The sequence below is a fragment of the Capricornis sumatraensis genome, chromosome 2, assembly GCF_032405125.1.
Source record: "Capricornis sumatraensis isolate serow.1 chromosome 2, serow.2, whole genome shotgun sequence".
NCBI classification, from domain to species: Eukaryota; Metazoa; Chordata; class Mammalia; order Artiodactyla; family Bovidae; genus Capricornis; species Capricornis sumatraensis.
In genome coordinates, this window is record NC_091070.1 from 188,099,198 (window position 1) to 188,243,376 (window position 144,179).

Genomic DNA, 144,179 nt, shown 5'->3' on the forward strand with positions numbered 1-144,179 from the left:
AACGCTTTTAGCTGGGAAACAGCTGCTGTCTTGGGTTTAAGTTATTTCATTAGCTCCACTTGTCTCGTGGCCTTCCTGATGAGTTAGCTAATTGGGCCCATGTTGTATCTTCATTTCCCATCGTTTGTATTACTGACCACACATGCTTGTCACCGGGAAAGAAGCCTGTGTGAGCTGCCTGCACACATTTTAGATGTCTTTATTTGAGGACAGACTTTGGCCCAGAAACTCAGCATCTGTTCTTCAACTTGCCCTTATTACAGCTGATACTAGTAATGTTTCTTTTGTAAAATGTTTGTACATAGGTTGTCTTTGATAATGCTGTTGTGATTTTTTTAAAAAACATGAATTTAATAAAATATGGAAAAGGCACAAACCAGAAGATGGAATTTGTGAAAACTTGCTCCAGATTTATATGATTTGGGACTGCTCTAATTTCCTATGACTCAGATTTCTTATTTCAAATTCTAACACTTCTTCGCAGGATGGACCTTTTCCCATAGCCACTCTGGTGTTTCTGAGATCCCTGAGCTGGCCAGGGTAAACACAGGTGTTTCTAAATAAGGTTGTTTGGAAACCCCCTGCAGGAGGGTAGGTCTGAGGGAACCGCCTAGAACTGGCCAGTGTTGTTAGGAAAGGGGACCAGCCTAAGGTTATCACCAAATGAGAATTCTCCCCTGGAGAAGAAGACTCTACTTTTGTCTCTCAGTTAAAGGACCTTCCCACATGGGCACAGCCAGTCTATAGCGGGCTCGTGCTCTGGCTGTGTGTGTGCATGTGCCCATGTAGTCTGTTTTCCTAAGATTTTACTAGTAAGGTGCTTTAAAAACTTACTGTGTTTTAGCTGCAAAAAGTCTTGTCTCACATTTATCTGCTTGTTTTTACTCATTCACGCTTATTTATGTGAAGCAGAGTGTGTTAGAAGGCCGCTGTGGGGTAGCCTAGTGGTAAATAAGTTACTGCAGTTCCTGGGAAGTTGCTGCAACCATGGGCATGTACAAAGGACAGAGTGGTACATCCAACCCCAAAGAGCTAGGTCCAGGACCTCATTTTCTTCCCCAGAATACATCTCACATTCCTCCTCTGACTTGCACTCTGGTGTATGCCTGCCCCTCAAGAATGAAGCACCAGTAAGATTTGGGGTGAGGGAGCTCTAAGCTGCTGCCTGGGCAGCTTGGGGCGGTGACTGATGTGTGCTGAAAGAATGATACCTTATGGTCCCCAGAGTCTCTTCAGCCTGCAAGCACTCCTGCTAAGGGAAGGCTCCAAACATCCTTTCAGGTGAAAATGGGGCTTAACAAGGGGAGAAGGCTGATGTAGGCTGGCTGTGGAAAGGACAGCTGACGTGCCTGAGGTTAGAATGAGAACCTTAACAATGAGAGTGAAACAACTCTCAGGCCAACTTCCCACCCCTCACCCACCCTCTGCACCCCCACTCCCCCCATCACTGAAATACCTTAGCTAAAGAGACCTTGGCAATCACCTCTATCGTAACCTCTCATCTTACGGATGAAAGGGTGAGTGACTTCTCAAGGTTAATGTTTCTGGGACCCAGCTGAAACTAGACAGATTCTTGATTCCTCATCCAGTATTCTTTTCACTGTATCACACTGCCATTGTTTCAAGAGTCACTTCAGAAAACTATCACTTGACTGCCCAGAAAGTAAACAGATTAAGGATTGAGTGGGCGGCTGAACAAAGGAAAAAAGTTCTGAGCAACCCCATTCTTCATCAGAATGTGGCTTTTGAATAATTTCTAAATGTCTGCATTAATTCTGGGCTGAGTCATTGATTGCACTTTATTTACAGTTTGTAAAGCACTTTCACTTGGATCATCTCTGAGCTGCTGGCTTACTGACAATCAAGTGTTGACAAACCTGGGTTCAAATCCCACTGTACTGGGCAATAAGTCACTTAACTCTCCAGTTTCCTCGTCTGCTAAAAACTACAAATCTCTATTATAAAAATTAAATGAGGGTAATTGATAGGAGTGCCTAGAACTTGGTGTTCAATTTTTCCCGCTCTTACAGATTAGGTCCCTCATAGCTCAGTTGGTAAAGAATCTGCCTACAGACGATTCCTGGGTTGGGAAGATACCCTGGAGAAGGAAATGGCAACCTACTCCAGTATTCTTGCCTGGAGAATCCCACAGACAGAGGAGCCTGGCAGGCTACAGTCCGTGGGGTCACAAGAGTCGGTCACAACTTAGCGACTAAACCACCATGGATTATGTTCATTTCACATGTCAGGAAACAGGTCCACAGAGGCTGAGGCTGAGTGACTCATGATTACACGTCCTCCATGTGCCAAAGCCAGAATGTAGAACCCTTGTTTCAGCTTTCTAGCCCAGGTTTCTACCCCAGGCACCAAGCAGGTTCAGTGTCTGTGTGCTCAGTTGCTAAGTCATGTCTGACTCTTGGCGACCCCGTGGACTGCAGCCCGCCAGGCTCTTCTGTCCTTGGGATTTTCCAGGCAAGAATACCAGAGTGGGTTGCCATTTCCTCCTCCAGGGGCTCTTCCCCACCCAGGGATCGAAGCCAGGTCTCTTGTGTCTCCTGCATTGCCGGTGGATTCTCTACCCACTAAGCCACTTGGGAAGCTCCAGCAGGTTGAGACATCTTTCCTATTCACTTCTTCCAAGGAAGAGCTCCTCATACTCTGTTCCGTACTCAGCTCACTTCTGTCAGTCACAGAAATATACTATCCAGAATTGGCTCTCTCCAGGGGTTTAGCCACCACCAGATTCTCCACCCCCACCACCCCCTGCCTCAACTTAACATTTACTATTTTGAGCTCTAGCCTGGGGCTACTTTTGACAGGAATGTGAAGAGCAAGTATGATTCACCTTTCAGGTCACAACTTGTCTTCTGAGCCCTGTAGGAGGTTCATTTGATTTCCTTGTTTTGGTCACTAGGGCTGTCTCCACTCTTGCTATTTCCTTAATTGGAGCAATTTTTCTGGACCCGCCCCATGGCTTGTGAGATCTTAGCTCCCCAATCAAGGATTGAACCCAGGCCCTCAGCAGTGAGAGCATGGAGTCCTAGCCACCTGGACCACCAGGAAATTCCAAGAGCAATTCTTTAAATCACATACTTTTTACCTGCTTACATACTTTTGGCGTCAGCATTTTTCAAATAGAATCACAACGTCAGAGCTGAAAAGAGGATCATTTAGTCCAAGAGTCCATTTTCTGGATGAAGAAACTGAGGCCCAGAGAGGAGAATGGGCTTACCCAAGTCTTGCAGATAGTGGCTGAGCTACCCTATAGCTCCAGTACCCTGACTTCTGTCTTGTCTAATGTCTGTTCCACTTGTCTCCCTAGTCTCCTCTTTATTTTCACTCTATCATTTCTGTTCTTAAATTGTAGTGCATTTCCTTTAGTTTCTTAATATCACTTAAATGGGAGTGATACTTTGGTCAAGTGTAAAATGTGTGGGTTTTGAATTTACCTGGCCTTTCAGACCTCTTTTTTCTTGTTTGTAAAACAAGTGAGTCCTGTCTACTATGCTTGGTTTTAAAAATTAGACATAAGAAAAGATTGAGTACATATTTAGTAAATGATTAGTTTTGATAGAATGACAGCAAGACCCCTCAAGATCCAAATAACTAACTAGTCACAGTTGAACTCTCTCCAATGCAATGCAAACAGCACTTTCAGCCTACTTCCCTATAGGGACTTCTCTGTCCCTAGGTGTCTGCTCTCAGGAAGATGAGAGCAATCTTTGAGGTTACCTGTTTATAGAGATGAAGTCACAGTCTACCTGGTCTGTATGAAATGGCTGCCAAAGCTGAGTGAGATACCTTCGACTCTGATGTGAGAAAGAAATAAATGCTTTTGTTTTCAAATTATGTCATTGTTGGGTCTCTGTAAGAGTCTTTTATTTTAGCATAATCTTTTACCCAAACAAGTATTGGTGGCCATATTATTATTCCTGTAACAGACAAAGGAAAAAAAAAGACACTGAAAGTTAAATTACTTGCCTGTAGTCACACATCTAAGAAGTGGCATATCTGAGTTTAGAGCGCAGGCACATTGGACCTTAAACCCAGGTTCTTAACCAATGTATTATACTGTCTCCTAGAATTTATAAATTTGCTAGCCAGAGTATACTAGCTTCTGTTACAACATATTACTACAAATCTAGTGGGTTAAACAGTACACATTTATACATAGTTATTAGCTTACAGTTCTCTAGATAAGAAGGCTAGAAAAGACATAGGTTTCACTAGGCCACAATCAAGATATCTGCATGTTGCATTCCTTTCTGAGGGTGCTAGGGGAGATTTTGTTTCCTGCTCATTCAGTTTATTGGCAGGATTCAGTTCCTTTTCAGTTATGGGACCTAGATGTTTGGTTTCTTCTCACAGGCTGTAAACGAAGCGCTTTCCCTGGTCTTTCGTGGCAGCCTATGTTTCTTACCTCGTGCCCCACTTTCTTCATCTTCAAAACCAGTGATGGCAAGTAGAATCTTCACACTCAATCTTTCTCCACTGTCTCATCTTTTCACGAAAAATGTCTCACTTGTGAGGACTTAGGTTGGGTCACCCAGATAGTCCAGGATAAGATTATCTTCCCTCAAGTCCTCTAACTTTAATCATATCTGCCAAGTCCCTTTTGCCATTAATGTAACATGTCCACAAATCCTGGGGATTAATTTGTGGGCACCACGACTGGGGAGGGCATTATTCTGTCCACCCCTCAGAGAATGCCCTGCTCCCCACAAACCCATGCTCTTAACCATTATACTCTTTCAGGCCTGAGTGCAATTCTGTATTTTGTGATAAAAGATCTCTCTCCCCCATGGCCCTCTGCTTTGTCCCTCTTTGAACAAACCCTTCACAAGGAGTAAAATGAACTCTTGGGAGAATTATTCCTGTATCGCACACGGGGTCATGCAAGATGCTTAGCACTGAATAGGCTCTCAAGAAATGTGTGTTGAAATGAAACCATACCAACTACTGGCATTTATTGAACATGTATAATGTGCCAGACACAGTCCTACAACTTTACCCTGATTATCTCATCCACTTCACAACAATCCCATGAACAGAAGATATCTTCTGTTGTTCCTGTTTCACTGCTGAGGAAACCAAGGTATTAATAAGTGACTTGCCAGAAATCACATTGCTCGTAAGGAATACAGCTAGAATGTAAATCCAGGGCTACCTTCCCCAGAGTCTGTGCTTTTATCACTATGCTCTACAATACCACAGGGTAAAGAACCATGTTCCATGCCAAAAAGTGATGATGCAAGTTGAGAAGCTTATTCTCAGGGACCCAGAGGGAATCCCCTGAAGGACCACTTGGAAACTGAACACATTTCTTTTATAATCAACAGCATATCCTGATGGGCATCTTCCAGTTGTAATTTCCCTCCTGGAGCCATTCTCTGTCATTGCTAAACACCATCGGAGGTGTCCTTACTGCTTTATATGTTGAACTCTAGGAAGGAATTATTGGAAGGGTGGGGATGTGTACTGGGTCCTAGTTTCATTCAGTGTTAAGAATTCCACTGGGCTCAGGAGAACTGTGTCCCCTGATTCCACAGTAAGCTAAGATATTCTCAATCTCAGTGGAAATTCTCAGGTCCATGCTATACCAGGAGGGGAAGGAGGGGAAGAGAAATGTCCCAGAACAACAGTCTGAACACTCTGCTTACTGACACATCGTGTCTTCTTGGACAGACAGGGCCAAGAGTCTCTTGACTGGATCAGTTTAACCTTTCAGTACCTTAGGTCCTTGTGGCTCCCACTCTGGAGCATCGCAGCCCATTTGGGGTCCCACTACTCTCAACTCGCTGGTTGGTTGGTACTGTTGGAGGAAATGTTCTGATCACTCAAATATTTTGATGGGAAGCACATTATCACGTGCTATCAAAACACAGCTTGATACAGAAGGTGTCAATTCAACTAGGTCAGCAAGGAAGCTTGATGTCTTGGTTCTTTCTTTTTAGCTGTGTGATCTTGAATCTGGTAGTTTACCTCCCTGGTCCTCACATTTACATCATCTAATGGACCTAATAATATCCACTCACTCTGGTTCATAGCAATCTTGTCTTCTAATCTTACCTCACTGGGACTAAGGTAAGTGTGACCAAGAGGCTAGTTTGGCCAGTACTAGCCAAACTAGTTGGAGAAGGCAATGGCAACCCACTCTAGTACTCTTGCCTGGAAAATCCCATGGATGGAGGAGCCTGGTGGGCTGCAGCCCATGGGGTCGCTAAGAGCTGGACACGACTGAGAGACTTCACTTTCACTTTTCACTTTCATGCATTGGAGAAGGAAGTGGCAACCCACTCCAGTATTCTTGCCTGGAGAATCCCAGGGACAGGAGAGCCTGGTGGGCTGCCGTCTCGGGTCACACAGAGTCGGACACGACTGAAGTGACTTAGCAGCAGCAGCAGCAGCCAAACTAGTACTAGGGAAGAGGTCTTTGCGACCCCGTGGACTGTAGCCCACCGGACTCCTCCATCCATGGGATTCTCGAGGCAAGAGTACTGGAGTGGGTTGCCATTTCCTTCTCCAGGGGAACTTCCCGACCCAGGGATTGAACCCAGGTCTCCCACATTATAGGCAGATGCTTTACCATCTGAGCCACAAGGGAAGCCCGTTACCTGGACACCCTCCGAAATTGGATGACCTGTGTCCTTAAGAATTCTGAAGGTTTATCATTCACTCATTCTCTCAAGTTTTTTTGTTTGTTTGTTTTATTTTATGCCAGATATTGTACTAGCTTTGAGAGTATATGATGCACTGAATAGACAGGGTTTCTCCGGTGTTTGTTTTTTGCTTACCTGGCAACCCTGCAACCTTCTCAGTGAGGAGACACACCCATTATTATGTGAGTCTTGGTGAGAGGCTAGGTGGTCCTGCTCCTGGCTGATGGAATATGTGTGTGTGACCTGGCTCACTCAACTGAACTCTCCTGCCTGGGACATTGATCTAGAGGACATGAAACCATCCATCACCTGATAAATTAGTCCCAGCAGCGTTAACTTTGCCAACTGTACAACTGCTTCACAGATGTCCACTGTCCAGTGGCAGCATACCAGTGGGCCATACCGATTAGACTGTCCCATTGCTTGCCTCTGGCCGTATTCCTACTGCCCAGCCAACCTGCTTCCTGACTATTTTCTGAATCTGGTTCTCCAGTCTTCCCCCTGATTCTGTATATTTACCCCCAATCCTCCAATAAATTACTTTTATGCTTGAGTTTAGCCAGAATCAGTTTCTGTTGTTTACAACAAACAACCCAACTGGTGGAGTCCCTGACTTCGTATAACTGAAAGTCCAGAGGCCAAGACAGTCTTTAAGTATATGATCATAAAGGTAAGGGCACAATTGAAAAATGAGATAAGTGCTCTGAAGACAAATAGTGCATATGGAAGTTCTGACTCTGCCTTGGAGGGAGTCACATCCTTCAGGAATTGATGCTTGATCTAAGAGTCAGGATATGGGTAGATGTTACTTATGCAGGGAAGGAAGGATTTTAGCAAAGGAAAGTAGCAGGTGGGAAGGTCCTGAAGCAGAGGGAATATGGCTTATCTGAGAACCTCAGAGTAGGCCAGCATTCTAGAATGTAGAGAGCAAGGAGAAGGGTGGTGCTGCTTGAGGCTGGAGAAGTGGGCTGGGGATAGACTTGTTGTTTAGTGGCTCACTTGTGCCCAACTCTTTTGCAACCCCCTGGGCTATAGCCTGCCAGCTCCTGTGTCCAGGGGATTTCCCAGGCAAGAATACTGGAGTGGGTTGCCATTTCCTTCTCCAGGGGCTCTTCCTGACCCAGGGATGGAACTCATGTCTCCTGCATTGGGAGGCAGATTCTTCACCACTGAGGGAAGCTCCAAGGACAGACTAAGAGAGGCCTTTCAAGCAAATAGTTTGAACTTTGTGCAAATTAGTAGGGCATGCCCTCTGTATAAGGGCCCTTCTGATAAGCAGAAATGGGCCTCCTGTCTACTTGGACTTAACCCTGTAGTAAAGGGCTTGGCAAATGGGTGAGTGGGGACCTTTGTGTGAAGAAAAAGGGGCTCCCTTCTCCCTACTGACACCACCTTATCCCGACCCCATTCAAGAGTAGCAATTTTACAACATATTGTTGTTGTTGTTCAGTTGCTCAGTCGTGTCTCTTTGCAACCCCATGGAATGCAGCATGCCTGGCTTCCCTGTCCTTCACCATCTCCCAGAGTTTGCTCAAACTCATGTCCATTGAGTCGGTGGTGCCATCTAACCATCTCATCCTCTGTCATCCCCTTTTCCTCCTGCTTTCAATTTTTTCCAGCATCAAGCTCCTTTCCAAGGAGTTTGCTCTTCTCATCAGGTGGCCAAAAAATTAGAGCTTCAGCTTCAGCATCAGTTCCTCCAATGAATATTCAGGATTGATTTCCTTTAGGATGGACTGGTTTCTTCTCCTTGCTGTCCAAGGGACTCTCAAGAATCTTCTCCAACACCACAGTTAAAAAGCATCTGTTCTTCGTCACTCAGCTCTCTTTATGGTCCAACTCTCACATCCATACGTGACCACTGGAAAAACCATAGCCTTGACTAGATGGACCTTTGTTGGCAAAGTGATGTCTCTGCTTTTTAATACACTGTCTAGGTTTGTCATAGCTTTTCTTTCAAGGAGGAAGCGTTTTTAAATTTCATGACTGCCGTCACTGTCCACAGTCATTTTGGAGCCCAAGAAAACAAAGTCTGTCGCAGTTTCCCCATCTATTTGCCATGAAGTGAAGGGACTGGATGCCATGATCTTCATTTTTTGAATGTTGAGTTTTAAGCCAGGTTTTTCACTTTCTTCTTTCACCTTTATCAAGAGACTCTTTAGTTCCTCTTTGCTTTCTGCCATAAGGGTGGTCTCATCTGCATATCTGAGGTTTACAATATATACAAACATCAAATCATTATGTTGTATACCTGAAACTACGAGGAGATAAAAAAGCCCAGAAAGTAAACATACATTTCAAACAAAAATAAGTAGGGCTCCATGAAAGTTTTGTTGCTACTATATGTATGTGTATAGGTGGGTAGGAGAGTTGGGTGACAATGTAAATTGTATTTCGTCTTGTGGATTTCTTGTTCAAAAGAGTCTAAATCCTTTGATATAAAGCTTCTTAAATTCCTGTGCAAAGTGACACATGAGCTGCATTAGTAACACAGGATCATGTAGTTCATAATGTGTTCAATAAGCAATTCATTTAGTGAAAAAAAAAGTATAGTAAAAATCATTGAACATGCATATATACATGCACACACACACATATACACACATATTTACACAGACGTGACATAATCCAATTTTGAACAAAAATCACTCTGGCTGGAGTCTGGAGAATAGACTGAAAAGGAACAAGAGTAGAGGCGAAGAAACAGAAGACCAGAATCTCACGTGACAGATAAAGGTAGTTTAGCCTGAGAACGAGTGTAGAGGACAGTGATGGGGATGGAGAGGAATTAGTGGGTTGCAGGGATACCCAGGTCACCAAATCAGCAGGAACTGGGGCTGGGGTCTGCCCGGTGGTGAGGAAGTGGGAGCTGTCAACAACGGCTCTCTGGTTTCAGCCTTTCATGACTGGTTGGAGATACCATTCCCCACGATAGAGGACTCAGGAAAGAGAATGTGTTTGGTGGGAGGAAAATAATGTGTGGCATTGGATATGTTGAGTTCAGCCAGGAGCTGGATATAGATGTCTGACATATTATGTATGGGCAGCAGATGGGGATTTGGGAGAAGCTGGCATATAGGTTTTGGGAAGCACTCATATGTAGGTGGGATGAAAATCTATAATCACAGATGTAAGTGGCTATGGGAAAGCGATAGATGGAAAAGGGGAGAGAACTCGTTCCAGGCGTCTGAAGACTTCAGCACTTCAGGACATGAAAGAGGAGGATGAGCTGGCAAAGGAACCAAGAATGGTCAAAACCAGGCATGGAGATAAAAGGACCAGCCCAGTCTGGCCTCAGGAGATGAGACCGAGTCAGAAGGTGGGGGGCTACTGAACAGATGGTTGAGGGAAGCATTGGTGGGAGCAAAGGCCCAGATCAAGAGGCACCTGAGTGTCTGACACTTACAGTTTTTGTTCACCAGCTGCCTGGTCTTTGGGGACAGCTATATGGGAAAAAGGAGAGGTTTTGAGCAGACATTTCAAGAGACTAATCTGTGAGCTGGCTGGGGGGACATAGGAGGCTGAGATTGCCAAATCCAGCTTCTGGTAAAGTTCCTTTTCAGCATATGATTGGACCAAATTGCTTAAACTTCCTGAGCTTCATTTCCTTACTTGTAGAAGGCAATGGCACCCCACTCCAGTACTCTTGCCTGGAAAATCCCATGGAGAGAGGAGCCTGGTAGGCTGCAGTCCACGGGGTCGCTAACAGTTGGACATGACTGAGCGACCTCACTTTCACTTTTCACTTTCATGCATTGGAGAAGGAAATGGCAACTCACTCCAGTGGTCTTGCCTGGAGAATCCCAGGGACGGGGGAGCCTGGTGGGCTGCCGTCTCTGGGGTCACACAGAGTCGGACACGACTGAAGCGACTTAGCAGCAGCAGCAGAAGAGCTTCCCAGGTGGCTCAGTGGTAAAGAATCCTCCTGCCAAGCAGGAAACTCAGGTTCGATCCCTGAAGAGTAGGGAAGATCCCCTGGAGGAGAAAATGTGTAGGGAAGATACCCTGGAGGAGAAAATGGCAACCCACTTCAGGTATTCTTGTCTGGGAAATCTCGTGGAGAGAGAAGCCTGATGGGCTATAGTCTATGGGGTCGCAAAGAGTCAGACACGATTTAACAAGTAAATCACCAAACCAATGTACCTACCTCCTCATCAGGTTGGTGAGAGAAGTAAATAGAACAGGTAAAGCACTTAGACCAGTGCCTGGCACACAGGGAGTGCTCAGAAATGTTAGCTCTTATTAATCAATGTATTGAACTTGCATACATAGTGTCCAATGCAAGCTCCCCCAAGGGAAGAACTGTTTCCTTTTGCTCACCTCTGCACAGTTCATGGAAAGTAGCAAGTGCTCAATAATGAATACTGATTCAATGATTGTACAGATGAGATGGGTGGAGATCTCCCAGAAGGACTAGCTCTGCCTGGAAGTTTAAATGGGGCCAAATATGTCCCTTCAACATCTGGAATTAACTGTTCAAGAGGGTACATTTCATTTACTTCTACCTATATCTCACCATCCAAAATTATACTTGGGAGCAAAAGAAAGAAAAAGGAAGCTACTTAGAACTCCAAGAAGGTTTTTTAAGGAAAAGCAATGTGGACCGCATTTAAATCATATATGAGTAAACTAATACAAAACAATGTGCAAGCAACACAGTCAGCACAATATGCAAAAAGTTACTGTCCTTACTACATGGAAAATGGAGACAAATTGATTAGAAAAGCAGTGATCTAATCAAGGGCTCAGCTAGATACCTTAGTCAAATTAGAAAGGGTAACCGCCCCCACCCACCCCCGCAACACACACACACACACACACACACACACACACACACACACTGAGCAGATAAATTAGAAAAAGTCACTCCATATATTTGGACCCAGTCTTGTGGTACAGACTTGCCAAGGACACAGGTAGGTAGGTACTTTTGTAAAGAGAAAATGATTGGAGTCAGACTTGATTTGGGCTACTGCACCCCTTGGGCTTCCCTTGTGGCTCAGCTGGTAAAGAATCCTCCTGTAATGCAGGAGACCTGGATTCTATCCCTGGGTTGGGAAGATCCTCTGGAGAAGGGAAAGGCAACCCACCCTAGTATCCTGGCCTGGGGAATTCCACGGACTCTATAGTCCATGGGGGTCACAAAGAGTCAGACATGACTAAGTGACTTTCACTTCACTTCACCCCTTGGCCTTGGTTTAGCACATACACAGAATGACTTTACAAGATGGCCAGTTTTCAATTAAAAAAAAAAAAAGACAAAGGTCACAAATAGACAATTCTGGAAGAAACTAGAAATGATAATAAACATGTTCTAAAAATATAGCCAGGACTTCACTGGTGGTGAAGATAAAATGGAGGAAGTCCTGTTCAGGCTTCAGAAGCAGGAGAGCAGACCTTTGAACTTGCTTCTGACCTGCTTGGACATAGCCCAGATTCTGTGCCTGCCCGCAAGCACAGCTAACCAGGTGACACTGTAGATAAGAGAGAAATGGAGTGTGTCTTGGAATTCTTGAGCCCCTGGAGGCCTAGCCAACCCCCCAGGATCTAGTGAAATCCTATGACTTAAAAGGTGAAAAAAAACAGCATTGTAAAAATGTTACAGGAAAACCAGAGCTGCATTTTTGCATGCAAGATGCTTGGGTCAGGAAGATTCCCTGGAGAAGGGCATGGCAACCCACTCCAGTACTCTTGCCTAGAAAATCCTATGGACAGAGGAGCCTGGCAGGCTATAGTTCATGAGGTCACAGAGCCAGACACAACCGAAGTGACTTAGCATGCATGCACAAAGATTTACATATAAGACATGTTCCCTGCAGCAATTGTATAATAACAAAAAGCTGAAAATAATCTAAATATCCAACAACAAAGGGACGATTACACACATCCACAACTCCGAGATTCAATGTGTTTCAGAATCTTTGAATTTTCAAAGAATAATTTTGTGCATATACTATTTAGCATTCTTAATAAGGTCTGGAGCAATATCATCAACACATCCAGATTTCTGCCATGAAACTTACTAATAGCCACACTAATTGGTATAAATAGACCATAAATAGCTATAGGCCACTTCTGGTCATTGCTCATCAAATGAGTTGGCACTAAATTTTCAAAAGTTTTCAGAGCATTCTTAATTTGTGGATAAGGGATTGGGGATCTGTATAAATTATGGTATAATCTTTTAGGACTTTTTAATATGGGGAAATGATTACAATATATTGTTAGCTGAAGGAATGGGGGAGGGGAGAGAGTACCAAAGTGACACAGTGGCCCCCCCTCCACTTTAAAAGAAAAAGTGGGAACAAATTTGTTCATTTAAATGCAAAATTGGCTGTTTTAAATCCAAACTGACCATAGCTGCTTTAGTTTTCCTCTTTTTTCCTTCTGTTTTTAATCTTCAAGAGCAATAGTATTTTTATCAGTGTAGAAATCAGTCATTACTTCACTTAGCTTTTTTTGACTAATTTTTCTCTTTCGGCCCCACTGCCTGGCAACGTAGACCTTCTCTGACCAGGAATCAAATCCATGCCCCTTGCAGTGGAAACACAGAGTCTTAGCCACTGGACCACCAGGGAGGTTCACTGGTTTTCTTTGAATGGTCTGCTGGGGCGGGAGAAAGGGAATCCCTCCATCCCACCTCCTACTTGGTGAAGCAAAGGATAAGGTCAGCTAGTAAAGAATCCACCTGCTATGCAGGAGACCAGGGATTGATCCCTGGGTCGGGAAGATTCCCTGGAGAATAGAATGGCAACCCACTTGAGTATTCTTGCCTGAAGAATCTCCTGGGCAGAGGAGCCCCGTGGGCTACAATCTATGGGGTCGAAAAGAGTCTGAGATGAGTGAGTGACTAAACCCTTGCTCCCAGGACTGGAGAAAGAAACTAAATTGCTTTGCACAAAGAAGTAGGAGGAAATTTGGGGGGTGTTGAGTGGAAGCAGGGGGGTGGGTGTGGGGTAGAGAGGGTGGAGAGGTGAGAGACGAGATCACTCAGCATGGGGCTGACCTAATGTTTCCTGGGGTTGCTGTAATTATGCACAATAAGTGTAGTGGCTTAAAATAATACAAAGTAAATTTCTCACAGTTCTAGAGGCTAGAGACTAAAATCAGGGTGTCAGCTGGGCCGCATTCTCTCTGAAGCCTCTAGTGAAGCAGCCTTCCTTGCATTCTCTTCCTTGCATTCTCCTTGGTTTCTTAGCTTCAGTTCAGTTCTGTCGCTCAGCTGGGTCCGACTCTTTGCGACCCCATGAATCACAGCATGCCAGGCCTCCCTGTCCATCACCAACTCCTGGACTTCACTCAAACTCACGTCCATTGAGTCAGTGATGCCATCCAGCCATCTCATCCTCTGTCGTCCCCTTCTCCTCCTGCCCCCAATCCCTCCCAGCATCAGAGTCTTTTCCAGTGAGTCAACTCTTCGCAGGAGGTGGCCAAAGTACTGGAGCTTCAGCTTTAGCATCATTCCTTCCAAAGAAATCCCAGGGCTGATCTCCTTCAGAATGGACTGGTTGGATCCAAGGGACTCTCAAGAGTCTTCTCCAACACCACAGTTCAATACCATCATTTCTTCGGCGCTCAGCTTTCTTCACAGTCCAACTCTCACATCCATACACGACCACAGGAGAAACCATAGCCTTGACTAGACGGACCTTTGTTGGCAAAGCAATGTCTCTGCTTTTGAATATGCTCTCTAGGTTGGTCATAACTTTTCTTCCAAGGAGTGAGCGTCTTTTAGTTTCATGGCTGCAGTCACCATCTGCAGTGATTTTGGCTTATGGCAGCATAATTCCAACCTCTGCCTCCTTCCCACGCCTGTCTTTCCTCTGTGTGCTGTGTTGTGCTCAGCTGTGTCTGACTCCTTGTGAGCCTGTGGACCGTAGCCCACCAGGCTTCTCTGCCCATGGAATTTTCCAGGCAAGAATACAGAAGTGGGATGCCGTTTCCTACACAAGGGGATCTTCCCCACTCAGGAACTGAACCCACATCTCTCGTGTCTCCTACGTTGGTGGGTGGATTCTTTACCACTACTGCCACCTGGGAAGCCTCTCTTCTGTGTGTGTGTCTGTGTCCAAATTTTTCTCTGCTTATGAGACACCAGGCATTGGATTGGGCTGCAGTTTAGTATGACTTCATCTTAACTTGATTTCATCTATGAAGAGCTTACTTCCAAATAAGAGAACATGTACAAGTTCCAGGTGGGCATGAATTTTGGGGGGATACTTTCCAACTTCATCCAGACTATTAGTGTGTGATTTGACTAAGGAATGGAAGTTCTAATATTCCATTTTTAAGAGGAATGAATGAATGAATGATGAATACGGAATTGTGATATAAAATTTCTCTTTGTCTTTACCCCCAGATTTTTAGGGTAAGTTGGTTATGTAAGTGTGGAAATCAAGGAAAAGGCATCTCTCTGCTTCTGTGAGATAAGAAGGGGACACACATGAGACGTGAAATCAGGAATGCTGGAGGGGGGATCCTGAGAAAGTAAGGCCAGGAATGTCCCTGGGGACAAGAGCCAGGATCTGAACTGATATCTGGTTAGAGATATGCAGAGAAATAAAACACAAAGATTCATCAGTGAGGATAAGGGGGCTTCTCATTTTCTCCAACTGTACTTCTATGTGTGTTCCAAATTTTCTATGATGATTATAATTTGTTTCAACAATCAGGGAAAAAAGCAAAAGTTATTTAAAAGAAGCCCATTTAAGGTCATGGATTATTTAGATTTAAATTCAGATCTTCAGAAAATGCCTAAAGAACTGCAAACTGAGCTCTTCCTTTCTTTAAGTCTCATCAGACTGCTCAATATTATTAAAGCCGTAATCTTCATCCTCCATGAGTATAATTATCCTTTTCAAATTATTCCCTTTGATCAGCTTGGGAGTTTTCAAAAAATTATTATGATGATTTTATTAAGAAATCCCTAAGTTAAAGCAATTAGTAGTTTCCATACTAAAAATTAATCAGGACGTATTACAGTTGTCCAGTAGCCACACAGACACACAGACGCACACATGAAGTAGCTATGACTTATAATTGGTCATAGTCTATTGTACCATACTTAGAAAAACAGATGAAGATTGAAGTTGTGAATAAACAGACAATAATCACCTATTACTTTTCATCACTATGCTAGAAACTGGAATATAGCAATAAACAGATTTTTTTCTGTTCTCAAAGGTCTTACATTTCAGTACAGAGGAAGTGTTAGGATTGTTGTTGTTTAGTTGCCAAATCGTGTCTGACTCTGCAACTCCATGGACTGTAGCCCACCAGGCTCCTCTGTCCATGGGATTTCCCAGGCAAGAGTACTAGAGTGGGTTGCCATTTCCTTCTTCAGGGGATCTTCCCTCCCCAGGGATCAAACCCACCTCTCCTGCACTGGCAGGCGGACTCTTTACCACTGAGCCACCAGGGGGAGGAGGGGGCGACAAAGAATGAGATGATTGGAGGGCATCACCGACTCAATGGACACGAGAGAGCAAACTCCAGAAGACAGTGAAGGACGGGGAAGTCTGGTGTGCTGCCGTCATGGGGTCGCAAAGAGTTAGACATGACTTAGTGAATGAGCAACGACAACCAGGGAAGCAACCTTAGGATAGGGGACTAAATTAAACAATTACAATGATGTGATATAAGTGTTATGACAAAGGAGTGCCAGGCTATGAGAACATCCATCTGATAGAACTGATGTAATCCGGGGTGGAGGTGGGGGAAGTTTAGGGAAGGGCTACTCCAGAAAGTTTGAACTGAGATCTAAGGATAAACAGGACTTTGTCAGGTATAAGAAGAGAAGGGAAAGCAGATCCATCAAGGAAGAAATTGGATGTGTAGTACTTGATTGTATTAGTAAGTAAGAACTCTTTCAGTTGCTGGTGTTAGTGACTCAAACTAGTTAAGCAAAAGGAATTTGTTAATTCATGTAACTTGAAGGTGAAGAGGAAGTGTTAGCTTCACATGCGGCTGGATCGAAGGGCTCAAATAATGTCAGGTTTCTGTTTCTCTCTTTATATCTTTATTATGCTCATGACTTGGCATCATTTTCTAGGGCAGCTTCCTCCTCATCTGGAGCAACAGCAGCAGCAGTTGAGCCTCTTATTCTACTAATTCAAGAGCCACACAGAATGTTTTCTTCTTCCAATTTCCACTGGAAATAGTCTTTGTAGATGTTAACTCCTCTTGGGGATGTTAACTCTGGGAGATGGTGAAGGATAGGGAAGCCTGACATGCTGCAGTTCATGGGGTTGCAAAGAGTCAGATGCAACCTAGCAACTAAACAGCAACAGCTCCTCTTGAGAGGAGATCATTCCGACCGAGGGAGGGCCCTAAACCAATGACTGGCATCCTTAAAAGAATAGAGGACACAGAAACACAGAGAAAACAGTGATATGAAGACAGAGGCAGAGCTTGGAGCTGTGTCTCTACGTCCAAGGGGCTCACTTGTATGGGAGCATGTCAGTGGTTTCATCCTGGGATTTGGAGTCAGGAGCCAGTCTGGGTCTCAGAGCCACTTACAATCTCTTAGTAGGAAAGATATAACAAAGTGCTGCTGGTGCACAGAAAAGTGGAGCAACTCACCAGGCTCGCTGCATATGCATGCAGGACTTTTCAGAGAGGGTGATTTCTCCCCTGAGTTTTAAAGAATGAATTAGCTGTGTGGCTGAAGAAAAGGCATTTGTAGCAGATGTTAGTGGTGCCCACTTATACCTCCCTGGACGTTGCTGCCTGGCCCAACAGGTGTATTTCTGGACATGCTCATTATACTTGCAAAAATCAGCATCTGAACGCCTCTGCTTGAGCCTTCTGGACCTCCCAGAAACATATGCAAGAGGCTGAAAGTGCAGAGAATTAATCAGCCTCGGAACTTTCCCTCAGTGACTGGATAGAGTTGGTAGATAAATAACCAAGCAAATTCATCCTTCAGTTGGGAAAATTCTGAGTGTGTGTTACATAGTACCCCCATACTCATTAGAGAAACTCCGCTTCGACTCCATCTGTAACCAGTTTGTTAATGCATCATTTATTGGGTTCCCTTCCTTTCCCTGTCTCACTTTTCTGCTTTGAACCTCAACTGGTACTTCCTGGGATCATCTTCCAAGTAAATCACTTGCATTTGATTTCTTGTCTCAGGGTATCCTTCTGAGGGAACCCCAAATTAGATAACATTCCACACAGAAAGGACAGCATGTACAAGAGCATGAGAATGTAAGCATGGACATCTCACAGCATATTTAAGATATTATCCAAGTTATTTGAGAATCTCCTGCCTGGTCTTTTGGTCTAAAGTGTAAAGAATTATCTGGAGCTTAGAAATAAATGTGTACCATGTTATAACGACCCCTCTTTTATTCTGGAAATTGTTGGAGTCCAGAAGAAAAGCTGGGGATTGTTCATTTTCCCTGGAGCCCTCAGACCTACACAGGGCCCAGCATATGGTGTGCACTTAATAAGTATTTTTTTAAAAAATACTGTATTGTTGATTGACTGGTTTTTGGCTGTGCTGGGTCTTTGTTGTTGTGCGTGGGCTTTCTCTGGTTGCAGTGAATGGGGGCTATTCTCTAGGTGTGGCGTGTGGGCTCCTCATTGCAGTGGCTTCTCTTGTGGAAGCACAGGCTCTACGCATGCAGGCTTCAGTAACTGCAGCTTGGATGACCCAGAGCGCGGGCTCAGTAGTTATGGCACATGCGCTTAGTTGCTCTGCAGCATATGGGATCTTCCAGACCAGAGGTCAAACCAGCATCCCCTGCATTGGCAGGGGGATTCTTAATCACTGGAGCATCAGGGAAGTGCAATAAGTATTTTTTGAAGTGATGATTTTATTGTGTTGAAATTGGGGTGTTGCAAAATTCCAGTGCTTAGTATACAATACCCATCTGATAAATACTTTTTGAACAGAACTGAAGGACACTTAGCCAAAAAAATTTAAAAAAAAAGCCTTTCTTTGACAGGCATTGTGCCACCTAGTGGTGACTTTGAGGAGGGGGACTTTGCAGGCGCTGGTTGTGTGCGCTAGACTCTCAGGAACTTCGATTTTAGTTAGGGTGCAAAGCTGTAACGAGAAGGAAATGGCAACCCACTCCAGCGTTCTTGCCTGGAGAATCCCAGGGACAGCGGAGCCTGTTGGGCTGCCATCTATGGGGTCGCACAGAGTCGGACATGACTGAAGCGACTTAGCAGCAGCAGCAGCAGCAGCAAAGTTGTAAACTCAGTTCCTTGTAAGACCAAAACAATAAAAAAGTTAAATGTCCACAACAGGGGAATAATAAATTAAATGATGCTATATCATTTCCATAAAACATTATGCAGCAATTAAAATGAATTAACTTGATCTATCTGCGTCTACACAGAAATTTCTCCAAGACTTGCTATTCAAGTGATAAACTGAAGTCACAGAACATGCATATAATATGATGTCACCATGTCAAAAAAAAACTCACGAAAATACACCCATATCTTTGCTTGTTTGATTGAATGGGGTGATGAGATGAATTTTAAGTCATTTCCAGTTCTGAGATTCTATAATTTTAAGACAAGTCAAAGTCTATAGTTTCTTTAAAAAACATACTGCTTTGACCCATCATGTAAGAAAACTGTAAAGCTTTATGGAGGGACATAAAAGAAGACCTGTATAAATGGAGACACATGGCAGTTTCCTAGACTGATAGAGTCAACACTTGGAAAGGATGGGTTATTCAGAACTGTTGGGACCACAGTCACCTTGGTGGTCCTTACACAAGAAGGACATATGCATGTGTTTGTAAAAGCTCCCTGGGCCTAATCATTCAGAAAATATTTTAGGTTACATTATATTACATTCTATAAATGGGCAGCCAACTGGTTTCTGCTTAATATCTATGACCAGAAAAATACAAGAATGGATGAAGAGGAGTCTCAGTGTAGTTATCCAAATAAAAAATCACGTTCCTTGCTTAATTCTCACATCTGAGTAAATTTTCAGACCCAGACCATGGAACCCATTGACCTGAGGAGGTGGCTAGGTCCCTAGGAAGAAGGACCCTGAAACATTGGGACAAGTATACTGGGGAAAGAGGAACATCCAGATATTTCTCAGGATTTGAAAGGATCTTGTTACCCAGAAATACAAAGTACTATCATGGCTCCTCTGGAAGAAAGGGGACTTCTGAGTGTCAGATAATGAGCAGAGTCCTTGATAACCCAGAGCTTACAGTGATCCTGGGCCTACAGACCCACCCATTTCCCCAGACTCTTGAATTCATAATTGGGAATATAAATTGGGCAGTTGGAGCAAGCCTGCACATTAAGTTCTTGGCCTTTATTTCTCATGTGGGGAAGTCCAAGTGAACACCTTTGAAACTATCCCTTCTCTATCAAGTTGAAAAAATACATTAAAACCAATATTTCATCCAAGGGGATGTGGAGGTGACAGTGGAATGGATGCTACCATGAGCAGCCTAAAGGATGCAGGAATGGGTGCCCCTTAAACGGCCATGTTTCCATTTGGTTTGCCTGTCAGCCCCCTTCAGAAACCAGGAGGATGGCTTACAGACTACTGCAGACCTAACCATGTAGGAGTCCTGATCACAGCCATCGGGTCAGCTCTGTGACCCACATGATACAGAATCTGGACCACTTGGGCATCCGCCAGAACACCATACCTGTTTCACTGATGACATGATGCTAATCAGGCAGAATGAGCAAGAGGTAGCTAGTATGTTGGAAACCTTGGTAGCAAACATGCTCTTCGGAGGGTGGGAGATAAATCTGTGGATTCAGGGAACTGCCACTTCAATTTTCAGGGAACCAGTGGTCAGAGATATGCCAACATAGATCCTTTGAAACAAAAGGCAAACTACAAAATACAGACAAGCAAGATAAAAGAAAAAATTATTTTAAAATGCTCTAAAAGTGATACCTAAAAACAGTGTTTCTATCCTTTAAGATGTTCTTCACTGTGCAAAGATATAAATATAACAGACTAAATTTGTAATTAAAGTATCATATCACTATCTGGTATCCTGAAGTCTACTATACACATCGCTTTGTAGCCAGCTATTTTCAACTAACGTCCAGATGCTGCAGGTTATCCCTCATCTTCCTTAAAACGTGCCATGTGGAAGCAGACAGTTCTCACACTCTGAAGACTGATTCTATCAGTGCAACTTCTGAACCAAGAAACCTTAGCGTTATGGTAGCCTTCGAATCACTTTTCTTTCCGGCCAGCACAGCAGGCCATATCTGCAGCGGGCATACCCTTGCCTGGATCACGCTAGTGAAGATGTTCCTAGGCCAGCGGCCTAGCCCATAGTCACGTCCCTCCTCCAGCCACGCGGGGGCACTAGAGCGCCATAGTTCACACGGGACCCCGGCCCTCTGGGAGGACGAATCTGGGCGAGTGTGTTGACTGCCCGGTGTGGGCGGAGCAAAAGGCGTCCCGGTCCTTGCCGGGGGCAGGAAGTGAAGAGGCCGGGCTTCTCTGGCGGGGTGTGCGCGTGCGCAGAGGTCGGGTCGGCGGACTCTTCGCTTTTGCTACTGCTGGGGTCTGTCCTGGTGGGGACGCCTTCGCTGTGGAGTGGGCCGGGCCCCGGGGAAGGGACAGAGTACTGGAGCTGGGGCGGAGAGAGCTTTGAGGAGCGCTGGGGTGCGGAGCGAGGACCCTGTGGGCCCGGCGGGGTGGGGATGGCGAGGCCTGGGGTGGGGGAGGACGACAGGGCGCCCGGGCGGGAATAGAGGGGGCGGCGTGTGGAGTCGGGGAAGAGGGGCGAGGGGGAAAGGAGGACGTGGGAGTAAAGCCTCCTTCTCCCGCCTGGTCCCCTTTTGGTGTGAATTGCAGGGACTCCAGGGCGCTACCGTGCAGCGCAGGAGTTGCAAATAGACAGGTGGCTGTATTTGCCGGCGAGATAACCCCTCTCCCAGCCTTCTCGTGTAGGGGTCCCTTTTTAATAGCTGTGTTTCTAATGTAGTATCATGTGCTTCACAGTGACATCTTCTCCCGTGGAAAACCGATTCCAACCGCTTTAGGCATCTTGAGACTCAAACCTCTTTTACTTCCTCACTCTTCATGTCGAGAAAAGTTTTCCTACCTAAACCCCAGTGAAAAGTAGGAAATTCCTTGTCTGAACAGCTGTAGCGTATTGAAACAATTTCTTCATGAACTTGTCTACAGAAATCAATTTCTTTGTGCTCTTTAAATAATGTCTCTTGCTTGTGTAAAGTGGAACAACAGTTACAGTGTGCATGAGAAATTTTAGTCCAGGGAAATGAAAATACTTCATTGAGAATTCAGGGATTGATCCGCTATATTGACTCCAACCAATGCAACCAAATCCTCACTAAAAGGATTTGGGTTCATATCCATCATTCTCAGCTGTGGTGAAAGGGTGTAGGCTGACATTTGGAAGCCTAAGAACCAAGTCTGTTGCCTTCCAATTTATTGTTATTTTTTTAAGCCTTCCATCATGTGTGTACTTTGCTTGAATGATTATTTTAAAGTACATGTCCTATTTTTGCCGATCTAACAGCTGTTGCCATAGAAACTAGAGAAGAAATAGTCATTTTCAGCAGAGTTGTTAAAACTGTCTTCTAGGCTTCAGCTGTGAGTGCCAGTGAGGGCTGTACTTGCACATTCTGAGATGGTGCTTAAAGAATTAAGGATCTGAAATGTTCTTAGAGGCTAACAATCCAAATTGTTTAATTTTCTCGCATCATTCATTTAATAATCCTAGAAGTTTGCCAGCTACGTTTGTTGACCTGCTGCTGTTCTTTGAAGAGGATATGTAAGCCTGGATTCTGCTCTGTGAAGTCTAGTCATTGGCTCTTTGAAAATGTATAGACAGACTCCTTCTCCCATTCTTTACCCATTCGTAAGGATAAAGCAAGGATTACAAACTATCAGGCGCTATTTCTGTTCTAAGTGACACTTGTCGGTGATATAAATGATAGTGTTTTTGCTTGTATGTGTAATAGGTATGGTGTTGGGCTTTTGCTTATACCTTCTGTGTCAGTAGAACACTTTACATATCACAGAAGTCGAGAGTGATGAGCAGGAATTTGCTTGACATGTGAGCAGAGCTAAGCAGTGTAAATAGATATGCGCAGACAGAGATGAGAGGTTTTTTTCTTTCTTTCCGCTGAGAGGTGTAAGTAAATCCGTGGGTCTGGAACCTAGGAGTTGGTGAAGAAAGGGTGGGGAAGGTGCCTGGAGAAATTGTGGGAAGTGGTAATTTGCAGGGTTTGGTCTACAGTAGGTAGGAGTTTATTGACGTGCATGGAAACCAATGGAAATTACAAATACAGTTGGCTTTATTGGCTCGGGGCTTACAACAGTAGTCACACATTCTGTAAAAATGTAAATAGCACAGAAATACAGAAGATGGAGATGCTGAATCCTTACAGCCATCATCCTGCCACTCCACATAACCACTGTGAATGCTTTGGTGTATATTCCTTCAGATTTATTTATATTTTTGTATACTGCCATATTTTAAGCATTACTATTTTTGCAAATTAGGTAGTGATTTTTGTCTGGTTTGTTTTCTGTGGTATCCTTGGCATTCAGAAAGGTATGTGGTATGGTATGTAGCAGGCACTTATTAAATATTTAATGTATGAATGAATAATAAATAATTCAGAGGTCAGAATCAAAAGGGACAAACATGGCAGTCTAGGCCTATGCCCCAAATTTAGGCTGTAGAGTGTACTTATAAAAAGGGAGTGTGGTTGGTCAGTGACTGAAACTGGTCCCCTAGAGTAATGAAAAGAGTATGTTGTTTTTGCAGTTTGGACTTTTGGTAGAAGACATTCTATATATAAACCTTAAGTACACTTTCATATTTGAAATCTTAAGTTTTTTTTTCTGCATCTGCCCAAATGGTGTGCATAATTGCCTTTCTGAACTATTTTGCTACTCATGGATATACTTTCTTTTTTAAAATTCATACAGTGTATGGCACTTAATAAAAGGCCATGTTTTACTGTCCTTCAATAGTCTTACTAAAGTACTTTCCCCCCAGCCCCAACTAGATTACAACCTCTGTGAGGTCAGGGATTGAACTTTATGCTGTGTCCGTAACTCACATACCACCTAGCCAATGAAGAATCTTCCTAGCTACCCAAATACTAATTTTAAAGTGATTTCCAGGCCTAAAATATTTTACCACTTTTCATCTAGGTTCAAAGGAGAAGAAAACTAGAAAATATCTTGTTACTAATGTTAAACTATTATATACAATATCAGCTTTGACTCTACTGATTTAGAATCGGTAGTAATTCAAAAAGGGTTAACTAGAAGTTAACGCTTGCTTAGCATGCTCTTTATTCAGATTATACATTAATAATGCAAGGGCAGAATGTATAAAGTATGTAAAAATGTTGAGTAGTATTCAAATAGTTTGATATATAGATAATACTATTTATGAAAATTGATGTTCTGAAGCATCTTTCCAGATAATAGTATATTAACCTAGACTGAATTAGATTTATGTATTTTTACCTTCAACTTTTATTGGGCTTCCCCAGTGGCTCAGCTGGTAAAGAACCTGCCTGCCAAAGCAGAAGATGCAATTTTTATTATGAAGATTTTGAAACACTAAAGAAAACTGAAAAAAAAAAATTTATGGCACATATATAACCACTACTTTACACAAAGATTGCTACCATTTTTAGTATATCAGATTTATGTCCTGTGTGTATGTATGTAGGTAATTTTATTATAGAATTTGGAAGTTTCATTCATGATGAAGAGAGTATTCAGCAAGTATTTCAGTTATAAGATACTTGCCTCCATAACCACATCTTTGTCAACTAAGAAAAGAAGCACTACCTACCTAAAAGAACCTAAAAGCAAATTCATATTCAGATTATCCCAGTAGTTCCAATTGTCTTCTAAGGCTAATTTTTTTCTTTCAAAGTAGGATCTAATCAGAGTTTACACATTGCGTTTGGTTGTCTCTTTTTAGTATCTTTAAAAAAAAATCTTAATGTGTAGTTTATACACAGTAAATTGGACATATTTAAACTGTGCATATGTTTGGACTTAGTGTATATTTATGAAATCAGCAACACAATCACAATAGTGAGCATTTTAATTGTCCCCCAAACTTTGTAATTCCTCTTCTTGCCCCTCTTTACCTCTTCAACCTCTGATTTCTCTGTAACTATAAATAAGTCTGCATTTTCTACGGTTAATGTTATAAAGCTGAAATCATAGAGTATGTGTTTTGGAGGAGAGCAGTGTTTTTTCCTGTGTATGGGTCTGGCTTCTCTCACTTGCTAGTATGGAGAAATAAAATTGCTTTTGTGTATTGCTCTTGTATTCTGCCACCTTAAGCTCATTCTAATAGTTTTTGTTTGTTTGGTTTGTAGATTTCTTTGGATATTTTGGATAGACAGTCATGTTATCATAAAGATGATCTATATTTCTTATCTGGATGCCATTTATTTATTTAGTTATGTACATATTTACTCAATTCAATCACACTCACCAACATCGCCAGTATAATGTTGATAGAAGTGGTGGGAGTGGACATCTTTTCCTTGGTCTGATCTTAGGAGGAAAGTATATCATTTACCAGCAAACATACTGTTGGATATAGATACCTGTAAATATCTTAGTTTACTGAGTGTTTTTGAAGATTGGTTCTTGACCTTTTTGGGGGCTGTGTTGGATCTTCGTTATTTGATTCTAGTTGCAGTGAAAAGGGCTGGCTGTTCTCTCATTGCAGTGTGTGGCTTCTCATTGCAGTGGCTGCTGCTGTTGCAGAGCACGGGCTCTAGGGCCTGCAGGCCTCAGTAGTTGCGGCTCCCGGGCTCTGGAGCACGGGCTCCGGGGTTGCGGCTCCCGGGCTCTGGAGCCCAGGCCAGTGGTTGTGGCTCCCGGGCTCTGGAGCACAGGCTCAGGAGTTGGGGCACGCAGGCTTTGTTGCCCCTTGGCGTCTGGGATCCTTCTGGGTAAGGTATTGACCCCGTCTCCTGTGTTGGCAGATGAATTCCTTATCACGGAGCCACCAGGGAGGCTCCTGGTTGTTGGATTTTATCAAATGCTTTTTCTGTATCTTCTGAGATGATCATGTGGTGTTTTTTCAGTTAGGGTGAATTACTTTGATGTATGAATTTTTATTCAGCCTTACATTCCTGGGACAAATGTCACTTGGTCATGATGTATTGTCTTTTTAACATATTGTTGAGTTAGATTTCCTAAAATATTAAGAATTTTTGTATCTTTACTCATGAGGGTTATTATTTTGTAGTCTTTGTGTAATTATTCTTTTTTTTTTTTCTGTCTTTGTTATCAGGTGATGCTGGTTTTAAGGAATGGGTTGCAAAGTATTCCTTCTTAATGTCCTGAAAGAGTTTCTATAGAATTGTTATTTCTTCTTTAAATGTTTAGTAGAATTCCCCAGTGAAGCCTTTTGGTTCTGGAACTTTCACTGTGGGAAGGTTTTCAACTACAAATTCAATTTAAAGATCGTGTATAAGGTTCTTTATTTCTTCTTGAGAAAGCTCTGGTAATTTGTGTTTTTCAAGGAATGTGTATATTTAATCTAAGGTGTCAAATTTAAGATTTTCTCTTTCATTGGTTTTAAGAAATTTTATATACCTTGGAGTAATTTTCTTTGTGTTTCCAGTGTGTGTGATTTGTTCAACCTCTTGATTTGAAGGTTTACAATTTTCCTCAAATTTGGAAACTTTTCAGTCAGTCAGTCACTTTAGTTGCTCAGTCATGTCCGACTCTTTGAGACCGCATGGACTGTAGCACACCAGGCCTCCCATCAACAACTCCGGGAGTTTATTCATACTCATGTCCATTGTGTCGGTGATGCCATCCAACTGTCTCATCTCCTGTTGTCCCCTTCTCCTCCCACCTTCAGTCTTTCCCAGCATCAGGGTCTTTTCAAATGAATCAGTTCTTCACATCAGGTGGCCAAAGTATTGGAGTTTCAGCTTCAGCATCAGTCCTTCCAATGAATATTCAGGACTGATTTCCTTTAGGATGAACTGGTTGGATCTCCTTGCAGTCCAAGGTACTCTCAAAGGTCTTCTCCAGCACCACAGTTCAAAAGCACCAATTCTTCGGCCCTCAGCTTTCTTTACAGTCCCACTCTCACACCCAGATGTGACTACTGGAAAAACCATAGCCTTGACTAGACAGACCTTTGTTGGCAAAGTAATGTCTCTGCTTTTTAATATGCTGTCTAGGTTGATCATAACTTTTCTTCCAAGGAGCAAGTGTCTTTTAATTTCATGGCTGCAGTCACCACATGCAGTGATTTTGGAGCCCCCCAAAATAAAGTCTGTCACTGTTTCCATTGTTTCCCCATCTATTTCCCATGAAGTGATGGGGCCAGATGCCATGATCTTAGATTTCTGAATGTTGATTTTTAAGCCAACTTTTTCACTCTCCTCTTTGACTTTCATCAAGAGGCTCTTTAGTTCTTCTTTGCTTTCTGCCATAAGGGTGGTGTCATCTGCCTGTCTGAGGTTATTGACATTTTTCCCGGCAATCTTGATTCCAGGACTAATCTCCTAATCTCTTGGGCTTCATCCAGCCTAGCGTTTCTCATGATGTACTCTGCATATAAGTTAAATAAGCAGGGTGGCAATATACACCCTTGACGTACTCCTTTCCCTGTTTGGAACCAGTCTGTTGTTCCATGTCCAATTCTAACTATTGCTTTCTGACCTGCATACAGCTTTCTCAAGAGGCAGGTCAGGTGGTCTGGTATTCCCATCTCTTTCAGAATTTTCCACAGTTTGTTGTGATCCACACAATCAAAGGCTCTGGTATAGTCAATAAGGCAGAAAGGGATGTTTTTCTGGAACTCTGTTGGTTTTTCGGTGATCCAACTGATGTTGGCAATTTGATCTCTGGTTCCTCTGCCTTTTCTAAAACCAGCTTGAACATCTGGAAGTTCATGGTTCATGTATTGCTGAAGCCTGGCTTGGAGAATTTTGAACATTACTAGCGTGTGAAATGCGTGCAATTGTGCGGTAGTTTGAGCATTCTTTGGCATTGCCTTTCTTTGGAATTGGAATGAAAGCTGACCTTTTCCAGTCCTGAGGCCACTGCTGAGTTTTCCAAATTTGCTGGCATACTGAGTGCAGCACTTTCACAGCATCATCTTCCAGGATTTGGAATAGCTCAACTGGAATTCCATCACCACTAGCTTTGTTCATAGTGATGCTTCCTAAAGCCCACTTGACTTCACATTCCATGATGTCTGGCTCTAGGTGAGTGATCATACCATCATGATTATCTGGGTTGTGAAGATCTTTTTTGTATAGTTCTTCTGTATATTCTTGCCACTTCTTCTTAATATCTTCTGCTTCTGTTAGGTCCCTACCATTTCTGTCTTTTATTGAGCTCATCTTTGTATGAAATGTTCCCTTGGTATCTCTAATTTTCTTGAAGAGATCTCTAGTCTTAAATTCTATTGTTTTCCTCTATTTCTCTGCACTGATCACTGCAGAAGGCTTTCTTATCTCTCCTTGCCATTCTCTAGAAAATTCTGGCCATTATTTTTCAAGTGTTTTTTCCTGTGTGCTCTCCCTTCCCACTCTTCTTGGAGTCCATTTACTCCATTTGAGTTATTCCACACCTCATTGATGCTTTATGCATTTCTTACAGTTTATTTTCTCTCTGCATTCCATTTTCGATGGGTTTTATTGTTATTTCAGGTTCATAAGTCTTTATTTCTACAATGTCTAATTTGCTGTTAGTATCATCCAGGGTAATTTTTATTTAAGACATTGTATTAGTAGTTTTCTTATCTAGAAATTCAACGTCGATCTTTTGAAAAATTATATTCTTTGCCTCTATATAACATGCTCAAACTTTCCTTTAAAATTTAACACATATTCAATGTAATAACTACTTTAATATCCTTGAATTCCCAGCTTCATCTCTTTGATTTAGGAGGACTGTTGGGCTGCGCTAGGTTTTACCTCTTTGCGTAGTAGCCTGAAAACTCTCCAGGCAGAAGGTTGGGGTGGTCATAAGTTTCCTTTATCTGTTTTCTCCCTGTCTCTCAGGGATGACTGTTGTTCATTGCCTGATGTCCATATGGTGAAACCTTTGTTTTCAGTTCAGTCACTCAGTTGTGTCCGACTCTTTGTGACCCCATGAACGGCAGCACACCAGGCCTCCCTGACCATCACCAGCTCCCAGAGTCCACCCAAACCCATATGTATTGAGTTGGTGATGCCATCCAACCATCTCATCCTCTGTCGTCCCCTTCTCCTCCTGCCCTCAATCTTTCCCAGCATCAGGGTCTTTTCAAATGAGTCAATTCTTTGCATCAGATGGCCAAAGTATTGAAATTTCAGCTTCAACATCAGTCCTTCCAATGAACACCCAGGACTAATTTCCTTTAGGATAGACTGGTTGGATCTCCTTGCAGTCCAAGGGACTCTCAAGAGTCTTCTCCAACACCACAGTGAAAAAGCATCAATTCTTCGGCGCCCAGCTTTCTTCACCATCCAACTCTTGCATCCATACATGACCACTGGAAAAATCATAGCCTTGACTACATGGACCTTTGTTGGCAAAATAATGTCTCTGCTTTTGAATATGCTATCTAGATTGGTCATAACTTTTCTTCCAAGGAGTAAGCGTCTTTTAATTTCATGGCTGCAATCACCATCTGCAGTGATTTTGGAGCCCCCCAAAATAAAGTTAGTCGCTGTTTCCACTGTTTCCCCGTCTATTTGCCATGAAGTGATGGGACCGGATGCCATGATCTTCGTTTTCTGAATGTTGAGTTTTCACCCAACTTATTCACTCTCCTCTTTCACTTTCATCAAGAGGCTCTTTAGTTCCTCTTCACTTTCTGCCATAAAGGTGGTGTCATCTGCATATCTGAGGTTATTGATATTTCTCCTGGCAATCTTGATTCCAGCTTGTGCTGATACTGAAGCTGCAGTATTTTGGCCATCTGATGTGAACAGCTGACTCATTGGAAAGTCCCTGATGCAGGGACAGATTGAGGGTAGAAGGGGAAGAAGGTGTCAGAGGATGAGATGGCTGGATGGCAGCACCAATTCAATGGTCTTGAACTTGGGCAAACTTCGGGAGATGGTGACGGGCAGGGAGGCCTGGCATGCTGCAGTCCATGAGGTGGCAAAGAGTTGGACCTGACTGAGTGAACAACAGCAATAATAATTAGCAGTGTTGAGCATCTTTTCATGTGCTCGTTGGCCATCTGTATGTCTTCTTTGGAAAAATGTCTATTTAGGTCTGTATATTCTGTTCTTTCAGTTGTTTTCAGTGAGAAGATAAGTCCCTTTCCCTCTCTCTTGACCTGAATCAGAAGTGTCAGCATTATATTTGAAAGGAATAAATTGGTGTTTTAAAAAATACATGTTGTGTTAGACTTTAGTATTCCATTAAATGCTCTTTGATCTGGTTACTGCCAATTGCTGAAGCTTGCCCTGGTGGCTCAGCTGGTAAAGAATCTGCCTGCAATGTGGGAGACCTAGGTTCAATCCCTGGGTTGGGAAGATCCCATGAAGAAGGGAACGGCTACCCATTCCAGTATTCTGGCCTGGAGAATTCCATAGACTGTGTACAGTCCGTGGATTCGCGAATAGCTGGACATGACTGAGCGACTTTCACTTTCTTACTTTCAGTCCTGTTTTTGTTTAATCTATTTCTTGTTCCCCAAATAATTTAGCTGATAAAATAAAAACAGACTTCTTTCAACTAAAATTTTAAAAAAGAAGAAAAAAGGCCAGATTTGGACATTGTAAGTACATGTTGCCGAGTTAAAAAAAAGTTAGTAAAACCTCTTTGGTTTTTGTTGAATTGCTAAGCGGAATTGCTGCATGAGTGGTGAGTAGAAACCCAAGGTAATTTGGTTGGAGACCTGTTGAAGGAAGAACAACTTTTCAACGTGTTATATTTCCAGTTTGGTAATAAATATTTTGCTGGGATTATTTATAGTTTATATTTTGTGTCCCAGATAATCAAGTAAAACAAAGATGAGCTTCATCTATGGACTGCAGCCTGCTGCTAGAAACTGTTTTTTCTTCCGATTTAATTTACTGACCAACTGGAGAAAATGTAACACGCAAGCTGTAACCTCACGAGACTTTCATCAGGTGAAAATTAACCATATAGTAAATAAATCTCCGGGCCTGGGAGTAAATCACGGTGATAGAGGGACTCTTCGGCCTGAAAACTTTCCCTTCTATAGGACTTTTAATACGAAAAGAAAAGGCTGCCTTTTGAGCACCAGAAGTAAGGAAATTTCGATGATTAGCCGAAAATGTACCGCATGGACTGACTCTCTTTCAAGACAGCTGCTGATGAAGGGCGTTCCCATAGTCCCTGCTCGTTCAGTGTTGCATCCCTTGAACTGTTTACCCACGAGAGACATCAGGAGTTTCCACACTTCTCCACGGTGCCAAGCTGCTCCTGTTCCTCTGTTGTTGATGATTCTTAAGCCAGTGCAGAAACTGCTTGCAATCATTGTGGGCAGGTAAAATGCTTTTTAAAATATAAGCTTCTATATTAAAAGTTTGTAGAACTGTACTTTTAAAGAAAAATCGGTAGATTTCCCTCCCATGATTAGCGTGGAAGTTCAGTTTCTAAATAGTTGGTGTATATATATATATATATATATGTATATATGCTTTAATAATCTTGCTGGATCACTTGCTGGATATATAATATAGAAATGTGATCTGTAAAAATTATTATATATCTTATCTAGACACTATTTTAAAGATCTTATAATTACAAAAATCAGAAATGTTTGTTGCAGTTCATGTGTAAGAACCATACTTACAAACATTCCTTTTTAGTTCATGAAATTTGGGGCAATGAATCATGAAACTGAAGAACTTTGCTCATTTAAGAAAGAACTCCTAGCCAAGTTAACTCTTAATTAGTATTTGTTTATTTTTCTATTCTATTTCCAACAAATCTTTGTTTTCTCTTGGTGATCCTTTATAGCACTTAATGTTTTTAAAGCTAAATAATACTTCGTATTTAACTTAAAACTCCTCCCTCATAATTAATCTTGTTTTCTCTTATTTGCTCCATGAAGATTGAAGAAAGGTAAAGTTAAGCATTGTCTCCCTATAAAGTTATTTCATATTTGGTAGCTATGAAGTGCCTTCTAGCCTTTTTACTTCCATAATAATCAACCCAGTTTTCTTTTTATCCAAAATCGAGAACTCATACTCTAATTTATGGTGTTCTTTATGACTAAGCTTTGGCACTCAGAAAACATACAGTTAATTTAGCTCTCAATTTAAGTATGACTTCAAAGAAAGCTAGAGCTAGGCAGTCGTCAAAGAAGTAAAACCAGCTTTTATTCAGAACTTTTGCAGTAGGAGAAAAGAGACCTCAGTATAGAACCAGAGTCAGTTCTGAATACACCATGGGCTGTGCAGGTAGTGTGGGGGATGGTAGATGGAAAACTACAGAGAGGAAACATCAGGAGCCAGGAGGGATTCTACTCAATCTGGTCTACCAGAGTTACTGCCGAAGACAGGTGAGAGTGATCAGATACCACCCAACTATGGTGCCTATCCATGGCCTGTTTAGAAACGCAACTTCACAGCAGGAGGTGAGCAGTGGGTGAACAAGCGAAGCTTCATCTGTATTTAACAGCTGCTCCCCATCACTTGTATTGCTGCCTGAGCTTTGCCTCTTAGCAGATCAGCAGCAGGATTAGATTCTCATAGGAGCATGAATCCTACTGTGAACTGGGCACGTGAGGGATCTAGGTTGCATGTTCCTTATAAGAATCATCCCAAAACCATTCCCTCACCACCACCCCAGGTCCATGGAAAAATTGTCTTCCACAAACCAGTCCCTGGTGCCAGAAGGGTTGGGGACCACTGACCTGGAGGATAACAGAGAAGGCAATGGCACTCAACTCCAGTACTCTTGCCTGGAAAATCCATGGACGGGAGAGCCTGGTAGGCTGCAGTCCATGGGGTCGCTAAGAGTCAGACATGACTGAGCGACTTCACTTTCACTTTTCACTTTCATGCATTGGAGAAGGAAATGGCAACCCACTCCAGTGTTCTTGCCTGGAGAATCCCAGGGACGGGGGAGCCTGGTGGGCTGCTGTCTATGGAGTCACACAGAATCAGACATGACTGAAGCAGCTTAGCAGCAGCAGCAGACCTGGGGGATGATGAATGATAAGTAACAGGTTAGATATCATGAGTAATCAGATATGGAGGATGAGGGATTCTGACTTAACTGACCTGTGCAGAGATGAACACAGGAGTCCTGAAGTCAAAATATTCATGGGAGTCTAAGTAGAGTTTGGTCCAGGAGAGAATCTTTGTCACAATTCAGCCCAGGTTCTTGGGCTGGTAGATCTTTTTCCTCCTTTTAAATTATTTAACTTTTTGTTATTACCGTTATAAATCACCTGAAATTTTGTTTTAGGTTATGTTTTCATGCATTTTAAATAATAGTGTCATACATTTTTAAATTGGAAATAAGTATACTTCATAGCTTGATCTAAGTCTTTTTAGGTTGAAACACTTTAAGGGCCTTTTAGGTATATCACTTAGCAGGACTAAAATAACTTAAAGAAGTTGTTTTATAAAATAAATTTTGTCTAGAGAATGATACATATATTTTAAATGTTTGTTGCAATTTCACAGATGAACTCATAGGGAGAATTTTTTGTTCAGGTACTGAAAACAGCATTGTTATTTTAGTGGCTAAGTCATGTCCAACTCTTGGTGACCCTGTAGATGGTAGCCTGCCAGGCCCCTATGTCCATGGGTTTTCCCAGGCAAGAATATTGGAATATTTCCCAGGCAAGAATATTGCTTCTCCAGGGGAGCTTCCAAACCCAGGGATTGAATCTGGGTCTCCTACTTTGGCAGGCAGATTCTTTACCACTGAGCCACCTGGGAAGCCACTGAAAACATTACCGGTTGTCAGAATGTCTGTGAATCCTAGGAAGCAGCAGAGAGTATTGTTGCCTGGTAGAGCTGGACCTCCTCAGATGTTATCCATAAAATCTCTGATTTCTGTGTTTACAGTACCTGCGCTCTTATTACCTCTCCTTTGTCGTGTTCTCTGTAGCTTAGTGGAGTTTCTGCTACTGCGCGATATTTGTTTCTAAAATCAGTGCTGAGATCGTTTCCCTTGCGTCTGACTGAAGTACCAGCAGATTGTGCCAGACGTCTGATGTCTGATGAGCAGTGGGGGGAGTGGTTAAAGGTGAAGATTTATTGTACTATAAGCCTTCAGTTGTTTATTTGCGCAATTCATCCCTATTATCACATTGCCTTCCTGATTTTCCTCTGATTAACTCTGTGACCTTGGATAAGTTGTTTAACTTCTCTATGCCTCAATTTTCTCTTCTGTAACAGGGTTATTATGAAGATTAAATGAGATGACATACGTACAGCAATTAGAAGAGTACCTTGAATGTGCTCAATAGTCAATAAATGTGAACTAATGGTAGTTAGTGTAAAACGACTTCTCACTTAGCTCGTTTAAAATAACTGAAGAAGAAAATTCAAAAGAGCATTAGAATTTTTAACTATAGCTCTGTATAATTGATTGCTTTTTTATCATTTGGCTAAGAATTTTACAAACTGGAAAAAACCCATCTATACAGAGAAATATAAAAATTCAGGCCTTTGATGGCAAAATTTTAGCATAAGCATTAAGTTTTGGTGGTATGTACTGATTTTGTTATCAGAATTTTTCTTTTTGCTCTAGGGGCATAAGAAAATGGTGGCAGGCACTTCCTCCTAACAAGAAGGAACTATTTAAAGAAAGTTTAAGGAAGAATAAATGGAAGCTATTACTTGGCTTGAGTAGTTTTGGATTGCTTTTTGTAGTGTTTTATTTTACACATCTGGAAGTGAGTCCGGTCACAGGAAGGAGCAAGCTACTGTTATTGGGGAAAGAACATTTCAGACTTTTATCAGAACTGGAATATGAAGCAGTAAGTAGAAAGACTCATTTTTAACTTAGATTCCTTGATACAATATTCAAAGCAGGAGTTTCTTAAACATGAACAATGCACTACTTTTTAATTTTAATCTCTGATGGGGAATTAGCCTTTTTCCCAAAAAGTCTCAGACCTTTCATGCTTTGTATTCCTGCCCTCTACATCGCCTTTCCTCACCCAGCCAACTCCTGATTACAACATGTCACCTTAAATGTCACTTTCTCAGGAAAGCCTTCCTTGATTATCCCGACTGGGTTAAGCAGTGAGGCTGTGTTAGGCCCTAGGGGATATCCTTCATAACAGACTACATTATGAATCAGTCATTTGTAGCTTGATCACTGCTTGGCTATATTGGGGCTAGGTATCCTACTTTTATTTTCTCTTTGAATACTGTACTTTCCTTTTAAAAACACTTATCATGAGGGTAGAAGCATCATAATTATTTGCATAATTATCTATTTGCTGATCTGTCTCCCTTGCTAGACTAACTCCAGGGGTTCAAAGAGCCTGTTTGTTTTGTTTATCATTTTATTTTAAGTACTGGCACAGTGTACAAAGTATGCTTACTATGTATTTTTTTTTAACAAATAGATCTGTAATATGAATTTTTGTATCTTGAAAATTAAGTAGAATAACATAGTTTGCCATCCCCTAAACATCAATTTGGGCAGTTGATTATGTATATATTTTCTTTCTCATTAAAAAAAAAAATCTATTAATTTATTGGCTACCCTGGTCCTTCACGGCTGCATGAGGGCCTTCTCTAGTTGCAGCAAGTGGGAGCTACGTTCTAGTTGCAGAATGCAGGCTTCTCATTGAGGTGGCTTCTCGCTGTGGAGCACAGGCTGTGGGTGTACAGGCTTCAGCGGTTGCTATGTGGGCTCAGTAGTTGCAACTCCTGGACTCTAGAGCACAGGCTTCTGTAGGCCATGGGCTTAGCTGCCTCGTAGTGTGTGGAATCTTTCCAGACCAGGGATCGAACCCATGTCCCCTGCATTGGCAGGCAGACTCTCAACCACTGGGCCACCAGGTTGCCACAGTTTATTATGTTCTTTTAAAAAATTTTTTAAAAATTATATTCTTTGAATACAAAATAAAGTTGGATATCAGAAGCCTTAACTCGTTGGAAAGTATAGTAACTCAAGTGAACATCTTACACCCCTAGTGAGTTTGAGGGCAGATCATCTTTCTGTCCCTCATGCTTAGCACACGTATGGTATACAAACTTCATTTTATTGTTATTTGCTTTATTACACTTAAAATGCAGATACTGCATTTTTAAACTTTGGAGGTTTGTGGCAACCATGTGTCAAGCGAGTCTGTTGGCTCCTTTTTTCCAGCAGCATTTGCTCACTTCCTATTTGTGTCACTTTTCAGTGATGCAGTATTTTGAGTCTTTTCATTATTATTTGTTAGGCAAAAGAGATTGTGTCTCTCTCAAGGCCTAGATGATGCTTAGCATTTTTTTTTAAGCTATAAAGTGTTCTTTAAGGTGTGTACGTTGTTTTTTTTTTAGACATAATGCTATTGCACACAATAAACAGTGGGAAACCAAAAATTCTTGTGACTCGCTTTATTAAGATATGCACTTTGTGCTGAATATCTCAGTAAAGATATTGAGAACTGTAACTGAACCCACAATATCTCCAACATGTGCTGTATATGCTAAATTAATATTTGTTGAATTTATAGCCTCACTTGACAACTTTGCTGTGGTTAGATTTTTATATACCAATATTTTTATTGATATATAAAAATATTTATATATTTTTATAATGTTGAGCTTCTGAGTTTGTCAGTGGAAAGTTACCATAAAAAAGAAATAACAGATTTTTCACTAAAAAGATTGTTCGATTGTTCTTAATAAAGATGAATCTCTTTTATACAGGTTATACAGAGATTTGAGATGTTTCTTAGAATAGTCTAGTCAGAAGCAAGTTTGAGAAAAGTGTTTTATTAAGGTTGATAAAGCCTAGTGTTAAATTAGTGTATGTTCTACCATTTATATCACTAAGAAGTTATAAAAAATTACATACATGTACATATTTTTTTTACTTATTTAGCCTATGCATGTAATACCTGCTTGATATGAAAATTCAAGCACATGTTTTTATGGGATTATTATAAAGTACTGCAATTACATATAATCTTGTTGTATCTACTTCAGTAGTGTTCTTTTAGACAGTTTACATTGGTGATGTGTGCTTTTAGAAAATACTATGTAAAGATTTTAAAATTCATATTCTGTAAAATCATGTTTATAATGCATTATCAAGGTTACAGACTTCTTAATTCATATATGAAAGAAATTACACATTTTATGGAAATTTAGTAGTTTCAGAACATCCTTAATTTTCAAATGGATGTCTGAGGAACTTTACAAATAGCTGCTGCTGCTGCTGCTAAGTCACTTCAGTCGTGTCTGACTCTGTGCAACCCCATAGACAGCAGCCCACCAGGCTCCGCTGTCCATGAGATTTTCCAGGTAAGAGTACTGGAGTGGGGTGCCATTGCCTTCTCTGTACAAATAGCTGAGGAAAGAAGAAAAGTGAAAGACAAAAGAGAAAAGGAAAGATACACCCATCTGAATGCAGAGTTCCAAAGAATAGCAAGGAGAAATAAGAAATAGCAAGGAGAGATAAGAAAGCCTTCCTCAGCAATCAGTGCAAAGAAATAGAGGAAAACAGTAGAATAAGAAAGACTAGAGATCTCTTCAAGAAAATTAGAGATACCAAGGGAACATTTCATGCAAAGATGGGCACAATAAAGAACAAAAATGGCATGGACCTAACAGAAGCATAATAATAAGAGGTAGCAAGAATACACAGAAGAACTATACAAAAAAGATCTTCATGACCCAGATAACTATGATGATGTGATCTCTCACCTGGAACCAGCCATCCTGGAGTCTAAAGTCAAGTGGGCATTAGGAAGCATCACTATGAACAAAGCTAGTGGAGGTGATGGAATTCCAGTTGAGCTATTTCAAATCCTAAAAGATGATGCTATGAAAGTGCTGTACTCAGTATGCCAGCAAATTTGGAAAACTCAGCAGTGGCCACAGGACTGGAAAAGGTCAGTTTTTATTCTAATCCAAAAGAAAAGCAATACCAAAGGATGGTCAAACTACCGCACACTCATTTCACGTTAGTGAAGTAATGCTCAAAATTCTCCAAGTCAGGCTTCAACAATACATGAACCGAGAACTCCCAGATGTTCAAGCTGGATTTAGAAAAGGCAGAGGAACCAGAGATCAAATTGCCAATATCAGTTGGATCATCGAAAAAGCAAGAGACTTCCAGAAAAACATCTGCTTCATTGACTATTCTAAAGGGTTTGACTGTGTGAATCACAACAAACTGTGGAAAATTCTTAAAGAGATGGGCATGCCAGACCACCTTACCTGCCTCTTGAGAAATCTGTATGCAGGTCAGGAAGCAACAGTTAGAACTGGACATGGAACAACATGGTTCCAAATAGGAAAAGGAGTACGTCAAGGCTGTATATTGTCACCCTGCTTATTTAACTTCTATGCAGAGTACATCATGAGAAACGCTGGGCTGGAAGAAGCACAGCTGGAATCAAGATTGCCGGGAGAAATCTCAAGAACCTCAGATATGCAGATGGCACCACCCTTATGGCAGAAAATGAAGAGGAACTAAAAAGCCTCTTGATGAAAGTGAAAGAGGAGAGTGAAAAAGTTGGCTTAAAGCTCAACATTGAGAAAACAAAGATCATGGCATCTGGTCCCATCACTTCATGGGAAAAGATGGGGAAACAGTGGAAACAGTGTCAGACTTTATTTTGGGGGGCTCCAAAATCACTGCAGATGGTGATTGCAGCCATGAAATTAAAAGACGCTTACTCCTTGGAAGGAAAGTTATGACCAACCTAGACAGCATATTCAAAAGCAGAGACATTACTTTGCCAACAAAGGTCCGTCTAGTCAAGGCTATGGTTTCCAGTAGTCATGTATGGATGGGAGAGTGGGACTGTGAAGAAAGCTGAGCGGCGAAGAATTGATGCTTTTGAACTGTGGTGTTGGAGAAAAGTCTTGAGAGTCCCTTGGACTGTAAGGAGATCCAACCAGTCCATCCTAAAGGAGATCAGTCCTGGGTGTTCTTTGGAAGGAATGATGCTAAAGCTGAAACTCCAGTACTTTGGCCACCTCATGCGAAGAGTTGACTCATTGGAAAAGACTCTGATGCTGGGAGGGATTGGGGGCAGGATGAGAAGGGGATGACAGAGGATGAGATGGCTGGATGGCATGACCGACTCGACGGACGTGAGTTTGAGTGAACTCTGGGAGCTGGTGATGGACAGGGAGGCCTGGCGTGCTGCAGTTCATGGTGTCGCAAAGAGTTGGACATGACTGAGCAACTGAACTGAAGGCTGTGTATTGTCACCTGGCTTATTTAACTTCTGTGCAGAGTACATCATGAGAAATTCTGGAGTAGATGAAACAGAAGCTGAAATCCAGATTGCTGGGAGAAATATCAGTAACTTCAGAGTATGCAGATGGCAGCACCCTTATGGCAGAAAGCAAGGAAGAACTAAAGAGTTTCTTGATGAAAGTGATAGAGGAGAGTGAAAAAGCCAACTTGAAACTCAACATTTAAAAAACTAAGATCATGGCATCTGGTCCCATTGCTTCATGGGAAATAGATGGGGAAACAAAGGAAACAGTGACAAACTTTATTTTCTTGGGCTCTAAAATCACTGCAGATGGTGACTGCAGCCATGAAATTAAAAGCACTTGCTCCTTAGAAGAAAAGCTATGACCAACCTAGACAGCTTATTAAAAAGCAGAGACATCACTTTGCTGACTAAGGTCCGTATAGTCAAAGCTATGAATTTTCCAGTAGTCGTGTGTGGATGTGAGAGTTGGACCATAAAGAAAGCTAAGTGCCAAAGAAGTGATACTTTTGAACTGTGGTGTTGGAGAAGACTCTTGAGAGTCCCTTGGACTGCACGGAGATCAGACCAGTCAATCCTAAAGGAAATCAATCCTGAGTATTCATTGGTAGGACTGATGCTGAAGCTCCAACACTTTGGTCACCTGATGCGAAGAGCCAACTCATTGGAAAAGACTTGATGCTGGGAAAGATGAAAGGCAGGAAGAAAAGGGGACTACAGAGGATGAGATGGTTGGCTGGTATCACCGACTGGATGGACATGATTTTGAGCAAGCCCCGGGAGATTGTGAAGGACAGGGGAGCCTGGTGTGCTGCAGTCCGTGGGGTGACAGAGTCAGAGATAACCGAGCGACTGGAACAGCAAAATTTTTCAAAGTATACTTGAAAGAATCTCTCATGAATGTAGCTTCAGAAAAAATGTCTTTGTATGGTGGTTAGTCTTAACACAGTAAAAAGAAAATGATACGGTCATTAGTTCTACAGTTTCAGTAATTTCCTTTCAGTCTGTGTGAATAAGACACTTTAATGAAATGTTGTCCTTTTTCTGGTAGAAGTTTAGCTTTCTTATTAAGCATAGGGTGTTTTATGAAAGAAAGTTTTCATTAATTTTTATTGGAGTATAGTTGCTTTACAGTGTTGTGTTAGTTTCTGCTATACAGTAATTTCTTTTGTGTTTTGCTTTCTTATATAGAATCTTTATGTTCTCTAGGAAATGCGTTGTTTTCTAAAATATTTAGGAAAGTATAAATAATATTTAAGCATTTTATTTGTTTATAAGCTAATAGAAAAGATGAATGAAATTTTTATTTCAACCAACATATAGGAAAAATCTTAAGTTATTAGAACTTACTCCATTTGTGAGAAGCCAAATTTTTGCCTTTGCATAGATAATTCAGATTTGAAAAATTTGAGTATTTAATATATGCAGATTTTCCCTTAATTAAAAATTATTCAACAACATAGTGCCATATAAATCACTCCTTAAAATAAAGGCTTCCCTAGTGGCACCTGCCATTGCAGGAGATGAGGGTTCCATCTCTGGGTTGAAAAGATCTGGAGAAGGAAATGACAACCCGCTCCAGTGTTTTTGCCTGGAAAATCCTATGGACAGAGGAGCCTGGTGGGCTACAATCTATAGGGTCGCCAAGAATCGGGTACAACTTAGTGACTAAACAAACAACAATAAAAGCAATATAAACATTTTGTAGAGCTAACACTCTCTTAGAGACGACTTTTCTTTTTAACCTTTCAGTGGATGGAAGAATTTAAAAATGATATGCTAACTGAGAAAGATGCCCGATACGTGGCTGTTCAAGCAGTGGTTCATCATTTAATTGAATGCAATCAAGATATTCCAGGGATCTCTGAGATCAATTGGGTTATTCATGTGGTTGATTCCCCGGATATAAATGCCTTTGTACTTCCAGTAAGTAAATGTTACCCAGCCTAACTTTTAATTGTTAAATTTAATGTCCTTGTTTTTTTTTTTAATGGTGTTCTCATTGCTTGCATTATTTTCATTATGGTGCAGAATGGACAAGTGTTCGTCTTCACTGGACTTTTAAATAGTGTGACTGATATCCATCAGCTTTCCTTCCTTCTGGGCCATGAAATAGCACATGCAGTACTTGAGCATGCTGTGAGTATCTAAAGTGAATGTTCAGTTATTGAAATAACTCCTTTGAAGTTAGCAAATTAAATCTTTCAGAGAACTAGATCTTTTCAGTTTATTTAAGTTGATGGTATTTTAATTTTTAGTAATTGACTTACTCTGTTGCCTGAAAAAGTATGACTGGATAATTTTGAGAATTTCTATAGTCTTTAGTGTTTGATTCTGAATAATTAGTGTTTCTCTTAAATACTGTTTTTATCACCTGTCTTTTTTGGTAAGAAGTAATTATTCTCAACCTCTAATTATTTCAAATTAGATTTTAAACTTTCCATAATTATTAACCTACTTATAATCTAGTCAGAAAATTAACTGGAGGAAAGCGATACTACTATCCAAGTGGTAAATCAGTTTTCTTGCTTTTTTATTCATTCTCAGAGAATAACTTAGAGCATCTTGGAAAATGTCTAGAATGATATGCTGTATATAATGAATGCAGAGTAATAATAATGATACCTTGCCATTTTACAGTTTACTGAGCTTTTTACTATATACCTTCTCATTAATAATTTCAATACTGTCCTCATGAGGTAGGTATTTAGTATCCTTATGTTATATACAAGAACACTAACATTTAAAAAGACCTTAAATAAAATGACTAATCTGACAAACTGGCAGAATTTGAACTTTAATCAAGGCTTTGTCTTTGCCAGTCCAGCACTGCTTTCTTTTACCACAGTTACCTGGCTGTTTTCAAGTCAATTTATCATACAATTCAGGGCGATTAATGCTCTTGTGAATATACACATCTGTTTGACTTGGTATGAATCTAAGAAAAATATTTGTTTACTCATATTTTTATTTTGATGCACTAAAAATGTATATGGCTCATTTGTCCACATGAGTAGAAAAAGGTATATTTTCGAATTGAAAGCACAAAGGTAAATAGTGAAAGGATTGTAAAATGCTGTATCAGAAATGCAAGTAATATTAACTTTAAGTGGAAAAGATAATATTATTAATCCTTCTAAAAGTCATCTCAAATTCTGTCTTTGCCTTAGAGTATTAATAAGATGAGGTAGGCCAAAGTTGTGCTCTTCTGGAGTGCAAATAGTGATTATCACCTTTATTTCTTCTGAGTTATAGGAAAATTAAAAAAAATTTTTTTTCCTTAAACAGATACATGCAAGAATCAGTCTAAGCAGTTGAAATACATTATATCTTTCTATAAATGGTTTCATAACTGCAAAATCAATTTTGGTCATTTTTAGCTTTTAAAAAGTATTCATTTCAGTACATTAATTTTCCTGGATCTAGATCAATGTGTTATTCAGCATAATGTTGTCATCTCTGTCTCTGCAAGAACAATAATTAGATGAGTCATAAAAAGCAAATAGCAGGCTCAAAAATAGGAAATAGTTATGAATATTTCTTTGTTAGGCATCTTAGCCATTGTCTATACTATGTTTTCTCTTTCAAGAGTCTCCATTTTTATTTGATGTTGTTTTGTTATTCCACAAATATGGATTAAAAATTTTTTTTTTAGTTTTCTAAGATTATGTAATAGCAATTATATTTTTTAGTAATTACAAGGATTTTCTCTTCTATAATGACTTCATCACTTGGAGTTGTATTCTTTAGTGCTAAAATAATTCCATAATTGTTTATCATGACTCTCAGTTCTTATAATGAAGCAAAAATTGCTTTGTGAGGGCAGATTATATTAAGAAGTATTCTAGGTGATTATTTTTAGTTGTCAGCCATGTTTCATACACTCGGGTAATGTTTCCTGTATTATCAGTGTCAGCATGACAGTAACATTTATTAATCAACAATAGCAGGGAGTGGTGAACTGTCCAGTGCATTAAACTTATGTGTAGATATTGCTATTCAAAACAAACACTTTAGAACTTTTTTTTTGCTATAAGTAAATACAAAAAAATCTTATAACTAAATTTCCTGGTGGGAAGTATCAGACTGATAAAATTTCAAACTTGCTTGACTTTTCATATATTAGGTCGTGAAGTCAAAAGATTTTTATTTAAAATAATTTCCAATATTTTCCTGAATTGTTCTTCTTTTAACTTCTTCATATGTTCAAGAGTGTTTGATCTCTGTCTAAAAGTATAAACATAATAAACACATTTATTTGATTTTTAAAAAAGATTTAGCGACAATATTAGAAACTAGTAACTTCCTAGGTTTGATTCCTTGTTCTTTTTACTAGCAGCTGTGTGAATTTGGGCAACTCCTTTAACCTCTCTTGATCCTAGTTTATCTATAAAATAGAAAACAATTGTACATATTTTACAAAGTTAGTATGCTTGTTAATCTAAGACTCTGTAGGTTAATGAACCTGTTATTATATCTGAATAGTGGTAGTAGCTCAAGCAGATATTAGTTGTATGAGTAAATGAATACATAATGTGTAAGCAAGAGACAGAAAGGATAAAGCTCACAGAAGAAAGAGAACTTGCAGTCTTACTTGGCGCAGTTAGTTAAACACATGTAATTATGTAGTGTGGCTATACACAGTGAGCTAGAAAATGTCAGCCTGTACTGTCTGAATTTATTAAGTATAATATTTATTGTTTTGATTTTTCTCAGGCAGAAAAGGCTAGCTTGGTTCATTTATTGGATTTCCTAGGTCTGATTTTTCTTACGATGATTTGGGCCATTTGTCCTCGAGATAGTTTGGCACTTTTGGGCCAGTGGATACAGTCTAAACTGCAGGAGGTAAGTCTGAGACAAAAACTTGAATTTGCAATAGCCTGTGGTGAAGATATTTTAATATTACTGTAAAGAAAAAAATATCAGAAATCTTTTCATATTTTATCCTTATCATGAAACATGGGTACTATGTTTTAGTGTCTTACATTTTCTCATTTTTAGTGGATACTCTTAATAATAGGCATTTAAATTAGAAAATACTACTCTTAAATGATGGAGATAGATGGGTAGGAAGGGCTTGGCAGCTTCTGCCTAACATAATTTTTTTGGCATCTTTGTTGTTTCTACAGAGAGAAAACCCAGTCACAACCCTTTCCTTCTGTTGTTTACCTTCAAATGTTCCCTTTGTCTCTCGTAGTGACAGTGGTGTACTCACTGGATGACTCTTCCTTTCCCCAAATATTTACATTTTGATGGGGAACTTTTTTTTTTTGAGGATAATTGCTTTACAGTGTTGTGTTGGTTTCTCCTGTATGACAGCATGGATCAGCCATAATTATACATATATTCTATCCCTCTTGAGCCTCCCTCTCCCCTCCCATCGCACCCCTCTAGGTCATCACAGAGCACCAGGCTGGGCTCCTTGTATTGTATAGCAGCTTCCTACTAGTTATCTGTTTTACACGTGGTAGTATATATGTGTCCAGAGAAGGCAGTGGCACCCCACTCCAGTACTCTCGCCTGGAAAATCCCACGGACGGAGGAGCCTGGTGGGCTCCTGTCCATGGGGTCGCTGTCGTGCCTGACTCCACTTTAGCTTTTCACATTCATGCATTGGAGAAGGAAATGGCAACCCACTCCAGTGTTCTTGCCAGGAGAATCCCAGGGACGGGGGAGCCTGGTGGGCTGCCGTCTATGGGGTCGCACAGAGTCGGACACGACTGAAGCGACTTAGCAGCAGCAGCAGCAGTATATATATGTCAGTGGCACTTTCTCAGTTCTTCCCACCCTCTCCTTCCCCACCTGTGTCCAGAAGTCCTTTTTCTGTCTTCATTCCTTTCCTGCAAATAGGTTCATCAGCACTCTCGGGGAGCTCTTAAAACCTGTAAACCTGGGCACAGGGTTGGCAGAAGCTGCCTAATTTCTCCCACCGCCTGACTCCAGCTAAGCTAGTATTACGTGGTAAATATTGAAAGGACAGTTTTAATAGGTGTTTGTTAACTTTTGCTTTATGCATAATGATAGTCATCTGATAAAATTTGTGGGGTCCTCCATCTTGCTCAAAACAGTATACTACTGAAAGGAGGTCTTGCAATCTTAATATTTGCTTTGTTAGCTGTGATTATTTTATTTTACGTCTTTCATCACATATTTCCTCTTGTCCTGGGAGGTTTGGTTCTTTAGGAACAATCTGTTATTTGTGTATATTCCGTGATTTGTGGAGCAGCCATCAGAGTGCCATCTGGGTGCTGTTTAAATCTAATCTGTAAAATTCTTTGAGACAAATTGCTTTGGAAATTGAATAACGAAATCTTTTATTCAGTGTTACCGTATCGTTTGGTTTCATTTTTATTGAAATAAAAGTTCTTAAAGGGAAAAAGAAAAAATGGTTATTGCTTAAGTTACAGAATCTTATATTTTGAATTTTATTTTTATCGTTCATGTGCTGGGAAGTCAAAGAAGGTAACGCAGGTTTTCCACCATTTATCAGTAGATAGCATTTTGTGTAATGGAATCAGAAGATTAAGTCATAAGGAAGATAACTGGAAGCTGTTTCTCTGTTGAAATACTTGATGATCCTGTTGCTTGAGTATAATTCTTTAATAGTTACACTGAAACTCAAGTAAGGATTACTTCTGTTTGAACTCTTTTTTTTTTTCCCTCTATTTTTTTTCTCTGAATCAAGGCCCCTTCCCAATAATTTTGGTAATGAGGAAATGTTTCTTTCTCTAGAAGTCTTGCTCATGGTGATTGGAGGGCAGAGGGGATTCTGATAGTGAAGTTATTGAGGGGAAAATGCTGACATTCTTTTGTCAGAAAGTAAGAGAGGAAGGAAGGAGGAGGGGCTCTCTTTTAACCATTTGGATATAGTGTAGCAGCCCTCAGAGCACTACCAGTTAAGGTTTTGAGAGCTATTAGTAATACAGTAGCTAGCATTTATTGAGTACATACTGTATGGTAGGCACCATGATAAACACTGTAAATTAATTTTGTACAGGGGCGAAGAATACAGGCTCTGATCAGATGGATCTGTGTTTGAATTTAATCTCTATTAGGTTTAAATTCTGTAGAACTTCAATGGATTGCTGCACTTGTTATAGGTCTCAGTTTCTTTATCTGTAAGTTCAGATAGTAGTAGTGGCTAACTCAAAGCATTATTGAAGGTTTAATGATAACATTTAAAGCAGTATTTCTCAATATAAGCACTATTCACATTTTGAATTGACAAAGAATTGACAAGATAATTCTTTGTTGTGGGCAGTTGTCCTCTGCATCGCAGAAAGTTTAGTAGCCGCCACACATTTAGATGCTTCTACCCACTAGATGCCAGTAGCTCTCCCCACTTCTCCCCACCCCCAGCTGCAGCTGTGACAATCAGAAATATCACCAGACACTTCCAAATGTCCCCAAGGGATAAAAATCATGTTCTGTTGATAACCACTGGTTGAAAGCATTTAGTCCAACACCTGGTGTAAAGTAAGGACTCAACAAATAGGAGTTATTACTTGCTCATGTGAACCCTCTCTGCAACTCTAGGAGTTTGGTACTATATGAAGTACTGCTATACTTTGCCACTGTATGAAGTCACTGCTTCATTTTACGTACGATGCTATTGGGCTTAGAAGGGTGGAAAAGTACAGCCCAGAGGTAATAGTTAATAAGCGCTCAGGCTTGAACACGTTTCTCTCCTTTAAAAGCCAGTGTTTTTCATCAGTTTATACTAGTTATACTATTAATGCCAGTCAATCTGTGGGGACACCTGTAGACTGCTTGTGGTGAGCGAAGCCAGTATATAATATAGTTCAGCAATCTAAAACAGACATGATCGAGAAGGAAGCAAGTCATATTTAATGGTCATGTACTGTGGACTAGATTGATTAAGTTATTTCTAGCTATCACTGACAGGTAGTTAATTGCTTCCCCAATTAATAGCTCTTTTCTCAAAAAGTCCTGCCTATCAATCCATCTTCTACAAAGTTTTATTACTTACCAAAAATTACTATTAACTGGAAAGCATTCACATAAATACAAGTAATTAGGAAAATTAAAGTTACAATATCTATTTGTATTTTTTTATTGAAGTTGGAAGAAAAGTTCATTTTCCTAACTAATCAATACGTAGAAAACAAAGAAGAAATTAAGATAATACATCAAAGAAAGAACATTGTGCTATATGGTTAATTTTCTAACTGAAATAAATCTAGTAGTGTCACTGGCTACTATATAGCTGCAGTTTTTCAATTTTCTTTTAAGACTGAAAGATCAGAATGTTTCTTGGCCATAATAAAAAAAACCTATGTCAGTAAACTTTCTCAGGGAATCCTCTGCATAGTAAGTGGGGTGGATTCATGTCAATGTATGGCAAAACCAATACAGTATTGTAAAGTAAAATAAAGTAAAAATAAAAATTAAAAAAAAAAAACAGAAAAAAATAAAAGAACTCTGATACTGTGGACTCTCCAAAAATTTGTAGGCATAGTTTTTTCCTATTTGTTCCTTGTTTTTAAAATATTAATCTCTGATGGGGGAAATAAAGGCTGCATTGTTTTATACCATGGTATGCTTTAAATGTTATTCATAGCATAAGAACTATAGCCTAGATAATCCATGAAATTTATTTTAAAAATCATTTTGTTGCTGCTTTTTTAATGAAATAAACAGCCTTAATGGAACTTTCTTTCTTATTTCTTAGTTTTTGTTTGATCGACCATATAGCAGAACGCTGGAGGCTGAAGCTGACAAAATTGGACTACAGCTTGCTGCCAAGGTACAAAGTTTAGAAGTTGAAGATACACTGTCTCCTTCATACAGCAAAATACAATTGTATGTTGTCTTAACGAAGTTTGGCTTGGGCGTAGAACGAGAGTTTGACTATGTGTAATTTTTCACTAATGCCTTTTTTAAAAATAATTGCATTTGTTTATTTTTGGCTGTTCTGGCTTCTTTTCGCTGTATGGCTTTTCTCTAGTTGTGGCGAGTGGGGGCTCCTCTGTAGTTGAGCTGCTTGGGCCTCTCATTGCAGTGGCTGCTCTTGTGGAACACGGGCTCTGGGGCACATGGGCTTCAGTAACTTGCCACGTGTGGGCCCAGTAGTGTGGCTTCTGGGCTCAAGAGCACAGGCTCAGTAGTTGTGGTGCGCAGGCTCAGTCACTCTGCAGCATGGGGGTGGGGTAGGGAGGGTCTTCTTCCTGCATTAGCAGGGGGATTCTTTACCACCGAGCCACCAGGGAAGCCCGTCATCAATATCTTTTTAAGTCTATCCCCGCTGGAAGCTATTGCTGTCTTTATTTGACTCTTTTCCCTCGTTTTGCTGATCTAAGGAGGCTTTCTGAGTAAGATGATGTGTAACTGTTTTTTCCCACTTGGAAAAGGGTTTATCTTGTTATAGCTATAATCTCAGCTGAACAAACTGAATTTTTACCATTTAAGTAAACGGTAGAAGAACAGTCTTATTACTTTGTATCCTTTAGGTTATAATTTTTGTTTTGGCAGATGACTTATTTTTGCTAGCCACAGAGAGCAGCTCTGGGCTCTTATTCTGGTTTATGTTGGATTGATTTGAAGCTACTTCATGTCTGACTGCTGTTTTTTATCACCTGTGATAACTGTGAATTAGTAGTATTTAACATTAGAAGTAAAACTGCATTTTTAAAAACTGGTGAAAACAGTGCCACTTCACATGTTAAATTCAAATTGTATTTGATTCTTTGTTGAGTTTTCAGTAGTTATCAAAAATCCTATTGAAAATCACTCTTACCCGAATTTCTCATTATGAGTTTTATGTATTTAATTTCATAAATTGAGATAAAAATTCTAAGTTCAAAGAATTCAATAAATCCAAAAAAGCAATGTTCTTTGAATGTTGCATAAGCAGAATTAAATGAATTTTCAGACCTCATAGATTAAGAGGTTCCCAAATAGTGAGCCACAGGTTGACTCTGTCAAGAATATCCCAATTTTAATGTACTATAGTCTGTGAAATTTTCCCTCTAGTTAATTGCCTTCTGTGTTCTATTTCAGAAATATTTGCTTATTTCAATAAGTGTTCCTGTTTTATTTCCAAGAAGTTTTCTTGTGTTGTTAAATATAAGGAAGAGGTCAAGATAATTTTTCCCCATGTAGATATCTAATAGACTCAGCATTGATTATTGAAGATTTTCTTTTCTCCACTAAACTTCAATTTCTCTTTCATGAATGTGGGAGGCTATATATAAGTCTGTTTCTGGACTCCCTGTTGTATTCCACTGGTCCGTTATTTATCTTTGAGCCAATACCACCTTTCATTGTAACTGTGTAATAAATTTCGACATCTCATATCTTGATGCTGAAGCTGAAGCTCCAATACTTTGGCTACCTGATGTGTAGAGCCAGCTCATTGGAAAAGATACTGATGCTGGGAAAGATTGAAGGCAGGAGAAGGGGGCAGCAGAGGATGAGAAGGTTAGATAGCATCACTGATTCAATAGACATAAATTTGGGCAAATTCTGGGAGATGGTGAATGACAGAGGAGCCTGGCATGCTGCAGTTCATGGGGTCACAAAGAGTCAGACACGACTTAGCAACTAACAACAACAACATGCCCAGTGGTGGGGTTACCGGATCATATGGTGGTTTTTGGAGAAGAAAATGGCAACTCACTCCAGTATTCTTGCCTGGGAAATAAATCCTATGGACAGAGGAGCTTGGCAGGCTGCAGTCCATGGGGTCGCAAGAGTTGAACAGGACTTCGTGACTGAACCACCACCAGGGTGGTGTCATGTGTAACTTGTTAAGGATCTCCATGCTATTCTCCACAATGACTGTATCAGTTTACATTCCCACAACAGTGCAGTATGCTCCCCTTTTTCCACACCCTCTCCAGCATTTATTGTTTGTAGTTTTTCTGATGATGACTGTTATGATTGGTGTGAGATAATGCCTCATAGTAGTTTTGATTTTAATTTCTCTAACAGTGAGTAATGTTGAATATCTTTTTATGAGCTTCTCGGCCATCCCTGTGTCTTCTTTGGAGAAATGTCTGATTTCTAAGTTTTGACTCTCTAGTCCCGATAACAGTCAAAGGCTCTTCTCAGTCACCTCCTTCTGCTTGGATTTCTTTTGATTTCAGCATATATTCTTAGTCTCTTGCTCTTCACTGCTTAAAATTTAATAAGATTTGCTGGTTGGAATTGTGAAACAGAGGATCAGACTCACCTCAGTGAGCTTTCCTTCTTTCTAGGATTTTGTCTTTTCTAGTCTTGGTTGACTTGGTAACTCTCCAGTACCTTTGAACAAGTATTATTTATGTTTTATCCAAATTTTCTAATCATTTTTGATGGAAACATTGGTCTGCTATAATAAGCTACTTGACTCTGTCACTGTTAGGAGAGAAACTCCCTAATGCAGTCTTTTAAATAGCTATCTAATATTCTGTAATTTGGATAACTCATTTAACTGTATGCTTATTGATGAACTTCTGGAGGTACTTCTATTTTTTTTGTTGTTATTGTTACTGTTTTTATTGCAGTAATTCTGAAATTGGCAACCTTATACACATTCCTTCTGCTTCTTGGGCTTTTATAGCTATAGGGTGGGGTTGCTGGCATTTCAGTTTTTACTTTAAAAGACACTCAATTATTTCAGAATGTTACTAGCAAGTCTTACCAGTGACAAACCAGAATGCCTTTTTAAACTCCCCTCAATAGCACTGTTTTTAATCCCTTTTTTGTTAATTTGGACAAAAACTGAGATCTCATTGCTTTTAAAACTTGAATTTTCTTGCTTAGCAATAAAGCTGAGCATAATGTTTTATTTTCATTGGCTCTTTTAAAATGATTTCTTCTTTTGTGGCTTGCCTTTTATTGTGTTTTGATGAGTAGATTTTAAAAATACATATTCTAGCTTCCCCCCTTGGAAATTCAGAATCAGTAGCTAGGTGACCAAGGTCTGAGTCTGAGTGTGTTTAGGAGCTGCAAGTGATTCTGATATCCAGGCAGATTTGGAAATTACTACTTTGAAAAATCAAATGTCAGTTTTGTGTTTTGAGGTCACTTGGTAAGTTAAATTTCCTGTTTTATTAAAAAAAAGAGGAATTAAACTAGAGAAGTTATTAAAGAAATATTGATATTCCTTTGATTATTTATGATATGCAATCCATATATATATATATTTTAAAGAGTATATCTGGGTAGATAAAACTATGATTTCATTTTCTTTGTGTTGTGGATAGTGACCTTTTACCAGTTGTGATATTATGGTTTATTTAGTTCAAAGGAGAAAACAGTATTGCTGCAGATGTTAAGTCATGCATCCATAGTGATAAAGTAATATTTTTATTATGGAGCACTTAGGATATAAAAATGCCATCTCTGAATACAAGTATTTCTTTTCCTGCCAAAGGGAGAAATAAGTATTAAAACCTCAATTATGTTTATACTAACACTTTATTCTGTGTCACCTTTATGGATAGTAACACCATTATCTGCCACTTAATATTTATTATATTTTTATACTTTGCTTAGCATTTTATATGATCAGATTGATCATATTCTTTGCAGTCAAAGGTGGAGAAGCTCTATACAGTCAGCAAAAACAAGATCAGGAGCTGACTGGCTCAGATCATGAACTCCTTATTGCCAAATTCAGACTTAAATTGAAGAAAGTAGAGAAAATCACTAGACCATTAAGGTATGACATAATCAAATCTCTTGTGATTATGCATGAAAGTGACAAATAGATTCAAGGGATTAGATCTGATAGAGTGCCTGAAGAACTATGGATGGAGGTTCATGCCATTGTATAGGAGGCAGTGATCAAGACCATCCCCAAGAAAAAGAAATGCAAAAAGGCAAAATGGTTGTCTGAGGAGGCCTTACAAATAGCTGAGAAAAGGAGAGAAGCGAAAGGCAAAGGAGAAAAGGAAATATACCCATTTGAACGCAGAGTTCCAAAGAATAGCAACGAGAGATAAGAAAGCCTTCCTCAGTGACCAGTGCAAAGAAATAGAGGAAAACAATAGAATAGGAAAGACAAGATCTCTTCAAGAAAATTAGAGATACCAAGAGAACATTTCATGCAAAGATAGGTACAGTAAAGGACAGAAATGGTAGGGACCTAACAGAAGCAGAAGATATCAAGAAGAGGTGGCAAGAATTAGCAGAACTATGCAAAAAAGATCGCCACGACACAGATAATCACGATGGTGTGATCACTCACCTAGAGCCAGACATCATGGAACACAAAGTCAAGTGGCCCTTAGGAAGCATCACTATGAACAGAGCTAGTGGAGGTGATGGAATTCCAGTGGAGCTATTTCGAATCCTGAAAGATAATGCTGTGAAAGTGCTGCACTCACTATGCCAGCAAATATGGAAAACTCAGCAGTAGCCACAGGACTGGAAAAGGTCAGTTTTCATTCCAGTTCCAAAGAAAGGCAATGCCAAAGAATACTCAAACTACCACACAATTACACTCATCTCACACACTAGCAATGTAATGGTCAAATTTCTCCAAGCCAGGCTTCAGCAGTATGTGAACCATGAACTTCCAGATGTTCAATCTGGTTTTAGAAAAGGCAGAGGAACCAGAGATCGAATTGCTAACATCCATTGGATCATTGAAAAAACAAGGGAGTTCCAGAAAAATATCTTCTGCTTTATTGACTATGCCAAGGTCTTTGACTGTGTGGATCACAACAGACTGGAAACTTCTGAAAGAGATGGGAATACCAGACCACCTGACCTGCCTCCTGACCTCCTTATGCAGGTCAAGAAGCAACAGTTAGAACTAGACATGGAACAACAGACTGGTTCTAAATTGGGAAAGGAGTTCATCAAAGCTATATTGTCACCCTGCTTATTTAACTTATATGCAGAGTACATCATGAGAAACGCTGGACTGGAAGAAACACAAGCTGGAATCAAGATTGCTGGGAGAAATGAAATATCAGTAACCTCAGATATGCAGATGACACCATCCTTATGGCAGAAAATGAAGAGGAGCTAAAAAGCCTCTTGATGAAAGTGAAAGAGGAGAGTGAAAAAGTTGGCTTAAAACAACATTCAGAAAACGAAGATCATGGCATCCGGTCCAATCACTTCATGGCAAATAGATGGGGAAACAGTGGAAACAGAGACAGACTTTATTTTTTTGGGCTCCAAAATCACTGCAGATGGTGACTGCGGCCATGAAATTAAAAGACACTTGCTCCTTGAAAGAAGTTATGACCAACCTAGACAGCATATTAAAAAAGCAGAGACATTGTCAACAAAGGTCCATGTAGTCAAAGCTATGTAGTCATGTATGGATGTGAGAGTTGGACTATAAAGCTGAGTGCTGAAGAATTGATGCTTTTGAACTGTGGTGTTGAAGACTCTTGAACGTCCCTTGGACAGCAAGGAGATCCAACCAGTCCCACCTAAAGGAAATCAGTCCTGAATATTCATTGAAAGTCCTGATGGTGAAGCTGAAACTCTCAATACTTTGGCCATCTAATGTGAAGAACTGACTCATTGGAAAAGACCCTGATGCTGGGAAAAATTGAAGGCAAGAGAAGAAGGGGAAAACAGAGAATGAGATGGTTGGATGGCATCACTGACTCAATGGACATGAGTTTGAGTAAACTCCAGGAGTTCTTGATGGACAGGGAGGACTGGCGTGCTGCAGTCCACGGGGTCGCAGAGTCAGACATGACTGAGCAACTGAACTGAACCTCGATGGTCAGTTTGAATATCCAGAACTTGACTCTTATTTGTGGCGTGTGTCCTCTCTTTGGACACTGATGCATCAGACTCTGTTGACTTCTTGCCACTTAATAGTCAGATCACGTAATTCTCTTATTCCTAATCCTTTCCTTTTCAAGCAACCTTCTGATTATATTCTGGCTTCCTTTGCCTGGACTGCCTTGCCTGCGAGGGAGAGAACATGCTGACTTGAGGACACAGATGCCCTGTGCCCTTGTAGTTTGGGTAGTTATAGTTACTGCTGTCACCTAATAAGTTGGCATTCTAATTTTACGTCAGTCTAGTGAGCTTGGTTAATGGAAACTGTTCCTGAAAGATGGATCTGTTGGTCATGTGCTGTCCCATTGGATTTATGAGCTTTTAAGGCCAAGGGCTAAATAGAAATATGGAAAATCCATTAGAATCAAGTTACTCAACATGCCTCTTTCATGGAAAGCAGCTTCTCTGCTCTAGAGACACTCTGTGTCTACTCTGCTCTTGGCTGTGAGTGAGTTTGTTTTTTATATTTGCATTCTTATAGTTGTAGTTTTAATTTTTCATTTAATTTTTGTAAAAATTTAAAAAATTTAAATTATCATTATGTAAATAACCAGAATGACAAATATAGTTGTAAAAACTGGTAGAACTAAGGTGTCCTAAACACAGAGTAACAGCTAACTGTCCAGCTGACAAAAAGATAGCCTGATTTTGTTGTGTGTGTTTATTCATTTGTCCCTGTAAAAAGAATTTGACACTTTACAGTCATTTACACAAATTTTTGTTTGTTTGATTTCACAAAAAGCTGTATCAAGTTCATATATTTTTTGAGTATCTGTTTCTTAAATATGATAAAGAAAACTAGTTTTCTTTTGTTTGTGCTAAGCTGGGGGACAGCCCCTTGATTATTTTTGATTGTCATACTGACTGTGGAGGTAGGATTGCTGGTGTTTAATGGGCATGCAGAGGGCAGGGATCTTAAATACCCTGTAGTGGCCCAGAGAGCTCTCCAGAATGAGGTATTGTCCAGCCCCCAAATCTGGAAAGTGCCCCTCTTAAGAAACATAGTTGGCTGATTGCTTCAAGTGATCTGAATAACTGTGCACATAGCACCATCTAGTGGGGGAAATATCAATAGGTAATAAGCAAACCCTCCTTTCATAGCAGGAATGAGAATATTAAAAAATCTGAACTCTCTGTAAAATGATAAGGTATAGAATCCCAGATTTTTGAAGCAGGAAGGAAAACTGGAGATAATCTGATCCATCTTTTCCTTTTACAGATGGGAAAATTAGGGCCCAAAGAGGTGCAGTGATTTGTCCAGTAACATATGTGTGTGCGTGCGTGCGTGCTAAGTCGTTTCAGTTGTGTCCAACTCTGCAGTCCTATGGACTATAGCCCACCGGGCTCCTCTATCCATGGAGTTCTTCAGGCAAGAATAATGGAGTGGCTTTCCTTGCTGTGGGCTTCCCAGGTGGCACTAGTGGTGAAGAACCCGCCTGTCAGTGCAAGAGATGAAGCAGGCGCAGGTTCAATCCCTGGGTCGGGAAGATCAAGGGCATGGCAGCCCACTCCAGTATTCTTGCTGGAGAATCCCATGGGCAGAGGAGGCTGGTGGGCTGCAGTCCATAGGGTCGTAAAGTTGGACACAGCTGAAGCGACTTAGCGCGCAGTTGGTGTTACAGCAAGAGCCAGGGCTAGAATTCAGATCCCAGTTTTCCAGGTTGGTAATCTGAGCCTTTCACATAGCAGACTGACTATTTTTGTGTCCTATTTGTGTTAAAGTCTTATGTTTGTAGTGATTTATTTAAGAAAGAAAAAATAATAAATGAGAACATATTATTTACTAGGTGTGCCATGAAGTAAGCTCCCATATTACATCTTATTTTGAACCTGATTGTTTCACTTAGAGAAATGAGACAAGTGTTGTGATTTCATTTAATTTTTTTTAAATTGCTCTGATTTCAGCACAAGATTTTGAATCTCGTGATAAAACTTTTTAAGATAAATAAATAAATGCATGAAAATTTATTAAAATTATATAGAACTGACATGTTGGCAATCAAAAATGCAGAAAACTTTAAAATGAAATGAATTATAAAATAATGGAAGTTGTCATTTTTCCTCTTTGTTAGGGTACATAAAATTGGTTTTGATAAGTCATTTTTTTTTCTTTTTAAGTGAGTGGGATTGGCACATATTGAGAATAGTTTAGCAATAACCATCCCAGGACTGTGTCACGTTTAGTTGGAAAAGAGCCGTTTTTAATTATTGACTGGAAAATGTTGTTTAAACAGGAAGTGGGTTATAAGGTGAGCTTTAACAAATGATACGATATTGGGAAAAGGAACCTGTGAGACATCCTGGTAGATGATGATGATAATGGTAGTGATGGTAACGATGATGATTTTTGACAACAGTGATAATAATAGTTCACATTTCTTTATGTATGTGTTTTAAAATATGCTACCTCTTTTAATCTTCATAGCAACCCTGTGAAGTACAATTACTTTCTCATTTTTATGGATGAAACTGAGGGACGGAGAAAGCAAGTAACTTGTCAAAGGGCTCACAGATAGTAGTTTTCCCCTCCTACTTCTGAAATGGAACTTTTTGATAATATTGGGTTGGCCAAAAGTTTTGCTCTGTAATATGTTATGGAATAACTCGAACAAACTTTTTGGTCAACCCAGTACTTTAACCTGCTAGGAACAGTTTTAGACATCTGTCCTGTTGTCCATAAAATGACCATTTTTATATATGTTTTCAGTTCCTTTAAATTTAATTTTAAAATAGCCTCAGTGTATTCTTCTACATCTAAGAATCCAATTACCCTTCTGCTACAGTTCTTTATAGTGTTATCTCAGATGGCTGTTTTATCTGCCGCATGTCTATGTAGAATACAGGGAAGAATGCCAGAATGACTCGGACAAGTGTAGGGTGTTACTGCCATTCCAAAGAAAAATTCAGAACTGCTAGCGTCAGAATTTACCTCTTAGAGAACATGATATCTGGCAGGAGTTTGGTTGGAGAGTCTAGGTGAATAGAAAGAGCAAGATTTAGAGATACTTTTCTTCTGCCCCATTTCTCTTTCTCTCTTCCTCTGGGACTTCTATACTGTATAAATTGGTCTACTGATGGATAATAGCTCATAAATTCCTTAAGCTTTCTTCACTCTATTATTTTTGGTTGGTTTGTTTACTTCTCTGACGAGATGATTTCTAATGCCTTGTCTTCGAGTTCACTGATCCTTTCTGGATCTAGTCTGATGTTGAATCCCTCTACTGAAATTTTTCAGTTTATTTATAGTATTCTTCAGTTCCAAGATTTCTGTTTGGTACTCTAGTAATTTCTATCTCTTGGCTGCAATTCATGCATTTCTCCTGACCTCGATGAGCAGCTTTATGGTGGCTGGTTTGAATTCTCTATCAGGTAAATCACACATCAGTATCATTAGGGTTGATTTCTGGAGATTTAGCTTGTTCCTTCAGGACTCATTTCCCCATTTCTTCGTTTCTCTTGACTTATTGTATTGGTATCTTCACAGTGGAAAAAACAACCACTTCTTTCAGTCTTCACAGACTGGCCTCAAACAGGAGGAGGCCTTTGCTGATCAGCCCAGCCAGACTTAGGGCAACCTCTCAAACATTCAGGCCAGTCTGAATCTGTCTTTGGTCTTCGTGCTCCCCAGGCATCTAAAGTATTCTAGAGTCTATCCATGCCCTTAGATAGGTGTGACAGTGGCTAGTCCCTTGGGCAGCTCCTAGAAAGGTAGGAACATTACATGTGTGGTTCACCTCCTGCTGCCCCAGGACACTGGGATTTTTGTTGTTGTTGTTCATGTGATGTATAACATTGATTTATTTGTGGATATTGAAAAATCCTTGCATCCCTGGGATAAATCCCACTTGATCATGGTAAATGATCTTTTTAATGTATTGTGGGATTCAGTTTGCTAGTATTCTGTAGAGGATTTTTGTATCATGTTCATCAGTGACATTGGCCTGTAATTTTTGTGTATATGTGAGATCTTCACCTAGGTTTTGGTGTCAGGGTGATAAACTGGCCTTATAGAATGAATTAGGAAGTGTTCCTTCCTCTTCGGTTTTTGGGCATAGTTTCAGAAGTATAAGTGTTAACTCTTCTCTATGTTTTTGGTAGAATTCACCTGTGAAGCCCTCTAGTTCTGGACTTTTGTTTGTTGGGCGTTTTTAAATTATTAACTCAATTTCATTACTGGTAATATATTTTGTTTCTTCCTTGTTCAATCTTGGGAAATTGCATCTTTCTAAGAATTTGTTCATTTCTTCCAGGTTGTCTATTTTATTGGCATATAGTTGTTTGTAGTAGTCTCTTATGATCACTTGTATTTCTGTGATGTTGATTGTAGCTTCCCCTTTTTCATTTCTAATTTTATTGATTTGAGCCCTCTCCTCCCCTTTTTTCCCCTTGAGTCTGGCTAAAGGTTTATCAGTTTGTTAATTTTTTCAAAGAGCTAGCTCTTAGTTTCATTGATTCCCCACCTCCCCCCCCCCCCATTCTTTTTGTTTTGTTGCTGTTTCTTTCCTTCTACTAACTTTGGGTTTGGGGTTTTATTCCCCTTTCTCTGATTTCTTTATGTGTAAGTCAGAGTTGTTTATTTGAGAGTTTTCTTGTTTCTTGAGGTAAGTGTGTATCACTATAAATGGCCCTGTTAGAACTGCTTTTGCTGTGTCCCATAGGTTTTGGTTCATTGTATTTTCATTTTCACTTCTCTCTAGATATTTTTTGATTTCCTCTGTGATTCTTCAGTGATCCATTGGTTGTTTAGTAGCATAGTGTTAGACCTCTACTAAAAAAGTATACTTTTAAACAGTCAGAGAATTTAAAGAAGAAATCACAAGGGAAATTAATAAATATAGAGATGAATGAAAATGAAAACAATATACCCAAAGTTAGCTCTCAAATATACAACCTAACTTTACAACTTAGCTAGAAAAAGAATAGACTAAACTCAGAGCTAGTAGAAGGAAATTTTAAAAAGATTAGAGTGGGGATAAATTAAATAGAAAATAGAAAAACAACAGAGAAAAATCAACAAGACCAAAATTTTGTTCTCTGAAAAGATAAAATTGACAAATCATGAACTAGCTGGACTAATAAAAATATAAAGATGAGTCAGATTACTAAAATCAGAAATGAACTTGGGGACACTTTTACTGATTTTGTAGAAATAAAAAGATTATAATAGTGTGCTGTGAACAATTGTTTGCCCCAGTTTGGATAGCCTAGATGAGATAGACAAATTCCTAGAAACACGAAACCTACCAAGACTAGACCATGGAGTAATAGAAAATCTGAATGGACCCATAACTACTGGTGCCAGTGGCAAAGAACCTGCCTGCCATTGCAGGAGACGTAAGAGACACAGTTCGATCTCTGAACTAGGAAGATTCCCTGGAGGAGGGCATAGCAACCCACTCCAATATCCTTGCCCAGAAAATCCCATAGACAAAGGGTCCTGGTGGGCTACAGTCCATGGGGCCGCAAATAGTTGGACATGACTGAAGTGACTTAGTACACATAACTAGATTGAGTCAATGATCAGAATCTTCCGACAGAGTGAAGGCTTAGATCTGATAGCATCACTGATGGATTCTGCCAAATATTTAAAGAATTAATATCAGTACTTCTCAAATTTCCTAATAAGATTGAAGAGGAGGGAACACTTCCTTATCTGTGAAACCAGTGTAATTCTAATATCAAAGCCAGACAAAGACGAACTACAAGAAAAGAATATCCCATATGAACATCGGTGCAAAGATTCTCAAAAGAATACTAGCAAATAGAGTTCCAAAGCCTATTACAAGGATTATACACTGTGGCAAAATGAGATTTATCCCTGGAATGCAAGAATGGGTCAATATACAAAAATTAATCAATGATATGCTGTTATCAACAAAATGAAGGAAAAAAGCTGTGTGATTATCTTAATTGATACAGAAAAAACATTTGACAAAATTCAGCACCCTTTCATGATAAGGAACAGGCAACAAAATAGAGACAAAAAGAAAACTGTATCACTGCAATGAAAACCATACATGAAAAACACACAGTAGCAAAGACTGGAAACTTTTCCTTTAAGATCAAGAACAAGACAGGGATGCCCACTTTCACTTCCATTCAACTTAGGAGTAGTGGAACGTTTAGCCAGAGCAAGAAAAAGAAATAGAAAGCATCCAAATTAGAAAAGAAGAAGTAAAGTTATTTCTGTTTGCAGATGATATGATCATGTGTGTAGAAAATCCTAAAGACTCTACCAAAAAAGCTGTTTAATAAGTAGCAGACTACAAAATCAGCACACACAAACCAGTTGTATTTCTATTCATGAACAGTGAATAATCTAAAAAGGAAAACTACAAAAATAATTCCATTTGTAATAGCACCCATAAGAGTAAAAGACTTGGGAATTAACTAAGGAGGGAAAAGGCTTGTACGGTGAAAACTACAAAACATTTCTGGAACAACTTAAGATGTGAATGAATGGAAAAACATCCTGTGCTTAGGGATTGTGAAACCTAATATTGCTAAAATGTCAGTACCCAAACCAGTCTACAAATTCAGTGTGATCTCTGTGAAAATGCCAGTGATTTTTTTTTTTTTTTTTTTGAGAAATAGAAAAACCCAACCTAGAGACTTCCCTGGTGATCCAGTGGCTAAGAGTACACCTTTCCACTGCAGGGGTTTTAGATTCAGTCCCTGATCGGGGAGGTTCCACATGCCACATGGCATGGCCAGAAAAAGAAAAAAGAGAAAAACTTATCCCAAAATTCATATACAATCCTGAGGAACCGAATAGCCAAAACAACCTTGAAAAAGAACAAAACTTGAAGACTCATGTTTCCTGATTTCAAAACTTACTCTACAAGTGTGCAGTAATCCAAGCAGTGTGGTGGTAGTATGAAAGACTTATAGACCAGTAGAATAGAGTAGATAGCCCAGAATTAAACCGTCGTGCATATGGTCAAATGATTTTTTTGTCAAAAGTGGAAAATGGGTAAAGGACAATCTTTTCAGGAAATAATTCTTAAAAAAAAGGGGATCAGTTCAGTCATGTCCGACTCTCTGCGACCCTGTGGACTGCATCACACCAGGCTTCCCTGTCCATCACCAGCTCCTGGAGCTTACTCAGACTCATGTGCATCGAGTTGGTGGTGCCATCCAACCATCTCATCCTCTGTCGTCCCCTTTTCCTCTCGCCTTCAATCTTTCCCAGCATCAGGGTCTTTTCCAGTGAGTCAGTTCTTCACATAAGTATTGGAGTTTCAGCTTCAGCATCAGTCCTTCCAGTGAATATTCAGGACTGATTTCCTTTAGGATGAACTGGTTGGATCTCCTTGCAGTCCAAGGGACTCTCAAGAATCTTCTCCAACACCACAGTTCAAAAGCATCAATTCTTTATCACTCAGCTCTCTTCGTAGTCCGACTCTCACAACCATATATGACTACTGGAAAAACCATAGCTTTGACTGTATGGGCCTTTGTTGGTAAAGTAATGTCTCTGCTTTTTAATATGCTGTCTAGGCTTTTCATACCTTTTATTCCAAGGAGCAAGCGTGTTTTAATTTCATAGCTGCAGTCACCATCTGTAGTGATTTTGGAGCCTAAGAAAATAAAGTCTGTCACTGTTTCCATTGTTTTCCCATATATTTGTCATGAAGTGGCAAATGGGTTCAGATGCCATGATCTTACTTTACTGAATGTTGAGTTTTAAGCCAACTTTTTCACTCTCCTCTTTCACTTACATCAAGAGGCTCTTTAGTTCCTCTTCACTTTCTGCCAGAAGTGTGGTGTCATCTGCATATCTGAGGTTATTGATATTTCTCCCTGCAATCTTGATTCCAGCTTGTGCTTCATCGAATCCAGCATGAAGCATAATGTACTCTGCATATAAGTTAAATAATCAGGGTGACAGTATACAGCCTTGATGTATTCCTTTCCAAATTTGGAATCAGTCCATTGTTCCATGTCTAGTTCTAACTGTTGCTTCTTGACCTACATACAGATTTCTCCACAAAAGAGTGGAGCTGGACCTTTATTAACACTGTATACAAAAACTAACTCGGACCTAAGTGTAAGACCTAAAACAAAAACTCTTAGAAAAAAAGCACAGGGCAAAACCCTTCACAACATTGGTTTTGGTAATGATTTCTTAGATATAACTCCAAAGGTGCAATTGACAAGGGAAAAAGTAGACAAATTGGACTTCATGAAAATTTAAAAAAATTTCATCAAAAGACACCATTCACAGAGTGTTAGTTGCTCTGTTGTGTCCAGCTCTTTGTGACCCTGTGGGCTGTAGCCCGCCAGGCCCCTCTGTCTGTGGGATTTTCCAGGCTCAAATGCTGGAGTGGGTTGCCATTTCTTTCTTCAGGAGATCTTCCCAACCCAGGCATTGATCCTGGGACTCCTGCATTTCAAGCAGATTCTTTACCACCTGAGCCACCAGGGAAGCCCTATCCCCAGAGTAAAAAGAGACAACTCACAGAATGGGAGGAAATATTTGCAAATCATGTATCTGATAAGGGATTAACATCTGAATGTATAGAGAACTTCTAAAATTCAACAACAATAAAAACCTGATTCAAAAATGGGCAAAAGACTTGACTAGACGTTTCTCCAGAGAAGAACTATGTGAATTGCCAATGAGCACATGGAAAGATGTTCGACACCACTGATAATTAGGGAACTGCAAGTTAAAACTGCAGTGAGATACTACTTCACATTCATTAGCAAAGCTCTTATCAAAATAACATAAAATAACAGCCATTGGCGAGGATATGAAGAAATTGGATGGAAATGTAAAATGGTCCAGACACCATGGAAATGAAATGTTGGTTTCTGAAAAAATTTTAAAATAAAATTACCATATGATCCAGCAACTTCACTTATGGGTCTATTCCCTGGAAGATTGAAAGCTTGGTCTTAAAAAGATATTTGTACACCCATGTTCATAGCAACATTTTCCACAATAGCTAATGTGGAAGCACCCCAAGTACCCACTGACTGTTGAATGGATAAACAAAATGTGGTACATACATACAATGAGATATCATCCAGCCTTAAAAAGGCAGAAAATTCTGTAATATGCTATAATATGGATGAACCTAGAGGACATTATGCCCAGTGAAATGCCAGGTGTAAAAAGACAAATATTGTGTGATTCCACTTATTTGAGGTATTTTAAGAGTAGTTAAAGTCGTAAAGACAGGAATTGTAATAGTAGTTGCCTGGGGCTGAGCGGAGGGAAGAATGGAGGTTATTGTTTAATAGGTACAGAGTTTCAGTTTCACTAGATGAAAAGAGTTATGAGTCTAGTTATGGGTACAGATGACTGTACAACAGTGTGAATGTATTCAGTACCACTGAGCTGTATGCTTAAAAGTGGTTAAGATGGTCAAATTTGGTGTATGTATTTTACCACAATAAAAAAAGAATGGTGTTGCTTTAAACATTGACTAAAACTTACTTGAATTTCAGATTTTTTTCTTTCCATTTTCCGAGTATTTAAAAATGGCTTTAATGGTGTTTATTAAAAATGATGTGGCATAGATGTTGACTGTCTAAATTAGCATACAATGTTCTTTATTTGTCTTTTCGTGTATCACAGTTGCACTGTTTTAAGGCTGATAGCATATTAAGGCTTTTGATAGCACATTTTAGTCAATACAGTGTAATTTTAAAAATCTTTTTAATCAAAAGTAAAACTGGTTGGGAAATACAATATAATCACTTTTCTCCCAGACACTTTTTATAGGAAAAATAAGAAGTGTGAAAAAATTGAATAGGTTTATAATAATATTTACTAAATCGCCTTATGTAGGATTTAGAAAATAAATTTTAGTATAAAATTAATATACTTTAATACATTTCAGAAATAAAAGTCTTGCTCCTCCTCAACCATCAAACACCCCATTTATCTCTTAGGGTAGCTACTATTAATGTTTCTTAAATAGCTTTCCAGAAATGATCTATGAATAGGTAAGTATATGTTTATGAGTATATGATGCAATTGTACACACGCATACACAAAATCTATATACCCCATCTTTTTTTTTTAAAGATTCATTTTCTATAAGGTATTTTGAATGGCTTAAATATGTTCTTCAGTAAGTTCAAGGAAAAGTAGACAAATTGATGTGTACATTAAAACTATAACTGTCTTTAACAGAAAACAACAAAATTCTGTAAAGCAATTATCCTTCAACTAAAAAGTAAATAAATATAAAAAATACATTACTCATACATTCATAAATGTTCACTTCAAGTGGATTGACGAGGTAAATGTAAACAGATGTATTAAAAATAAATCATAGAGTAATATCTCTGATTTCAAACTTGTGAAATCCTTCTTAAGCATAAATACAATAAAAGAAATTTGTAAAGGAGAAAGTTAAGCTTTGGCCAAAAAAATATCAATAAATAAAACCTATAGGGTAGGTTTCAGTTCAGTTCAGTTGCTTAGTGTAGGTTTAATGTCCTTTAAAAAAGATTTCCAAGAGGGAATGACTGATTTTAAATGTAAATGCATGTTAATAGTAGGTGGAATCAAAGAGCATAAAAACATTAAATTTTTTCTGGAGTCAACACTTTAATCTTACATTCTAAAATGCAGAACCATTTTTGTAGTAAGATATAATGCAAATAAAATTGGAATTTCATATAAAAGTATAACTGTCTTTATTTGAGGTCTTCTAATTATTCCGGTGGTATAGATAAGTAAACTTTCTTTATTATAGTTTGTTAACAGATTAGATTTTAAAATCTTTTTATGAAAACCTAAAAAATTTTAATTTGTATGGAAGATTTTCGCCCTCAATATACGTTCTTAATATCCGTCATACTTCTTGGGAGTGGGATTATTGTGAACGTTGTATAGTGGGAAGGGCAAGGGAGGAGGATGCTTTACCATATTGTTTAGAGTTTTTTTTTTTTTTTTAAAGCAGTGAGCATATTCTACTTTTATTAAAATGATAATGGTAAATATTTTTAAGAAATGTAATGACATAAAGGTAATTTTAAAATAATGTCCTCATTACTAAGCTTACGTTGTGCTTTTATTAATTTTGGTTTTAGGCCTGTGTGGACGTCAGAGCCAGTTCAGTGTTTTGGCAGCAGATGGAATTTGCAGAAAGCCTCCATGGTCATCCCAAGTTGCCAGAATGGTTGTCTACACACCCTTCTCATGGCAATCGAGCTGAGCACTTGGATAGGCTTATACCTCAGGTGGGCTAACACTACATAAGGCAAGCCTTTATTGTTATGCTATCATTTATTTTTAATACTGTTACTTCTTGTGCCTTAAAAAAGAGCACTAGCCTGTCAACCATTTTTATTGCCATCAGTTTTCAAAGGATTTCACTGAAAAGTAAGAAATCCTGCTAGTCCACAAGTCCTGGTGAATAAATAGGTATGTATAGCTGACTTTTCATGACAGTCAAGGTTTAGCAACTTTTAGTATCATACTTTGTAGTTTTAACTGATTTGGTGAAAGTCTAAAAGTCAAGGTATGTTTTTCATCATACTGATCATAATCTTAGTGAATTAAGCTTATCATTAAAAATACCAGTTAATGAATTATGTGAAATTTTGGGTTGAGTATTAATTCCAGTAGTGATGCTGGAATTTGTTCTTCTTTTTTTTTTTTTAAGGAAAAAAAACCTTTCAGATTAGTTTGCTTTCTGGTTATTTCTCTCAAAAGATAGAATAAAGTATGTGCCATGTGCTCTTTTTTTTTCTTTGTAGAATTCATTAATGGATCAAGCTGAAACAGCTTTCTCCCAAGTAGCATTCACTCTCTTCTAAAAATCTTTTGATTTAACATATTCAGAATGTTTTCTGTGCTTTCCACATAGGTACAAAATGAATGTCAGTCATCTCTAAGGCAGCCTACATCCTCTCTTCTGCCTCACTTGCTTAAAAGCAGAATATTCGTTACCAGTTTAAGAATTAGTCTTGGGCTGACTGCTAAAGGGATAACACAACAGATACAGATATATTTATTATAAATGTCTCTTTAAATATGACTTCAAATTCAGAAGAACAAACATTGAGTACCCACTATAAGAAAGATGCAAAAGAAATGATACATAGTCTTGATATTTTAAGATGCTAAAATAAGTAAAAAATGATTCTTAATATAATAAGGAATATTATTTATCATAAAAAAGTAGAATACAATGTTATATATTATGAAGGAAGAATAACCTTATTACTTGGTGTAATAATAATAACCTTATTTTGGGGGTAAGCCTCTTATTTGTGGTAAGAAACTACCACAAGATTCATTCATTTATTCATGTGATCACCATTTATTAATATTCATTGCTAATGTACTGTTCTGTGTTGTATTGTGCCGGGGAGTGAGCAAGGAACAAAACAGCCTCTTGTTTTCTTAGCGCTAACATTCTAATTAAGGAATGCAAATAATAAACAAGCCAACAAACATACATATAGTATGTCAAGCAGTTATAAGCACGTTGCAGAAAAACAAAGCGGATGAAAGGTGGGAGAGAGGCCTGGGCAACAGAAGGTATACTAGTCAGTGTTTGTTTGTCAAGGAAGACCTTAATACACAGAATCTGGAAAGAAGCAGGGGAGCAAGTCCTGTGGATATCTGGAGGAAGAGTCTTCTAGGCTGAGGAAGCAGCTGATGCCCAGGACCGGAAGTGAGACTGTGCTTGCCTGGTATATTCAAGGAATAGCAAGACATTGGGGCTGAAAGGAGTAAGGGAGGGGAGAATGGTTGAGGTGTGAGGGGTCTTCTAAACCACTGTAAGGTCTTGATTCTTATTTCAAGTGATATGGGAAGCTAAGCAAGGGCTTTGAGCAGAGGAGGCTTGATCTGGCTCAAGTGTTTTATAGTGATCACTGGGTCTCTTTTGTGGACTATAGGGGAGCAAAGGTGGAATCAGGAAGCCTATTTAAGAGGCTCTTGCAGTAATCCTGGTAAGAGATGATGGAGGCAGAAGAGCGGGAGAGAAATGGTCGGATTTTGGATGTATTTTGAAAAGAATGATGACTGGATTTGTTGATATTTTGAGCTTACTTTATGCCTTTTATGAGCACTGGGTCAGCCAGACATAGGTTATTGAGACCTATCCTAAATACATTTCATTTATACTCTTAACTTTAAGGAAAAATACGTGAGAAAGAAAGAGCAGTGAAATTTACTTGATACAATGTGTAGTAGTTACTCACCTTGAGAGACAGCATGGGACTGGGAGAATCAGTTGCATAAGTAACTGATTTGTGTTGAAGAGCACTGACTCTGAGAGTCTTCTTAGTGGCACCCCAGACCCAGGAACCTCATACTACCCTGGGAGTGGCTTAACCTATCTCTAAATCCGTAATAACCGTATGGTTTTCTCTTAGAATTTCCTTTGCTTTTTGCTTAATGAAATTCTAAAAATACATGGTTTGCTTAAATTGGGTAATGAGTTCTACCTATCTTTTATCTGAAGCCGGTTGTAAATTCCAGGTTTTTGTTTCATCATCAGATACCTAAGGATCTTTAAAGAAGTAGTAAATGTTCTTTAGAAAAGTCTTTAAAATAATAATGAATTGAGTAGTGAGTACAAAAAAAAAAAAAAAAGAAAAAACGGTTGGAGAAACAGATATGTTCTTTGGAAGCCAGTGACGAAGAAAAAAATTAAGAGATATTTTTCTTCTAAAAATAAACTATTCTAGTTCAGAAGCTTAATTTGAAAACCTCATATCATTTCTTGTATTTTTCCCCCCAAGTGATTAAATTCAATTTGAAGGTAATAAAACTCTACTACAATATTGGGAGTAATTCAGTGGTTGAAGTGAAACTGATAGTACAAGAGTATATTGTTAATTAGAATACATAGTCATAATTCAGAGATAGGAATTCCCTACTATCATAGGTCTAATTTCTGTAATGAAAGAAAACGATTCCTCAGGCAATATATGGGATTATGTGAGTCTGTGTCCTCTTAGAGACTATGTTTTTTGGGTTAGATTTTCTTTAAGGTTTCTTTCCTACTAAAGTGAGGACTGTGTTGGGTTCCACCTAAAGCTCCTGTCCTTTGCCATTTCAGACAGTGATGTACCTCTAAAGGGTGGTTGGGAATATTGCACCAGTGTGCAGAGGTGTCTTGGTCAGAGATGAGGATTTCAAAATCACCAGGAAATGGTGGTAGTTAAAGTGGTGAGAGTGAGTGAGTTCACTTAGGAGGTAAGCAAAGGAAATGCTCCTGGACACTTAGGTGTGTTAGGTAGAGTCCATGCTTAATTGGCAGGAGGAAGAGCCTGTAGTAGATTAGGTTCATAGGAAGAGAAAAGACCAAGAAGGTCAGGAAAATGAGGTTCCTTGGTCCTCTGAGAATACAAATCTTGGTAACTTTGATGTTTTAAAATTTAAGTTATTAATGGTTGTATGTTTTTCTTTTTTATTGTTTTCCTGTAGATCATTACAGAAGTGTATTGCCTTACCATAGCATATTAATGTTTATGATGTTTTAAATCTATATTTGATGCCTTTTTCAACAAATATTTATTACCTCTTACGTGCTAGATTATAGGTATTGTAGGTGTTGTGACCAAAATAGACAAAACCGCCTGCCCTCAGGAAGTTTATTTGGCAGTAAAGGGTGAGAGACAGTGAATAGAATAAGTTAGTAATATACAGAACAAATCACCAATATATTGTATGTTAGTCAGTAAGAAGTGTAAGGGAGGGACATAAAGAAGGAGGAATTGTGTATTATCTTGGGCTGCCATAACAAAATCCATAGACTTGGTAGCTTAAGCAACAGAAATTAATTCATTCACAGATTTGAAGACTAAAAGTACAAGATCAGGGTTCTGCCTTAAGCAGCAGAAATACACTTTTCTCAATTCTGAGGGCTGGAAGTTCAATAATAAGGCTCTGGCCAGCTCAGTTTCTGGTGAGGTCTCTCTCCGTGTCTTGTATATAGCTGTCTTCTTGCTGTGTCCCGCATGGTATAGAAAGAGTGATTGCTGTTTGTGTCTCTTCCTCTTAGGAGGCACTGTTCCATCACAAGGGTCATACCCTCATGACCTCATCTAAACGTTACCTCCCAGAGGCCGCATCTCTAAATACCATCACATTGGGAATTAGAGGCTCAACATATGCATTCCCGGATGACACAGTTCATTCCATAGCAGATAGGTCATGTGTGAGCAGAGGTAGTCATGGTTGCTGGAACAGCTGTGTGAATTGGGGTTGGGTCAGAGAAGGTTTCACTGGGAAGAAGGTATTTGAAGGAAGACTTGAAATAAGGGAAAGAGTGAGTCATGTGGCTTCCTGGGAGGAGGAGCTGTCCAGGCAGAGGGAATAGTAAGTACAAGTCCTTGAGCAGGAGTGAGCCAGCTATGTTTGAGGACCAGCAAAGAAACCAGTGTAGCCACTTGGGGTTAAACGAGGGAAGGTGGAGGAAGCAGGTTTTATAGGCCACTGAAAAAAAAAAAGGTGGGGAGCTAGGTTTTGCTCAGAGACAGAGCAGCAGTGGGGGCTTCCCTGATGGCTCAGTGATACAGAGTCTGCCTGCAGTGCAGGAGTTGTAGGGGACTCGGGTTCCATCCCTGGGTCAGAAAGATCCCCTGGAGGAGGGCGTAGCAACACACTCCAGTATTCTTGCCTGAGAATTCCACGGACTGAGGAGCCTGGTGGGCTACAGTCAGTAGGGTCACAGAGAGTCAGACATGACTGGAGAGAGCCTCAGTGGAGTGTTTTGAGCTGAGGACTAGAGGAGTAACAGGATCTGTGTTGTATTTGCAAAGAGTGTGATCTACAGCTCCTACAAAACAGGATGATCATGTAATTTTGGAGTGTTTTAGTTTAGTAGATTGTTCAGAAAATAAGCCAGTTCCTTTTTGTGTTCAGTTTCTAAATCAAGCCTCCAAATTGGAAAAAAATATCCTTGCTTTTTTAAAAAATGTGAATGCTTAGATAATGCATGTGTAAATGCCTTTAGTTAAATATAGTCCTGTGATCCACTAGTATTTAAAAAGGATAAATAAAGAGTTATAGTAATGATATTATTTGTAGTTAATGATACAGTATGTTATAATTTTATTTACTTGAAATGATCAGTTAAATTTAGGAAACACATACCCCACATATTCCGTTACCATAACAACTTGGGTGAAAAATTGAAGAACAGATGTTATATCAACCTGTTGATGTTTAATAGTATAACAATTTTAAAATTAAATTCAAATTTTAAATTTATATATACCATACATAGTCCTTGAAAGAGATATCTTATTTAATTTTTTTCTGTAAGTATCATTATACTATATGAATAGATGTTAATAAGAAAAACTGTATAATAACCTGGGGTTGAAATTTACTTGAAGGATTTATTTGACAACTGAAAGCATTTATACTAAATTTTTTTATATTTCTTCTCTCACCAACTCTCTGTCATCCTTTCCTTGGCATGGGGAAGGGGATAGAGAATAATAGAGTATATAGGGAAAGCATTTAATTTGGAATTACTAGTTGTTTGGGGTTACGTTATTATAATTTTGAAAAGGATTTATTTTTTAATACTCTTAGAACTTTCCATGTCAGCTTTATTTGTAAACTGTTTTTTAAATCTTGAGTTTCAAATTTACTACATTTAATTTTTAGGTACAAGAATCACTCAGTGGCAGACCATAAATGCATTCATTTTAATCTCATTTTATTTCAGATTCTTTAAACTTTCAGGAAGCTGGGGGTTTTAACTCACGTGTAAATCATTCTTACATATTTATAATTGGACAAAGTAAATGCATAAATCATTAATATTATACGTCTCATAAGGAGAAAATATGAGGGTGTTTAACATTGAAGTGAAATGTCGTTGTTGGCCAATGTACACAAACATACTGTTCACCTTACAGAATTTCATTTTGTCTGACATGAAGAGTGTTGAGGAGAAGGCAAATATCATAGCAGCTACTGTAATTGAATTGGCCTCTGAATCATATAAAACCAGTAAGCCTGACAGTACCATTGTCTAAAACCTTAAAAAAATATTGTGCATTTGATGTGTATCTACTTGAGGCTGAAATGAATGGGCTATTAGAAAAAAATTGCTTTTGGGAGGAAAGGGGAGAAAAGTAATGATATTTTTAGAAAAACATGTTTAAAAAAATGGAGGTGATTTTTTTTTTCCCCTTGAAATGTCTTGGTTTCTATTTTCAAAGGAGGCTTTTAGCCTAACCATGAGGCTTCTTTGGTGTTAATTTTTTTCCTGTTCTCTTTCCTTTTTCTTTTTTGAACTTAGTTTATTTTTTATGCATATGTAATTGCTGTTTTACTTGATATGTAATACCAGATACAGTTCATTTCCTTTTCTGTGGACAAGTATCATTTACAGTGTTTAAAGTTTTCCACAACTTACAGTGTGGTAAAATAGCTCTAAGGCCATGAAAGACAGAGATAATACCCAAGGATGCACTTGGCAGGACCCCAAATGATCTTTTACTACCCATTTCACATTCTTTCACAGTTTTTCTCTTTGTTTCCTGTTGTCTTCTGTTAACCTTTCAAGTAGACCCCAGATCAGATCGTCCTGTCAGACTAATAAAAAACAAGTTTTCTGGGTATTTTTAAGTAGCCACACATGGTATTGTGTTTTCTGTTGTATTTCCTGTTCCTTGAAGTGGTAACCTTCTTATTCTCATTATTTTCTCTTAAATTTGTTTCTAGTGAGTTTTAGCACTGAGGTTATTGATACTAAAATTTCAGGTCTTTTGAAAAGTATATGCTTACCTTCAGAAATTAAGGAAGAGAGTTGGAAATTCAGAGGATGTAAAGGGACTGCTTTCATATTTCAGGGAAAACATTTAAACCTCTCATGAGCCATTTAGAATTAAAAGATATTGATGCAAAATCAAGGTTGAAGTTACAGAAGTGTAAAAATGACAAAGGAAAAGTGAAGATAGAAAAAAAAAAGGTTTTTTTTTTTTTAAGAAAAGATTTTTAGTTTTATTTTTGATGGTAAAAATGTTAAAACATATATAAAGATAGAGAATAATTTAAATAACTTAATGAACCCCCATTTTCACTCACATTCAGTAGTATTAACTTTTCATACATTTGCTTCATTTGCCCCTTTTCTTATTTCTTTACCCTGAAGTATTTTAATGCAGAACTTACAACATGAGGGCTTTCCCTCCTAATACTTCACTGTGCATTTTAGAAAGTAGTACTGTTTTCTTCTGTAATCATACCATCATCATAGCTAAGAAAATTAAGTAATTTCCCCTTAATAAAGTTAAATATCCTTTATATACTCAAATATGGCCCCCAAATATAGTTCTATAATTAGTTTATTCAAATCATGATCCAGCAAATCCATATAGCATTTCCCTGCTTCGTCCCTTAAGTCTGTGATTTTAGAACAGTCTCCCTGCCCTTTGTTTTGTTTGTTTCTAAACATGTTATGGATGTGTTGAATAAATTTAGACCCACATTCTAGATTTATCTGATTGTTTCTTTGTGGCCTTGACCAGCTTCTTTCTCTGTATGCTTATAAGTGGAAGTTAACTTTTGGCAAGAATAGTTTATAGGGGGTGCAGTTATACTTCATATGCCTTCACATCAGGAGTCTTTTAATCTGGCTGCTCCATGTCCAGTGATGTCACATTTGATCAGGGGGTCTGGAGGGTGATACCATAACCCCTCCTTTGGGAATGTGGTTTTCCCTCTCATAGCCAGCAAATGATTGTGAGGTGGTGATATGGCACTCTGCCAAAGATCCAGTTCTTCAGCAACCTGAGAAGTGTTTTTAATTGAAGAAATATCCTCCTCTCTCTCAAAAGGCTAAGCTGATGGTGTCTTCAGAAAGTGAAAGTGTTAGTCGCTTCAGTCGTGTTCGACTCTTTGCGACTTTATGGACTGGAGCCCACCAGGCTCCTCTGTCCACGGAATTCTCCAGGCAAGAATACGAGAGTGGATAGGTAGCCATTTCCTTCTCCAGGGCCTATTCCCAACTTAGGGATCAAACCCAGGTCTCCTGCATTGCAGGCAGATTCTTTACTGTCTGAGCCAGCAGGTAAGCCCCGTGTGTCTTTAGGAGGAATCTGCCTATGCAGAACAGTGAAGAAGGAACTCAGAACAGCCAAGTCAGCTCTAATGGAACAAAAGATGTTGCAGGCACATTTTTCTCCTATTGAAGAGTAGATTTAAGACGTAGGTAGGAGAATTTTTTTTTCTTTTAAATCACAATGATGATGAGTACATAAGAGTTGAAAGGAAGGTTGGTCACAGATAATTGTATTGATATTTAATAAATAGGTAGTGTCTGAGAGTCTTCCACTAATAATACCATGAAGATCTTCATCTCAACTAAATCTAGCATTAACGACAAAAACCAAAGCCCCCCAAATGCCCATTTTCCTCAAATAAGATAAGCTTTAAATAATAGAAAAACTAAAAAAAAAAAAAAAAAAAAAAAAACCAAATCTCAAATCTCAAGCTAATTTAAAAAATTAACTTCATCAGAGATGCTTCCCTGGTGGCTCAAGTGGTAAATAGTCTGCCTGCCAATGCAGAGGACTTGGGTTTGATCCCTGGGGCAGGAAGATCCCCTAGAGGAGGAAATGGCAACTCACTCCAGTATTCTTGCCTGGGAAATCCCATGGACAGAGGAGCCTGGAGTGCTGCAGTCCATGGGGTCACAAAAGAGTTGGACACAACTTAGCTAGTGAGCATATGCAGAGGCAGCACCATGTAAAGCTGCATGATAAGGCTGATTCAGCTACATGGAAAGAATGACTTTACAAATGTAAGACACACCCACTTCAAAAAGTTTCTTTACTTGTGAATACTGCAGAGCAGCTATTGCAAAGAGCAGAATTGATGCTCCAGAGCAAAGACTTATTGATGCTCGGAGATAGAGCGACATACATAGCACATCCAAATTAGAACATCCGAAGCTAAAAAAGGTGTTTAAAAATGGAAGCGTATTGAAGACACAAGGAAATCCAAGCTGCATATAACAGTGATAAGGGTCATTTGTTTTGTCTTTCGACAAGACAAAAGACATTTCTTTAACTTGTTTCTGTGTCACATTTTTAATTTAGATAACGTTTCTCAGGATGAGTTTTTAGAAGAATCCCAGAGCATCATGCAAGAGAAACCTGACGTGAACAGACCTAGATACATACATTTATCAAATGTTTGCCCTTCATTGCAAAGACAGGCTTTTACAAGATGCCATGGTATAAAGAGAAATTTTAAAAACACTTAAAGAGACTTTGGATCTTACTTTTCAGACTTTGGAGAAGTGTAAGAGTTTAGAGGGGAATGGAACAAAACCAACCGAACAAAAGCCAGTGGATTGAATACATTTTGCTGTGGTATCTAGCCAAACCAACTTTTCTTGCTTTTAAGATAGTGTGTGCTCACTCAGTCGTGTCTGACTCTTTTTGACTCCATAGATTGTAGCCTACCGGGCTCCACTGTCCATGGAATTTTCCAGGCAAGAATACTGGAGTGGGTTGCACTTTCCTACTCCATGGGATCTTCCTGACCCAGGGATCAAATCCACATGTCCTGCATTGACAGACAGATTCCCTACCACTGCACTACCTGGGAAACCCCTTTTATGATGAAAGATCCCTTAATAAATGAAACACATGCAACAAAGTGTCAGTGAAGTACTCAGTAGCAGTAGTGAACTTTCCAAATCCACTGATGCTTGAGAATTAGATAAAATATATAGTTTAGCTTGCTATTTAGCAATATATAGGATTGTGATTATAGCTTGCACCCTGCTCTTCTTAGAAAACCAGAGATCACGTAAAGAAATTAACAGAGAATTGAGTTGAATAGTACAAAAATAAGATTTAATGGACATTATAAATTAAATGCTTGGAAATGAATGTTTATTTTCTTCTTTACTGCATGCGTGCTTAGTTGCTCCAGTTGTGTCCAATTCTTTGCAACCCTGTGGACTCCAGCCCACCAGGCTCCTCTGTCCAAGGGGTTCTCCAGGCAAGAATACTGCAGTGGGTAGCCATTCCCTTCTTCTCCAGAGGATCTTCTCAACCCAGGGATGAGGTGGATTCTTTGTCATCTGAGCCACCGGGGAAGCCCTGGTGGCTTCCCAGGTAGTGCTAGTAGTAAAGAGCCTGCCTTCCAATACAAGAGACATAAAGAGATGTGAGAAGGAAACTGAGATAGCAGTCTCTCCTGGATGTTTAATGAATGTTTTATGTATTTGTGTGGAAGATCACACCTCTTTCCCTCTTGGCCTAAGAAAGGGAAACTTTCTCCTTCCCTCCTTCCACTATAAGATACTTTAATGGTAAGTATTTAACACTGAGCCCAGGATTTCAAAGTAGTTCATATCATAACACCAATTTAGATAAAACACCTGGCACAGGGCAAGACACATAGAAAATGAATGGTGAATGTTAGTTTCTTTCACTCCTAGTGGAAATCTTTAGGCTGGCTAATCCCATATTTAATGCTAGGTCTTCCATGGGGTTCTTAGAGCTGTATATTCTTATGTGAATACATTCCTGCGTTCTCTTAGGCGGTAAAAACTCTGAAGAATGTTTTTCCTATGACATTTATCATAATGATTTATTCATAGCTTGTGTTCTATAAATGTTTGTTTAAAATTCAGCCCGCATTTATTAAGTACTATTATGTGCAGTGCATGGATTTAAATACAGAAAACAAAGTAAGGGAAAAAGCATATTCTAGTTACATAGTAGGAAAGCATTGCTTCCTTCAAGAGAGGAAGGCATATTAAATAAGATAGATTTGAGTTTATAAAAAATAAAAAGTGTTGATACCACAAAGCATAATAAAATAAGTGTGGAAAGGAAAGTGAAAAAAAGAATGTTTTACCAACATATGTGATAAAAATCTTACTATGCAAAACAGATGAAGACTTGATGAAAATATATGTGGTCTGTAACAGGATTCTGCTTGATAGGTAGAGGAGAAAAACAGTTGACGTGTGAAGAAATACTAATATAAACCTTTATGAAGTATATATAGTTTTTCCAGCAGTTAAGGAAATGTAGCTCAGATGTTGCTGAAGTTCGTTTTGTTCAGTAAAGGATTACTCAGGAAACATAATGTGCAAAAAAAAGAAAGAAAAACCATTAGTACATGTAATGCAGAAGTATAAAAAACGAAACAACAAAACTGGGTTCTAATTCCTTTTTTCTAAACCTTTTTGCTTTTCCATGTGCTGTGCTGTGCTAAGTGGCTTCAGTCATATCTGACTCTTTGAGGCCCCTTAGACTGTAGCCTGCCAGGCGCCTCTGTCCATGGGATTCTGCAGGCAAGAATATTGGAGTGGGTTGCCATGCCCTTCTCCAGGAGATCTTCCCAATCCAGGATCAAACCTCATCTCTTACGTCTCCTGCATTGGCAAACGGGTTCTTTACCACTAGTGCCGCCTTGGATTACTTCCATGCCAGCTTTTGAAAAAGATAGTTTTGTTTTTAAGACACATCTTAGGTTCATAACAAAATTGAATGGAAGGTACAATTTCCCATCTACCTCTTGCTTCCATGTGGGCACATCCTCTCCCTCTATCAAAATCCTGCACCAGAGTGGTACATTTGTTACAGTAGATGAACGTACATGGCCACCATTATTATAGCCAAAGTCCACAGTTTACATTAGGGTTCACTCTTAGTTGTACATTTGGTGGTGTTTTGACAAATGTATAATGACATGTATTTATCCTTATAGTACTACATAGTGTAGGTTTCATTACCCTAAAAATACTCTTTGCTCTCTTCATCCTTGTCTCCCTCCTGCCCCCTAACAAACAAGGATCTTTTTAGTGTCTCCATAGTTTTGCATTTTTCTGAATGTCACATATATAACTGGAATCACACACTATGTAGCCTTTACAGATTGGCTTTTTCTTCCCCTCTTAAAAACACACATTTAAGGTTTCTCTATGGCTTTTTATGGCTTGAAGATTTTTCTTATTGGTGCTGAATAATATTCTGTTGTCTGCTTGTTCACCTACCAAAGGGCATCCTGGTTGCTTCCAAGCTCTGGCAATTACAAGTAAGTAAACAAATAGTAGGCAGTGTTTTGTTTCCTCTCTAGGGTTCAGTTTTCTTCTCTGTAAAATTTAACGCATGATTTCTAAGAATTCTGAGGTTTGAAATTATGTGGTTATCTAGATAGAAATCATGCACTCTTAAATGGATTAGGTCAGATATGATTGTATGCTGATGACATTATAAGGTGATAAACCCTTCCTGGTGAAAGCAGTCTGGTCCTGTATCACAAAAATTACACTCTGTTCTTATGCTTTTGATCAGATCATTTTATTTTGGGGTATTTCCCTTCCCAACTGGAGGTTAGAAAATAACATCTTTTTTTTTTTTTAAACAAAGATTTTCATAGCAGGGTAACTTATAAAAGCCACATAAAACAAAACTATGGAAACTATTCACAAGCCCAGTAATGGGGAAATGCAAAGTGAATTGCTTGAGGGCAGGGATCATGCCTGTTTGTTCTGATTCGGGTGTACCTAGCACTTGACTCAGTATTGTGTTCTAGGTTTCTGTTGAAGGCAAAAGTGTTGAGTAGAGTAAGGGAAAGAGAAGAGCTTTTACTGAATATAAAAGACTATTGGAGATGGTATTCTCTTCTCTTTGTTCGCTTTTTCACATCTCTCATTGTTAAACTCAGTTGTACCACCTGTTACCTGCTGAACCCCACGCTAGGGCCTTTACTGACACCTGGGAAGGCCTTGGGCTTCTCACTTGGGAAGGAACATCAGCCTGGTTATAAAGGAGTTAAAGCAAGAGTAGTATGTCCCAGGTTTGCCAGGACAGTCTCAGTTTGTGCCTGATGTCTTGGTGTAAATCTTACTTAAATAGCATTTCCTTTCACTCTCAAAGGTATCCTTGTTTGGACAGTAGGTCACCATTTGGCTGAGGGTCTGAATTTCTGTTTACTTTAGTGCTGTAGCTGGGAAACATTGTTTTTCTTTTTTCAGTTCAGTTTAACAAACATTTACTTAACGCTGAGTACATATCACATTCTGTCATATTGTGAGATACAAAGAAAATTCAGACAAGACCTCTGTCACCAAAGAATTTCACTTCAGTGCTTTTTCCTCTTTATTTTGGTAACTCACAGCCTCATTCAGAGTCAGAGTCCTAGACCCAAGCTCTTGCCCTGGCCTCAGCCATTTAAAAAGACCCTTTTCTGACTTGCCTCTGGTTGTATGCCCTCCTCTCCTGTGAGACCTAAGGGAATAGTCCCTTTTAAGAACCTATGCTGTCATCATTTGGGATAGTGGAATTCCTCACCCAGATCCTTTGGAGTCTGTTTCCGGGGCCTGTGTGGACCTCTTCCCTTGGACACGTGCACACAAGGTTCTTCGTAGTGCCAGGTGGGCAGTGGTGGGAGAAGGGAGTGGACAGCAGGCCAGTGGCAGCAGCCAGGGTAGGCTCCCTGTAACCTTACAGTGAAATTCAAGGATGCTAATTTTGTGTTTGGCCATCATCGTCATTTTGATTGTCTGTTCCTCAGAGTAGAACAGAACATTTTTGTGTAGTCATTTTAGATATTTAAATATATGGTGTCTGAGCCTCCGTTTGCATTCTTGCCATGGACCCCACAGATGTCAGAAGCAGGTGCCTTCAGAGGAAGACCCAGATCCCTTCCCTGACCCATGAGATCCCGCACGATCTGCACCTGCCACATACCCACTCTGCTGCAGCTGTCCTGGCTTCCTCACTGTCTGGAACATGACTCTCCCATCTCAGGTTCTGGCACTCACTGCTGCATTTTGGAATTTTCTTCTTCTGGATACCTGAGTTACTTCTTCCCTCAGGTCCTGTCCTCTAGGTCTTCCCTCCACCCCTCCAGGTCATTATTTTATCAGTGAGACCTAATGAAATGTTCAGTTCAGTTCAGTCTCTCAGTCATGTCCCACCCCTAGCGACCCCATGGACTACAGCACGCTAGGCCTCCCTGTCCATCACCAACTCCCGGAGCTTACACAAACTCATGTCCTTCGAGTTGGAGATGCCATTTAGCCCTCATCTTCTATTGTCCCCTTCTCCTCCTGCCTTCAACCTTTCCCAGTGTCAGAGTTTTCTCCAGTGAGTCACTTCTTTGCATCAGGTGGCCAAAGTACTGGAGTTTCAGCTTCAGCATCAGTTCTTCCAATGAACATTCAGGACTGATTTTATTTAGGATTGACTGGTTGGATCTCCTTGCAGTCCAAGGGATTCTCAAGAGTCTTCAACACCACAGTTCAAAAGCATCAATTCTTTGGCACTCAGCTTTTTTTTTATAGTCCAACTCTTATATGGAAAAACCATAGCTTTGACTAGACAGACCTTTGTTGGCAAAGTAATGTCTCTGCTTTTTAATATTCTGTCTAGCTTGGTCATAACTTTTCTTCCAAGGAGCAATCATCTTTTAATTTCATGGCTGCCATCACCATCTGCAGTGATTTTGAAGCCCCCCCAAAGAAAGTCTGTCACTATTTCCATTGTTTCCCCATCTATTTGGCCATGGAGTGATGGGAGTAGATGCCATGATCTTAGTTTTCTGAAAGTTGAGTTTTAAGCCAACTTTTTCACTCTCTTTCACTTTCATCAAGAGGCTCTTCTGTTCTTTTTCGTTTTCTGCCATAAGTGTGGTGTCATCTGCATATCTGAGGTTATTGGTATTTCTCCCAGCAGTCTTGATTCCAGCTTATGCTTCATCCAGGCCAGCATTTGGCTTGATGTACTCAGTATATAAGTTAAATAAGCAGGGTAACGATATATAGCCTTGATGAACTCCTTTCCTGATTTAGAACCAGTCTGTTGTTCCATATCCAGTTCTAACAGTTGCTTCTTGACCTGCATGCAGATTTCTCAGGAGATAGGTAAGGTGGTCTGGCATCCCCAACTCTTTCAGAATTTTCCAGTTTCTTATGATCCACACAGTCAAAGGCTTTGCTGCAGTCAATAAAACAGAAGTAGAAGGTTTTCTGGAACTCTCTTGCTTTTTCTATGATCCAACAGATGTTGGCAATTTGACCTCTGGTTCCTCTGCCTTTTCTAAAACCAGCTTGAACATTTGGATATTCACAGTTCACGTACTGTTGAAGCCTGGCTTGGAGAATTTTGAGCATTACTTTACTAGCATGTGAGATGAGTGCAATTGTGCAGTAGTTTGAGCATTCTTTGATATTGCCTTTCTTTGGGATTGGAATAAAACTAACCTTTTCCAGTCCTGTGGCCACTGCTGAGTTTTCCAAATTTGCTGGCATATTGAGTGTAGCACTTTCACAGGATTATCTTTTAGGGTTTGAAATAGCTCCACTGGAATTCCATCACCTCCACTAGCTTTGTTTGTAGTAATGCTTCCTAAGTAAGGCCCACTTGACTTCACATTCCAGGATGTCTGTCTCTAGGTGAGTGATCACACCACTGTGGTTATCTGGGTCATGAAGATCTTTTTTTGTATAGTTCATATGTTTATTCTTGCCATCTCTTGTTAATATCTTCTGCTTCTGTTAGGTCCATATCATTTCTGTCCTTTATTGTGCCCATCTTTGTATGAAAAGTTCCCTTGGTATCTCTTATTTTCTTGAAGAGATCTCTAGTCTTTTTCATTTTATTGTTTTCTTCTGTTTCTTTGCATTGGTCACTCAGGAAGGCTTTCTTATCTCTCCTTGCTATTCTTTGGAATTCTGCATTCAAATGGGTATATCTTTCCTTTTCTCCTTTGCCTTTAGCTTCTCTTCTTTTCTCAGCTATTTGTAAGGCCTCCTCAGACAACCATTTTGCCTTTTTGTATTTCTTTTTCTTAGGGATGGTCTTGATCACTGCTTCCTGTACAATGTCATGAACCTCCGTCCATAGTTCTTCAGGCACTCTGTCTATCAGATCTAATCCATTGACTCTGTTTGTCACTTCCATTGTATAATCGGAAGGGATTTGATTTAGGTCATATACCTGAATGGTCTAGTGGTTTTCCCTACTTTCTTCAGTTTAAGTCTGAATTTTGCAGTAAGGAGTTCTGAGGCACAGGCAACTCTCAGTCTTGTTTTTACTGACTGTATAGAGCTTCTCCATCTTTGGCTGCAAAGAATATAATCAATCTGATTTCATTATTGACCATCTTGTGATGTCCATGTGTAGAGTCATCTCTTATGGTGTTGGCAGAGGGTGTTTGCTATGACCAGTGCATTCTCTTGGCAAAACCCTGTTAGTCTTTGCCCTGCTTCGTTTGTATTCCAAGGCCAAATTTGCCCGTTACTCCAGATATTTCTTGACCTCTGCTTTTGCATTCCAGTCCCCTTTAATGAAAAGGACATCTTTTGGGGGTGTTATTTCTAGAAGGTCTGTTAGGTCTTCATAGAATCGTTCAACTTCAGCTTCTTCAGCATTACTGGTTGGGGCATAGACTTGGATTACTGTGATATTGAATGGTTTGCCTTAGAAATGAACAGAGATCATTCTGTCATTTTTGAGACTGTACCCAAGTACTGCATTTCAGACTCTTTCATTGACTATGAGGGCTACTCCGTTTCCTCTAAGGGATTCTTGCTTCTAAGGGATTCTTCTAAGGGATTCTCAAATCCCCTTCCCTGCTTCTCTTCCCTTAATGTGCACCACTATCCAAGATTTAGAAGCGGTAAAAGACTAATTTTTTCCCTCAAATATGTTTCTTTCAAAATCCCTTAAGAATCAAGACTTTCTTCTCTTAAAAAATTTCTATTTTGGTTTTCATGTTTTAAAGTCATCCATGTACCTGCTTTAAAGAAGTAGGTACTAGTTCTCTGAGGCTAGTATGTGAAGCAGCAGTCTCCCTATCATGCTTCCAGTTTCAAGGGTAACTGCAACTCTATAAATTGGTTCTTTCAGTATTTCCTACCATGCCCGTGGAACATGCTTATATGGCTACTTCCTAACTTTTTGGTGTTGGGTATTATATGTTTCTTTTCTCCCCATAGAGGATGAGAATTAAGGTCTCTCTGACCACTGTCACATCCTGTGCATACACAGGCATGAATATAGCTCTCCTCCTTTTGGTTAGATAAAGATAGATTTTTTAAATACTGTAAACACTAATCACAGCTGAGCCATTTGTATACTATGCTTACTTTTCTTTTTCCTGCAGCATTTTATTTTCCCTGGAGTTAAAAGGTGTTGTGATTTTGATTTGCTTACTTGTCTAGGTTACTAGCATCATTTCCACCCCAGACTGTCCCACTTATGTATATCTTCTTTCAGTGTGTTCACATCTTTTTTTTTTTTTTTTCTCTCTTGAAAAAAGTCTCTGAGTCTTCAGATCTTTTTGATCGGAATATTATTCTCAGGATTGGCTCAAGTTTGACAAATCATAGAGATACCTTCAAGAAGCCTTGTTTATCCCCAACAAGACAGTGGGCAGTCATTGCAAATACAGTTGTTCTTTGCACATACCTTATTGTATGGATAAATCACGTAAATATGACTATTTACTATGAATTTACATATGTTCTCTTTTACATGTTGTATTTAAGATTCCTTTATTGCAGAAATACAGAATGTATTCTTATTTTTCATTGTTTTAATTAATTTATATGTGTGTATATATTTTGTATTGTATTCTTTCTTTATAGGCTCTCAAAATTAGAGAGACCTGTAATTGCCCACCACTTTCGGGACCAGACCCTCGATTACTATTCAAACTCAGCATGAAGAATTTTCTTGAAGCAGAGAAAGAAGACCTAAATATCACTGTTAAACAGAAAATGGATGCTCTTCCCATCCAAAACCAGAAGCAAATACCATTAACATGTATAGTGGACAAAAGAACTGGCAGCTGAATTAAAATTTATGAGACACAGGATACATGAAGAATGCAGCAGTCCTTATCATTTTCATGTTATTTTTTTAAAAATGATGTTTGAAAGGAAAAAAATGGATACTCAGGGTCAAATCATGTATATTACAGGTATTATCTAAATTCTTATAATAGGTATTTATTTTTCATGAAATATTGATCTATTTAATCAATTTAAAAATATCTTTAATGAGGAAAATGCCACAGAATAAATTTGTATTACACATTTTTTTTGAATCTTGATTTTTTTAATCCGCAAAAGTGAACTAGCAGTTATATTTCTTATTTTCTCTGATGTTTCGTTTCATTACCTTGTGGTAACTCAGATGTTAAGGGAGTTGAATCAGGCTGATACCAGTGTGAAGATAATTTAACTGATCAACTCTTTCTAACACAGAATATTGAGCCTGTTGTGTATCTTTGTCATTGGTGCCAGCACTAGATCTACTTTTTCACTTCTGAAAATAAAACAGACTAAGAAATCATCTTGGTGGTTAGCTATCAAATGCAGGAGTTTGGTTGACTGTTAAAGATAGCTGACTACAGATGGAGGGTTTTCATGGACAGTGAATGAAACTGCTGAATGATAATTTGGTAAATATTAAAGAAATGGTGGAGATGCATTTCTTAGCTCACTGTTTTGTTCAGGCATTGTGGTCTCAACTTACTTGAATATCTCCAGATGTTTAATATCACTGATTGCCCTTAAAAAAAAGTTACGTAATGTTTGATACATGGAAAAGGGTATACAAATACCCTATAAATCTATGGGTAGATTTGAATGAGGAGATACCCCTCATCCAAGGTAAGGAGCAGCAGCTGCGCTTTGCTGGAGCAGCCGTGAAGAGATACCCCACGCCCAAGGTAAGAGAAACCCAAGTAAGATGGTAGGTGTTGCAAGAGGGCAAAAGAGGGCAGACACACTGAAACCATACTCACAGAAAACTAGTCAATCTAATCACACTAGGACCACAGCCTTGTCTAATTCAATGTCTTAAGCCATGCCTGCAGGGCAACCCAAGATGGGCGGGTCATGGTGGAGAGGTCTGACAGAATGTGGTCCACTGGAGAAGGGAATGGCAAACCACTTTAGTATTCTTGCCTTGAGAACCCCATGAACAGTATGAAAAGGCAAAATGATAGGATACTGAAAGAGGAACTCCCCAGGTCAGTAGGTGCCCAATATGCTACTGGAGATCAGTGGAGAAATAACTCCAGAAAGAATGAAGGGATGGAGCCAAAGCAAAACCAGTACCCAGCTGTGGATGTGACTGGTGATAGAAGCAAGGTCTGATGCTGTAAAGAGCAATATTTCATAGGAACCTGGAATGTCAGGTCCATGAATCAAGGCAAATTGGAAGTGGTCAAACAAGAGATGGCAACAGTGAATGTCGACATTCTAGGAATCAACGATGTACTGGAATTGGTGAATTTAACTCAGATGACCATTATATCTACTACTGCGGGCATGAATCCCTCAGAAGAAATGGAGTAGCTATCATGGTCAACAAAAGAGTTCGAAATGCAGTACTTGGATGCAATCTCAAAAATGACAGAATGATCTCTGTTCATCTCCAAGGCAAACCATTCAATATTACAGTAATCCAAGTCTATGCCCCAACCAGTAATGCTGAAGAAGCTGAAGTTGAACGGTTCTATGAAGACCTTCAAGACCTTTTAGAACTAACATCCCCAAAGATGTCCTTTTCATTATAGGGGACTGGAATGCAAAAGTAGGAAGTTAAGAATCACCTGGAGTAACAGGCAAATTTGGCCTTGGAATGTGGAATGAAGCAGGGCAAAGACTAATAGAGTTTTGCCAAGAAAATGCACTGGTCATAGCAAACACCCTCTTCCAACAACACAAGAGAAGGCTTTACACATGGACATCACCAGACGGTCAACACCGAAATCAGATTGATTATATTCTTTGCAGCCAAAGATGGAGAAGCTCTATACAGTCAACAAAAACAAGACCAGGAGCTGATTGTGGCTCAGATCATGAACTCCTTATTACCAAATTCAGATTTAAATTGAAGAAAGTAGGGGAAAGTGCTAGACCATTCAGGTATGACCTAAATCAAATGCCTTATGATTATACGGTAGAAGTCAGAAATAGATTTAAGGGACTAGATCTGATAGAGTGCCTGATGAACTATAGAATGAGGTTCATGACATTGTACAGGAGACAGGGATCAAGACCATCCCTATGGAAAAGAAATACAAAAAAGCAAAATGGCTGTCTGGGGAGGCCTTACAAATAGCTGTGAAAAGAAGAAAAGTGAAAAACAAAGGAGAAAAGGAAAGATATAAGTATCTGAATGCAGAGTTCCAAAGAATAGCAAGAAGAGATAAGAAAGCCTTCTTCAGCGATCAATGCAAAGAAATAGAGGAAAACAACAGAATGGGAAAGACTAGAGATCTCTTCAAGAAAATTAGAGATACCAAAGGAACATTTCATGCTAAGATGGGCTCAATAAAGGACAGAAACGGTATGGACCTAACAGAAGCAGAAGATATTAACAAGAGATGGCAAGAATACACAAGAACTGTACAAAAAAGATCTTCACGACCTGGATAATCACTATGGTGTGATCTTTCATCTAGAGCCAGACATCCTGGAATGTGAAGTCAAGTGGGCCTTAGAAAGCATCACTACGAATAAAGCTAGTGGAGGTGATGGAATTCCAGTAGAGCTATTTCAAATCTTGAAAGATGATGCTGTGAAAGTGCTGCACTCAATATGCCAACACATTTGAAAAACTCAGCAGTGGCCACAGGACTGGAAAAGGTCAGTTTTCTTTCCAATACCAAAGAAAGGCAATGCCAAAGAATGCTCAAACTACTGCACAATTGCACTCATCTCACATGCTAGTAAAGTAATGCTCAAGATTCTCCAAGCCAGACTTCAGCAATATGAGAACCATGAACTTCCTGATGTTCAAGCTGGTTTTAGACAAGGCAGAGGAACCAGAGATCAAATTGCCAACATCTGCTGGATGATGGAAAAAGCAAGAGAGTTCCAGGAAAACATCTATTTCTGCTTTATTGACTATGCCAAAGCCTTTGACTGTGTGGATCACAATAAACTGTGGAAAATTCTGAAACAGATGGGAATACCAGACCACCTGACCTGCCTCTTGAGAAATCTGTATACAGGCCAGGAAGCAACAGTTAGAACTGGACATGGAACAACAGACTGGTTCCAAATAGGAAAAGGAGTACGTCAAGGCTGTGTATTGTCACCCTGCTTATTTAACTTCTGTGCAGAGTACATCATGAGAAATGCTGGATTGGAAGATACACAAGCTGGAATCAAGATTGCTGGGAGAAATATCAATAACCTCAGATATGCAGATGACACCACCCTTATGGCAGAAAGTGAAGAGGAACTAAAAAGCGTATTGACGAAAGTGAAAGAGGAGAGTGAAAAAGTTGGCTTAAAGTTCAACATTCAGAAAATGAAGATCATGGCATCTGGCCCATGGGATCACGTCTTGGAAAACAGATGGGGAAACAGTGGAAACAGTGTCAGACTTTATTTTTTTGGGCTCCAAAATCACTGCAGATGGTGACTGCAGCCATGAAATTACTCCTTGGAAGGAAAGTTATGACCAACCTAGATAGCATATTCAAAAGCAGAGACATTACTTTGCCGACTAAGGTCCATCTAGTCAAGGCTATGGTTTTTCCAGTAGTCATGTATGGATGTGAGAGTTGGACTGTGAAGAAAGCTGAGTGCTGAAGAATTGATGCCTTTGAACTGTGGTGTTGGAGAAGACTCTTGAGAGTCCCTTGGACTGCAAGGAGGTCCAACCAGTCCATTCTGAAGGAGATTAGCCCTGGGTGTTCTTTGGAAGGAATTATGCTAAAGCTGAAACTCCAGTACTTTGGCCACCTCATGCGAAGAGTTGACTCATTGGAAAAGACTTTGATGCTGGGAGGGATTGGGGGCAGGAGAAGAGGGAGACGACAGAGGATGAGATGGCTGGATGGCATCACTGACTCGATGGACGTGAGTCTGAGTGAACTCCGGGAGTTGGTGATGGACAGGGAGGCCTGGAGTGCTGCGATTCATGGGGTCGCAAAGAGTCAGACATGACTAAGCGACTGAACTGATAAATCTATAAATTAATAGAACATTATCAACACATTGAAGGTACTGTGTGAGGAGGAGCTTAACTCATTTACTTCATTATTATAGCTTACTAAACATTATTCATCCATAATTAAATACTTCTAGAATGCCACTTCTGTGTCTTCTGCCAGCCGTCTGGTGTGAACCTGGGGTCTTTATTGCTCAGTTGGTTCAGTGTTTGAGAAAAAAAGAGCTAGACATGGACCAGAGGGGTTTTAGGATGGGCTGGAACTGGCAGCGTCAGTATCTGTGACCACATCTAACCAAGAAGAGAAAACCTATGGCTGCCTCAGTTCCTCCTCTGGCATCTGAAGTGAATTCCTCTTTTGCCCAACTCTGCCTGTTGCTGTTTGTGACCAGGGATTCTGGGACATGTAGTTCCACCTAAGTCAAATTGCTACAGTGCAAATCTGCACAGGTTCCGTTCCTATACTTGTTTGTTGTATTGTAAACAAGAGACATTCATCATTATTTCTGCTTAGAAAATATCAGAAGAGTTATTTAAGATATCAGAATAGTTTAAAAATAGAGTTTAACTTGATTATGTCATTGTTTTGTTTTCCATTAAACCATATCTTTTATTTTCAAAGCCACGAGATAACTGAAAATAAGAGTAATGTAATCTTACCTTTTTCTGTTGAAAGAAAGAATTTTTAATTTGATAAGTTAGTTGAACCTTGAGCTAAAAATTTTTTTAAAATTATCCAGTACAGTGCTATCTAGTGATAATTTAGTTTCTGGTTGAAGATCACTGCTACATTTTACTTCTTGATAAATCAAGAACCTCACTTTTAATCATGCCTAACTCCTTTTTTGTTTTTTAAGTCTGGAACAAAAATACATTTTATTTATTTTTTATTTAATTTGAGGCTAATTACAATATTGCATTGGTTTTGCCATACATTGACATGAATCAGTCATGGATTTACATGTGTTCCCCATCCTGAACCCCACCCCCACTCCCACCCCCCACTTCCTTCCACATCCCATCCCTCTGGGTCATCCCAGTGCACCAGTCCTGAGCACCCTGTCTCATGCATCGAACCTGGACTGGCGATCTGTTTCACATATGATAATATACATGTTTCAATACTGTTCTCTCAAATCATCCCACCCTCGCCTTCTCCCACAGAGTGCAAAAGACTGTTCTATACATCTGTGTCTCTTTTGCTGTCTCGCATATAGGGTTATCGTTACCATCTTTCTAAATTCCATATATATGTGTTAGTATACTGTATTGGTGTTTTTCTTTCTGGCTTACTTTGTATAATAGGCTCCAGTTTCATCCACCTCAGAACTGACTCAAATGTATTCTTTTTAATGGCCGAGTAATATTCCATTGTGTATATGTACCACAGCTTTCTTACCTATTCATCTGCTGATGGACATCTAGGTTGCTTCCATGTCCTGGCTATTATAAACAGTGCTGTGATGAATATTGGGGTACACGTGTCTCTTTCAGTTCTGGTTTCCTCAGCATATGTGCCCAGCAGTGGGATTGCTGGGTCATATGGCAGTTCTATTTCCAGTTTTTTAAGGAATCTCCACACTGTTCTCCATAGTGGCTGTACTAGTTTCCATTCCCACCAACAGTGTAAGAGGGTTCCCTTTTTTCCACTCTCTCTCCAGAATTTATTGTTTGTAGACTTTTGGATAGCAGCCATTCTGACCGGCATGAGATGGTATGTCATTGTGGTTTTGATTTGCTTTTCTCTGATAATGAGTGATGTTGAGCATCTTTTCAGGTGTTTGTTAGCCATCTGTATGCCTTCTTTGGAGAAATGTCAGTTTAGTTCTTTGGCCCATTTTTTGATTGGGTCGTTTATTTTTCTGAAATTGAGCTGCAGGTGTTGCTTGTATATTTTTGAGATTAATTCTTTTGTCAGTTGCTTCGTTTGCTATTATTTTCTCCCATTCTGAAGGCTGTCTTTTCACCTTGCTTATAGTTTCCTTTGTTCTGCAAAAGCTTTTAATTTTAATTCAGTCCCATTTGTTTATTTTTGCTTTTATTAACATTACTCTGCGAGGTGGGTCATAGAGGATCCTGCTGTGATTTATGTCAAGAAGTGTTTTGCCTATGGTTTCCTCTAGGAGTTTTATAGTTTCTGATCTTACATTTAGATCATTAATCCATTTGAGTTTATTTTTGTGTGTGGTGTTAGAAAGTGTTCTAGTTTCATTCTTTTACAAGTGGTTGACCAGTTTTCTCAGCACTTCTTGTTAAAGAGATTGTCTTTTCTCCATTGTATATTCTTGCCTCCTTTGTCAAAGGTAAGGTGTCCATAGGTGTGTGATTTATCTCTGGGCTTTCTGTTTTGTTCCATTGATCTATATTTCTGTCTTTGTGCCAGTACCATACTGTCTTGATGACTGTAGCTTTGTAGTAGAGCCTGAAGTCAGACAGGTTGATTCCTCCAGTTCCATTCTTCTTTCTCAAGATTGCTTTGGCTATTCGAGGTTTTTTGTGTTTCCATACAAATTGTGATGTTATTTGTTCTAGTTCTGTGCAAAATACCATTGGTAGCTTGATAGGGATTGCATTGAATCTATAGATTGCTTTGAGTAGTATACTCATTTTCACTATATTGATTCTTCCAATCCATGAACATGGTATATTTCTCCATCTATTAGTGTCCTCTTTGATTTCTTTCATCAGTGTTTTATAGTTTTCTATATATAGGTCTTTTGTTTCTTTAGGTAGATATATTCCTAAGTATTTTATTCTTTTCATTTCAATGGTGAATGGAATTGTTTCCTTAATTTCTCTTTCTATGTTCTCATTGTTAGTGTATAGGAATGCAAGGGATTTCTGTGTGTTAATTTTATATCCTGCAACTTTACTATATTCATTGATTAGCTCTAGTAATTTTCTGATGGCATCTTTAGGGTTTTCTATGTAGAAGATCATGTCATCTGCAAACAGTGAGAGTTTTACTTCTTCTTTTCCCATCTGGATTCCTTTTATTTATTTTTCTGCTCTGATTGCTATGGCCAAAACTTGCAAAACTATGTTGAGTAGTAGTGGTGAGAGTGGGCACCCTTGTGGTGTTCCTTACTTTAGGGGAAATTCTTTCAGTTTTTCATCATTGAGGATAATGTTTGCTGTGGGTTTGTCATAAATTGCTTTTATTATGTTGAGGTATGTTCTTTCTATTCCTGCTTTCTGGAGGGTTTTTATCATAAATGAAGGTTACATTTTGTCAAAGGCTTTCTCTGCATCTATTGAGATAATCATATGGTTTTTATCTTTCAATTTGTTAATGTGGTATATTACATTGATTGATTTGCAGATATTGCAGAATCCTTGCATCCTTGGGATAAAGCCCACTTGGTCAGATGTATGATCTTTTTAATATGTTGTTGGATTCTGTTTGCTAGAATTTTGTTAAGGATTTTTGCATCTTTTTCATCAGTGATTTTGGCCTGTAGTTTTCTTTTTTTGTGGTATCTTTGTCTGGTTTTACTATTAGGGTGATGGTGGCCTCATAGAATGAGTTTGGAAGTTTAACTTCCTCTGCAATTTTCTGGAAGATTTTAAGTAGGGTAGGTGTTAGCTCTTCTCTCAATTTTTTGGTAGAATTCAGCTGTGAAGCTGTCTGGACCTAGGCTTTTGTTTGCTGGAAGATTTCTGATTACAATTTTTATTTCCATGCTTGTGATGGGTCTGTTAAGATTTTCTATTTCTTAAAGGTTCAGTTTTGGAAAGTTGTACTTTTCTAAGAATTTGTCCGTTTCTTCCAAGTTGTCCATTTTATTGGCATATAATTGCTGATAGTAGTTTATGATCCTTTGTATTTCTGTGTTGTCTGTTGTGATTTCTCTGTTTTCATTTATAATTTTGTTGATTTGATTCTTCTCCCTTTGTTTCTTGATGAGTCTGGGTAATGGTTTGTCAATTTTATTTATCTTCTCAAAGAACCAGCTTTAAGCTTTGTTGATTTTTGCTATCGTCTCCAATGTTTCTTTTTCATTTATTTCTGCCCTAATTTTTAAGATTTCTTTTCTTCTACTAACCCTGGGGTTCTCCATTTCTTCCTTTTCTAGTTGCTTTAGCTATAGAGTTAAATTATTTATTTGACTTTTTTCTTCTTTCTTGAGGTAAGCCTGTATTGCTATGAACCTTCCCCTTAGCACTGCTTTTACAGTGTCCCATGGGGTTTGGGTTGTTGTGTTTTCATTTTCATTCATTTCTATGCATATTTTGATTTCTTTTTTGATTTCGTCTGTGATTTGTTGGTTATCTAGCAGCATGTTGTTCAGCCTCCATATGCTGGAATTTTTAATAGTTTTTCTCCTGTAATTGACATCTAATCTTACTTCATTGTGGTCAGAAAAGATGCTTGGAATAATTTCAATTTTTTTTTAATTTACAAGGGTAGCTTTATGGCCCAGGATATGATTTATTCTGGAAAAGGTTCCCACTTGAGAAAAGGGTGAAATTCATTGTTTTGGGATGAAATGTCCTATAGATATCAATTAAGTCTAACTGGTCCATTGTATCATTTAAAGTTTGTGTTTCCCTGTTAATTTTCTGTTTAGTGATTCATGCATAGGTGTGAGTGGGGTATTAAAGTCTCCCACTATTATCATGTTACTGTTAATTTCCCCTTTTATACTTGTTAGCATTTGCCTTACTTATTGCGGTGCTCCTATGTTGGGTGCATATATATTTATAATTTTTGTATCTTCTTCTTGGATTGATCCTTTGATCATTATGTAGTGTCCTTCTTTGTCTCTTTTCACAGCCTTTATTTTAAAATCTATTTTATCTGATATGATTATTGCTACTCCTGCTTTCTTTTGGTCTCTATTTGTGTGGAATATCTTTTCCCAGCCCTTCACTTTCAGTCTGTATGTGTCCCTTGTTTTGAGGTGGGTCACTTGTAGACAACATATATAGGGGTCTTATTTTTGTATCCATTCAGCCAGTCTTTGTCTTTTGGCTGGGGCATTCAACCCATTTACATTTAAGGTAATTATTGATAAGTATGATCTTGTTGCCATTTACTTTGTTGTTTTGGGTTCAAGTTTATACACCATTTCTGTGTTTCCTGTCTAGAGAAGATCCTTTTGTATTTGTTGAAGAGCTGGTTTGGTGGTGCTGAATTCTCTGAGCTTTTGCTTGTCTGTAAAGCTTTTGATTTCTCCTTCATACTTGATCCTTGTCGGGTACACTAATCTGGGCTGTAGGTTTTTCTCTCTCATCACTTTAAGTATGTCCTGCCATTCCCTCTGGCCTGAAGCGTTTCTATTGAAAGATCAGCTGTTATCCTTATGGGAATCCCCTTGTGTTTTATTTGTTGTTTTTCCCTTGCTGCTTTTAATATTTGTTCTTTGTGTTTGATCTTTGTTAATTTGATTAATATGTATCTTGGAGTGTTTTACCTTAGGTTTATCCTGTTTGGGACTCTCTGGGTTTCTTGGACTTGGGTGACTATTTCCTTCCCCATTTTAGGGAAGTTTTCAACTATTATCTCTTCAAGTCTTTTCTCATGATCTTTCTTTTTGTCTTCTTCTTCTGGGACTCCTATGATTCGAATGTTGGGGCATTTAACATTGTCCCAGAGGTCTCTGAGGTTGTCCTCATTTCTTTTAATTCTTTTTTGTTTTTTCCTCTCTGCTTCATTTATTTCTACCATTCCATCTTCTGCCTCACTTATCCTATCTTCTGCCTCCATTATTCTACTGTTGGTTCCCTCCAGAGTGTTTTGATCTCATTTATTGTATTATTCATTATTGACTCTTTTTTATTTCTTCTAGGTCCTTGTTATACATTTCTTGCATCTTCTCAATCCTTGTCTCCAGGCTATTTATCTGTAACTCCATTTTGTTTTCAAGATTTTTGATCATTTTCACTATCATTATTTTGAATTCTTTATCAGGTAGATTCCCTATCTCTTCCTCTTTTGTTTGGTTTGGTGGGTACTTATCCTGTTCCTTTACCTGCTGAGTATTTCTCTGCCTTTTCATCTTGTTTAGATTGCTGTGTTTGGGGTGGCCTTTCTGTATTCTGGCAGTTTGTGGTTCCTCTTTATTGTGGAGTTTACTCACTGTGGGTGGGGTTGGATGAGTGGCTTGTCAAGGTTTCCTGGTTAGGGAAGCTTGCATTGGTGTTCTGGTGGGTGGAGCTGGATTTCTTCTCCCTGGAATGCAAAGAAGTGTCCAGTAGTGAGTTTTGAGATGTCTATGGGTTTGATGTGACTTTGGGCAGCCTGTATTTTGAAGCTCAGGGCTATGTTCCTGCATTGCTTGAGAATTTGCCTGATATGTCTTGCTCTGGAACTTGTTGGCTCTTGAGTGGTGCTTGCTTTCAGTGTAGGGATGGAGGATTTTGGATGAGCTCTTATTAATTAATGTTCCCTGCAGTCAGGAGTTCTCTGGTGTTCTCAGGTTTTGGACTTAAGCCTCCTGCCTCTGGTTTTCAGTCTTATTGCTACAGTAGCCTCAAGACTTCACCATCTATACAGCACCAATGATGAAACATCTTGGTAAAGAATCTGCCTGCAGTGTAGGAGACCCGGGTTCGATTCCTGGGTTGTGAAGATCCCCTGGAGAAGGAAATGGCAACCCACTCCAGTATCCTTGCCTGGAAAATCTCACGGACAGAGGGCTGCAGTCCATGGGGTCGCAAAGGGTCGGGTACGACTGAGCGACTAACACTAATGATGAAAAGCTTCCCACAGTGAGGGACACCTTGAGAGGTTCAGAGTTACATGGAGAAGAGAAGAGGAAGGAGGGAGTTAGAGGTGACCAGGAGGAGAAGAGGGGGAATCGAAAGGAGAGAGACAGATCCAGCCAGTAATCAGTTCCCTAAGTGTTCTCCACAGTCTGGAACACACAAAGAGATTCACAGAGTTTGGTAAAGAAGAGAAGGGGAAGGGAGGAGAAAAAGGCGACCTGGTGGAGAAAAAAGACTCAAAAGTGGGAGAGAGCAATCAAGCCATTAATCACACTCCCAAGTTAAAATGGGTACTGAAGATTGGGTTCTTAAAGGTACAAAATTGATAACAAATACCAAAAGCAAAGATTAAAAATCTAGAGTAGTGGTTAGATTCTCAAAAATACAATATTAAAAAAAAGTCAAAAAAATTATATATATATGAAGTTTGCTTTAAAAATAGGGTCTTTTTTTTTGCAAGTTAATAGTAGGTTATAAAAATGAAAATTAAAGAAGTAATAGAGGACTTAAATTTTTTTTTTCATTTTTTAAAAATTTAAAAAGTGATAATAGTAAAAGTATATCTAGGAACTTCTCTGGAGCTGTTGCAGGCAGTGTGTGGTCAGTTCAGTTTCAGATAGTTCCTTGATCCGGCTTATACTTCTCAAGATCTATAGGCCCCTTCCAGTGTAGTTGGTGCTAACTAGAGGTTTTAATTGTTGCACCTGTCACTTGCAAAACGGTTCCCTCTGTTTATTTTACCTTCTGTTTGCTGCTCTCTTCAGTGTCTAATTTCCGCCCTGACACACGGGGGCAAAGGTGGTCACTTATTTAGGCTCACTTGTTCAGTGATGTTGTGGGGAGGGAGAAACACTGCAAACAAATACCACTGGCATGTGTGGGGAGTGCTCTCAGCGCCTGGGCCACACTGGGTGCTCCCACTCATGGCACATGTGCTTTCCCAGTGTACACTTCTCAGGCTCTAGATTGCTCTGCCGGGAACTATCTGAGGCCAGCCCTGGGTTGTATGCACTTCCCAGGTCTAAGTCGCTCGGGTTCTGGTTCTTGGGTGCTCCACAAAGGCGCAGACTCGGTTGGGTCTGTGTTTTGTGCCCTTCCCAGGTCCAAGCAGCTCAGGTGACCAGGTGCTTGGCGAGCGCAGTCTCCCCAGGTGGGGAGTGCGTCTTATAACCTCCCTGGTCCCAGCAGCTCAGTTTCCTGGGTGGCAGCGGGTGCGCCGTCTCAGGTGTGCCGTGTGGTTCTTCTGGGGAGCTGGTCCCTGGCTGCGACCCTCCTGGCAGATGTCAACCGCCCAGAATCCCAATAAGTCTTGGCTAGCAACTGGGAGCCTGCTTGCAGTTTGGTAGAGGATGCCATCTCTGGGGCTGAGATTGCCCCTTTCCGGCTCTGGCTGTCCCCACCTGCCTCCCTGTCTCCAGCGGGGGATGGGCTGGTCTGCAGCCGGCTAGCTCTCCTCTGGTATTCGCTCAGTCCTCTGTTCTGTGAGCGGACCTGGCAGTGCCTTAGGTTAGGGCTTTTCACAGGATAGTTCTCTCTCTCTGTCTCTTTTTTTTTCTCTCTCTCTCTGGCTATCCCGCAGTTTGGGTTGCTATCTCACGTTAGTTCCCTCAGATTGCCCTCAGAGCATTCAGGCCCTGTCCTTACTCTAAACAATGCAGCCCACGCCTCCCTGTTCAGCCCCTGCTTGGCCGATGCACTGGGAGTTGCCCTTAGGCACGTAATCTGTGGGTTTTATTTATTTATTTTTCCTCCCAGTTATGTTGCCCTCTGAGATTCCAAAACTCCCCACAGACCTGCCGGTGAGCGTGCTTCCTGGTGTTTGGAAACCTCTCTTTTAAGACTCCCTTCCCGGGACGGAGCTCCGTCCCTACCTCTTTTGTCTCTCTTTTTATCTCTCATATTTTGTCCTACTTCCTTTGAAAGACAACGGGCTGCCTTTCTGGGTGCCTGATGTCCTCTGCCAGCATTCAGAAGTTGTTTTGTGAAATTTTCTCAGCGTTCAAATTTTTTTTTCTATGAATTTGTCGGAGAGAAAGTGGTCTCCCCATCCTATTCCTCCGCCATCTTAGGACCGCCCCTGTATTACACATTTTACTGTGTCTTATACTGTTGATTTTGGGAGAAAACCTCTAGTGGGTAAAAAATCAGAATATCAGAATGTGAAATATTTGTTATGACCTAGAGGAAAATTCTCAAAGCCAGGCTTCAGCAATACGTGAACCGTGAACTTCCTGATGTTCAAGCTGGTTTTAGAAAAGGCAGAGGAACCAGAGATCAAATTGCCAACATCTGCTGGATCATGGAAAAAAGCAAGAGAGTTCCAAAAAAATATCTACTTCTGCTTTATTGACTATGCCAAAGCCTTTGGCTGTGTGGATCACAATAAACTGTGGAAAATTCTGAGAGAGATGGGAATACCAGACCACCTGACCTGCCTCTTGAGAAATCTGTATGCAGGTCAGGAAGGAACAGTTAGAACTGGACATGGAACAACAGACTGGTTCCAAATAGGAAAAGGAGTACGTCAAGGCTGTATATTGTCACCCTGCTTATTTAACTTATATGCAGAGTACATCATGAGAAACGCTGGACTGGAGGAAACAAGCTGGAATCAAGATTGCTGGGAGAAATATCAAGAACCTCAGATATGCAGGTGATACCACCCTTATAGCAGAAAGTGAAGACGAGAGCAAAAAAGTTGGCTTAAAGCTCAACATTCAGAAAATGAAGATCATGGCATCCGGTCCCATCACTTCATGGGAAATATATGGGGAAACAGTACAAACAGTGTCAGACTTTATTTTTGGGGGCTCCAAAATCACTGGATATGGTGACTGCAGCCATGAAATTAAAAGACGCTTACTCCTTGGAAAAAAAGTTATGACCAACCTAGATGAGATGGCTGGATGGCATCATGGACTCGATGGACGTGAGTCTGAGTGAACTCCGGGAGATGGTGATGGACAGGGAGGCCTGGCATGCTGCGATTCATGGGGTCACAGAGTCGGACATGACTGAGCGGCTGAACTGAACTGATGTATGGATGTGAGAGTTGGACTGTAAAGAAGGCTGAGCACCGAAGAATTGATGCTTTTGAATTGTGGTGTTGGAGAAGACTCTTGAGAGTCCTTGGTCTGCAAGGAGATCCAACCAGTCCATTCTGAAGGAGATCAGCCCTAGGATTTCTTTGGAAGGAATGATGCTAAAGCTGAAGCTCCAGTACTTTGGCCACCTCATGCGAAGAGTGGAAAAGACTCTGATGCTGGGAGGGATTGGGGGCAGGAGGAGAAGGGGACAACAGAGGATGAGATGGCTGGATGGCATCACTGACTCAATGGACGTGAGTCTGAGTGAACTCTGGGAGTTGGTGATGGACAGGGAGGCCTGCCATGCCTTGCCTGGAGAATCCCACGGGCGGAGGAGCCTGGTGGGCTGCAGTCCATGGGGTCGCAAAGGGTCGGACACGACTGAGTAACTTCACTTTCACGTGTTGCAGAAGGAAATGGCAACCCACTCCAGTGTTCTTGCCTGGAGAATCCCAGGGATGGCAGAGCCTGGTCGGCTGCCATCTATGGGGTCGCACAACTGAAGCGACTTAGCAGCAGCAGAGGGTTCCAGCTGAGCCTAAACTGAATTTAAGAGTCTGGGTGGTTGCAAGGAGCTAGGAAATTGATAGTCTGAAATAGGCAGAAATTGGTTTGCATTAGGACTGCAATTGTGTGGAATAGGGCACCTTTGACTAGAGAGTTTCCTGATCCTCATCTGTGGGCCATGAGTGATTAAGAAGAAGCTGAAGAAGCTCTTTCCATAGGCAGACACACGTAGTGCGGTTTGTGGTCTAAGTGATCAAGTGAGAAAATGTGGAGCAGGATCTTCTCTGCAGACATGGTGTGCTTCTGGTGCACTGAAGCCAAAGCAGGCAGTTGTGTCGTCTGGGCTCGTTGATGGCATTATAGTCTCGGTACCTCGGGGGTTCTCAGCACAGCCAACCTGTTCTCACTGCGGTTTCACGGAGACGCAGGCAGGGGTGAGGTGTAGTCCCCAAGTTGATCTCTCTGGGCAGTATACATCGAAAAAGATCTGGATGAAGATGAAAGAAGCACAAGACACATCCCTAGTGATACCCAGAAATTACTGTATTTGCTACATGTAGAAATAGGTTTTTAAAATGTATTGTTGTTTTTGTATGATTTGTACTCCCAAACTGGTGAAGTCTAGTGATGCTGAGGTTATATTAAGAGGGATTTTTTCTTATAACAGATTAAATCAAATAAATAGTTTAATAGAAAAAGGGAAAATAAGCTACCTTTTACCTGTGCCCATTCATCACACAACCCTGTGAATACTTCTTACTACAGGCATACCTCGGAGATACTGCAGGATCGGTTCCAGAGCACCACAGGAAAGTGAATATCCCAGCCAAATGAGTTGCAATTTTTTTGGCTTCCCAGTGCATATAAAACTTATATTTATACTGTACTGTAGTCTATTACATGTGCAATAGCATCATGTGTAAAAAACAATGTACACACCTTAATTAAAAAATCATGCTGTCGGGACAGGGTGACACAGTCTTGCCACAAACCTTCAATTTGTAAAAGACATGATACCTGCAAAGTGCAATAAAGTGAAGCGCAGTGAAATGAGGCATGCCCGTATTTTCATTTTATGATGAGAAACAGGCTTGCAGAGGTTCAAAGATACACTCAGTGTCTCTCACCTAGAAGGAGCAAAGCTAGACCTGCCTGACTACAAATAGGTCCACTTCCCCACTCAGCTTTCTAAAAACTACCGAAAGGAACAAACTCTATTCTATGTTGTTGGTCAGCTTCCTCATGTACGACTTTGATATAGGTAAAAAACTGTCTAAGTTTAAAATCAAGGGTCACTTGCATCATCTCTAAGACTGTTTTCCAGGTCCTCCTCTCAGACGTTTCTATCAGGCTTCATGTGAAAAACCTGGAATGAGGCAGGACAGATGTGAAACCTCTTGCCCTGCCTGTGAAACTCTTACTTCTCACTGGGGATATGTCTGGATGCAGTTACATTTTCTTTGACAAAATATTGACCTAGTTGTTAAGAAGACAAGTCCAGAGTGTATTTATGTTTTTTGAGGCTGTCTATATATCGCTTGGAAGGAATCCCCTCATCTGCCCACGAGACAACACTTGTAAGGCAGAGGTTTGGATTAACCATTCTCCATTTGGTTGTTCTTTCCTCCCTTAGTGATTGGAGTTCTGACACTCCATGCCATGTAATGACATCTGGAGAAGGCCCCCTACAGGTCAACAGTAAAGCACAGTTTCAGATTGCCCTGTAAATTTCCTAAGAAAATTATGTGGTGGAGACCCTAGTCTGTTTTTTTTTCTTCTATTCTCACATCTAATTGTATGTTCAGACTTCCTAGAAAACATATACAAGTTGACATCTTGTCAGAAAGAGCAGAGAAAATATAGAGATGATAATTTTATAGTGTACATGAAAAGGATTCTTTTAAAACTAGAATCAATAAATGTAAAAGAAATGTTACATTTCAGCTCAGAGTTTTAGGAGAAATTAGATAGCAATTGGAACATAATATGTGTACATATGCTTTAAGTTGTACATGGAAACGACCTGTCTATGTCCTGCATTTAGTTGCTTAACTTACTTTCAGTGCTTTTTATGTGCTTGAAGGATTTAGATGCTATTGGCTGGAACATGATGCTGGTTAATCCAGGGCAGAAATTCAATCTAATTTTGTTTATAATCCAAATAGTTTTAATACTATACCCTCTAAAACTAAGCTCAAAGAAAACATGTATATTTACTGCTATATCGCTAATACCTAATCATTTTTAGCACATTTGCGTTTTGCTGATAATGTACAATATCATCTGGTCAAAAGATTAGAAAAAAGGAAAAGCAATCATGCTTGGTGAAATCTCTGCCTTTTGGTAGCCATGAGACCCTGGACAAGTCCCCTAAACCCTCTAACCCTCATTTCTTCATTTATAAATGGAGATAATAAATCCTACTTTATAGGTTAATGTGATGATTAAGGGAAATGATGTACTGAAAGCATTTAGCACAATGTCCAGAGCTCCAAACATAATAAAAATAGCCACAATTTATTGAATTCTTACTTTGTACTAAGCACTGTGCTAAGCATTTTTCAAGCATTATTGAACCTCACTGTAACCTTGTATATGATAGATATTATATTATCCCCTATTATAGATCAGGAAACTGATGTTCAGGGGGTTAATGAAACTTGCTTAAGGTCACATGGTATATTTCTTAAGATTATTTTACTTTCAAGAACAGAAAAACCAACTCAACCTCAATCAAGAAAATTTATTGTCTTAGCCAGCAAGCCCAGAAGTGCACTAGCTCTGGACACAGTTCAGTCCAGAGGATCATGATATCAGCAGAGCAATGGCTCTTTGTGATTTTTCTCAGCTCTGGCTTCTCTCTCCTCTGATGATAATCAAGATGGCTGTTGGCAGCCGCCAGGTTTACTTCACATCTAGGTGGGAAGAGTGACTCACTTTGCAACTTTTGAAACAAAGCCTTCATTTCTAATTGCAGCCTCAAAAAGATTATCCCAGAAGCAGTCACCATCACCAAGGTAGAGGATGGGATTGTCCTGACTGGCAGGAGCCAAGGATGGGTACAGTCAACAGCACCCAAACAGAGCTCTATGACACGGTGGGGGACATGCAACTGAAGGGTCTTTTGAGTGATGAATAAAGAAACCTGTTACCTTTGCCTCTTTGAGCAAGTAAGGAAACATGATCCTTTGAAGATTGGTCTGAAATGATATTTAATCTGGACAAAAACACTGTAGCAAAATTTTATGTTGATATGATAGTGGATTTGTGTTGAAATGTTTGTTTTATCATTTATAATTTTTTTTTTTGGCCCATCCTGAATTATATCCTCAAAATCAACCTATGAGATTGGAAGGACAAGTGAGTTTTGCTCATAGGGGATAAAACTAAAGCTTGAAGGAGTTAGGCAAGTTATCCAAGTGAATGGCTGAACTGAGATCAGAAGGAAAAGATTTGTTGATTTATAATCCTGTGCTCATTCAACAGTAACACCACACTGTAACTCCACTCTCTTTGGAGAGGCAGGCCTTACCTCCATTTTTTATCTCAAAACTGAAGCTCAAAGGTACTAAGCAACTGTATGCCCAGCACTGCTCAGCAAGTAATGGCAGAACTGAGATTCAAGCCTTCGTCTTCTGATTCCAGAGTCTGTGCTCCTCATCAATTTACTGCTTCAGCTGACAAATCTCATAAAGGAAGTGGAAATGCACAGGGTTCCTTTCCTTTCACTCCTCACTTGCGAACAGCAGGGCCAATACCTTCGCTTCCCTTTCTTAAAAGCACTCATTTTAGTGCTCTATGGCATGTGGTAAAAATATCTATTTTAAGCATATTCATATACATGAAGATAAAATTCCTGGTAATTGTTCTATTATATAGCATGTTTTTTTAAAAATTGAAATACTCATGATTTACAATGCTGTGTTAATTCTGCTGTACAGCAAAGAGACTCAGTTTTATATATATGTATACACACACATATATATGTGCACAGAAATTCTTTTTTATATGCATCACCATTATGGTTTATCTCAGGATATTGAATATAGTTCCATGTGCTGTACAATAGACCTTGTTTCTCCATCCTAAGTGTAGTAGTTTGCATCTTTCAACCCCAGGTTCCCAGTCCATCCCTCCCCCATCTCCCTCCTCCTTGGCAGCCACAAGTCTGCTCTTTATGTCTGTGAATCTGTTTCTCTTCCATAGATTGTTCATTGGTGTCATCTTTTAGGTTCCAAGTATGAGGATATCATATGTCTTTTGTCATATATCTTTTGTCATATATCATTTGTCTTTTTCTGATTTACTTCACTTAGAATGATAATCTCATTGCATCTGTGTTGCTGCAAAGGGCATTATATTGTTCTTTTTTATGGCTGAGTAGTATTTATTGTATTTGTGTACCATATCTTCTTTATCCATTTGTCTGTCGATGGACATGTAGGTTGTTTCCATATCTTTGATATTGTGAATAGTGTCACCGTGAACACTGGCTTGTATGTATCTTTTCAAATTAGAGTTTTGTCTGGATATATGCCCACTTGTGGGATTGCTGGATCATGTGGTAATTCTATTTTTAGTTTTCTGAGGAACCTCTCTACTGTTTTCCATAATGGCTGCACAAACTTAAATTCCCACCAACAGTGTAGGAGGGTTCCCTCTTCTCTATACCCTCTCCAGCATTTGTATAATGTATTTTTATTGAAACCTAGAGAGTTCCTTAATCTGTGTAAAAACATATATATATATATATATATATATAATTTCACTGTGGAAAGAAAGCACTATCAGTGCATCCCCCCTTTATTCCTTCAGTTCAGTTCAGTCGCTCAGTCGTGTCTGACTCTTTGCGACCCCAAGAATCGCAGCACGCCAGGCCTCCCTGTCCATCACCATCTCCCGGAGTTCACTCAGACTCATGTCCATCGAGTCAGTGATGCCATCCAGCCATCTCATCCTCTGTCGTCCCCTTCTCCTCCTGACCCCAATCCCTCCCAGCATCAGTGTCTTTTCCAATGAGTCAACTCTTCGCATGAGGTGGCCAAAGTACTGGAGCTTCAGCTTTAGTATCATTCCTTCCAAAGAAATCCCAGGGCTGATCTCCTTCAGAATGGACTGGTTGGATCTCCTTGCAGTCCAAGGGACCCTCAAGAGTCTTCTCCAACACCACAGTTCAAAAGCATCAATTCTTCGGCCCCCTAATTTCCATCAGAAAACCAGTAGCCCTCCAAAGTAGGCCAGCGGCTCTAGCTTTTAAATCACCGAGAATTCTTTTTACATGATCTGGCTCTGTGTGCATGGATGTTTGCACCAAGTTCTCTCTGTCTTGAAGGGTTGGAATGTCTCAACCCATGACCAGGGTGTCTTGCTGCACTGGCTGCTTAAGAGCTGAGATAGTTGGGTGAGGGGCATAAGTCACAGTGTGGTTGGTTCTGCTTCCAGGTCTCAGAGTTTCTGTGATGTCATCAATGACCAATCAGGACTGCTGATCATCATGTGATCTCTGGTGTTACCAAATTCCAGCCAAAAGCAAGATTTGTGATTTTAATTAGTCTGTGTGGCCTAATTATATGAGAGAAAATATAAAATTTTTAGGTTCTTTGAAAGATTCCAATAACATCTTTACAGGCCACAAAGGGCCTGGGACCTCTTCCCAGGAGGTATGGGTTTACAGTCAGATTCACTTTTTTTTCTCTAGAAGATGAAAGAAAGTAAAATTAACATGTATTAATGTTGACCAGTATATTAAATTAGAGCCATATTTCTGTAGGTTAGGGATGATGGACAGTCTACTGAAGGTAGACAGGTCTGTTGTTCTGTATATAAGGATATATTTTTTAAGTATCATTTTTGCAGAAAAGCAAGTTGAATTTAATTTTTTCCACAACTGTTCCCATCTGATGTTAGAATACCTTGAGAAAAATCAAGAACATGACTAATCTTTTATTTTCTTTAGGAAAATAGGAGGATAACATTTTCCCTGCCTACTTCCCACAGTTATAATGGGTTTTAAATATAGTTATATGTCTCTGCTTTGTACATTATCCAAAATGCTGCATGCAGTTTGGGGCTGGCTTTTTATCATTTTGTATTTAAAACACCTGTAATTTATTTTTGTATTCTAAGATATACAACCAAATTTATGCCATTAATTTATTAAAAACTGCTTCGTTTCTCTTTCAAAAAAAAAAAACCAACGCTGCATGCAGGCTGACTCTAGCATCATCTTAGTCTGGGTGTTAAGGTTATTATTTGACTTCCCTGGTGGCTCAGATGGCAAATTATCTGTCTACAATGCGAGAGACCTGGGTTCGATCCCTGGGTTGGGAAGATTCCCTGGAGAAGGAAATGGCAAACCACTCCAGTACTCTTGTCTTGAAAATCCCATGGACGGAGGAGCTTGGTGCAGGCTACTGTCCATGGGGTCGCAAATTATTTAGGAGAGGTCATTTCCAAAAGGATGACCATTGCCTGATGTGGTACAGCCCAGAACTGATGATGATCTGTTCTTACCCAAGGGTGACAAAAAGGGAAACCTATCTGTAGCAGGTTTAGTTTTCGTCTGATTTATGAGCCTATAGCTGTGTGTGTTTAACCTGCTACTGCGCTAAGTCATGTCTGGCTCTTTATGACCCCATGGACTGTAGCCCTTCAGGCTCCTCTGTCCATGGGATTTCCCAGGCAAGAATAGTGGCATGGGCATTCATTCCCTTCTCCAGGGAATCTTCCTGACCCAGGGACTGAACCCAGGTCTCCTGCATTACAGGTGGATTCTTTACCACTGAGCCACCTGGGAAGCCCCATAACAGTTTTAACCCAGTCATTAATCCATACTGCAGTGGTTTCTCCCTCCCCGCTCTCTCTGTCCACTTCCTTACATGAGTTCCTGAGAGCAAGGCCAGATAAACCATCTCAGGCGTACCTACTTTACCCTGGTACCTGCCTTGGCCTTATTTTGGGGGAGACCCAAACTGGGAAGTTAGTTATCAAACACTATTATTATTATTGAATGCCCATAACAACCCCACTTAGCAGATGACAAAACTAAAGTTCAGAGAGTAGGAATCGGCCTATGGTTACACAGCAGTGCATAGTTGAAATAACCCTTGCCTCTCAGGATTGTTATGAGGAGGTAATGAGTCAACACTTAAATATGAATGGGCTTCATAAACTGTAGTACTGGGCATAAGTGGCTTATTGTCCCTTCATAAGGCCACCTCTTCTAATGATGGTGACACAAAAGCGATCATCTGATGCTCAGAGTAGCCATAAACATGCCCACATACAATAAGTAAACATCCCTCATTCAGGCCCATCAGCAGTCCCCAGGGCAGCCTCGGAGCTGGAACCTATTATCTCTGATTCATACGCTCTGGATCTGGAGTGACCCTAATAACCAGCCATGCAGTGGGAATTTTGACTTGGAAATCAGAGTCCAGACGTAAAGTGGTTTTTACACACCTGTGACAGCCCATCCAGGAGCAGAAGTTTATTTAACAGCCGGAGCAGATGGCAGAGTCACACTCAGAGGCCTTGTCCAATACAAGGAAACTGTCAGGAGTCAAACTACGAAACACAGGCTGGGAAGGCAAGCCAGTTTTGGGGAAGCCCACTCCGAAGTGCTCCAGCTTACTCTGCGGAGGACATTCAGGTTGGGTTGTTTTGGAAAGTGGTCCCTGGGGCTTCCCAGATGGCTCAGATGGTAAAGAATCTGCATGCAATGCAGGAGACCCGAGTTCAATCCCTGGGTTGGGAAGATCCCCTGGAGGGGAGGGCATGGCAACCCACTCCAGTATTCTTGCCTGGAGAATTCCACGGACTGTGGAGCCTGGTATGCTATGGGGTCGTAAAGAGTCAGACACGACTGAGCGACTAACACTTTCACTTCACACTTCTCAGTTCACTTCAGGGCTCAGCGAGATCCAGTCACTGACAGTGAGACCAGTAAGCAGAGCAATAATAAGAGCCACCATTGGTTAGTGGATGAATAGTTAATCGCCTCTTACAAGCCAGGACCCCAAAGCACTTGACATCCAGGGGCTGATTTGATCCCTGCAGCCATTCTGTGAGGTGGATATGATCGTCTCACTTCATAGATGAATGCAGGAATCAGAGCCTAGAGAGCATGGGTGTCTTGACCCAGAGTCACAGTTTGGACTATCCCCATCCTCCAAGCTCATGGGCCCCAGATTTAAGGCCATCTGAAGGCGTTCGATGACAGTGGGTTGGCTGTTTGACTGACTGGTTTACGATGCACAAAAATACAGTGTGATGTATTGGAAAAGACCCTGATGCTGGGAATGATTGAAGACAGGAGGAGAAGGGGATGACAGAGGATGAGATGGTTGGAGGGCATCACTGACTCAATGGACATGAGTTTGAGGAAGCTCTGGGAGATGCTGATGGACAGGGAAGCCTGGCATGCTGCAGTCCATGGGGTTGCAGAGAGTTGGACATGACTGAGCAACTGAATTGAACTGACAGTGTGACGTGGAGAAATGTCTTTTGAATCAGACGGACCTTAGAAAATTCCTTCACCTTCCCAGGACTGATTTCACTCCCGCTAAATATTCGGTGATACCTGCTTCACAGAGCAGCCAGGAGAAGGCAGTGGATTTATGGGCAGAGGTGCCTGGCACATGGTAACTAATCACTTCTTGTTCTTTCTCTTTCCCCCTCAAACATATGCCTTATAGTCCAGTTACTTCCAAAGATGATTTGCAAAGGAAAGTTTGGGGCCAAAATCTGACTCTTCTTATCAGGCCTCAGATGATTTAAGAGATTCTTTTGTAAGGCAGAGAATATCAAGAGACAAATACAAGAAAGGTTTTTCAACAAAGTCTTTTGTTTTCTACTCAAGATAGCATTAAGTAATATTCAGGAAATACCTGCTCTGGTTTCTCTATTCTCTGCTGATGAGTCTCTTTGAATTGTTTCAAAGATGACAGCAGAACTGGAAATCCTGCCTTCCCCCCAACCCCACCGCCATATGAAGGGCAGATAGAGGTCCCATGGTCAAGTTCAATGACCACAACTGGTCACTGACTCTATCCCTTAAAGGGAGCTGCCTGTCCCTGTTTTTACTCAAGATATTGATAAGATGTTAATCCAGGCTAAATTCCTAAGTGAGACTTATGAGTAAGACAAAACAAAAAAGCTAAAGTTTTTGTAGGGTCAAATATACCAAGAACAGGAGGGGACTGCTTATGGGAGAAGATGGTATGGTGAAGACAGGTGACACAGAAAGAACGATTTTACTTCTAATAGGCCCAAGGCTAGCAGTCACACACGTTATATACTGCACAACTCCAGAGGGCGCCATCTGCCCAGACTACAATGTGAACAACTCCCAGTAGAGTAATGCAACAAGGAAGTCCTACCTTTAATGCTTTTATCTTTTCTGTCAAGAAGAATGCTCCTCAAGGTAGAACCTAATTACAAGGTAGAACTGAAGTTCTAGGTGGAAGAGGAGATTGTCAGAGGGAAACTGGATACCTTTATTAATGTTTGTCATCATAATAGGCAATAGTAAGAGTTAACACTTAAGGAGTAAAACATGTCAGAAATTACTAAGCACTGTGTGCATAGTATCACATTTTACCCTCAACTGCAATATTGTTGCTGTTCAGCCAACAGCTAGCAAAGCTTCATTTTGTTTAAATGGCCATCTGCCCTGCCCAAGGAGATAAAACATGGTTGTCTAAGTCAGTCATGGCAGTACTGTCTCCCTAAGCTAGTGATTGGTCTAGAAGTAGGCATGTGACCAGATCCGACCCATGAGAAATAGAGACAAGTCTAATATTTTCCAGGATGGCAAATGTTTTCCACCCTGATAAGAGAGAAGCCATATATAGTTGATTTACAATGTTATATTAATTTTTGCTATACAGCAAAGTGATTCAGTTATACATTCTGATATATACACACACACATATGTATATTCTTTCCATTATGGTTTATCTCAGGATATTGAATATAGTTCCCTGTGCTCTACAGTAGACCCTTATTGTTTATCTAGTTTATTTTTAAACCTGTGTCTTCTATCCCTGCTTTGCAAGTTTTGTGTTAAGATACGATACTTGTTGCTGCTGTGGCCTTTTAATGAACTTGAGGGTGGGCCAAGAGAATCATGAAGATACCAACCTGAAGCCCAACATCACTGTGTTGCTGAACAAGTGCCAGTGCTGCCTCCCTTGAAACTGTTTATGAAATGAAAAGTTAAGTGTATTGTTTATGCCACTGTTAATTAAGTATTTTCTTGTTCAGTTGCTCAGTTGTGTCCAACTCATTGCAACCACATGGACTGCAGAGTGCCAGGCTTCCCTGTCCTTCACCATCTGCCAGAGCTTGTCCCTGTCCTTCACCATCTCCCAGAGATTGCTCAAACTCATGTCCATTGAGTCAGTGATACCATTCAACCATCTCGTCCTCTGTCATCCCCTTCTCCTCCTGCCTTCGATCTTTCCCAGCATCAGGATCTTTTCCAATGAGTCGGCTCTTCACATCAGGTGGCCATTCTCACACCTGCACCCAAAAGAAATCCTACTGATAAAATATTATTGGTTGCATTTTGTAAATTAGTTAACTTTCCCAGTTCACCTAGCTAGTAAATGGAAAGTTCATACTTCAAGGCAGGTCTGCCTGAGCTTTTCACTGATGCTCTTCTGCCTGCAGCGAAGTCTAAGGTCCAGGGGAATTACCTTCCTAGGGCACAAATAAGAAGAGCTCTCTTATGGACAGCTCTGGCAGGGAGGGAGCTCTTGGTTACTGGAAATATTCAGGCAAAGTCTTGTCAGACTACCGTTTGTAAGGTTTGTTGGAGAGGAAAGTCTGGCTCTGAGTAGGCAGAAATGAGGAAGTGGGACTGCAAGTGAGAGACAAATGTTCTATGTATATGTTCTGGAGCAGAACCAACTGGATCCAAAGACTAGGTAAAAATAAGTTGCAGCCTTGGCTAACTGGGCTTTCACTCTGAGCCTGTGTCTTAGGCATCTGTGTTCAAGGAATGGGTATCATGGCTCTGCTCCTGGACCACCAAGGGCAGTGGTGCGGTGACTGGTCAAGGTCAGGTCTGAGGCTACATCAGGGTCCTGAAAGTGAAAGTGTGCTCAGTCGTGTCCAACTCTTTGTGACCCCATGGACTGCAGCCTACCAGGCTCCTCCTTCCATGGGATTTTCCAGGCAATAGTACTGGAGTGGATTGCCATTTCCTTCTCCAGAGGCTCTTCCCAACCCAGGGATCGAACTCAGGTCTCCCACACTGTAGACAGACGCTTTACCACCTGAGCCACCAGAAAAGTACATCAGGGTCCTAGTTCTTCCATTTCTTACTTGTGAGCCTCAGCTTCCCCTTTTATCAAATGGGAAGAATGGATGTGGTACACTTCACAGGGGCACTGTGAGGATTCCATGAGATGACTGCATATGCCCACAAACATTTATTGAGGACCTACTATGTCACCCTGCTTATTTAACTTATATGCAGAGTATATCATGCAAAATGCCAGGCTGGATGAAGCACAAGCTGGAATCAGGATTGCTGGGAGAAATATCAATAACCTCAGATACACAGATGACACCACCCTCATGGCAGAAAGCGAAGAAGGACTAAAGAGCCTCTTGATGAAAGTGAAAGAAGAGAGTGAAAAAGCTGGTTTAAAATTCAACATTCAGAAAACTAAGATCATGGCATCTGGCTCATCACTTCATGGCAAATAGATGGGGAAACAATGGAAACTGTGACAGACTTTATTATTTTCGGATTCCAAAATCACTACAGATAGTGATTACAACCATGAAATTGAAAGATGCTTGCTCCCTGGAAGAAAAGCTATGTCCAATCTAGACAGTATATTAAAAAGCAAAGACATTACTTTGCTGACAAATGTCCATCTAGTCAAAGCTATGATTTTTCCAGTAATCATGTATGGATGTGAGAGTTGGACTATAAAGAAAGCCGAGCATTGAAGAATTGATGCTTTTGACCTGTGGTGTTGGAGAAGACTCTTGAGAGTCCTTTGGACTGCATGGAGATCCAACCAGTCAATCTTAAAGGAAATCAGTCTTAAATGTTCATTGGAAGGACTTATGCTGAAGCTAAAGCTCCAGTACTTTGGCCACCTGATGTGAAGAACTGATTCATTGAAAAGACCCTGATGCTGGGAAGGATTGAAGGCAGGAGGAGAAGGGGATGACAGAGGATGAGATGGTTGGATGGCATGACCATCTCAATGGACATGAGTTTGAGTAAGCTTTGGGTGTTGGTGATGGACAGGGAAGCCTGGTGTGCTACAGTCCATGGGGTCACAGAGAGTTGGATATGACTGAGCGACTGAACTGAACTGAACTATGTGCCTAGCCTTCTGCTGAACCCTGATGTCTGTGTCAGCCATGAAGAATTCCCCAAATTTAAAATGTTAACTATTATTCATTATTTTTAAAAAATTGTCCAACTCCTCTCTCCTTCCTACCCCACCAAGGGAATAAAAAAAGGACCCCATTTATCTATTTTGAAGGAAATTGAGCTCTTATCCAGGAAAGTAGAAGAAATGGCTCCAACAGACAGAGTTTCCAGCAAGACAAATTCCCCAATGGCCTCTCTCTGCCATCGCTCAATAATGGTGTTTGCTATAAATCAGAGAGCTTCTTTATCAAGTGCCTTGGAAGTGCTTGGGACTGATTTAGCCCTAGAGTGAGATTAATCACAAATGCTGCTTTAGAAAGAGTGATGGGTGTGAATAAGAAGGGTCAATGGAGATCATTTCGATTCACCCTGATTGCTATACCTGGAGTTTGCAGAACTAGGGCTCTAAGTTTTAGCAGTTCTGTTTGAGAAAAATTTTTTCATCCAAGAATGTTGGATGAGGAACCTAATTGCCTAATGTTTTTTAAGTCACCTACTATGTGTGCCAGGTACTATCTTTACGTCACCTCTTTTAATCCTCATAACAGCTCCATGAAATAGGTCTGGATACCCTCATTTTTGAGACCTAGAGCAAGGTACAAAGGTCTTTGCACAAGTGACCAAGTGGCAGAGAAGAGAATAAAAACAGGTCAGGTCTGTATGACTCCAAAATCTTACCTTGAAGCCTCTTGGGACCTTGACTATAGATCCCTGGCAGTAGAGCTCTATGTGGTCACCCAGACAAAAATGACTTCCTGCGGCTGCTGGCCCCAGTGATGATATCTGAAACAGTCCTCTAAGGACTCAGCTTTCATGGCACTGTTCTGTGATGACCTTCTCAAACATCTCAATTTTTTTCTAAGACAGAGAATGAATGAACAAACGCATAAGTAAGTAGGAATCTGCTTGTTCTCTGCTCATGCACAGTATGGCAGCCACAGAGGTTGTGGACCCACTCGGCAGCCCATTCCAGAGAACCTGCTGTATGGAGCTTAGCTGACTGATGCCCCAGCTGCCACACCTTCAGATCCACTGTGACATTTCATCTGGATGGCTTCCAGCCAGTGACTGGACACAGCAGCAGCGCTAGAGCTGGACTGGGCCATTCCGGCCTCACGGTGAGTACCTATAATGGACAACCTTTGTTCGAGGACTCCCTGTTGGCCTAGCTGAGGCTTGCTTAGAGCCACGCTAGTCAGAAGTCTTCCTGACTGAGTCCTTCCTTCCTTCCCACTCTCCTTTCCTGTGTCAGACCTGCACTGAAGGCTCTCTCTGCCTACTCCTCCTCCCCTACCCACATCACTCACCTGTGTCTCTCCAATTCATCTCTTGTACATCTGATTCCATCTTGGTGTCTGCTTCTTAGAAGTCTCTAGTAGACAGACAGAGTGATTCTGTTTCCCCAATCCAAATGTTTATCACCAGGAAAACAGATCAATACTGTGATATTGACATCTAATGGAATGCTACAGAGCAGTGAAAATGAATGATTTAGAGATAAAGGCCTCAATGTAGATACATCTCAAAAGTACAGTATTGAGCAAAAACAACCAAAAGAGTTGCAGGATGTGACATACATCCTGGATGTCACATACATACAGGATGTGACATTTATATAAAGTTTTAAAACATGAAGAACCAAGCAATACATCATTTGTAGATATGTGCATACATAATAAAAGTGTAAGAACACACTGCTGCTGCTGCTACTAAGTCGCTTCAGTCGTGTCCGACTCTGTGCAACCCCATAGATGGCAGCTCATCAGGCTCCCCTGTCCCTGGGATTCTCCAGGCAAGAACACTGGAGAGGGTTGCCATTTCCTTCTCCAATACGTGAAAGTGAAAAGTAAAAGTGAAGTTGCTCAGTCGTGTCCGACTCTCAGCGACCCCATGGACTGCAGCCTACCAGGCTCCTCCGTCCATGGGATTTTCCAGGCAAGAGTACTGGAGTACTAGGGAGTGATTAAGCACAAACTTCCGGATTGAAGTTGCCACTGGGGAGAGAAAGAAAGAAGAATGCAGTCAGGTTTTCTGCTTTAAGCTGAGTGGTTGGTAGATGGTTGCTCTTTGTACCTGTGCCTAAAGTATTCCATGATAAAAGTAACCCATATTAAATCATACTCCACAGATTACCTTTTTTGAAAATATATTAAATGACTTGAAATCGGCTCTGCTTCAGAAAATCTTGGGTCTTTGTTATTACATGCCAGCAGTTGAGTCTTAGCCTATTGTGGCTTTTCCTGCCCTGAGTAGCATTTCTTTATTTTTATGCTTCTTTCTACTCTATTTCTCTCCCAGACCCTCACTGGACCATGAACTCTAAGAAGGAAGATTCTCATCTGCTTGTTTCTGAATCCCCAGTGCTGATGACAAGCAATATGTGCTTAATATGTGTTTATTAATCAGGAGATGGAAAATCTAGGGAAGAGAGAAGGTGGGTAGAGCAGATGGTTGAACATAAGTAACTGTTTTGAAAGTCAGGAAAGCAGAGCCTCTGCCTTTGTCTGAGCACTGCTGTATGAGGTAATAGATCTATGGTGGAGGACCTGGGGGGCCAGGTCAGAGGGTCTGACGCCTGATTTCCTACTACTGTGACAGCCACTTTGTTAAATGCCTCATGTGTTTTATTTTCCGTCTTCACAACTTGGAGAGTTGAGTATTACAACCCCTTTTAACAGATGAGAAAACTGAGGCTCAGCGAATTTGGGGTCACTCAGCTGCTAATTAGCAGAGCTGGGTTCACACGAAAGTCTTTCTGGTGTCAAGGGTCCTCGGCGGTGCCCTGCCTCCAGGTTCTGTGTCTGTTTTGTACAAGGAAAGCGACGTGTTTGTCTGCTATGAGGCCAGTCACCCGCTTATTAATGTGTTCGGTCATTTCAGTCATTGATTCACCACCCCTACGTTCCAGGCACCAGAATACAGTGACAAGTAGCACAGACTCTGACCCACCGCCCAGGAGCCCCCACCCCCATCTAGCAGGAGCACAGAGGCGTGGGCAGGTGCCCGGGCAGTGGGATGAAGCCCATGCTGGGTGAAGGTTGGGGCAGTGGCAGCCCTGAAAGTGACCCGTCACCCCGTGTCACGGCGTCAGGGCTTTCTGGAGGAAGTGACCTCCAGAGGAGAACCAGGTGGAGCCAGGGAAAGGAGGGGAGGATGGCGTGTGGCCGGGGAGAGAGATTGTTCCTTCAGGAAAGAACCGCCTCCCCGAGGCCTGAGAAAGGGAGAGTAAAGTGATAGTGCTTCACAGGACATCACTCGAACATCCTCCCTTTCCTCTGCCATCCGGGCTCGGAATCCAGGGCTCCACAGACTCCAGCTGGGCTTCTGTTTACACTCACTTGATCTGCATTAGTCCAGGTCCATAGAAGAAGCGGAAACCAGAGACAGACAGGATTAAATATAGGAAATCTGAAACAGGAGAGAAAATGAGGGGGAAGTCGGGAGAGATGGGAGGAGCTACAGCGCGTGAAGTTGACGTGACCCTGAGTGAAGGACAGAGGGAAGGCAGAGGGTTGGGTGGAAATGTCTTAGACAATCCTGAGTCTGGCAAAGCTGTCTGGGGGTCCTTGAACCCAAGTTGCCTGGGAGAGGAGACCCGAGTCTCCCAGGAATGGCCCTGCTGAGTGACCCTCGCTGGATTCTGCCACTGGCTGGGAGCTGTCAGGAACCAGCATGGTGCAAAGGTAATACTGGACTTCAGAGCACAGTGGCTGGGACCACTGGTCAGTTACACTCCCTGAGGTTGGACATCTGGGAGGCATGTTCTTGCAGCCACCATACTGGTCTAGGTTTCTTCCTCTCCAAAATCTGGCTTCTCTGTTCGTCTCAGGTCCTGAGTTCTAATGGGGAAACATTTCTGACCAGAGGTGGTATAGGGGTACAGCTTGGAGTCATCCCCCCAGCTCAGACTTACCAGCTGGGTACTTTAGTCAAGCTACCTAAGCCCCCAGTTTTCTCATCTGAAAATGTAGATTCTCACACTGTGTCATAGGAGCAAATGAAAGAAAGCACATAAGTGCTCCATAAATGTTATCCATTATAACTGTAGTGGACCCATTTTGATTTGCAGACTATTTCAGTGCATCACCTTGACAGGACTGCATCAAATGTGAAACACCGTGTGTCTTACCACGGCCTATGTCAGATACACCCAACCTCACTCTGTCCATCTTTCTGCAAAGCTACTCCTGACCCTGGGGCTTGGTTTTAGGATCCCCCTCTGATTCTGCTTCCCTGGAGGCTTAGATGGTAAAGAATCTGCCTGCAGTGCAGGAGACCTGGGTTCAATCTCTGGGTCAGGAAGTCCCCTTGGCGAAGAGAATGGCTACCCACTCCAGCATTCTTGCCTGGAGAATTCCAGGGACAGAGGAGCCTGGCGGGCTGCAGTCCATGGAGTCACAAAGAGTTGGATATGACTTAGAGACTGAACCACCACCACCACAACAAAGGTCTAAAGACAAGAGCTGACTCACGTGGAGGTCTGGATCCTCCACCTCCTCTCTCAGACTGTCACCTGGCCACTTCCTTCTCCTCCCAGGAGCCTGCTGGACTGAGCCCCACTCATCACATGTGCTATGTACTTTACGCTTTATTAGGTGACTTCATATTTCTTACTTCCTTTCATTGTCACAATAGCCTAGTAACAATAATTGATATTATTATTTCATCTTGCAGATGAGGGAAATGAAACTCAGAGAGGTTAAATAACTTGCCTAAGACCGCAGAGCCAGTAAAAGGTGGAGTTCAGACTTGCACACAAATCTAGACAGTAGAATGCCTAAGCGCTTTCTTTACATTGCTTATTTTTTTCTTCATTGTGTGTGTCCTCCGTTTAGAAACTCAGGCTCAAGGGACTTGCTTTCACTTTGTTCCAATTTCTCCCAAAGACCCCAGGTATACAATAGGTGCTGTGTAAATACTGCCTGAGTAAAAGCCAACATGCAGTCATATCATATGTCAACCCCCAGAGAAGCCCTGTATAGAAACAGACCCTGTTTCTACAGACTCAGTCCTCAGACTGTGTGCCCTGGACAACTGGTGTGGCGCCTTTAAGGAGACATCTCTGGTTAAAAAGCAAGACTCTCTTCTGTCTGTGCTTGCCTATTGGTGGTGGGTTTGTCAGCCAGATCTCTCCTCCCCCCTCTTGCACTGTGTTCTTCCTTGTCCTCTCCTCTCTACAGCCCAGGCTCCACATCTCTCATTTAGGTCCACTCTTACTTGACCCCTTTGGCAGTGAGCTCACTTTCTCCCAACCACGGCTCCCTGCCAGTTCCTAGCTTTGGGGAATTCACCCAGAGCCCCCCAGACCCAACTCTACAGGTATCCCGTGGGCAGCAGCCCCACAGGCTGCCCTGTCTCAGTAACCAGGCACCACTGAGATGCACAGTAAGAGCTGTACAAACTCATGTATATTTGTGTTCAGACTTGAACACAAATCTAGACAGTGATGCCAGGATCTTACACAGATGGATCCACCTGGCCACAAGGATCCACGCCCACTGGGCCAAGAGCAGAGACCCAGACATGCATGTGTGCCCATGGGGGCAGACACAGGGCCCACAGGCAAACCCACTTGTGCTTCACATGCAAGGTGTGCCCAGATGCATAGGTACACGCACAGGCAGACTCTGGTGTGCATATGACCTTATGCTTCTGAGAGTTCATACCCCTCGGTACATGGATACCAGTGTATGCAAACTCAGTGCCGTGTGCCCTTCCATGGTGACACACACAGGCCTGCAAGGGCGAGGAAGGCAGCCTTAACTGCCTCCTCCCCCGGGGGATTCCATCCCAGCTCGTGGCCTTTTCAAAGACAGGTTCACACCTTTTTTTGGGGGTCAGCTCTGCCTGTGTCAAGCTGTCTGCCCCCAGGAACAGAGCCCAGGCTGGTGGTCTGGGATTCCCCAGGTGTGCACACGATGGCCTGTCACCTCCACACTCAGCCTCCCCTCCCACCAGGAGCTCACTGCTCTCGGCGGGGAAGGTGGTGAGGCTGGAGGTAATTAAATCTCTCTTTTCTCTTCAGCAACATTGATCTGTACAGGGACACACTCTGACTCCAAAGGAACAAAGCTTTTAATTTCCCGGCTGGAATGTGCTGTTCTCAGACTTGTTTCATGTGTGAGTCAGAAGACTGAGAAGTACAACACCTTCTGTCATCTTTGGAGCATGCTGTAGCTTGTCAGGCACTATTGTACCATTTCATTTGGGTCTCACAGTATGCCTGTCGGTAGTAGATAGTATATGCATTCTCCTATTTTACTGATGAAGAAACTGAGGCTAAAACAATAATAGCTGTCACTGATTTCCTGCTAGATGCCAGGCACTGTTCTAAGTACTTTGCATGTTTTGATTTTTAAAAATACCAACCACAACTCTTAGAGGTAGGTCTATCTTCACCCCTATTTTATAGTTGAGGAAACTGAACACAATAAGGTCTTATTAACAGCCTGAGGCATTCATTCATTCAACAGCCCATCTGGCTTCACCAGATGCTATATGAAGTTGAAGGGACTTGATGCAGGGTACTTGTCATCTGGGTAAAAATCTAAAGCAGTGAGTTCCCCCATTTTGACCACCAATGACCCATACATGATTTTCATACATTGATTGACTGCACCCTTGAAAGATTTTACGCAGTACAAGCACTGTATTTATTAGTAAATAGCCTGTTTTGTGCCATTTTTTAGACATTTTGAAGTGTGGAGAATACCCTGAAGTTTTGGGTACCCTGAACCTCTGAAACACTGCTATAGACAGAGATTCCTTGGGATTGAGGTGACTCAGTCTGGGGACACTTGAGATGTGGCAGAGAAATTTTAAGGTACTTCCCTTATTGATCGGGGTCCAAATCCTGGATCTGCCATTTACCCTTTAGGTGTCCTTGATCAAATAACCTGTCTGAGCCTCAGTTCGCTTCCTTGCAGTGTCAGATGGAATAAAGAGCACCCCTAACTGTAGCATCAAGGCACAGTGGGGTGATCACGGACTCCCCACAACACCACTGAGTGAGCAAAGAAGTATTTGTAATTGTCAGAAACACAATGTATATGCAATCAGTTACATAAAATGTGAACTATATGTCAAAGTTCTGTTTGTCCTGAGACAGGGTGGAATCAGCACATTTCTCATCAAGATAGAAAATAAAAACAGAAAAATCATGAGCCTTTTGAATAACTCCATCATAGGGAGAGCTCATTCTCTTCACGCTGCTCTGTTGGGACACCACAGTACTACCCTTGTTCATGTTGATGCTTGCCTGCCTCGGTATCCATTAATGTACACCTTTTGACTTATTTTTTTAAAAAAAGCTCTGTAGTAGTTTAGCTGGATTCAGTTGCAGTTTTGTCCTTGGTTACTGTACTTATATGAAATCAACTTCAGAACAAACCTTGCTTTCTCCTTGCCAATCCCTGAGTAGCTCTGACTTTCCAGGGTGGCCATCTCTTGTTTGCTCTCCATCTCTGCTCTCTCCTTTCTCACTCATCCTGCCTGTTCCTGACTTAGAAATGTTTCAGGAGAATGAGCACGAGTATAAATCACATTGGAAATAAGTGGGCTCTAGATCAATACTTTTTGATCATGAGCCTCTATTGGCAATGGAAACTTTGAGCATCCAGTATCAATGTATGCACTGTTCTTTGTTTTAAAATTGTATCATTACTCATGTACTAATATTTTGTGTGTAAGACAAACACAAATGGAGATTTTTTTCTTTTTTGGCCATGCCACATGGCATGTGGGATCTTAGTTCCCTGCCTAGGAATACAATCTTCACCCCTTCATTGGAATTTCAGAGTTTTAACCACTGGACCTCCTTCTCTGGTGGGAAGTCCACAAATGGAAATTTTTAAGATTGGAATTTTTTGAAAGCCTGAAATGAAAATAAATGCTAATTAAAAGAAATTAATGACCAAGAAATGCATACTCACACTAAAATATTGTGATTTTGAAAATCTTGTAACACTTTCTGAAATAGTTATTTAAAAGTTTGGCCCAGGGCCTTCCCTGGTGGTCCAGTGGTAAAGACTGCATGATTCCACTGCAGAGGGTGCAAGTTGGATCCCTGGTCAGGGAACTAAGATCCCTTAAGCTGTCCAGTGTGGCCAAAAAGTTAAAAAAAAAAAAAAAAGTAAAAGTTTGGCCCAAGGTTTAATTTATTTGAGGGGTTGAATTTAATCATTTTCTTAGCTGTAAGGGACTGCCAACAGCTGTTTTCATCACAGGAAATCTCAGTATATTTCAAACCTTTCTCTTTTTTAAAAATAATTTCATATCTCATCTCTCTTCTAGACAACTCTTTTAAGTATTTAGCTCTGGGATAACTACTGAGCCTCTGTTTGGTATAGAAGATTTTCACCATCTTCACCCAACTCTAGTATCTCAAACAGTAATCTGTAAAGTCACTTAATTATACTCATGTCCATACAGTAAACCATTAAATGCTGAAAAGTAAATTGAATGAGGATTCTGTGGGTAGCCTTTCTGTCTTGTGGGACACTTGCTTTTTATGCAGAGAAAGAAACAAGAGTAGAGAGTAGGTGACAAATAGACCCAGTAAGAGCATAAGAACATCAGAGCATCAGAGCTTATCTGCATATTCAGTTCAGTCCAGTTCAGCCGCTCAGTCATGTCTGACTCTGCGACCCCGTGAATCGCAGCATGCCAGGCCTCCCTGTCCATCACCAACTCCTGGAGTTCACCCAACTCATGTACATCGAGTCGGTGATGCCATCCAGCCACCTCATCCTCTGTTGTCCCCTTCTCCTCCTGCCCCCAATCCCTCCCAGCATCAGAGTCTTTTCCAATGAGTCAACTCTTTGCATGAAGTGGCCAAAGTATTGGAGTTTCAGCTTTAGCATCCAATGAACATCCAGGACTGATCTCCTTTAGGATGGACTAGTTGGATCTCCTTACAGTCCAAGGAACTTGCAAACGTCTTCTCCAGCACCACGGTTCAAAAGCATCAATTCTTTGGTGCTCAGCTTTCTTCACAGTCCAACTCTCACATCCATACATGACCACTGGAAAAACCATAGCCTTGACTAGACCGACTTTTGTTGGCAAAGTAAAGTCTCTGCTTTTGAATATGCTGTCTAGGTTGGTCATAACTTTCCTTCCAAGGAGTAAGCGTCTTTTAATTTCATGGCTGCAATCACCATCTGCAGTGATTTTGGAGCCCAAAAGAATAATGTCTGACACTGTTTCCACTGTTTCCCCATCTATTTCCCATGAAGCAATGGGACCAGATGCCATGATCTTTGTTTTCTGAATGTTGAGCTTTAAGCCAACTTTTTCACTCTCCTCATTCATCAAGAGGCTCTTTAGTTCTTCACTTTCTGCCATAAGGGTGGTGTTATCTGCATATCTGAGGTTATTGATATTTTTCCCGGCAATCTTGATTCCAGCTTGTGCTTCTTTCAGCCCAGCGTTTCTCATGATGTACTCTGCATGTAAGTTAAATAAGCAGGGTGACAATATACAGCCTTGACGTACTCCTTTTCTTATTTGGAAGCAGTCTGCTCTTCCATGTCCAGTTCTAACTGTTGCTTCCTGACCTGCATACAGGTTTCTCAAGAGGCAGGTCAGGTGGCCTGGTATTCCCATCTCTTTCAGAATTTTCCACAGTTTATTGCGATCCACACAGTCAAAGGCTTTGGCATATTATAGCTTAGTAAACATTAATATTTTACTTATTTTAAGTTTAAACATATAAATAGAGGGCTCTACCAATATGTTTTCCTCCACAACTCCCATGAATCATTAGAGTAGGTCAACCTCATTTTGGAGACCACTCAGAGAACAATAGTCTATGGGTCGCAAAGAGTCGTGGACACAACTGAGCATGCAGAGAGCACTGCAGGTTGGATCCCTGGTCAGGGGAGCACCCACAGAGAACAATGAGATTCAGGACCATGGACAGGCATACACATGCGTTGGGGGACACCATATCTAGGTGGCTCAGTGGTAAAGAATCTGTCTGCCAATGCAGGAGATGCAAGAAATGTGGGATCGATCCTAGGATCAGGAAGATTCCCTGGAGTAGGAAATGACAACCCACTCCAGTATTCTTGCCTGGGAAATACCAGGGGTAGAGGAGCCTGGCAGGCTACAGTCCATGGGGATGAAAGAGTTGGACACAGCTGAGCACACACACACACATGCACACACACATTTTAATAATCTGTCTTTGACACCTATCTGATAGGATATTTGTGAGAAACAAAATGACATAGCAGCTATTCAATAAATATTAACGTCTTTCATCCCCTTCTCTGCTGCTCAAGCTAGGGCCAAGTGAAAGATAGGAGATGGATTCAGGGAAGGCGCTCTGGCCAGAAATAAAACAATGCAAGTTTGGAAGTGTTTCTGGTGCCTCGTTCCCCAAACATGGTGCCCCAATTAGGAGAAAGAATGTATATACAATAAGTGTATGTCCTGTTATAATACAGGTGATGTGCCCTTCCTTCCCTGCCCCACACACATGCATAAACATACTGATACGTCCCACTGCTGCCAACTTCTTCATCTGCCTTTTGCTATCTTCCCTCATCTGACTCAAGCTTCTGGATGGTAAAGTGGTATTTATGTGCCTAGATTTTTGTCTTTGACTCCTGGTCCATCCAGGCACTCTGCTCAAAGGAATACCTGGGCACCCAGCCCAGTTCATGCTTGTGGTAGTTTTAACATATGTCCACAAATTCTTTGATGCTTCTCCTTACAAGCTGTAGAGCTTAATTCCTCTCTCAGTCCAATATGGGCTGGATTTAGTGACTTGCTTCTAATGAATAGAACATGGCAAAAGTGGTGGTATGTTATTTTTGAGATTACCTTGTGAACAGACTATGGATTCTCTCTGTCACTTGCTCTTTCTACCCTTTGGGTCAGTTGCTCTGGGGGAAAGCCAGCTTCCATGTCTTAAGAACTCTTATAGGGCCTTATGTAGAAGCCCATGTGGTAAAGACCCAAGAAGACCAAACAGAGCTAGAGAATTTAGACCCTGACAGCAGTCTTGGGACTAAATTCTCTTGCAAGTTGAGTCTCCTGCCCAGCCAAGCCTTCAGGTAATACAGCCCCAGCCAAGAACTTGACTGCTGCCTTGCTAGATACCCTGAGCGAGAGGCACCCAGCTAAACTGCTTTCAGATTCATGACCCTCAGAATCTATTCTACCTGTAGCTTTGATCCTGTTTCCTTTACTTATAGATTTTGGTGTAGGAGAAACCTGAGTTCAAACCCTGACTCCACACTGACCAGGTGGTCCCTGCTTCCTCCTCTCTAAAATAACAGAAACTGTGCTTACCTCCAAGGTTCTATGAGGGAGAGATGATATAATATAAAGTGTCTGCTTGTCCCACTGGACCAGTGCTGTCTAACTGAAATTTCTCTGAAGATGGAGATGTTTCCTGTCTATCCAATGTGGCAGCTACTAGCCACATGACTACTGAGCACCTGAAATGTTACTAGTACAAAGTAAAGTGAAAGTCACTCGGTCACGTCTGACTCTTTGTGACCCCATGGACTATACAGTCCATGGAATTCTCCAGGCCCAGTTACTGGAGTGGGTAGCCTTTCCCTTGTCCAGGGGATCTTCCCAACCCAGGGATCAAACCCAGGTCTCCCACATTGCAGGCAGATTCTTTACCAGCTGAGCCACAAGGGAAGCCCAGCTCGTACAAAGGAGGGACTGAACTTTTGATTACACTTAGATCAGTTTAAGTAAGTAGACACTTGTGGTTGGTGATCACTAAATTGGATAGCACAGAACTAGATTAGAAACTCCAGGAAGGCAGGGTCTCTACCTGTTTAGCTCACCAAGGTATATTCGGCTCTTTGCACCATGGCTGACACCAAAGAGGCACCTGTAATTAATTGTTGAACAGATGACTATACACATGAATGTGTGTCCCATTGTGGGCATTTGAAAAATAGCTTCTCTTAGCTGGGTAAAGATAGATGTTTCTTGGAGCCCTCCTGCCCATGCACTTTTCGCCTTTTCTCCCCTCGTCCACAGCGGCCAATTATGCTCTTCTGCAGAAATGTCATTTGAGCCAAGGATCGGACAGAGACTAGATTTCAGGTGACTGGGGGAGGAGGGAGAGAAGCCCCCTGCATCTCTAATGGGCCACAGAGGACAGGAAGCCCCCTCCTCATCCCTCCAAGGCTGACTAGAAAGTTTGTCTGTAACAGAGACGGTTAAATTAATGATGAGGCTCAGTGACAGGGAGGCCAGAGCGGCCCCCCTAAATGTCACCTTCATTATTTTTCAAGCCCACACGATGAACTGCCTTCCCAGTCAGCATCCATGTTATTATTGTTCTGCCTCGGGGTGGAGGGATTTTTTTTCCCCCTAATCCCTACAACATGAGCAGTGTAAGTTCAGCGAGGGCAGGAGATGAGATGGTACAGGACGCTTAATAAGGGCTTTTGCTGTCACGAGCAGGCGCTGTTGTGTAGACGCAGGGAGGGGACAGGGTAAGGGTGGCCTGCTGCGGCTCCCTTCTCGCTTCTTTCCCGGAACGCAGTCAGCCTTTCCAGACAGGAGAGTGAAGCAACGCCCTCTGACTGTCTGACCCGGCACTCGGGTGGTTTTCCTCACTACTTCGTCTCTGTTTCAGAATTCTAGTCTAAAACAGAACACGGCATGTCTGGGAGCAGTGAGTTCTGGGCTGGGGGTCCGGAGAGCCAGGTAGGAGTCTGGTGTGGCACAGCTGGTGTGGGTAACCTCTGGCAGCTCACTCCCTCCCTGGACCTCCATTTTCTCCTCTGTGAAATGGGGCTGGGCATGGCAATCTTAATTTAAGGCCTCTTTTAGCCTCTCAACCTACGGAGTAGCTGAAAGCATGGGCTTTACAGCTACATAAAGCCTGACACTTGGCTCTTTTTCTTAGTTCTTCCTTAGCCTATCTGAGACAATAATAGTAGAATCTCATAGGGATGCCAGAGGAATTAAATGAGATAATGAATTAACAGTGGTCTCAGCCCTGGCCACATATAATAATCACCTGAGATGCTTTTTTTAAAATACCAGTGCCCACAGCCTCAGCCCCACAGATACTGACTTAATCGTCTGTGTCCAGATCTAAGTGCTGGGATTTAAAAAATAAACTTCTTGGGTGTTTCTAAATCATATTTAAGGCTTGGTGGGAGTTTTCATATTTAGTAGATGCTTAATAAGTAGTGGATGACTCAGTGGATTCTTTTTTTAATATAAATTTATTTAATTGGAGGCTAATTACTTTACCATATTGTACTGGTTTTCATTTGTGTCATCCTCTTTTCCAAAACCTGGCCTTCTGGCCCTAAGTTACATATGCTAAAAATAGCCCCGGGCTTGGAAAATACAAATACTTGTGGATTTCTCCTTTCTTCTCCTTTTCCTAGACCTCATAGTCCTCCATTGCCATGTCTCTTGTGTGCACGCCTCCCTTCCACTCCCTCCTATGCCTGCTTTGCTCTGGACCATCCATTATTAGTGTACTTTTGGATGCTTTCACTAGCCTAGTATCTTTCTTCTTCCAGTATTCATTCTCAAACAATACGCAAAGCATCATGAGCGTATGAACATAGACTCTGGAGCCACACTGTCTGGGCTCTAATCCCAGCTGAGCCATTTATTAGCTATGACCTTGGATATTTTTCTTAACCTCTCTGTGCTCAGTACTGTCATCTGCTTACTGAGGAGCCCAAAGATCCCAATTTTTGAAATCAGTTTTTCCTCCCACCATTAGACCCTCTGATAGGGTTACCTTATATTAGGGGAAGGAAAGAAAATTGAGAAATAAAGTATTAACACAATGTTGAATGTTTTCCATACATTTATGTCATTTCATTCCCATAAAAGTAAGCAAGGTAGATAGGCCCATTTTATAGACAACGAAAGTGAGTTATTGAACCAAAGTGATAACAGTGAATGGAGGCAGGGCCAGGATCCTGCCCAAGCTGGTCTGACTCCAGAGTCTTTGTGCTGTGTGCCTCTGTTGGGACAAGACTCACCTCTTCAGAGATGTTTCTCTGCTTTGATTGACCCCATAGCTCTGAGAGGGATGCTGGGGCCATGGAGGTGGGGAGAAAGGAGACACCCACCCATAGATGCTCAACCACAGTTTCTGAAACAATTACCCATTGGGTGGCATATATAACATTAGAGGATGTACTTGTCTAAGAAATATTTTTTTTATTAAAAAAGTTTGTACTGAAGTATAGTTGATTCACAATATTGTGTTAGTTTCACACATACAGTGGAAGAACAGTTAAGAGAAATAGAATACTTTAGTAACCGTATTCTGACCCCTTGGCAAGAATTAAATATAATGAAATTCATTCCTTCTTTTGTATATGACTCTTTGGTGATACCAAAGCTAATTCCTAAATATCTCTGAGTGAACTTAATCGCTCATAATGCAGTAGATATTTGTTAAGCCCATATCCCCACCACCTTATGACTTCATCTTCAGTTGTACCAAGTTCCACCGGCCAGTGCCTGTCTGTGCTGAGGGCTTTTTCCAGCTGCCAAAGCCTGCCTTGCCTGTCCTAGTGGTGGACTGTCATCCCAGGGAATTAAGGCCCCTTAGAAACAGCCCTGGGCTTTCCAGTTGACTCACTGGTAAATAATCTGCCTGCAATGCTGGGGACGCAGGTTCAATCGGTGGGTCAGGAAGATCCTCTGGAGAAGGAAATGACAACCCACTCCAGTATTCTTGCTTGAGACATCCCATGGACAGAGGAGCCTTGCAGGTTACAGTCTATGGGGTTGCAAATATGTTGGACATAGCAACTTAACAACAAGAAGCAGCCCTGGCCCAATGACAGATAGGTGTTGGTGTATAACAACCAGCTCCCTCCAGTGGGGTGACTCTGAGAAGCACATGTTTCCCTGCCAGAGTTCTGCCAGTAGGATTAATCTTCACTTGTCCCTATTGGTAGCTGAGTTTTAATGGGCTCTTCCATTGGCTGCTTCCCCATCCTTCCCTCTCTTACTTTCCCATCCCCACAGGTGTTTCCTGGAATTCCATCCCAAATGAACTACTCACCCTTAGATCCATAACTCAGAATCACTTCTGCAGGAGTCCAAATGCAGACCCTACTCAAAATTGTTCTAGGTGATGGGAAACACAAGATAAAGATGCAATATCTGAGGAGCTCATGAACCATCAAGGGTGAAGAAAGCACACAAATGTAGCTCAAGATGCCACAAGTCACCGTTGAGGTGTGGTCCAAAGGCACCAAGGGCAAGGCCAAGTTGGCTCTGCTTTTGAGGTGGTAGGGAAGGAGAGGAACTGGAGCTTTCCAGAATAAAAGTGAAAGTGAAGTCGCTCAGTCGTGTCTGACTCTTTGCGACCCCATGGACTGTAGCCTATCAGGGTCCTCTGTCCATGGGATTCTCTAGGCAAGAATACTGGAGTGAGTTGCCATTTCCTTCTCCAGGGGATCTTCCCAACCCAGGGATCAAACCCAGGTCTCCTGAATTGCAAGAGGACGCTTTAACATCTGAACCACCAGGGAAGATCTCCCTAGATCTTCTAGAAGAAACACATAGTTAAATGTGGGAAGAGCGTGTGACAGAGTATCTCCTCTCCGCAGAAAGAGGACAGCACCGTAGCGTCACCACCCAGGTCTGGAGGGTTGTGTCTGGGAGCAGGTGGCACTCAGGATGTCTCAGAAAGGTCTGTCCAGAGGTGATAGATGGGGGGCTCTCTATCAAGCCTTGGGTGAGGAGGGTGGGGCCCGAGGTAGAAGGGAAAAGACAAATGACACTCAGAAAGCAGAGGTGTGCCGCTGGGATGCCTGTTTCCTCTCCTCTCTTCCTCCAGCACCCTGGCATCTGCCTGCCCCTGTGGACCTGCCTCCTGCACCCTCCCCTCGCCAGCCCCTTCATCTGTCAGCAAAGCTGCTCCGTGTGGCCTCCACTCAAGGTGACCTTTGAGTCTGGGGCAGCCACCGCCCCAGGCCTCCTGTACTAGCAGGCCTCCTGACCTTGCTGTCTCTGACTCCTCTTGCTCTGGCTTGTCTGGAAGGCATTTCTGATCACCAAGCAGCAGCTGGACAATGTGTCTTGATACTGAGGTTCCCCAAAAGGAGTTATACCCCTGTAGCTGGACTCATGTCACTGACTTTGTGCAGAAGGGGAGCTGTGTGTCTACAGCCTGACATACCAGTAAATTCATTTGAGCCATACTTTTAAAAAACTAAATTTTATTAAAGTATGGTTGATTTGTAAGGCTGTTAACTTCTGCTGAACAGCAGTGATTCAGTTGTATATGTATATATATACACACACACACTCTCACACATTCTTTTTCATATTCTTTTCCAGTATGGTTTATCACAGCACTTTTAGAAGGGTCTGCCCTTGTCACAGCTCTTGGAAGGAGCAGCTCATAGTGCATTTGATCCTGTACTTCACCTAGCTGCTCACTGAGTCGGGGGTGGACGCATAACCCAAGCCCGGAATTGTGTGGCAGCCTCCAACAGCTGGGTTGAGCAAACTGATTGCTTTCCCCATACTGCAAAACATAAGAGACTGCTGCCAGCATGTGGTGGGCCCTGGAGCAGGAAGGTTACATGCACCAGAAGCTGAAGGAACTGGGGGGCCACATACAAGCTGGTGTGCAAACAGAAGAGAGCAGGGCTAGTCCAGAGAATGGAGCAGACCCACGGAGAGAAGCAGAGAGCCGCAGGCCCTGTGAGAGAGAGGCCAGGTCTCAGGCCCCCTGGGACTGGCTCTGCTTAATTCTCTCTCATAGGTTCCCCAAGGCCTCTGGGAAGCCCTGCGGTTAATGCCTTTCCCCCAGGCTAGCACAAGTGGGTCTCTGCCATGCAGTCATGAGTCTTGATGGAAACAGAACCCAAGGGTAGCTGCCACACTGACATGTAGCAGCCCTGGAGGGCACCCTGAGGGAGGTGAGGCCGGACTCGCACCAGCATACTAGAGAAGCTGACCCCAACGTGCCTTATTGCACCAGGTCTTTTTGGCAGTATGCCTTGGGCTACAAGGGAGCACTGAGATACAGTTAGAGAGGCATCTTGAGAGGTGGGATTCCAAGTAATTAGTGGAGATGGCCAGAGGTTCACGTAAGCTGAGAAGAGGGAAGGAAATCCTTTATGGATGGGGACAGAGTGAGCAAAGACATCAGAATATGAATATATTCATTCACCATTATTATTGTTGCTATATATACATATAGAGTCCAATAAATTTCCTTTTTCTAGGTGTACAGTTCTAGGAGTTTTAATACATGTACATATTTATATAATCACCATCATAACCAGAACACAGAATAGCTCATCACCTCAAAAACACCCTGTGCCCCTTTGTGGTCAAACCTTCCTCCCACTCCTAACCCCTGGAAACCACTTCTCAGTCACTGCACTTTTGCTTTTTCCAAAATGTCATATAAATTGAATCATATAGCATGTAACCTTTTGAGACCATCTTCTTTTCCGTAGCATATCCCTTTGACAGTCATCGCTGTTGTGATTTGTTGTTATTGATTGCTGACTAGTACCCCACTGTATGGATGGGTCACGTTTTGTTTATCCAATCCGTATGATTTCCTATTTTTGGTAACTATGAAAAGAGCTGCTACAAAATTTACATAAGGGCTTTGTGTGAAGATGTTTTTATTTCTCCATAGTAATACTTAGGAATGGGGCTGCTGGATCATTGATAAGTGTAGGTTTAACTTTATAAGAAACTGCACTGTTTTGTGAGGTGGCTGTAATGTTTTGCATTTCCGCCAGCAATGAATGAAAGTTCTAGTTCACCCATCTCCTCATCAACACTTGGTTTTGTTGTTCGCTTAGAGCACAAATTTTATCTATTTACTCTGGTCTAAATGTTTCTTTCTCCCCTACTCTCTGAATAAATTCATTTGTTGAAATACTAATGATGGTGATGTATTAATAGGTACATGAATGCTAATGAAAGTGTTAGTTTACTCAGTCTTGTCTGGCTCTTGGTGACCTCATGGACTGTAGCCCACCAGTCACCACTGTCCATGGGATTTTCCCAGCAAGAATGCTGGAGTGGGTTGCCATTTCCTTCTTCAGGGGATCTTTGACCCAGCGATCGAACCCAAGTCTCTTGCATTGCAGGCAGATTCTTTACCGTCTGAACCACCAGAGAAGCTACCAGGGAATCTGGTGGTATTAGTAGGTAGAGACCTTTGGAGGTGATTAGGCCATATGGCGGCTCATCCCAATCCCCAAGAAGGGCAATATTAAAGAATGTTCAAACCACGGGCTGTTGCACTCATCTCCCATGCTAGTAAGGTTATGCTCCAAATCATTCAAGCTAGGCTTCAGCATTACGTGAATCAAGAATTTCCAGATGTTCAAGCTGGGTTTAAAGAGGCAGAGGAACCAGACATCAAATTGCCAACACTCACTGGATCATAAAGAAAGCAAGGGAATTCCAGGAAAACATCTACTGCTGTTTCGTTGACTATGCTAAAGCTTTTGACAATGATTCAAAGCCATAGCACACAACACACTGCAGAAAGCTCTTAAAGAGATGGGAATACCAGACCATCTTGCCTGTCTCCTGAGAAACCTATATGCAGGTCAAGAAGTCACAGTTAAAATCCTGTATGGAACAACTGACTGGTTCAGGATTGAGAAAGGTGTATGACAAGGCTGTTTATTGTCACCCTGTTTGTTTAACTACTATGCAGAACACATCATGCGAAATGCTGGGCTGGGTGAGTTAAAAGCTGGAATCAAGATTGTTGGGAGAAATATCAACAACCTCAGATATGCATATGGTACCATTCTAATGGCAGACAGCAAAGAGGAACTAAAGAGCCTCTTGATGAGGGTGAAGGAGGAGAGTGAAAAGCTGGCTTAAAACTCAGTATTGAAAAAAAAAAAAAACAACTAAGATCATAGCATCTGGTCCCATCACTTCATGGCAAATAGATGGGGAAACAGTGGCTGACTTTACTTTTTGGTGCTGCAAAATCACTGCAGATGGTGACTGCAGCCGTGAAAGAAGATGATTGCTTCTTGTCAGGAAAGCTATGACAAACCTAGGCAGTGTGTTAAAAAGCAAAGACATCACTTTGTGACAAAGGTCCGTATAGCCAAGGCTATGGTGTTTCGAATAGTCATGGACCGATGTGAGAGCTGGATCATAAAGAAGAAGGCAGAGTGCCAAAGGATTGATGTTTTCGAACTATGGTGCTAGAGAAGACTCCTGAGAGTCCCTTGGACAACACGGAGATCAAACCAGCAAATCTTAAAAGGAAATCAATCGTAAATACTCATTGGAAGGACTGATGCTAAAGCTGAAGCTCCAATATTTTTGCTACCTGATGCGAACATCTGACTCATTGGAAAAGACCCTGATGCTGAGAAAGGTTGAAGGCAGAAGGAGAAGAGTGTGACAGAGGATGAGACAGTTGGATGGCATCACCGATTCAATGGACATGAACTTGGGCAAACTCTGGGAGATGGTGAGGGACAGGGAAGCTTGGCATGCTGCAGTCCATGGAGTTGCAAAGAGTCTGACACACCGTGGTGACTAAACAACAACAAAAAGAGACACCATATGGCTTATTTGCCATGCGTAAAATTGGAGCCATATGACTCCTTGAACCGGAATTAGAAGCAGCTTCACATTCATCCAGTGCATGGTTTAGACTTCAGGCTGCATTCGAGTCCAGGCTAGGAAATATTGGAGAAAAATTTACAAAAAACTCATCACTAGTTTGGTATCACTTGAACTTCTGTTTCTTTTTCTACCATTTGCTTTCAGAGTCCTCAGAGGGCTCCCCACCCCCCCTCCCCGCTTTCTCTCCACAGAGTTTTTAGTTGCTTTCAATGGGAATAAGACAGTGTGGAGGGTGTCTTGACTCCATCTTGACTAGAGCCAGAAAACACTCATTTGCTAATTCTTTCACTCATTCCCTTTCATTCATTCACGTATCCTTCACTTGTTAATACTTTTATTCATTATTACTCATTTGCTTAGCAATTATATATTTTAATCAGTATATCTGCTTTGAGAAGTGACTATTAATTAGATGCTATGTTAGTTGCTCCGGATACAGACATGACTGCAGATTCACACAGACATGAAATATCATTTCTGTCTCCAAATAATCTTAGGCTAGAGAAAAAGGAGATTGATTACCAGATAAACATAAATATGAACTTCCCTTTGTGGCTCAGCTGGTAAAGAATCTGCCTACAGTGCGGGAGACCTGGGTTTGATCCCTGGGTTGGGAAGATCCTCTGGAGAAGGGAAAGGCTACCCACTCCAGTTTTCTGGCCTGGAGAATTCTATGGACTGTATAGTCCATGGGGTTGCAAAGAGTCAGACACGACTGAGCGACTTTGACTTTCACACATAAATAGAGGGGAATGATGCTATGATCCTGTGGGAGCAGTCAGCTGTGGAATACTGTATTCTATGCTTTATTTAAGCAATCCCTTAAATGAAGAGATTCATAGAAAGGCAGCCTGGCTTCGGGAAGTTGTCTCTTGAAGGTGTGTGAATTTGGAGTAAGAAGGCAGTTCACCGTGAAAGGATAGCATGGGTATAAAGCATGGGATTGAGAAGTCAAGGGGTCATGTTTGAAGAAAGGATGTCTCTCATCTTTGACCCTGGCACTCCTAGGTTTTTAGGACAGAGGTGTGGCTGAAAAGAATGGTAGAGCAGATGATAGGACTCAGAGCTCTGAGATCTTTCTTGAGTTTCGAAAAGTGGTATTTGGTGGTCTCTCCTATTCTTACCCATCCTGGTGGATCCCATCTGCTTGGTATTCTATCACTTGCAAAAATGTACTCTTCACTCCAAGGAACCTGTATAGTCTGTGAGAGGGCCCACCTGTCACCTGTAAAGAGCAGGGAAGCAGCAGAGCCTGCCTTTGCATCTGCATCTAGAAAATGCATGTGCGTGTGTGTATGGTGGGGGTGGGCGGTCAGGGGAGGCCTCTAACCTGACTCCTACTGATGTTCCGATCCAATCCAAGAGGCGCCAAGTCCTGAGATTTCACAGTCGTCTTCTATGACCTTCCATCTCCCTCTTCTCTCCTGAATCCCACCCCCTGGAAACTCAGAAATCCCCCTGTTTATTCCCTGATATATACAGTACCTGCATCTTATCTGGCATTTCCCCTATATCTGCTCATTTATTCAATCGTCTGTGTACTCACTCATACACTGATGGATGCATCCAAGTGTATCCATTCGCACTCTACGCCAGACCTGTGTGGCCGTCCCTTCCCTGTGGATATTGTGTTCTACTGTCTTTACTATTCCCATTCCTTTCCTACCTCTCTGACCGTTCTTTCCTGTCTCTTCTGGTGGATTCCCTTTCTGGCTCCACTTTACAGGTGTGGGCGCCTCACCTTACACCTGTTCTGTGGCCTGCCCCGTCCTCCTCTGGCCCTCCTGTCCTCACAGCTGAGGCAGCTGTGCCGCCCAGTGCTGAGATGGGGGCGGGGAGCTCACAGGGGTTTTACTCAGTCACTAAGCCCAGCTGCTAGTACTTCAGTTCTAATAGCTGTGACTTCTGTCTCATGCCTGAGACCCTCATGGGATCTCTAGTTACAGTAGTTTCTTCTGCTCATGTTCCCTGTCTCCGAGTCTCTCGCTTGAAAATGTGTTGGGCCCTCTCTGCTCTCAGGCCCTTGTCTCCTCCCACAACTGGGGCTCCTTCACCTGCAGTCTCAACAGCAGGACCAGCCCCTGATCTTGCATCACAGAATGAAGCCTCCCTGAATCTGGTCCATTCTTCACTGCATGACTGGATGGAGAGGAAAGCATGAAATCAGGATCAGATTCATCCATGCTCCAATCTAAAGTTGCAGGAGAGAAGCTGTTTAACTCTCAGATGTCAACTTCCTAATTGTAGGGATTTCCCTGGTGGTCCAGTGGTTAAGACTCCACCTTCTAATGCAGGGTACATGGGTTCAATCCCTATGTCAGGGAACTAAGATCCTACAAGCTGCCGGGCGACTAAGCACATGTGCCACAACTAGAGAGAAGCCTGCACACTGCAGCTTCTGAGCTTGTGTGCCTGGATCCTGCACTCCACAACTAGAGAGCCTAGGGCTGCAGCTAGAGAAGCCCAAGGGTCTCGATCAAGAGCAGACACACTGCAACAAAGACCCAGCGCAGCCAAAAGAAAAATAAAAATCTAATTGTAAAACTGATTGTGAGAAAAATTCTTATGTTCTGCCTTGCTCATAAACACTGTCTTTGTTTAGCTATTAAGCAGTCTCAGACTTCTGGGGGGCAGGAGTTGAAGTCTTGATCTACACTGATTATGGTGGTAATTCCTTGATTGGTCTAGGAAAGAGCATGGGATGAAATTCTGGCCAAAAAGGCACGAGTCAATGTCTGTCGGTAGCTTTGGGAAAGGATTCCTTCAATGGAAAAAGCCTCAGGGGAGGAGAACACTCACCGGCTGTCTCCCAGTGCTGCCCCTTGTGTGATGCCTGGAGTTACGACAGCCACTGAATGAGGGACTGTAAGCACAAGCCCAGAAGGAAGACAACAAGGTGGAAAGATGGGAAAGCCTAGTTCTGGATGCCACTGTTAAGCCGCTTAATTGAGCAACCCAGAAACTGTGCTTCCTCTGGTCTTGTTACGCAAGATAAATTTTCTTTCACTTACATCATTTTTAGTTGAGTTTGCTCCTACTCACAGCCGCAGATATGCTGATATGGGCCTATAATGCCTATTTCACAAAGTCCAAGTGAAAGGCTTTCTGCTTATCCTTTAGAGCTCAGCTCAAATGTCACCTCCTCAAGAAAGCCTCCCCTGATTGCTCATGTTAGGTCGTATCATCTTGCTGAGCATCAGTCACTAGCACCATATAACTTTCCTTTTCTTTCCTTGCACTTGTCACGGTTCACCTACCTGATTGTTTACACTCTCCTTCACTGACCTCGGGGTTCTGTAAAGCAGAGGCAGTGTTTCCTCTGCTGGCCTTTGTGTCTCCTATGGCTGCTAGCGTAGTGCCTGACAGCTAATCAACCCTCAATAAATCCGTGTTGAATAAAAGAAGGAATTAATACATGAACATATGTAGAAAAGAGCTGGCACTGGCAGCAAAGTCTACCTTCATGCCCTTTCTGAGACTGAAAAGTTGATCAACTCTCTTTTTATTTTTCATCTTGACAAATGACTCTGTACCCTACCATTGGCTGATAGATTTCAAAACAGTTTTAAATTTACTTTGGAATACACCATTATTTCATCCCCTCAGGAGCAGGTGCTACTTATTCCTCCCTACCCCCTCTCGCTACTGTTCTTTTAGCATTCATGACAGCTAAGCAAGCCCCTTCTTTGATTTTTCTTCTTCTGCAGGCTGTAGGAGACTGATCAGTCATTACCAGTGAATAATGACCAGGGAGGTTGCCAAGCCAGGCAAGAGTCTAGCTTCTTCATCTCTGAGCACTCAGCTCTTAGATGGGGAAATGAAGGGAGTTTTGTCACCAACTCCAATCTGCTGGGATATCCAAAGAGCTGCCTTTCACTATCTGAAAATGGCCACGGGGTCCGTGATTGCAGGGAGATATGAGGATTTGGGGGAAAAGAGCTGAAACAGTCTTGCCATTCTTCAGGAGTATTTCGGGGAAACAAGCCAGCATATCATGGTGATTTATTTTTATGAAGCATTAGTTTGCCTTGGAAGGTGAAGGTATGGGAGTTTGGAGAGTCAGGGCTTGTGAGAAGCAGAGCTTATCCTCATGTTTCTTTTATTCATAGACAAGGAACAATGGCCTCAATAACAGCAATAATAACAGCAGTCTTCCAGAGGAGACTAGAAATGGAGTTGGCAGCAAGTACACACACTATCTGGTCCAGCATTTCTCAAAAGATGTTTTTCAGATCATAAGTCCTCCAAATGCTCTTTGCTCAAAGAGCTCATGGTTAAACTGGAAAACATAGTATACATTTCACTTGGTAAATACAAAGGTCCCTGCAAAATAAAGAAAATCTGATCCACTTTGTTTAACCCAGAGTTCTGGTGCTTATTTTACCAAGGAAACACTTATTTTTTGGTTACTAATATTAATGAGTCCCAGAAGGAAGACATTTTGGGAAATGTCAATCTGAGCAAAGGTGGTTACTAGATATTTTCATACAACAAACACTGACTGAGTGACTCATTCATTGATTCATGTAATCATTCATTTATTTGAGGAAGGTCTATTGAGAGAATACTCTGCATAATGAGCTAGGAGCAAAGGATGCCGATTTGATCATTGCCTGCCTAAAGCTATAGTCTAGTGGACAAGACAAAAGTAACACATTTCACAACTGGCTGTGTAATTACAACTGAGTGCATATAAATTCATACAACAGAATAATGGAAGTGGTTTGAGAGGCAATCTGAGAAGCCATGGACCAACCAACCATCCTGGTTTGCCCAGGAATAGGAGTGTTCTGTGATGGGTTACTTTAGCAGTGAAAATTGGGACAATGTCAAGCAAACCAGGATGTTTGGTCACCTTAGCAGAATGTGACTTTTGAGTTTCTATCTGATGATCTTAACTGTGGCAAACAGAACTCTGGTGGGGGTGGAGAGCTGTCTTCTGGAACTTCTTCACTACCCTGGACTTGCATTTCCCTACCTGAGGAAAGAAGAAGGTGGTAGCTCTTCTGTCCTCTCACGGATCATTGAAATGGCAAGTGGAGGAATTGCTGGAGAAGACCTTTGCCAGGTGTAACAGGCTTCCTAAGTGCAAGGAATTACTACTCCTTCAGGGGAACTGTAATTCATCACTCCCTGAAGGAAAGTCCCCATTCCTCCAGGAAAGATTTTTCTGAGAGCATCACTAGCCATACAGTTGGGTTTCTAAATCCAACAGCAAGGAATACATTCCACAACTGCAAGACCAGGAGCGCATGCGCAGGCTCACAACAGGGAACGTACATTATGGAGCGGGAAACCATCCGGATGTTGTAGGGAAACACTTTCTGCAGACCGGAGAGGGGCCAGAGCCCAGTGGCACTGGACAGAGCCAGATGAGGACAGTGTCTGGTCTCTGCAGCCTGAAGAACAACCTTGCACGTTGTTTTCGGGAGATTTTCATCACCTGCTGGGGTTTCAGGGTCTTCATCTGTAAAGCAGAAATAATGTTCATGATATCGTCAGAATGTAATGAATTTACCATGCACAAAGAATTGTTGTGTTTACATATACCTATGGTTTTTCCAGTGGTCATGTACAGATGTGAGAGTTGGACTGTGAAGAAAGCTGAGCACCGAAGAATTGATGCTTTTGAACTGTGGTGTTGGAGAAGACTCTTGAGAGTCCCTTGGACTGCAAGGAGATCCAACCAGTCCATCCTAAAGGAGATCAGTCCTGGGTGTTCATTGGAAGGACTGATGCTAAAGCTGAAACTCCAGTACTTTGGCCACCTCATGCGAAGAGTTGACTCATTGGAAAAGACCCTGATGCTGGGAGGGATTGGGGACAGGAGGAGAAGGGGACGACCGAGGATGAGATGGCTGGTTGGCATCACCGACTCGATGGACGTGAGTTTGAGTAAACTCTGGGAGTTGGTGATGGACAAGGAGACCTGGTATGCCACAATTCATTGGGTTGCGAAGAGTTGGACACGACTGAGCGACTGAACTGAACTGAAACCTACAAAAGTAGATTTTAATAATATTATTACCTTTCATGTTACAAATATAAACACTGGTTTAGGGAGATTAAGAGGCTTGTCAAAAGTAGGGTGACCAACTGTCCAGGTTTGCCTGGGACTTTTCTGATTTTAGCACTACAAGTCCAGTGTTACTGGAAACCCTCAGTCCCAGGCAGCTTGGAATGGTTGGCCATGGTAGAAGGTCACATAGTAAATGGTGGAGCTTGTAAATATTCAAGAAAGAAAAGTATTTGTTAAACTGTGAACAAAAATTACAACAACAAAAACTACTGATATAATTCTATTTTATTTAATAATATGGGGATAATAAGTATTAAACCAACTTCTGTTTCAATATTAACCAACTGTTTCTAGTTTTTTAAGAAGATCCTTTTATTTTAATAATGATCAGCAGACATTTGTGTTACTCTGCAGTATTAGTAGTTTTCTTCCTTCTGGGCCCAGAACCTTTGATGTTTGGTGTGACCAAAGGGCTTGTTTTGACCAATGGCATGTGACTGGAAGTGACTGGTTTCAATTCAGGACAGAAACATGTATGAATCAGTGTACAGTTCTCCGTCTTCCCTGCAGTGGGTGCTGGTGGTGCCTCTCCCAGATCCCTTTTGCTGGCTGGTGCCCTCATCTCCCTGCTGCTATGAGAGCTGGACAGAACTCAGAGCTGTCCTTGCTCAGCAGGGCTAAGAGGAGCAAGTCTGGAGCCAGACCACCCACCCGGTTCAAGCCAAGTCAGCCAGGAATGAGCCTGGATACTTACTTCTCTGAGCCTAGGTATCCTTATCTCTAAAGGGAGACTCCCTATCTCATAGTACAGATGCAAGAATTAAATGAGTAATACATGCAAGGCTCTTACAGTAGTTTGGCAGATGGTAAGTGTTCTGGTTGGCTATTTTTATTTCTGCTGCTTTACTCTGCCTCTAGGGTAGTATGACAGCCCACACCAATGGTGCTAATGCTGTCACAGAAGATGAGTTTTTTAAAAATATGGTAACTCTGGTATATTCAACTGACGGTATTTTAGGTGATCATCTCTTCGATTTCATTTTTTCTCTTTTTTAAACTGAAGTACAGTTGATATGCTTTTCTGGTGGCTCAGTGGGTAAAGAATCTGCCTGCAATGTGGGAGACCTGGGTTCAATCCATGGATTGGGAAGATCCCCTGGAGGAGGGCATGGCAACCCACTCCAGTATTCTCGCCTGGAGAATCCCCATGGGCAGAGGAGCCTGGCGGGCTGCAGTCCCGGGGTTGCAAAGAGTCAGACAGGACTGGGTGACTAAGCACACATATAGTTGATTTAGAACACAGTGTTAGTTTCAGTTGTACAGCATGTGTGTATATATATATAATTTTTCAGATTCTTTTCTCCTACATGTTATTGTACATTACTGAGTATAGTTCCCTGTGCTATACAGTAGGTCTTTGTTTGTATCTATTTTATATATAGTAGTGCATATATGTTAATCCCATCTCTTAATTTATCCTCACCTCCATTCCCCCTTTCCCCTTTGATAACTGTAAGTTTGTTTCCTATGTCTGTGAGTTTCTATTTTGGAAATAAGTTCATTTGTGCGTTTTTTAAAACATTCCACATATAAGGGATATCATATGATATTTGTCTTTCTCTGTTTGACTTACTTCACCTGGTATGAAAATGTCTAGTTTCATCCCTGTTGCTGCGAGTGAATGGCATTGCTTCATTCTTCATGACTGAGTAATATTCCAGTGTATATCTGTACCGCATCTTCTTTATCCATTCATCTGTCGACAGACATTTAGGCTGCCTCCTAAAGAAGACAGTTTTGAGCAACAGATGAGGAAACCAAATCCTGAGATATTTAATAGTTTGTTCAGTGTCATGTGAGTCTTTACTATTAGGGTTGGATTAAAAGCCAGTACAGGAGAATGATAATAACACTAACCAACACTTACCATTGGCCAAACCCTGTATCATCCCATTTAATCTTCACAGTAATGTCTGGAAATTTTTATAACTCTGATTTTGCAGGTGTTGAAATAGAGGCAGGAGAGGTGAAATAGGCAGTCTCCAGGCAGAGACTGGAAAGTGGTAGCAGGAATCAGAAGAAAATAGAAATGAGATATGTTGAGATGAACTATTATTTAGCAACAGCAAGTGATAACTATAATTACTATGTTTAAACAATGAAAAGTGTTGGTTATTAAAGATTTTTTTAGAAGAGGAAACACGTTTGTTCATTTATTTATACAGTGTTACACATGACATCTCCTATTCTAAACATTGCCTTTTAAAAATGAATTCTTCACTTCAGAATGACTTTAAAGAAAGCTTGCAAAGATAGTACAGCAAGTTCCCGCATACACTTCACCTTGTGTTGTTATTTAGTCACTAAGTCATGTCCAGCTCTTTTGTGACTCCATAGACTGTAGCCCACCAGGCTTCTCTGTCCGTGAAATTTCCCAGGCAAGAATATTGGAGTGGGTTGCCATGTCCTCCTCCAGGGGATCTTCCTAACCCAGGGATCAAACCCATGTCTCTTGCATTGGCAGGAGGGTTCTTTACCACTGAGTCACCTGGTAAGTCCATCCCTCACCTAGATCTCCCTAATTTTAGCATCTTACTTTACTGTGGTATATTTGTCAAAACTATTCGTACATTACCATTAACTAAACTCCAGACTTTTTTTTTTTTTTCCAGATTTCATCAGTTTTTCTGCTAATGTTGCTTGTTTATTCTAGGAGCCAATCCAGGGCTTACTGAATTTTCAGTGAAGAAAAACATCAGAAAAGATGGGAAAGCTTGTTTGCTAATGAAATAAGGATTTGGTATTCAGTTCAGTTCAGTCGTGTCCGACTCTTTGTGACCGCATGAATCAAAGCACGGCAGGCCTCCCTGTCCATCACCATCTCCTGGAGTTCACGCAAACTCATGTCCATCGAGTCGGTGATACCATCCAGCCATCTTATCCTTGGTCATCCCCTTCTCCTCCTGCCCCCAATCCCTCCCAGCATCAGAGTCTTTTCCAATGAGTCAACTCTTTGCATGAGGTGGCCAAAGTACTGGAGCTTCAGCTTTAGCATCATTCCTTCCAAAGAAATCCCAGGGTTGATCTCCTTCAGAAGGATTTGGTATTAGGGCAGTAGAATTATAGGTGTTCTTCCTGTGTTCAAAACTTTAGCAATCTTGTTACATGAACTACATGGGGAATGCTGTTACAGGAAGCTTCCTGGTTTCAGGACATTTGACATTGTTGAGCACAAACTAGGTTATGAACTGGAGCAGTCCTTAAATTATTTACTGGCCTCATGGGGGTAACATGGGAGAAGCATGTATGTGTGAGTTGCGGAAGTGGGGGGTGATGGGGAACTGAGCCACCACGATTGGCATGAGGAGGGCACAGGAAGAGAGAGGGGCTGGGTGTATTTAAAGTCTACCTTGTGGGTCCCTAACTAGTGACTAGTAAATCTAGAAGGATAACTCCAAAGGTTTTGGGGGTTTTAGCTTGACCCTGTAATTCTTTGAATAAAAGTACATGAAGTGTCTACAGTATGCCAGATATCTTTGTTGGCTGCTTTAACTATGCTGTTTCCTGTAATCCTCAAAATAAAGTGTTCTTACAGATCAAAAGAGTGAGGTTAGAGAGGTTAAGTGACTTGCCCAAGGCCACACAGCTTGTTAGCGGCCGAGTAAGGATTAGAACTAGGTCTATAGGACACTATAGGTCTTTTATGCTCCAAATTGTACTTGTTTGACACCCCTTCAAAGAAAGCCTCTTTGGACTTTGGTCTTAAAAGAGGATCCTTCTATTCTGATGGGCATTTGCATAAGGGGCCTGAAGGGATACCAAGGGAAGCAGATGGAAGCTTCAGAAGGTCCAGTGGGATTGTGTGTATGAATGTTGGCGATGGGTTGCTGGGTGGAAACCATTGCCTGAAGAAGATTTCTCCCTCTCCTTCTTTTCTTCCTCATTTGAGTAATAATAAGGACTCTTGTGTCAGCTCTCAGTTAAAACTAGCATTTTGGAGTTTTGGGAGTGGGGCCAGCACTGGCATGAACAAGCAGGGCTCAGTCAGCCTCTAGATCCATCCAGGGGTTCCCCTGGGACTGGCCAAGTTGAGTTTCCTGGGCCAGATGCTTGGGAAACCTCCAACTTGGCTTTGGGGGTATACACACATGTGTGCGCACACATACACATCAAAACAAAATAAATAAAGTGGAATAAAGAAAGCTGGAGGCACCCCAGCGTGCCCTATTTACAAACTGCTTTAGCTCCTTCTGGGTTGTATTTGATTTTCTCCTTCGCTGAGAAATGGGGAGACATCAGAATGACATATGTGCCAAGGAGAGGACTCCCGACCATCCTTCAGCCTCCCTCAGCCCCTCTGGTCCCTTTTGTATGACAGGATGCCCTCAATTACTCTCTCTGGGGGGGGGTCCTAGTCAGAAGAAGATGGAGCCAACCATCTGTTACTGACTCCAGTGAGCAATTTAATTTTCTCTTGTTCCCAATGAGGAGGATTTTGTAGAACATAAATTACCATCAGTGCTGGTTAATCAGGAACTTGCTGTCTGAAGGGGCGGAGATGGTCAGGCTAGAGACACCCACTGACCTGTCCTCACCATTAGGGCGCCCTACACTTTGTGAAAAAGCCATATGACAGGAGCAAAGACTGTCAGACAGGAGACTTGTGCAGAGATCATCCAATCTGACATCTTTTATAAATGAGGAAATCAAGGCTAGAGAGGGGAAATGATCTGTCTAGTAGGCAGCACAAAGTTAGGGCTTGAACTAAAGAACCACATTCTCAAATTCAACTTTTTCAAGAAAATGCATGATAAAATTAATAACAACTTCTTGCCCTTGGGTTTAATCTCTAAAGGCAGGACCAAAAAATAATAATCATGGTGGCAGTGACAACCACAAATGCTACACTTTATGTGACCAGCAATCTAGGAGCAGCAGTGTAGTGTGGAGTTAATAGAATGAGCTCTGGAACCAAGTTGCCTGGGTTCAGACTCAGTTCTGTTACCTATTCGCTATGTGACCCTGGCAGGGTACTTAGCCTCTGGGGCCTATAGCAGACATTGTCAGCTTTGGGTGCCTATCTCCTCACATCCACTCTGTATTCCCACTCATTCCAACCCAGCTTTCCATGGCTAGCATCTGCATCTTTGTTGGAGAGCTATCCTTGGCCCTCCAGAACTCAGTTTATCAATGGACGTTGCAGGCCGAGTCTTCTGGGGGCAGCCTTTAACCAATGACTGACAGATATGGGGATATAAATACCCAACTCCCTTGCTTATTGTCTGGGATAATTTCCACGCAGGTGTTTTGCACAATTCCTTAGAATTCTCTGCAGGATTAAGGTCTATTCACCCACCATAGCAGCTGGCTTAATAATGTACCTGTTGTTGGTATGTTCCTTTCCTCTGCTGTTATCATGTTCTTTGCATCTCTCCATAAACTTGTTGTATTGTTGTTGTTTAGTTACTAAGTTGTGTTCAACTCTTTGTGACCTCATAGACTATAGCCTGCCAGGCTCCTCTGTCCACGGGATTTCCCTGGCAAGAATACTGGAATGGATTGCCATGTCCCCTTCCAGGGGATCTTCCCAACCCAAGGATCAAACCCGAGTCTCTTGCATTGTCTTCAATTGCACTGCAGGGTTCTTTACCCCTGAACCACCAAGGAAGCCTCTCTTCATAAACTATTTGCACTTGAATCTTTGTCTCAATCTGCATCTGGTTTATTCATTCAAACTAAGACAATGCCTCAGCTTTCTCATCTATAAAATGGTGTTAATGATAGTTTCTATATCAAAGAGTTGTTAGGGTTACATGGAGTAAAAATGCAAAGAATGGTGCCTGACCCTTGGTGAAAATTCAACAGATAGCTGTGTGGCTGATATATACTTATCTCATTAATTCCATGCTGTACACACAATTACTCCCATTATACAAATAGGATCATTCAAGCTTACAGAGGTTAAGCAATTTTCCCAAAGCCATGCAGCTTAATCAGGAGTAATGTCCTGATCCTAACACAAATCCATATTTGAAATTCCTTCCTTTTTTTTTTTTTTTTTTTTTTGGCCTCTTCTAGGAGGTTTTCCCTGATACTCCCAATCTGGGTCAGGTCAAGGGTCCTTCCTCTTAAGTTTTCACTACTTCCTCTCACAGTGGCTGCCTCAGTGTATTAAAATGGTCTGCTAGCTTGACTGAATTTCTGCCTCAGCCTGGAGTTCCTTGGGGCCTGTGACCTTCTTTCAGGCATCTCTGTAAACTCAGCATCTAGCCTGGTGCCCTGCACATAGTAGGATGCTAATGAGAGCTGAATAAGGCAGCAGCGAACAAAGCAAGGAACTGCCCTCCCCCCACCCCCAGCTGCATCCACCCCCTCAACCTCCAGAGTTGACCCCAGGGTGTAGGTTTGTGTGTGGGTCTCACATCTTCAGATTTCATCTGGGAGCATCTGGGGTATTCTCCCAGGAAATCCTCTTCTGCTTCCACCCCTGCTGCAGCACGGCTATGTGAAAACATGCCTGACAGCCTCTTGGGGGTTTCCAGAATTTCATCAGGGTCTCTTGTCCTCTCTAAGATCTTGTCAGGAAGACAACGATCTCACGTGGTACCACACAGAGCTAAGTGAGAATCTAATCCCAAGAATCGTCCCATTGTGAGGGCATGCTGGAGCCACAGGAGCTTTCGAGGCTTGGTAAGGCATATGAGAAAACGCAGGCAGAGATGAAACGTGTCATCGCTACCAGGATGGGGTCCGGAGGGGAAGGAGGAGACCAAAAAGAGGCCGGAATGCAGAGATTGTGGGATGACAGTGATATAAGCATCATGCCCATCTCTTTTTAGTGCCTGTGCTGTGCGTTGACCTTAACATGTTACTTAAGAGTCAGGTCCTGGGGCTACCCTGGTGGCTTAGAATTCGCCTGGCAATACAGGAGACACAGATTCGATCCCTGGACCGGGAAGAGCCCACATGCTGTGGAACAACTAAGGCCAGGTGCTACAACTACTGAGCCTGTGGTCCAGAGCCCAGAAATCATGACTGAAGCCTGGGCGCCTAGAGAGAGCCTGTGCTTTGCTACGAGAGAAGCCACCACAGTGAGAAGCTTGAGCGCTGCAACTAGAGTAGCCCCTACTAGCCACAGCGACTAGAGAAAAGCCCTCGCGGCAACGAGAACACAGCATAGCCAACATAAATAAATTATATATCTATGTAAAGTTCAGGTTCTGGAGTCAATATCCTCTGAGTGTGAATCCTGCTTTTGAGCTGTGTGATCTTCTTGGGCGAATTATTTAGTCTTTCTGTGCCACCCTTGTCTTATTTATAAAACAGGGATAACATGTACCTTCCCCATGGGATTGTCATAAATTATAAGGCATGTGAAATGCTTGGGACAGTGGCCTGACACATAGTGAGCAAGTAGGCAATTTTTCATTTTGACTAGGCACTGAATAAAACTTTAAGGAGAAAAATAGTAGATGATTTTAGTTCTCAGGAAGCTCAGGATCTAGGGGTGAGGGTCCTAAACTCTTTTGAATACTTGCCCCATCAGTAATAAAATGTTTGAGCAGGTTCCCCCAATAGATTCATTCGTTAAAGGGAGCTGAATGATAAAAGTAAGAAAAGGATGCTGCAGGAGCACAGAAAAGTGGCATCTAGTCCAACCCTGGTTGGGGGCGTTGAGTGTGACTGATGAAGTTCAAGGAAGACTTCCTGGAGGAGGCAGTTCTTGAAGTGAATCTTGAAGGATCCATCAGAGTTAACTGAGTAGGAAAATGGAAGAGGCAGAGGGAAGACCTAAGCCAAAGCTGACAAATGGGCTGTGAAAGGGCTGTCTGAGAAATGGTGAAAACTTTGGGGTCTACGGCACTGAGTGGGGGAGTAGGGAAGAGCTACTCTGCTGCTTAGGGCTTTCCAGGTGGCGCTAGTGGTAAAGAACCCACCCGCAAATGGAGGAGACATAGAAGTCCTGGGTTGGATCCCCGGGTTGGGAAGATCCCTTGGAGGAGGGCATGGCAGCACACTCTAGTATTCTTGCCTGGAGAATTCCATGAGCAGAAGAGCCTGGTGGGCTACAGTCCATACAGTTTCAGAGTCAGACACAACTGAGCAACTTAGCAGGCACATACACATTCTGCCACCTAAAAAGCCTCCAGGGGTGGCCCACTGGTCTTGGCATGTAGACCAGGATTCTATACAGATTCATAAAGATTCATGCCCTGGCCCTCCCCTCCTAATTCCACCTCCTGCCGCCTTCCCAGCCTCCTTCTTCTTCAGCCACAATGGCGGTCTCAGTCTGGTTCTCCCCACAGTGGTTTCTGAGCCAAAGAGTCACATGCAGATGGTTTCTTCTCTTGAGTGTTCCAGGAGGAATCCTGCAGGAAGCAGGGGGAAAAGATAGGGAACAGGAAGAAGCCAAGTAATTTCAGTTATATGGACTGCTCCTGATCCCACAAGAAGTGCTAAAGTATAGTATAATTTATACCTCAGATTTTGTCTAGTTTGTTTTTTAATTGAGGTACAATAAACCTCAGATATACAGATGATATTGCTCTTATGGCAGAAAGAGAGGAGGAATTAAAGAACCTCTTGGTGAAGGTGAAAGAGGAGAGTGAAAAACCTGGTTTAAAACTCAACATTCAAAAAACAAAGATCATGGCATCTGGTCCCATCACCTCATGGCAAATAGATGGGGAAACAATGGAAACAGTGACAGACTTTTTTTCTTGGATTCCAAAATCACTGTGGATGGTGACTGCAGACATGAAATTAAAAGACACTTACTGCTTGGAAGAAAAGCTATGACAAACCTAGACAGCATATTAAAAAGCAGAGACATTACTTTGCTGACAAAGGTCCATCTATTCAAAGCTATGGTTTTTCCAGTAGTCATGTATGGATGTGAGAGCTGGACAATAAAAAAAACTGAGCTGAAGAATTGATGCTTTTGAACTGTGGTGTTAGAGAAAATTCTTGAGAGTCCCTTGGACTGCAAGGAGATCCAACCAATAAATCCTAAAGGAAATCAATCCTGAATATTCACTGGAAGGACTGATGTGAAGCTGAAGCTCCAATCCTTTAGCCACCTGACGCAAAGAGCTGACTCATTGGAAAAGACTCTGATGCTGGGAAAGACTGATGGCAGGAGGAGAAGGGGATGACAGAGGATGAGATGGTTGGATGGCATCACTGACTCAA

General features: G+C 41.1%; 1 protein-coding gene across 2 annotated transcripts; it reads left to right on the forward strand.

Annotated features, from left to right (window-relative positions):
* The first annotated feature begins 21,146 nt into the window (after positions 1–21,146).
* On the forward strand, positions 21,147–82,745 carry OMA1 (OMA1 zinc metallopeptidase). 2 transcript variants are annotated; one of them, XM_068965772.1, is made up of 9 exons: positions 21,147–21,181; positions 30,599–31,117; positions 34,345–34,573; positions 40,748–40,921; positions 41,027–41,134; positions 43,712–43,840; positions 47,688–47,762; positions 64,808–64,957; positions 82,321–82,745. In XM_068965772.1, exons 2-9 carry the CDS (start codon positions 30,618–30,620, stop codon positions 82,525–82,527), a joined length of 1,572 nt encoding a protein of 523 aa, XP_068821873.1. In that variant the 5' UTR covers positions 21,147–21,181; positions 30,599–30,617; the 3' UTR covers positions 82,528–82,745. The 2 variants fall into 2 exon arrangements, with proteins under 2 accessions (XP_068821873.1, XP_068821874.1); XM_068965773.1 differs by lacking the exon at positions 21,147–21,181 and having other exon boundaries at positions 30,612–30,737; positions 30,833–31,117.
* The last annotated feature ends 61,434 nt before the right edge of the window (positions 82,746–144,179 follow it).

Excerpts from the sequence above, each read along its gene's own strand:
- OMA1 (XM_068965772.1), top strand. The coding sequence starts at position 30,618 with ATGAGCTTCATCTATGGACTGCAGCCTGCTGCTAGAAACTGTTTTTTC. Across the intron at positions 40,922-41,026 it reads TAAATGCCTTTGTACTTCCA|AATGGACAAGTGTTCGTCTT; the intron begins GTAAGTAAATGT and ends ATTATGGTGCAG. Across the intron at positions 41,135-43,711 it reads ATGCAGTACTTGAGCATGCT|GCAGAAAAGGCTAGCTTGGT; the intron begins GTGAGTATCTAA and ends GATTTTTCTCAG.